Below are 144,179 nucleotides of genomic sequence, written 5' to 3'. Positions count from 1 at the left end.
TGTGATAATAACACATGTGAATTCCCTTGGCACATAGTGGGATCGGCATTTTAGCACCCAAAACTCCAGGTCGGGTGAACCGGAGCTTGCAATGTTTTCAACTTCAGTACAACAGGAATTGTTTATAAGAAACATACACCAATAAACATACCCTCAATAAAACCACATGAAAAACCCAATAAAACTCACAATAAATCAGACATGGTATTTAACTTCACTAGGTTAGGGGGAAATATTTTCACCTCTGGATGAAAAGTGCGCCCAAAGTAAACTACCTGATACTCAGGCCCAGAAGCTAGGATATGCACATAATTAGTAGAGTTGGATAGAAAACACTCCAAAGTTTCTAAAACTGTTACAATGATGTCTATGAGTATAACGGAATTGAAATCGCAGGCGAAAACCTGAAGGAAATCCATCCAGGAAGTGCCATTACCTTGAAAAGGCTGTTTTTCCAATGAAAGCCTATCCACCATTTAAAGGGATAGGACCCATATTCCGTTCCCTATGGCTTCCACTAGTTGTGAACAGTCTTTAGACATTGGTTACTGCGCACGACCGAGAGCACGCCTTTCTTGTTTTCTTTTTATATTGACAAAGCTTTTGTCCGGTTGAAATATTATCGATTATTTAGGCTAAAAACAACCTGAGGATTGATTAGGAACATCGTTTGACATGTTTCTACGAACTTTACGGATACTATTTTGAATTTTCGTCTGCCTCTTGTGATCGCATTTGAGCCATTGGATTACTGAACAAAACATGCCAACAAAATTGAGGTTTTTGGATATAAAGAGGGACTTTATCGAACAAAACAAACATTTATTGTGTAACATGGAGTCTTGTGAGTGCAGCCATATGAAGATCATCAAAGTTAAGTGATTACTTTTATTGCTATTTCTGACTTTCGTGACTAATCTACTTGGCTGGTAACTGTACGTAATATTTTGTGTGCTGAGTGCTGTCCTCAGATAATCACATGGTTTGTTTTCGCCGTAAAGCCTTTTTGAAATCTGACACGGTTAAGCTTTAGTTAAGCTTTATTTTGATATATAACACATATATTTTCAAGACTGTTAACTATTTGAATTGTGTATTTTTGAATTTCGCACTCTGCAATTTCACAGGATGTTGGCCAGGTGGGATGGTATCGTCCCACACCCCCTAGAGAGGTTAAACACTAACAGATATTCATAATGTAACTAAATTTGTCAAAATCAGGTACCTTTATACTTTCTAAAACTGCAGAATTTCACTAATTGTTCTTCCAAGACAACAGTCTTGGAAACATCTCAAATGGAGAGAAATAAACATTTAGTTTAGTTTATAGTTTGCTACATCTTAATCAGTCCATGCAATTCAAATTCAAAATTCTTAATTTCCAACTAATTTACTTTCCTTTGTTACCTTCACTAGTCTACATCTCTATTTCTTTCAACTCGGAAAGCCCTCTACAATCTCTACCATACTCTACCTATGCCTTTTTACTCACGTTACTTTATCAGGTGAACAATGATTTTTTTGTTATTATAGTCAAAACAAACACAATAACTTCTGTTCACACTTATGCCACTTTACTATGTTATTTCTTGTTTTTCTGCTTGTACTTTCCCATATGATGCCTTGTGACCCTGCTCTACCAAATAGTTTACTAATGTGGTGATGTTTGGCATATGATTTTTTTCGTCTTTTTACGGCAGTAACAAATTCGCTACATTTTGTATCAACACAGAACTCTCAAATTTACACCCTTTAGTGATTGTTTAAATGCGTGATATAAAGTTTGACTATATGTAAACATAATTCGTGCTCTCGCCCATATATACTGCCAATTTTAATGTTACCTAATATCCACTGTCCTTGATTCTTAGAAGGATTATTCAACCCCAAAATCGTCCAAGAAGCAGGGTTGATCCAAGCTCTCTGATCTCACAAAGGCAGTAAAGCACCCAAGCTAACTGGCTAAAGTTAGCCAGCTTGCTAGCTACTTTCAGACATAAATAAGAGAACACATCCTCACTCTGACCCTTCTACTCACCCTAGCAGAGCTGGTTAGAATTTTGTCATGTTATTCAAAGTGTTTCTGACTAACTGTGCTGCTGGCAATAATTGAATTGCGTTCTTTTCCCTGACATTTACTGGCACCGGCCATATTCAATGGGTGTTGAGTGTTCATAAATTCATCAGTTATTCTGCGCTCTGGTACATTCAGACGAGTGCCCTGAAATCCAAACAAATAACCAGAGCAAATTTACAAAGCATCCATTGAGAATGTACAACGACTATATAATTTAGCTAAGCTGAGAGTGATGTTAATAATCAAGTCAACAAATGTTGGGTAGTTGGATAGCATATAGTTAATATACTAGCAAGTTTGATGCAATGATGTGCTATTCATAAGGATAGCGTCAGCCAACATAACATACAACACAACTTTATTTGAAAAGTCATTACTTTATAACATTGCTCAACATTTTCTTAACATTTGTCATAATTAGTTAAAGCAATGAATTTGTATCTTAACTTCCTGACGCTACCCATCCCTGTCGCGGGATCATTTTCTTCAGCAACCGCTGAATAGCATAGGATAGCGTCAGCTCCTAAAAAATATTCACATTCATGAAATCACAAGTGCAATATTGCAAAACACAGCTTAGCCTTTTGTTAATCCACCTGTCATCTCAGATTTTGAAATTATGCTTTACAGCGAAAGCAATCCAAGCGTTTATGTAAGTTTATCGATAGCCTAGCATAGCATTATGTACACTTAGCATCAGGAAGCTTGGTCACAAAAATCAGAAAAGCAAATCAAATTAACCGTTTACCTTTGATGATCTTCGGATGTTTTCACCCACGAGACTCCCAGTTACACAACAAATGTTCCTTTTGTTCCATAAAGATGATTTTTATACCCAAAATACCGACGTTGGTTTGTTGCGTTATGTGTTCAGAAATCCACAGGAAAGAGCGGTCATGACAACGCAGAAGGAAATTCCAAATAGTCTTCATAATGTCCACAGAAACATGTCAAACGTTTTTTATAATCATTCCTCGGGTAGTTTTTAAAATATATATTCAATAATATATCAACCGAGTGTGTAGGTTTTTCAATAACAGCGGGAGGAACAATGGCGGCTTTACTCTGTAGCGCAAAAACTCACTCTGAGAGCCCCCACCTATCCACTTATGCAATGTGAGCCTTAATTTGTCAAAATAAGAGCCTGAAACTATGTCTAAAGACTGTTGACACCTTAGGGAAGCCAGAGAAGAAGGAATCTGGTTGATATCCCTTTAAATGGAGGATAGGCATGCATAGGAACAGAAGGGTTTCAAAATAAGAGGCACTTCCTGATTGGATTTTACTCAGGGTTTCGCCTGCAATATCAGTTCTGTTACATGCACAGACAATATTTTGACAGTTTTGGAAACTTTAGAGTGTTTTCTATCCTAATCTGTCAATTATATGCATATTCTAGCATCTGGTCCTGAGAAATAGGCAGTTTACTTTGGGAACGTTATTTTTCCAAACATAAAAATAGTGCCCCCTAGCTTTAAGAGGTTACAATTACAAGTGCACCTTACTATCTTATACTGTATCATTGTAATGCATTATCTAATATTTCTATAGTGCGTTTCTCAGTCCACACAGGGCTGTAGCCCACACAGAACTTTTTGCTTTAAAGTCTTAACTACACAGATTCTAGTTTCCAAAGCTTCGAAGTCTTAACTAGTTCACACAGATTCTAGTTTCATCCAGTTCACACAGATTCTAGTTTTCATCCAGTTCACACAGATTCTGGATTCATCCAGTTCACACAGATTCTGGATGTTAATGTCAGATGGCAGCTCCCTCAGAACTAAATTTTCTCAACAAAAATGTATAATTGATTTCAAGAAATGCCAGTGTCACTCTATTTATCTGTCTCTGTTTGGAACACCGTAACCACCCGTCTGACACCCTCCTTCAGATCTTAGACAGGGCCCTGGCTTCTCCTTCAGTGGTTTCCTTGAGGCAATTGGTGTGGCCCTGTGCACGGTTAAACCCAGGTCCTCAGGAGCAGTCAGCAGATGCGGTTTGGAGTCCCATCTGGGTCGCCAAATATTGTTGTGGAATATTCTTATCAAGTAAGAGAGACACTTTGTCATTTCTTCAAACAATCATCTTTGTTTAATATGGATTTAATTACTGCAATAGTGAGGCTGGTCGTTGGACGGAGAGTCTAACCTTTATAGAAAATTGTGGTTCTTATATACTGTAGCGGACACTAAAAATAATGACTGGTTCCACCCCTTCTATGCAGATGGGGGGGCATCACAAGCCATTTTGTGTTCATATTGTGGTTATCTGCACCTGGTGTTTTAACCCCCACCCGGCTTAATCTCCCAGATGCTAGGATGATTTTGAGACAATGAGACAAAGGGATGGTTCTACCTGTTACTGTAATTTAAATATACCAATGTGTTTTCATTAATTGAATTCCCTTAATCTATTTTATGAGAATTTGTAAGATTCTTGTTTGCATAAAATAGACAGAGACCAGTCTTATCAATAATAGGTAACAGAATGTATTCTCGGAGCGCGCTGCCACGTTACCACAAGCAACAGTTTATATACAATAACATGACGTCATTTGTAAAAATGTATCTCCTCCTCTGTACCGAGACAAAGGGAACTTTAAAAGTTCATTCTGAGTTCATTCTGACCCCCTAGCACATACACAGGACACACAACACAACTGAATTAACTTTTGACTCCTCACCATTATAGATCACCACTTAGCTGACAGTTCTAATTAACAGAAAACCTGGGAATGCACTCACTGCCTTATCTAAAACACCCCAGAGCTCAGTTTCGTCGGTTCAACCATAGGTTAACTACCTTATCTGTTTACTTAATCTACAAACCATTCCTTTCTTCCTAGTTGGAATGGTGTTCATTAACTTTAATTACTCCTTGTCTGTGTCACACAATCCCTTCTTATGAACTCATATTGTTAATCAGATATAATAAAACAGAGTATAAGTTTACTTAGTTACAGTTTCATTTAAAATAAGACTATTGTTCAGTCATTGAATCATAATTTTCCTAACACTACCCCTAAACTATCTCTAGTTAAACCCATTCTTGAACATACACCCAGATTAGCTGCAGGGAGCTAGAGTGGATACCATAAAAACACAGCATTAGTAGAACAGAAATGTCTTACTATTTGTTAAGTATTAATTGTTAAATATCAAACAAATCAGGTAAATACGTAATTTTTCTCTCAAAGTCCCAACTCTGGATCCACGAGAGCAGAGAAACAGTCATGTGATCTTTTGCCACCTGGGACAGGTGTAAGTATCTCATCTTCATCAGTTTCTGCTAGACCCTTTTTAGTGTCGATCACACTAGCTGGCTGTCCCTCGTGCTGTTTCTACAGCACTAGTGGATTTCAGTGCCGCAAGGAACTTCATTGACCAGATCCTTACATCCTCTCTGAACATCGCCTCATACCCGCTCTTCTCTCTGTTTGCGGTGCAAGCCCTTGACAATCGGCCAATAGGATCCGGAACATCATGGTTTTACCACCATTTTGGTGGTTGTGGATAGATTTTCTAAATCAGGTTGTTTTAGTCCTCTCTCTGGTCTCCCGACTGCTCTCCAGGTCGCATTATGGACGGAAGACCTGCTGGAATAGCGTCTCTGATCGTGGGCCCCAATTCACATCACAGGTATGGAGAGCCTTTATGGAGAAGCACGAGGTCACGGTCAGCCTCACATCTGGGTATAGGCCTCTGTCCAACAGGCAGGTGTAGAGGATGAACAAGGAGCTGGGAAGGTTCCTGAGGTGTCACTGCCAGGACCGGCAATTCCTTTCATAGACAGAGTACGCACAGAATTCGTTACATCACTCCTCCACTGGACTGACTCCCTTCCAGTTCTGGGTTGTCCAGTGTATTCCCGGGATTCTGCAGTTGATGAGTGGTTCAGCCGTCCACCGTCAGAAGGAGCAGGCATACCGCCACGGCAGTGAGACTCCAGTGTTCCATCCTGGGGATCGTGTCTGGTTCTCTACCAGGAAACTCCCACTCTGCCTGCCCTCCAAAACATGCATCTTGTTTGCAATAAAGCACAAAAGTAAAACTTCATATTTTCAAGCATGGTGCTGGTTGCATTATGTTATGGGTATGCTTGTAATTGGCAATGACTAGGGAGTTTTTTAGGATAAAAATAAATGGAATAGAGCTAAGCACATGCAAAATCCTAGAGGAAAACCTGGTTGTCTGCATTCCAACAGACACTGAGAGACAAATTCACCTTTCAGCTGGACAATAACCTAAAACAAAAGGCCAAATATACACTGAGTTGCTTACCAAGATAACATTAAATGCTCCTGAGTGGCCTAGTTACAGTGTTTACTTGAATCGGCTTGAAAAACTATGACAAGACTTACAAATAGATGTCTAGCAATGACCAACAGCCAACTGGAAGAATTGAAGAATTTTCAAAATAATATGCAAATATTGTACAATCCATGTGTGCAAAGCTCCTAGATTTAGACTCATAGCTGTAAGGTGATTCTAACATGTATTGACTCAGGTGTGTGAATACTTATGTATATTAGATATTTTTGTATTTCATTTAAAATTTGCAAAGATTTCTGAAAACATATTTTCACTTTGTCATTATGAGAGGAAGAGGAGAGGCGAGAAGGATCAGAGGACCAAAATGCGGCGTGGTATGTGTTCATAGTGAATTTTAATAAAGAAAACACTGAACACTGCAACACTATACAAAAACAATAAACCAATGACGACCGTGAAGCTACAAATGAGACCTGTGCTGACACAAGCCACTAACATAGACAATCACCCACAAACAAACAGTGCAACCAGGCTACCTAAGTATGATTCTCAATCAGAGACAACTAATGACACCTGCCTCTGATTGAGAACCATACTAGGCCGAAACATAGAAATCCCCAAATCATAGAAAATCAAACATAGACTGCCCACCCAACTCACGCCCTGACCATACTAAATAAATACAAAACAAAGGAAATAAAGGTCAGAACGTGACAGGTATTGTGCGTAGATGGGTGAGAAATTATTTTAATACATTTTGATTGCAGGCTATAACACAAGAAACGTGGAATAAGTCAAGGGCATAAATGTCACGACTTCCACGGAAGTCCTCTCCTTGTTCGGGCGGCGTTCGGCGGTCGACGTCACCGGCTTTCTAGCCATCGCCGCTCCATTTTTCGTTTATCCATTTGTATTGTCTTGTTTTGCACACCTGGTTTTCATTCCCCAATTACGCTGCATGTATATATTCCTCTGTTCCCCCTCATGTCTTTGTGTGATATTGTTTGTGTGTTACGTGTTTTTTGTAACGCTGGCGTTCGTTATTTCCATGTTATTTCACAAAGCTTGTTTGAATTGTTTAACATTCATGTTTTGTGACTGTTTTTGCTTTACACTTTGCCTTGTTTGGCTGGAGGTTTTTGACGCAGCTGCATCTGTCTGTAATCTTTCTCCTGCCAAAATAAAGTGTGCGTCTGTTCACAATTCTCTGCTCTCCTGCACCTGAATTCACCACAAGTAAGCATACACCTGACAATAAATACTTTTTAAGGGCACTATGTAAAAAAAGGCTTCATAATTCATAAAGCTCATGTTAACTGACTGACATTCTGACAGAACAAAACGGATACAGTCTCCTAAGACTGTGTTAACCTCTGACCTTATTTTTGTTTTTTATCCCAAAACTATTTTCTTTCCACATTAATTTTCCCATTGGAAAGGCTGAACGAACCGGTTTTTAGAACTACAAGCTGGCAGCTCTATGGCTAGAACTTTCTTATTTGGGATAAAAACAGATTACCTTAATTTTTTCGATTCATTATTCCATGTAACAAATCAAATATTAAACCACGTATTCATCTCATATTTCAGTTCATGAAACATGGGACCAATACTTTACATGTTGCGTTTATATTTTTGTTCAGTATATTTAGGAATAGCTTATTATTATTACCCATTCTAAAACTGATTGCAGCTTTTTGTTAAGGGTTGCAGTGATTTAACTTGCTGTGGTAGTATAATGTTGAGTCATCAGCGTACATAGACACACAAACTTTATTCAAGGCTAGTGGTAGACATTAGTAAAAATAGAGAACAGTAGAGTGCCAAGACTGCTGCCTTGAAGTATACCACACTTTACCTGGTTTATGTTAGCATCTTCTACCAAGGATTACCGTTTTGGTCCTATACCTACTGAGAATTCAGATATCCACAAAGGACGGCGTCAAGATGTACACTACTTGTCAAAAGTTTTAGAACACCAACTCATTCAAGGGTTTTTTGATATTTGTACTATTTTCTACATTGTATAATAATAGTGAAGACATCAAAACTATGAAATAACACATATGGAATATGTAGTAACCAAAAAAAGTGTTAAACAAATCTAAATATATTTGAGATTTGAGATTTTTCAAATAGCCACCCTTTGCCTTGATGACAGCTTTGCACACTTTGCATTCTCTCAACGAGCTTCACCTGGAATGCTTTTTCAACAGTCTTGAAGGAGTTCCCACATATGCTGAGCACTTGGGCGTTGGTTGCTTTTCCTTCACTCTGCAGTCCGACTCATCCCAAACCATCTCAATTTGGTTGAGGTCAGGGGATTGTGGAGGTCAGGTCATCTGATGCAGCACTACATCACTCTCCTTCTTGGTCAAATAACCCTTACACAGCCTGGAGGTGTGTTATGTCATTGTCCTGTTGAAAAACAAATGATAATTTCACTAAGCCCAAACCAGATGGGATGTTGATGCAGAGGTAGCCATTCTGGTTAAGTGTTTACTTTTATTTGACCTTTATTTAACTCTGCAAGTTAGTTAAGAACAAATCCTTATTTCAACGACGGCCTAGGAACAGTGGGTTAACTGCCTGCTCCGGGGGAGAACAACAGGTTTGTACCTTGTCAGCTTGGGGATTTGAACTTGCAACCTTTCGGTTACTAGTCCAATGCTCTAACCACTAGGCTACCCCCATACCATAAACACCTCCTCCTTCATGCTTTACGGTGGGAAATACACTACCGGTCAAAAGTTTTAGAACACCTACTAATTCAAGGGTTTTCTTTATTTTGACTATATTCTACATTGTAGCATAATAATGAAGATCTAAAAACTTTTAAATAACACACATGGAATCATGTAGTAAACAAAAAAGCATTCAATATTTTATATTTGAGATTCTTCAAATAGCCCCCCTTTGCCTTGATGACAGTACACTCTAGGCATTCTCTCAACCAGCTTCATGAGGTACTCACCTGGAATGCATTTCAATTAACAGCTGTGCCTTCTTAAAATATAATTTGTGGAATTTCTTTCCTTCTTAATGCGTTTGAGCCAATCAGTTGTGTTGTGACAAGGTAGGGGGGTATACAGAAGATAGCCCTATTTGGTAAAAGACCAAGTCCATATTATGACAAGAACAGCTCAAATAAACAAAGAGAAACAACAGTCCATCATTACTTTAAGACATGGTCAGTCAATACGGTACATTTCAAGAACTTTGAAGTGCAGTAGCAAAAACCATCAAGCGCTATGATGAAACTGGCTCACATGAGGACCGCCACAGGAATGGAAGACCCAGAGTTACCTCTGCTGCAGAGGATAAGTTCATTAGAGTTACCAGCCTCAGAAATTGCAGCCCAAATAAATGCTTCATGGAGTTCAAGTAACAAACACATCTCAACATCAACTTTTCAGAAGAGACTTTTATAGGCCATCTTACATGCAGTTCTCATACAATCATGACCTGAAAAGCATGACACACACACGCACATGGAGGAGCCTTCCTCCTCCTCCATGTGTGTGTGTGTGTCAGGAGAGAGGAGGAGCTGTTCATAAGTGGTGGGTGAGAACCCCAAGGCCAGTATTCATTCATCTCATCACAAATTTTCTCCTCTCTAATCGTACCCCTCCCATCCCCCCCCCCCCCTCTCTTCCTTGCTCTGACATAACATTTAAATAAGTAGTCAGACACAATACTTTGTTGAAGCACCTTTGGCAGCGATTACAGCCTCTGATCTTCTTGGGTATGACGTTACAAGCTTGACACACCTGTATTTGGGGAGTTACTCCAATTCTTTTTTACAGATAATCTCAAGCCCTGTCAAGTTGGATGGGGAGCGTCGCTGCACAGCTATTTTCAGGTCTCTCCAGAGATGTTCGATTGGCTTCAGGTCCGGGATCTGTCTGGGTCACTCAAGGACATTCAGAGACGGATGCCAAAGCCACTCCTGCGTTGACTTAGCTGTCTGCTTAGGGTCGTTGTCCTGTTGGAAGGTTTTGCCCCAGTTTGCCCCAGTCTGAGGTCCCTCCATCCATCTCTCCCTCTATCCTGACCAGTCTCCCAGTCCCTGCTGCTGAAAAACATCCCACAGCATGATGCTGCCACCACCAGTTTTCACCGTAGGGATGGTGCCAGGTTTCCTCCAGACATGATGCTGCCACCACCAGGTTTCACCGTAGTGATGGTGCCAGGTTTCCTCCACATGTGACGCTTGGCATTCAGGTCAAAGAGTTGAATCTTAGTTTCACCAGACCAGAGAATCTTGTTTCTCATTGTCTGAGAGTCCTTTAGGTACCTTTTGGCAAACTCCAAACGGGCTGTCATGTGCCTTTTACTGAGGAGTGGCTTCTGTCTGGCCACTCTACCACAAAGACCTGATTGGTGGAGTGCTGCAGAGATGGTTGTCCTTCTGGAAGGTTATCCCATCTCCACAGAGGAACTCTACAGCTCTGTCAGAGTGACCATTGGGTTCTTGACCAAGGCCCTTCTCCCTGATTGCTCAGTTTGGCCGGGTGGCGAGCTCTAGGAAGAGTCTTGGTGGTCCAAACTTCTTCAATTTAAGAATAATGGAGAGCACTATGTTCTTGGGAACCTTCAATGCTGCAGAAATGTTTTGGTACCATTCCCCAGATCTGTGCATCGACACAATCCTGTCTCGGAGCTCTACGGAATAATTCCGTTGACCTCATTGCTTGGTTTTTACTCTTACATGCACTGTCAACTGTGGGACCTTATATAGACAGGTGTGTGCCTTTCCAAATCATGTCCAATCAATTGCATTTACCACAGGTGAATTTACCACAAGTTGTAGAAACATCTCAAGGATGATCAATGGAAACAGGATGCACCTGAGCTCAATTTTGAGTCTCATAGCAATGGGTCTGAATACTTACAGTATGTAAATAAGGTATTTCTGTTTTTTTATATTTAATACATTTGTAAACATTTCTCGAAACCTTTTTTTGCTTTGTCATTATGGGTTATTGTGTGTTGATTGGTGAGGAAAAAAAATATTTAATACATTTTAGAATATGGCTGTAATGTAATAACAAAATGTGGAAAAAGAGAAGGGGTCTGAACACTTTCCAAATGCCCTGTATATATACCCTGCATACTAATGCCCTGGCCAGGTTATGGTTTAACCCAGCTTGGTCTACCAATCTAATCTAATTAAAAATAGATCATATCATGGTAATAATTTATATGACTCATTTACACAGTGTACAAAACATTAGGAATTACCTTCCTAATATCGAGCTGCACCCCCTTCATTTGTCGAGGCATTGACTCTACAAGGTGCCGAAGGGATGCTGGCCCATGTTGACTCCAGTGCTTCTCACAGTTGTGTCAAGTTGGCTGGATGTTCTTTGGGTGGTGGACCATTCTTGATACACACAGAAAACTATCAGCATTGTAGTTCTTGACACAAACCGGTACACCTGGCAGCTACTGCCATATCCCATTCAAAAGCACTTAAATATTTTGTCTTGCCCATTCACCCTCTGAATGGCACACACACAATCCATGTCTCAATTGTCTCAAGGTTTAAACATGCTTATTTAACCTGTCTCCTCCCCTTCATCTGCACTGATTGAAGTGGATTTAACAGGTGACATCAATGAGGGATTATAGCTTTCACCTGGTAAATCTGTCATGGAAAGAGCTGTTCCTAATGTTTTGTACACTCAGTGTATGACAGACTGGGAATAGGCTATAATCTAATTCCTCAACTCTGAGAAACAGCAGTCATTCATAACGCATTGTTTAGCATGCTAGCTCTGGTAAATAGTGAATTAGTTTGATAAATTCCAAGTATGTGAGGATTTGTACTGGTATGTGTTTGGACTCAAAGGACATGACCAGTGGATGTTGAACATGTTGGTCAGATATTCTAAATGAATGAGGGACAGATAGACCAGCCCTCAATGGTCGTTTTAATCCCAGATTATCTCCTGAGTCCAATCCTGAAACAGGACAAAATTGGCAAAAGAAAGGGATTATTTGTCCATTGGTGTAGGGAATGTTGGTTGGGGGATGTGGTGGAGAAGGCATGTTCATCATGCTCTCACGCACACGCAAGTGTGGGCACAGCTTTGTTTTCATCAAATCTCAGAACTTTTTGGAGCATATAAATGTTTGCCCATGGCGCAGTGGTCTAAGGCAGTGCTTGAGGTGTCACTACAGACCTGGGTTAGATTCCAGGCTGTGTCACAACCAGCCGTGACTGGAAGATGCATAGGGTGGTGCACAATTGGCCGAGCACTGTCTGGGTTAGGGGAGGCTTTGGCTGGGGGGGGCTTCACTTGTCTCATTGTGCTCTAGCAACTCCTTGTGGCTGGCCGGGCGCCTGCAGGCTGACTGCGCTTGTCAGCTGAATGGTGTTTCCGCCAATAATTTTGACCATTAAAAATCCTATTTTCCCTAATCATAACCTCAATACTCCTATCCCTCTAGTGAGATAACATATAGAACTGTTTTAATATTGGCATACCACGGATCATTTGGCTATTTGATTTAGAATTTTAGGATCCCTTTAAGCATAAAAAATTATATTGAAAAATTATTTGATAACATATTGAATTTGGCCTTAGCTAATATAGCCCATACTATAGCATTGAATAACACATTCATAGATGGCAAAAAAGACAGTCAAAGAAAGGATCATAAGAAATCCTCCAACCAGGATTTCTGTAAAACCAGGGAAATATGAGTCCAAAAAAACAAAAACATTTTGTGAGCTTTCTTATATCTCCTAGATATACAGTGCATTCGGATAGTACTCAGACCCCTTGACTTTTTCCACATTTTGTTAGTTTACTGCCTTATTATAAAATTGGTTAAATTAGTTTTTTTCCTCATCAATCTACATACAACACCCCATAATCACAAAGTGTATACTATATTTGTTTACATCTCCGTTAGTGAGAATTCCTCCTTTGCCAAGGTAATCCATCCTTCTGACAGGTGTGGCATATCAAGAAGCTGATTAAACAGAATGATCATTACACAGGTCCTCATTGTGCTGGGGAATATAAAAGGCCACTCTAAAATATGCAGTTTTGTCACACAACGCAATGCCACAGAGATCTCTAGTTTTGAGGGAGTGTGCAATTGACATGCTGTCTGCAGGAATGTCCACCAGTGCTGTTGTCAGATAATTTAATGTTAATTTATCTACCATAAGCTGTCTCCAACGTTGTTTTAGAGTATTTGGTAGTACGTCCAACCGGACTAAAAACCGCAGACCAAGTGTAACCACACAAAGCCCTTTTGTGGGGAAAAACTCATGCCCAGTCATGTGAAATTCAGAGATTAGGGAATAATGAGTTTATTTCAATTGACTGATTTCCTTATATGAACTGTAACTCAGTACATTCTTGAAATTGTTGCATGTTGCATTTACATTTTTCTTCATTATAGATGGTCTTTCTGCCTCTCTGTCTGACTACCTCTCTCACATATTCCAGGGGCCAATATTCTGTAGGCCTAAACTCAATGGCCAGTACTGCATAACTTCTCCGTATTTAACTTCTCGGTTTTTACCGGAAATGTCCATTTCCTGGCAGTACAAGTGTGGCACCATGTTATGGTATTCCGCTAATGGTATTCCACTAAAAAGCCACCTACATCACCATAAATATATGGTCGCAGAACAATTTACCTTCACAATCACGGCTTCAACAAAACAAACACCACAAAAACAACATTTACTTCTCTCTTTTACCATTTTTATAAACAAACAAACATTATGGGGCCACACTGTTGACCAATTGAAGATAAGGACTGAGTGCCTGTAATTTACCCCCCTCCTCTCTTCCTCCCCTCACTGCGTAGCATTTCAACTAGATGGCCTCTGTGTGTCACATACAGAGATCCCCAACCAACAGAGTAGATACAATAGCAGAGAGTACCACAGATGAGAGATGATTAAACAGAGCTTTGGGAGCTGTGGGACTCAATCAGGATTATGATTTTGGTATGTTATAATATTATCTCTGTTTAGTTTAGTTAGCGTGAGTAGGCCTTGCTGTGAGCAGAGTGCATTACACTCTTAGAAAAAAAGTTTCCATGTAGAACAAAACGTGTTCTGTCACTTGCTTCATATATGGAACCCTTAAAAGTTTGATATGGAACCCTTTTATAGGGTTCTTTGATCAGAACACTAAGGGTTCTTCATCACAGAACCAAAATTGGTTCCATATAGAACCCTGTATGGTGCCATTTATGAAATATGGCTACTACTAATGAATAATTATTTTTAGCAAAGAATATAATATAATAAACAAGTAATGGACAAAAGAATACCTGCATAGTTTTTAAATAGTATTGTCATTATATGCAAACATAGTTTAGAAATATGCACTGGGGGCCAGGGAGGCATCTCTGTTTAAATAATGGACCACGCCAATCTTGGTACGCCAACTCTAACTTCTTTATGGAACAGTCAGCTACAGTACGGGTTGTTGCCTGGCTGGTTCCTGAGGAGATTAAAAAATGAGCACTAACATGAGTTAATCTTCAGAAATAAGCATTTGTAAATCTGCCAAAATGAATACGAAATGCTATGCAAACATATAATTATCATGATGTAGAAGAACAACTTACATGTAGCTGTTATCAGCAGCAGCCAAAAGAGAGATCCTTTGCCTCTGATAGTTGGTTACTTCCAGACTGAGCAAAACATAGATAGTGTTAAAAGTCATGTAATGATTAACTAGGCTACTGAATCTCCCAGACTTATTATACATAATTTATTATAACTAATTTAGATACATACCTGCTCTGTCAGCTCACTGCCCATTACATACATTCAACAGGGGTCAGCAACAGTCTAATGGCTTCAAGAAACCTAATAGTTCCCTCATCTGACTCCACACTGAAACACTGAAATTAAAGTAACAATTAGCTAATTGTCAATGTCAGGCTTGGTCTGTAGCTCCATATGGCATATGCCATAATACAAATTAAGTTAGCTGGCTAGGCATGGAGGAGGAGGTGTGATTATGTGGGGGTGCATTGCTGGTGACACTGTTGTTGATTTATTTAGAATTCAAGGCACACTTAACCTGCATGGCTACCACAGCATTCTGCAGCGATACGCCATCCCATCTGGTTTGCGCTTAGTGGGACTATCATTTGTTTTTCAACAGGAAAATGACCCAATACACCTCCAGGCTGTGTAAGGGCTATTTGACCAAGAAGGAGAGTGATGGAGTGCTGCATCAGATGACCTGGCCTCCACAATCACCTGACCTCAATCCAATTGAGATTGTTTGGGATGAGTTGGACCACAGAGTGAAGGAAAAGCAGCCAACAAGTGCTCAGCATATGTGGGAACTCCTTCAAGACTGTTGGAAAAGCAATCCAGGTGAAGCTGGTTGAGAGAATGCAAAGAGTGTGATTTGTTTTACACTTTTTTGGTTGCTACATGATTCCATATGTGTTTTTTCATAGTTTTTATGTCTTCACTATTATTCTACAATGTAGAAAATAGTAAAAATAAAGAAAAACCCTTGAATGAGTAGGTGTGTCCAAACTTTTGACTGGTACTGTATATACAGTGCATTCAGAAAGTATTGTTTCACATTTTGTTACATTACAGCCTTATTCTAAAATATGTCAATCATCAATCTACACACAATACCCCATAATGACAAAGCAAAAACCATTTTTTTAAACATTTTTTCAAATGTATTAAAAATAAAAAACAGAAATAGATTATTTTTTATATGTATTCTGACCCTTTGCTATTCGACTCAAAATTGATCTAATGTGCGTCCTGTTTCCATTGATCATCCTTGAGATGATGACTGAAGTCCCCCTGTGGTAAATTCAAGTGATTTGATCTGATTTGGAAAGGCACACACCTGTCTCTATAATGTCCCAAAGTTGACAGTTAGCTGGCTAGCTTGTAAAAAGGCAAATTAAAGTAGCCTAGCTTTTTCCTGAGCTAGCTATCTTACAAACGGTACTCAAATTCTAATACAACTTTATTTAGCCTATAGTTTATCATTTGACTTTGGCTTAATTTATTTGAATAAAAAAATCAACTATGCTTACCTTAATACATTGAAAAATAACGACCTTATTGTTAGGCTATCTGCAAGTTCAACGACTGTCCTTGTACAACCATCAACCTCTTCCCTCATCATACTGGAATGGCAGTTGGTTTTTGAATCGGAATGGCAGTAAAAATTTGAATTGACCAAAAGGTTCTATAGAACCCCTTTTATTTCTTTATTTTTTATTAAACACATTATTTTCTCTTGCTTCTAGCTAGCATTTAGTTCGCAACAGCACGGGTTGTATGAACCTTTCTGTTTGCCACTCTGACCTCGGTAACAATGTTGCAAAATAAGAATTAGATCTCCCCCTGCCATAAAGAGGTAACGGTGTCAGACGTCAGCTAAACATTTTTCTGACCAGGCGAAATCATGCAGCAGCATCATTAATATGGACATATATGTTTAGTTATTTTATTTCACCTTTATTTAACCAGGTAGGAAAGTTGAGAACAGTGAGGGAGATAAGTGTTTCCAGTTTCAGAGATCTTTGTAGTTCGTTCCAGTCATTGGCAGCAGAGAACTGGAACTGGAATGTCAATGCAAAACAGCTAAAACTGATGAATTGCTGCATCAGATGACCTGGCATCCACAATCACCCAACCTCAACCCAATTGAGATGGCTTGGGATGAGTTGTTGGAAAAGCTATGGAAAAGCAGCCAACAAATGCTCACCATATGTGGGAACTCCTTCAAGACTGTTGAAAAAGCATTCCAGGTGAAGCTGGTTGAGAGAATGCCAAGAGTGTTCAAGGCTGTCATCAAGGCAAAGGGTGGCTACTATGAGTTATTTCATAGTTTTGATATCTTCACTGTTATTCTATCATGTAGAAAATAGTAACATTAAAGAAAAACCCTTGAAAGAGGAGGTGTGTCCAAACTTTTGACTGGTACTGTATATGTAAAGTGTTCTTCAATCTAGTCCAAATAACCAAAAGGTTATATTTAGAATTCCAAATAACTGTTTTTCTAAGTGTACAGTATGGCCTGCGTGTGTGTGTGCCTGTGCTAGTGTGTGTGTGTCTGCTTGCTTGTTCCGTGCTTTTGTATGCGTTCTGTAGGTGCACACAGGCATTTGTGTGCGTGTGTGTCATCACACGCCCCAATCTGGGAATCCTGAGCACACAGCTGTATGTAGGATTACCATTACTGTAATATAATCCCAAAGCTTGTTAAAATGTTAAAATAATACGAAATGGCATTTTCCCCTCATGGGGCTAAATGCTCCTAGGTTATATTATTTCCTGGGCTGTATTAAAGGGGCAATCTGCTGTTAAAATAACAACAAAGGCCTCACCCCGACTCTGTTTTGGTAAACAGCGGAGTGATGGTGCTGGAGAAATGCTACCACTCTCAAATTCATAGACAGCTATGGATGCAAGTACTGACCATCCATAGTTTGAGGATATACAGTGTTACAGTGATACAGTTGTAAAGCAAGCTTATATTTTGGGTTCTGATGGGATACAACAGTTGAACTAAGTTATATTCCTCAATAATTAATACAGTGCAATCGGAAAGTATTCAGACCACTTGACTTTTCCACGTTTTGTTACGTTACAGCCTTATTCTAAAATGTATTAAATTGTTTTTTTTCTTTCTCATCAATCTACACACAGTACCCCATAATGACAAAGGAAAAACTGTTTACATTTTTACTAATGACACATTTTTTTAAACTGAAATCACAGTACAGTCATGGCCAAAAGTTTGAGAATGACACAAATATACATTTTCACAAAGTCTGCTGCCTCAGTGTCTTTAGATATTTTTGTCAGATGTTACTATGGAATACTGAAGTATAATTACAAGCATTTCACAAGTGTCAAAGGCTTTTATTGACAATTGCATGAAGTTGATGCAAAGAGTCAAAATTTGCAGTGTTGACCCTTCATTTTCAAGACCTCTGCAATTCGCCATGGCATGCTGTCAATTAACTTCTGGGCCACATTCTGACTGATGGCAGCCCATTATTGCATAATCAACTTTATGGCAACGTGCTCCATCATGCTGGAAAAGGAATTGTTCATCACCAAACCGTTCCTGAATGGCTGGGAGAAGTTGCTCTCGGAGGATGTGTTGGTACCATTCTTTATTCATGGCTGTGTTCTGAGGCAAAATTGTGAGTGAGCCCACTACCTTGGCTGAGAAGCAACCCCACACACAAATGGTCTCAGGACGCTTTACTGTTGGCATGACACAGGACTGATGGTAGCGCTCACCTTGTCTTCTCCATACAAGCTTTTTTCCGGATGCCCCAAAAAATCGGAAAGGCGATTCACCAGAGAAAATTACTTTACCCCAGTCCTCAGCAGTCCAATCCCTGTACCTTTTGCAGAATATCAGTCTGTCCCTGATGTTTTTCCTGGAGAGAAGTGGCTTCTTTGCTGCCCTTCTTGACACCAGGCCATCCTCCAAAAGTCTTCGCCTCACTGTGCGTGCAGATGCACTCACACCTGCCTGCTGCCATTCCTGAACAAGCTCTGTACTGGTGGTGCCCCCATCCTGCAGCCGAATCAACTTTAAGAGACGGTCCTGGCGCTTGCTGGACTTTCTTGTGTGCCCTGAAGCCTTCTTCACAACAATTGAACCGCTCTCCTTGAAGTTCTTGATGATCCGATAAATGAATTATTTAGGTGCAATCTTACTGGCTATAACGGTTTTCTTGTGTCGGAGAGGAGGACCAAAATGCAGCGCGGTAGTTGTCCATGGTTTTTTAATTAGAAAACTGAACATGAACACATAACCAAAACAACAAAGTGAAAACCCGAAACAGTCCCGTGAGGTACAAACACTGACACAGGAGACAATCACCCACAAAACCCAACACCAAACAAGCTATCTAAATATGGTTCCCAATCAGAGACAATGACTAACACCTGCCTCTGATTGAGAACCATATTAGGCCAAACACAGAAACAGACAAACTAGACACACAACATAGAATGCCCACTCCGATCACACCCTGACCAAACAAAACATAGAAACATACAAAGCAAACTATGATCAGGGTGTGACAGTACCCCCCCCTCCAAGGTGCGGACTCCAGCCGCAAAACCTTAACCTATTGGTAGGGTCTGGGTGGGCATCTGTCCGCGGTCGCGGCTCTGGTGCTGGACGTGGCCCCCACTTCACCATAGTCTTAGTCCGCCACATTGTCCGCTTCCGTGGCCTCCTAACCACGGCGACCCTTCTAAATGACCCCACTGGACTGAGGGGCAGCTCGGGACAGAGGGGCAGCTCGGGACAGAGGGGCAGCTCGGGACAGAGGGGCAGCTCAGGACAGAGGGGCAGCTCCGTACTGGCTGACGGCTCTGGCAGATTCTGGCTGACTGGCTGCTCTGGCAGATCCTGGCTGAATGGCAGCTCTGGCAGCTCCTTGCAGACTGGCAGCTCTGGCAGCTCCTTGCAGACTGGCAGCTCTGGCAGCTCCTTGCAGACTGGCAGCTCCTTGCAGACTGGCAGCTCCTTGCAGACTGGCAGCTCTGGCAGCGCTGGACAGGCGGGAGACTCCGGCAGCTCTGAACAGGCGGGAGACTCCGGCAGCGCTGTAGAGGAGGAAGGCTCCGGCAGCGCTGAACAGGTGGGAGACTCCGGCAGCGCTGGAGAGGAGGAAGGCTCTGGCAGCGCTGGACAGGCGGAAGGCTCCGGCAGCGCTGGAGAGGAGGAAGGCTCCGGCAGCACTGGACAGGCGGGAGCACCTGTAGGGATGAGACAGAGAGACAGCCTGGTGCGGGGGCTGCCACCGGAGGGCTGGTGCGTGGAGGTGGTACCGGATAGACCGGACCGTGCAGGCGCACTGGAGCTCTTGAGCACCGAGCCTGCCCAACCTTACCTGGTTGAATGCTCCCGGTCGCTCTGCCAGTGCGGCGAGGTGGAATAGCCTGCACTGGGCTATGCAGGCGAACCGGGGACACCATGCGCAAGGCTGGTGCCATGTAAGCCGGCCCAAGGAGATGCACTGGAGACCAGATGCGTAGAGCCGGCTTGGCTCGATGCCCACTCTAGCCCAGCCGATACGCGAAGCTGGTATGTACCGCACCGGGCTATGCACCCGCACTAGGGACACCGTGCGCTTCACAGCATAACACGGTGCCTGCCCGGTCTCTCTAGCCCCCCGGTAAGCACAGGAAGTTGACGCAGGTTTTCCTGTGTGCCTCCCCCCAAGACATTTTTGGGGCTGACTCTCGGGCTTCCATCCACGCCGCCGTGCTGCCTCCTCATACCAGCGCCTCTCCGCCTTCGCCGCAATCACCCACAAAACCCAACACCAAACAGGCTACCTAAATATGGTCCCAATCAGAGACAATGACTAACACCTGCCTCTGATTGAGAACCATATCAGGCCAAACACAGAAACAGACAAACTAGACACACAACATAGAATGCCCACTCCGATCACACCCTGAACAAACAAAACATAGAAACATACAAAGCAAACTATGATCAGGGTGTGACACTGGCAGCAAAATCCTTGCCTGTGAAGCCCTTTTTGTGCAAATCAATGATGACGGCCCGTGTTTCCTTGCAGGTAACCATGGCTGACCGAGGAAGAACAATGATTCTAAGCACCATCCTCCTTTTGAAGCATCTAGTCTGTTATTCGAACTCAATCAGCATGACAGAGTGATTTCCAGCCTTGTCCTCGTCAACACTCACAGCTGTGTTAATGAGAGAATCACTGACATGATGTCAGCTGGTCCTTTTTTGGCTGGGCTGAAATGCAGTGGAAATGTTTTTTGGGGATTCAGTTCATTTTCATGGCAAAGAGGGATTTTGCAATTAATTGCAATTCATCTGATCACTCTTCATAACATTCTGGAGTATATGCAAGTTGCCATCATATAAACTGAGGCAGCAGACTTTGTGAAAATGAATATTTGTGTCATTCTCAAAACTTTTGGCCACGACTGTACATAAATACTCAGACCCTTTACTCAGTACTTTGTTGAAGCACCTTTGGCAGTGATTACAGTCTTCTTGGGTATTACGCTGCAAGCTTGCAACACCTGTATTTGGGGAGTTTCTCCAGATAATCTTATTTATCATGGTCTGAGTCCTTTAGGTGCTTTTTGGCAAACTCCAAACGGGCTGTTATGTGCCTTTTACTGAGGAGTAGCTCTCGTCTGGCCACTCTACCGTAAAGGCCTGATTGGTGGAGTGCTGCAGAGACGCTTGTCCATCTGGAAGGTTCTCCCATCTCCACAGAAGAACTCTGGAGCTCTGGAACACCTACTTGACCAAGATCCTTCTCCCCGATTGCTCCGTTTGCCGGGTGGCCAGCTCTAGGAAGAGTCTTGGTGGTTCCAAACTTCTTCCATTTAAAAATGATGGAGGCCACTGTGTTCTTGGGGACCTTCAATGCTGCAGATCCCCAGATCTGTGCCTCGACACAACCCTGTCTCTGAGCTCCACGGACAAATCCTTCGACCTCATGGCTTGGTTTTTGCTCTTACATGCACTGTCAACTTTGGGACATTATAGAGACAGGTGTGTGCCTTTCTAAATCAGAACCAATCACTTGAATTTACCACAGGTGGACTTCACTCATCATCTCAAGGATGATCAATGGAAACAGGATGCACATTAGATCAATTTTGAGTCGAATAGCAAAGGGTCAGAATACATATAAAAATAATATATTTCTGTTTTTGAAAAAAAAATCCCCAAAATGGTTTTCACTTTCTCATTATGGTGTATTGTGTGTAGATTGATGATTGACATATTTTAGAATAAGGCTGTAACGTAACAAAATGTGAAACAATTAAAGGGGTCTGAATACTTTCTGAATGCACTGTATATACAGTACCAGTTAAAAGTTTGGACACACTTACTCATTCAAGGGTTTTTCTTTCTTTTTACTATTTTCTACATTGTAGAATAATAGTGAAGACATAAAAACTATGAAACAACACATATGGAATCATGTAGCAACCAAAAAAGTGTTAAACAAATCACACTCTTTGCATTCTCTCAACCAGCTTCACCTGGAATGCTTTTCCAACAGTCTTGAAGGAGTTCCCACATATGCTGAGCACTTGTTGGCTGCTTTTCCTTCACTTTGTAGTCCAACTCATCCCAAACCATCTCAATTGGATTGAGGTCAGGTGATTGTGGAGGCCAGGTCATCTGATGCAGCCCTCCATCCCTCTCCTTCTTGGTCAAATAGCCCTTACACAGCCTGGAGGTGTATTGGGTCATTTTCCTGTTGAAAAACAAATGATAGTCCCAATAAGTGCAAATCAGATGGGATGGCGTATCGCTGCAGAATGCTGTGGTAGCCATTCAGGTTAAGTGTGCCTTGAATTCTAAATAAATCACCAAAAGTGTTCCAGCAATGCACCCCCACACCATCACACCTCCTCCTCCATGCTTCACGGTGGGAACCACACATGCGAAGATAATCCGTTCACCTACTCTGCGTATTACAAAGACACGGCAGTTGGAACCAGAAATTTGAAATTTGGGATCATCGGCCCAAAGGACAGATTTCCACCGGTCTAATGTCCATTGCTCGGGTTTCTTGGCCCAATCAAGCGTTTATTTGGTCTATAATCTGAGGTGCAGTTAACTCTAATGAAGTTATCCTCTGCAGCAGAGGAGAGACAGTTTCATCATAGTGCTTGATGGTTTTTGTGACTGCACTTGAAATTTTCCAGACTGACTGATCTTCATGTCTTAAAGTAATGATGGACTGTCATTGTCTTTGTTTATTTGAGCTGTTCTTGCCGTAATATGGACTAGTCTTTTACCAAATAGAGCTATCTTCTGTTAACCACCTCTACCTTGCCACAACTCAACCGATTGGCTAAAATGCATTAAGAAGTAAAGAAATTCCACAAATTAACTTTTAATTAAGAAGGCACACCTGTTAATTGAAATGCGTTCCAGGTGACTACCTCATGAAGTTGGTTGAGAGACTGCCAAGCCTGTGCAAAGCTGTGACTACTTTAAAGAATGTCTATATAAAATATATTTTGATTCGTTTAACACTTTTTTTTGGTTACAACGTGATTCCATATGTGTTATTTCATAGTTTTGTTGTCTTCACTATTATTCTACAATGTAGAAAATAGTAAAAATAAAGAAAACCCCTTTGTTTAAATTATTTAAATGTCCGGAAATGGATGTACCAATTTCAGATTGCCTACTACAGTAGCTTATTTATCAGGTTTATACCTGATATCTATTGTCTATTGTCTATTGTTTAATCTCCCCTCAGGTATCAAATCAAATCAAATTTTATTTGTCACATACACATGGTTAGCAGATGTTAATGCGAGTGTAGCGAAATGCTTGTGCTTCTAGTTCCGACAATGCAGTAATAACCAACAAGTAATCTAGCTAACAATTCCAAAACTACTACCTTATAGACACAAGTGTAAGGGGATAAAGAATATGTACATAAAGATATATGAATGAGTGATGGTACAGAGCGGCATAGGCAAGATACAGTAGATGGTATTGAGTGCAGTATATACATATGAGATGAGTATGTAAACAAAGTGGCATAGTTAAAGTGGCTAGTGATATATGTATTACATAAAGATGCAGCAGATGATATAGAGTACAGTATATACATATACATATGAGATGAATAATGTAGGGTATGTAAACATTATATTAGGTAGCATTGTTTAAAGTGGCTAGTGATATATTTTACATCATTTTACATAATTTCCCATCAATTCCCATTATTAATTCCTATTATTAAAGTGGCGTACTGTAATTATCAAGTGCTATCTTGCTATCTTGCCATGGGTGTAAATTAATCTAAATATGAGCAGGCAGGTAGAGCTGTAATGAAAAAGCCCTCAAGTTTGGTGCAGGCTTTCATAATTAAGAGCGAGAGAGAACCTTTTTCAGTCCCCTCATCCGCCACCTCATGATCATACATTTGACATCTTAACTATGGGCCCTGGTCAAAAGTAGTGCACTACATAGGGAATAGGGTGTCATTTGGGAAGCAGGCCCAGTCTGCTCTGCTGTAGGCTTGGTAACAGCAGCAGGTGTGTGCGCCTGTTAAGTTTACCTAGGATTAGGATTAGAAAGGATCTCAGTATGTCACAGGAATCTCACTTTCTCTGAATTCACACACATTCTGCCTGCAGAGAACTGGAACTGGCGATGGAGGGCCATGTGTGTGTGCTTGTGTGTGTGTGTATGTCTGGGGCTGTCAGCGTTGAGTGGAAAACACCTAATTAGAGTTTTCATCTAATAGATCTAAAGTTGCCAAATTTTAAGACATATCTATCCCTCTCCCTCACAGTCCTTCACAGGTGTGTGTCAGGCAGGCCAACAGCCTAGACAGTCTGGCAGGGTCGCAGGTTGGCAACTGTGGGTCGTTGGGCATATAATTGAATACCTGTATTAGAACTTTAGAATAGACATTGAGATCCTCGCAACATGACAAAAAATCATGCATCTTGGGAAAGGAAAACTTTAATAAAATAACTCAGAAAATATGATACAAACGTCATATGAGTGAGACCAAGGCACAGAGTGGTATGCATACATTCTCTTTTATTGAATGAAACACTTAACAAAAACAACAAACGAACCGTGACGCTATACAACTTAGTGCAGACAGGCAACTAAAGATAGTCAAGATCCCACAACTAACAATGGAGAAATGGCTACCTAAATATGATCCGCAATCAGAGACAATGATAAACAGCCGTCTCTGATTGGGAACCATATCAGGCCAACATAGACATACAAAAACCCTAGATGACAAAAACCCTATCCATACAAAAACTAGAGTAACCACCCTAGTCACACCCTGCCCTAACCAAAATATATAGAAAAACAGAGATATCTAAGGTCAGGGCGGGACAACAATATTGCATAAAACAATGCATTTGTAGATATATCTGCACAATATGTTTGTTAGCTAGCCAGACAGTTTTTGATTCCATAATTTTATTTTTTATTAACTGTCATTATAACAACATTCCATATTAATAATGGCTTTCGGTGGCTGTTGGGTTTGGGTGAATGGCTATGAGTGGCTCTGTGGTCAAATGTAGGGAGGATCTAGGAGGCCTCATTTTACCTGATTACACACATCGTCATGGTAACGAAGCTCAGCACACGAGTGTGTCTGGTTCCCTTGTCCCTGGTGTGAAGCAGTAAGTCTCACCCTCTCCATCACACACACGCAGGTGTTTATTTCCTTATTATTTGCCTTCTGTCCCCTTACAGCCATCCTGTTGTGAGTGTGTGTCAGTGTGTGTGTGTGTGTGGTTTATGTGTGTGTGATTGCTTACATACCTGTGTGCGTAAGCATGTGTTTGCTTGTGTGTCTGTGTGTCTGTGTAAAGTATGTGTAACACCACAGATCAATAACCAAAATATCCTTAATCAATCAAATTGATTCATAAAGCCCTTTTTACATCAGCCGATGTCACAAAGTGCTATACAGAAACACAGCCTAAAACCCCAAGCAGAAAGCAATGCAGATGTAGAAGCACGGTGGCTAGGAAAAACTCCATAGACTCCCTTAATGTGTCTCCACATCCCCCTCCTTTCCCTCCCCACTTCCAAGGCCAGTGGTTTTTCCCTCCTCTTGTTGTCTCCTCCATCTTTTTTGCGGTTGCCTGGCTGGAACAATCCTCTGTCTAATTGTTGGTAGGTCTTTAATCCTGCCAGATCCCAGTAATGCAGCACAGTGCAGTGTAGCGTGGCCCGGCCCGCTCCTAATAGGATCTAGTGTATTAACCCTCAGGACAATATTGCCAGCTGTCGCAGACTAGAGCCCCCTACTGGCCGTAGAGAGAGGGAGGTAAAGAGGGAGAAAGGGAGGGGGTGGAGAGAGAGAGAGAGAGAGAGAGAGAGAGAGAGAGAGAGAGAGACAGAGAGAACGTGTGTATGCCTGGAAAGTGTGATGTTCTTAGTCCTGTGTGGAATGACAGAGAGAGCAGCTCATGGAGTCGCAGAAAACCCCCTAAAGTGCTTTATCCAAAGAGAGGACAACTGCCTTTCTCCCTACTACTTTTTCTGCAAACCTATATCTATTCCACTCACTCCTCTTTCTATCTCTATCTTCCTCTTCTTAGTTATTTTTCTCTCTTGAATCACTTTTCAGTCCCTCCCTTCTCTCCCCGTCTCTTTGTCTCCTGCCGTCCAGTCTGTTACCTCTCTACTGGCTCTATATGGTTGACTGAGTGACCGACCAGGGACTCAGGGACCAGTGGAGTGAGTGTCCGTGTCCGGGACTGTGGAGGACTTTCCGGGAGAGTCAGGATGGCGGTGAACTTTGCGGAGGTGCGGGGTCGGGTGAAGAATGTGTGTGCGCAGAACGGGCTCCTCATCCTGTCTGTGTTGGCTGTGGTCATTGGCTGTATGATGGGGTTCCACCTGCGGGGCAAGCAGCTCTCCGACCAGGTCAGTGTCAAAACTAACACCTGCAGGGTGTCCTGTTCCTTCAACCAACCAACACCCTCCCTTGTTGACCTGAAACACCCTGGGTCTCCTGTTCCCTTAGCCCCCAACCCCCCACCCACGGCAGGTAGCTTAGTGGTTAGAGCATTGGGACAGTAACCGCAAGGTTGCTAGATCAATTCCCCGAGCTGACTAGGTAGAAATCTGTCGTTCACCTCCTGAACAAGGCGGTTAACCCACTGTTCCTAGGCTGTTGTTGTAAATAAGAACGAGTTCTTAACTGACTTGCCCAGTTAAATAAAACAATTAAAATCCCTGCTCCTTACAAATGTGGTGCCTCTAAAGTCCTTGACCCACTACTCTGCTGCACCCTGTTCTCCCTGTCCACTGGTCCCCCTGTCCTCCTATCCTTGAAAAACACCTTACATAAGAACGGTGTCCTCCCAAACATTCCCCTCTTTCTTAACACCAACCTTTCGTCAAACACAGCTGTTGTCCTACCATGTGAAAAAAAAACCCCATCTTGTCCTACCAAGTGACAATACCAACCTTAATAACACTGTGATTGAATTGTGAATTACCACACACACTTATGTTGTAGGTGTGTGGGTGCAGAGAGCTGATGGGATTGAGAAAGAGGGAGATCGCTCTATAAGCTGTTGCTGAATACAGACGATCCAACAAAGCCTCTCTGCTCTTTAATGTCGTAGTGGCTAGACCTGAGGCTAGATCACTGTTCTGTCTCTAGGATGACACTGATCAGACTGACATATGGAAAGAGGTACATTTTCTGTTTACAAAATAGCTGGTATACTCAGTTTAAAAATGATTTTGAAGTTCAAACACTTCCAAACACAACTCATCCAGTGATTCATGCTGTTGGGTAATGCTATCCGATCCTGTCCTTATTGATTTGTCCTGTCTGTGTTTGTTTCCAAAACAAACATCTTCTCATCAGTCGCGCTCCATATTCATGAGATGAAGGATTGTTAGTGGCTGTTGCTGTGGCTGTGGAGGCTTAGCTGTGAATCACATCGATGCGCGATAGAGCAGCACACTGCTGTCATTCCCTGTTTGTTTTTCTTTCAATACTTGTTGAAAAGGTATATTCACTTTATTTGGACAGAGATATACACTGCTCAAAAAAATAAAGGGAACACTTAAACAATACAATGTAACTCCAAGTCAATCACACTTCTGTGAAATCAAACTGTCCACTTAGGAAGCAACACTGATTGACAATACATTTCACTTGCTGTTGTGCGAATGGAATAGACAACAGGTGGAAATTATAGGCAATTAGCAAGACACCCCCAATAAAGGAGTGGTTCTGCAGGTGGTGACCACAGACCACTTCTCAGTTCCTATGCTTCCTAGCTGATGTTTTGGTCACTTTTGAATGCTGGCGGTGCTTTCACTCTAGTGGTAGCATGAGACGGAGTCTACAACCCACCCAAGTGGCTCAGGTAGTGCAGCTCATCCAGGATGGAAGTGTATTTGAACAAGACAGGGGATACAGAGAGGGGGGAGATGCAGAGTTACCCGCTAGACCAGCTTCAAGAATGGCATTCGCTGTTTATTAGATAAATAACAGAATACATTGAAATTGGACTCAGTTCATTTCAGGGCATTCTGTTCAAATTAAATATACAAAGGTAATTACGCCACACAATGTACACAATCGGCTGTGCTAATTTTACACATGGGGGGAGTGACAATCCACCAGCCCTGTGGGTTATGAAAATGAACATTGACTGTTTGTTCTTAGCTACTGTCTTATTACATTGTGTACCGGTGTACTGGCATCATGTAATTTCAATGATTGACGTAATAAAACCGGACTGTATGAATAATTGGTTATGTGACATTATACATTATTTAGAATGTACACCGAGTGCACAAAATATGACAGACTGACAAGGTGAATCCAGGTGAAAGCTATGATCCCTTATTGATGTCACTTGTTAAATATACTTCAGTCAGTGTAGATGAAGGAGAGGAGACAGGTTAAGAAGGATTTCTAAGCCTTGAGGCAATTGATGTATGTGACAAAAGATTTAAGTGCCTTTGAACAGGAGCCAGGTGCACCGGTTTGTTTCAAGAACTGCAACGCTGCTGGGTTTTTAATGGTCAACAGCTTCCTGTGTGTATCAAGAATGTTCCACCACCCAAAGGACATCCAGCCAATTTGACACAACTGTGAGATGCATTGGAGTCAGCATGGGTCAGCATCCCTGTGGAACACTTTCGACACCTTGTAGACTCCATGCACCGGCGAATTGAGGCTGTTCTGGGGGCAAAAGTTGGGGTCAACTCAATATTAGGAAGGTGTTCCTAATGTTTGATATACTCAGTGTATAATTCACGAAGAAAAAACAAATGTATACATCTATGGAGATGACAAACTTTGCAGAAAATAATATCTCAAATTGGAAAAGAAGGGTTTCCTGGGGACAAAATAACATGAAGTTACAAAACATGGATATCTCTTCCAGCAGTTACCGTCTGTAGGTAGCCCACGAGACCCAGTGGATTTTGTCAAAGTAGTATATTTGATAAGAGTCTGAAGCTCTGATAATTCCACAAAATTGCAACCGTTTAAAGGTCCATTAGACTGGTGGATAAGAGAACAAGGAGAAGGAAATGGCTTCGGTTTACAGTAGTGGTGATGGTGATAAGAGCTACTCATTATTGACATAAAACATCCTAGTTGGTTTTCTTTGAACATTCCATATGTTCTAAACATTAGTCCCAAAAAGATCCCCCCCCCCAAGAAAAAGTCATCTCTGGTGCTGTCATATAAGTGGGAAAGGAAATGTAGGAGAATATAATGGAAAAATCAACAAAGGGGAATTCAAGAGGCATCTAATGGTGCCTTGGGAGGGTTTTGGTTTTCTGTTGAAGTAGTTCCTCAATAGCTACTCTTCTGTCTCAATATTTACCAAAAACGTGCCTGTTCAAAGGTGCTGTATTTCTACTCGTGTTGGAGCTCTATCTGCATTACCACATGTTTTCTCGAGATGGCCTTCCAAAATATCCAGCACTTCCTTCATTTACATGACTGACCAAGTGGGATGTTGTTGGTTGTTTTTACTGCGCTTTGTGCTCCCTTCCTACCTTCTGGCTAGTTGCTACTCACTGTGTTCTCTTGAACACAATTGCTACTCACAGAGTTTACACATGCAGCAAAATTCTGATCGTTTGCCAAATGATTGGTAAAAGATCTGATCTGATTGGTCAAAAAGATAATTTAGTGCCAAAGATCCGAATTAGGCTGCCCGTATAAACGCAGCCTAGGAGAACACAGTGGGAAGCAACTTCCCACTTGGTCAGTCATATAAACAAAATAAATGCTGGATACTTTGAAGACACTTGTAGTAATGCAGATAGAGCTCCACCAGGTCGAGCAGAAATACAGCACCCTTGAACAGGCACGTCTTGGCCAAAATTCTTAGACAGAAGAGTAGCTATTCAGGAACAACTTCAACAGAAAAACCAAAACCCTTCCAAGGCCTCTTCAAACACAGACACAAGGCTGCGTTTAGACAGGCAGCCCAATTCTGATCTTTCTTTTACCAATTGGTCTTTTGACTAATCACATCAGATATTTTTCAGAGCTTATCTGATTGGTGAAAAAAACAATTTGTGTTTTTTTTATTTTTAGAATTGGGCTACTTGTCTAAACACAGCTATAGAGTCACAGTGAATCCAGTAGCTATTTTACATGGATTAGACTAATGTTGTACTATGGAGGGGAAGCAAAGGAAATGTTTGAGGGGTAAACAAAATTATACTATTATTTGTTATGAGTTAGTTCCTATCCCCTCTTTCTGCTGTGAGGTAGAGTGGGTAGGAGAAAATAGAGTACTGGAGGTGGAGGAGGTCCTGGGGGTGTATCCATGTCGTCATAGGGAATGGGACCCTACTCTCCCCCTCCACTATCTTGAAGGTTATTTCTCAAACCGACAATGGTTTGTTCTGCACTAACGCAAAAAAAACAAACCATACAAAGTATACACATAGTTGAGGTAGAGGGAGGAACAATTTAATGTTTGTTTGCGTTGTATTTCTCCTGTTTGCTTCTCACACTGAGAGATGGGAATGGTTTATATACCTTTTTTTCCCACCACCTAAAACTAGCCTAAAGCAAAAAGGATTGTCTAATATAATTAACCAGATTAATAATTTGCTTCATTTGAGAGACTGTGACGTCACTGCTTTTAAGCTTTTAAGCCTTGTTCACTCTGGTAGTTTGAAGTCACTAAAATCACATTTTTATGCATATTTGAGTCGGTTCTTTTTCCTGTAGTCTGAACAGCCCAAAATCACATTGAATCTGATATTTCAAACCATCTTCATATGTTGTTTGAAAGCAGATACTAATCTGATTCCTGGCCATACAACTTCCCATTTATGTCATTTAGCAGACACTCATATCCAGAGCGATTTACAGGAGCAGTTAGGATTAACCTCTCTTGGGTAGGGGGCAGTATTTTGATGTCCGGATGAAAAGCGTGCCCAAAGTAAACTGCCTGTTACTCAGGCTCAGAAGATAGAATATGCATATATTAGTATATTTGGATAGAAAACACATGGAAGTTTCTAAAACCGTAAAAATTATGTATGTGAGTATAACAGAACTGATATGGCAGGCGAAACACTGAGGACAAACCATCCCCCCCAAAATTAAAATCGGCCTACCCCTATTTTCAATCACTTTTATTATAAGGCCAAGTTCTCCCAGATTGCAGTTCCTAGGGCTTCCACTAGATGTCAACAGTCTTTAGAAAGAGTTTCAGGCTGGTTTTTGGAAAAATTTGCCAGAAATGATAGTTTTTCTAGATGGCTCCCATTTTGGCTGTAGTGTTTCCAAGCGTGTGGAAGAGAGCGCATTCTTTGGTATTTTTCTCCGGTAAAGACAATAGCGATTCTCTGTCTTAAATTGTATCGTTTATTTACGTATTAGGGTACCTAAGGTTTGATTATAAATGTTGTTTGACTTGTTTGGAAAAGTTTATTAGTATCGTTTGGGATTCATTTTGTATGCATTTTGATGGAGGGAAACTGGGTGGATTATTGACTGAAGCTCGCCAGCTAAACTGAGTTTTTATGGATCTAAAGAAGGACATTATCGAACAAAAGGACCAGTTGTAATGTAACTGGGACCTTGGAGTGCCAACAGAAGAAGATCATGAAAGGTAAGGCACTTTTTATATCGCTATTTCTGACTTTCGTGTTGCACCTGCCTGGTTGAAATATGTTTTTCATATGTTTGTATGCGGGGCGCTGTCCGCAGATAATCGCATGGTTTGCTTTCTGCCGTAAAGCCTTTTTGAAATCTGACACGGTGGCTGGATTAACAAGAAGTTAAGCTTTATTTTGATGTATTACACTTGTGATTTTATGAAAGTGAAATATTTATATACTGTCGTTTGAATTCCACGCTCTGCAATTTCTCCGGATGTTGGCCAGGTGGGACGCTACCGTCTGGCCCATAAGAGTTTTAAGTGACTTTCTCAAGGGCACATTGACAGATTTTCACTTAGTCGGCTCGGGGATTCAAACTAGCAACCTTTCAGTTACAGGCCCTACACTCTTAACGACTAGGATACCTGCCACCCTCGTGCCTGAATGGTCAAATCTGATTTATTTGCCCTCAAATGGGAGACTGTTATTTGGCATATCTTCTTGCTTGCTAGCTACTCTGTTGACAGTTTGACAAGAACATGTGGTAGCTAACTAGCTTGCTAATTGTTTACAAACAAATTTGTGAATGTGCTTGAATGCTAAACAGATAGCTAGTTGACTGCTGTGGCCAGCCAAAAAAGGACTTGTTTTGAACACACCCGTCATTACTATGACAACTAGCGTAGCCGTGTCAGCAAATGACTGCTGTCTGAGCACACATAAATCTGGATTGGTCACTTGTAACTTGTTGTTTGGACAGTCAGTTTCCAAAAGGCATTTGAAAAACAAAACTGATTTGAGCATTAACGCCTGCAGTGTAAACAAGGCTTCAGAGCAACTGACTCAAACTAATCTTCCCAAATCTAGATCTCCACACAATTATTTTAAAACCCTCTGAACCCTAACCCCGGTCCCTTTTCCCTCCCATTTTGCTGTCCTGCTATCATGCAACAGATGTATTGCATGATATTAAATACAAGATGAACCATCAGGTGTTGTATATCGATACTTTATTGGTTATGATATGATCAACCTCCCAAAATGTCACTGGGTGTTTCATTTATTGGGATTAGGTGGTTATAATTGGGGCAGTGTGTGCATGTGCCACATGTCAGCCTTGTGTTCGGCAGATGCCAGGGCCTGATACCAGCTGTGTGTGTGTCTCTCTCACCCATGACACACATACACTCACTACTAACCAGCCCGCCATTTGACTGCAGTGATCCTGATCTAATCTCCCTCTCCTCCTGTCTTTCCGCCCCCTCTTCCTTTCTAATATTAAACAACAGCTAAAGCTCTTTAGCTGTTATCATCTCTCAGATGTATTGTGTTTGAATTCATCTCTCTCTCTCCCTCTCTCTCTCTCTCTCTCTCTCTCTCTCTCTCTCTCAAAACCTTCTCTCTATCTTTCCACACCTCTCTGTTCCCAATATCTTTGTTTCTCCCACTACTCTCCATCCCCCCAACCATCCCTCTCTCTATCCTCCTCACATCCACATCCTAAGGAAGTGTAAACACCTCCCATCTTGGTAAATACAGTAGAACAGATGATAGAACATCAACCTCTCAGGTATTTACTAACAGATGCCTATTTCATTATTTATCTGGATTGAATATTCCCATTCATATCACATGCTGTTTGTAACTTGCCACTGAAGTTTAAAGGGGATAATTTTATGTTGGTGAGTAAATTTAGAACCACAATGTGCTCATTTGAAACACCACTCTAAAATGCTTCAATAAGCCCTACACTTTTCCTGTTGAAAAACAATATCTGAAATATAAATACAGTAATGTACACACACTTAAGGGTAAAAACATATGTTTTGAGCAGCGTAGTGTTTTTTTTTTTTTTTACACAAATGCAAACTTTAAGGAGTAGGCCATTCAAGGAATTGGTCTGATGGTGGTCCCATTAAGTGTGTTTTTACCTTTTGTGTACATTACTGCATTTATTCTTGGCATTAAGCTTTTAAGTTGGTCTGAAACGCTTTGTTTACAGGCCACATCAAGCCTGCAAGTTACGTTATGCTGGTTTGCAAAGTGATGTGTAATTTATAATGGAATCCAACAATTGAAGCTTTTAATTACCCCATACCTGCATTCAGAATGACTGCCAGGGTTGGGAAAACGCATTATTGAGACTACCTAAATCATATAAACTGGAACAGCCATCTCAGTAACAGGTGCAATAAGTCCAACTACAAACTGATTTGATTAGTTTAAAAAAGCGTGCATTATTTATGTTTGTGTAGCATAATATTAACCAACCAAACAAAGTACATGCAAAACACAGGTATTGAAATAAACAATTCAGAAAAATCTAACTGTAAGAGAGCATGCTGGGAAATATGATAATGATGAGCATGGTTTTGAGTTGTTTTGATCAAACAAGCTTGTTCAAATTCAGTTGAATTTGAGCAGAGTTTGTTGAGTAAACACACTAACACATTAGCTCAAATTCTTGTCCTTTTGAAGTCTGCTCAACTCGTGTAATAACGCTGATTAAACGATTGGTTGAGTTGGCTTTTTGACAGTGTTGCCTTCCAAAGGCAACATGAATTTGAAATTTTACTCAACAAGCCTTTTTAAATTCAGCTTACATCGAGAAGAGTTTGTTGAGTAAACAAACTTGAACACATTACTTCAAATTATAACGTTGATTAGGAATTGGTTAAGTTGGATTTTTACAGTGTGGTAAATTCAAAATGCCTATCTACAGTAAGCCTACCCAATATTTACAGTAGGTCTATCTACCTATCGACCCTAACTAACAACCTGCTCTGCTCTGTTTGTCCTCTCTGTGTTTATGTAGGAGGTGAAGTACTTCCAGTTTCCTGGAGAGCTCCTGATGAGGATGTTGAAGATGCTCATTCTGCCCCTCGTCGTCTCCAGGTAGGAACACAACAGAGGGCATGCTGGGTAGTTCACACAACCCCCACCCTCCTCCCAACACACACATACACAGTACTTGGAAAATATTTGTGCTTGTATTGATATTCGCTGACAAAAAACAACAACATCTACTTCCATGCCCTGTCCTTCTGACTTGGAAACTAGCTGCAGTATGTCTTACAATTTGCTGTTGTTTATTTACAAGATTACATTTTCAGGTTATGCAGATCTGCTGTTGTTTGCAGAACTGTGAGTGTTATTTTCATCTCCGGATGAAAAGTGTGCCCAAAGTAAACTACCTGTTACTCAGGCCCAGAAGCTAGGATATCCATATAATTGGTAGATTTGGATAGAAAACACTCTGAAGAAAACTGTTAAAATAATGTCTGTGAGTATAACAGAACTGATATGGCAGGCGAAAACCTGAGAAAAATCCATCCAGGAAGTGGGATTTTTTAAATGTTTGAAGTTTTCCATTTACTTTTCCATTGACTACAGATTCCATTGTCTTAGGAAGTGCAATTTGAGTCCTATGGCTTGCACTAGATGTCATCAGTCTTTAGAAATTGTTTCAGGCTTGTATAAGTCCACTCTAAATGAGTGGACACTGCAGTGTCCCAGAGGTTTTTCATGTGCACGACCGAGAGTGTGCCTTCCTTGTTTTCCTTTTATATTGACAAAGCTTTTGTCCTGTTGAAATATTATTGATTATTATGACTAAAAACAACCTGAAGATTGATTAGAAACATTGTTTGTGTCACGTTCTGACCATAGTTCTTTTGTGTTTTCCTTGTTTTAGTGTTGGTCAGGACGTGAGCTGGGTGGCATTCTATGTTTTGTGTGTCTAGGTTGTTTTTCTGTGTTCGGCCTAGTATGGTTCTCAAACAGAGGCAGGTGTCGTTAGTTGTCTCTGATTGAGAATCATACTTAGGTAGCCTGGGTTTCACTGTGTTTTTGTGGGTGATTGTTTCCGTGTCTGTGTTTTACACCACACGGTACTGTTTTCGGTTTCGGTTATTCACGTTACGTTTATTGTTTTTGTATGGAGTGTTCAGTTTATGTGTTTAAATAAATACCATGGACACTTACCACGCCGCATATTGGTCCTCTGATCCTTCTGATCCTTCTCTTCAGACGAAGAGGAGGAAAACCATTACAGTTTGACATGTTTCTACGAACTTTACTGATACTTTTCGGATTTTTCGTCTGCCTGTTTTGACTGCCTTGGAGCCTGTGGATTACTGAACAAAACGCGTAAACAAAACTGAGGTTTTTGGACATAAAGAGGGACTTTATCGAACAAAACAAACATTTATTGAGTAAATGGGAGTCTTGTGAGTGCAACCATATGAAGATCATCAAAGGTAAGTGATACATTTTATCGTATTTTTGACTTGTGTTACTCCTCTACTTGGCTGGTAACTGTTTGTAATGATTTGTCTGCTGGGCGCTGTTCTCAGATAACCGCATGGTATGCTTTTGCCGTAAAGCCTTTTTGAAATCTGACACCGTGGTTGGATTAACAAGAAGTTCATCTTTAAACCGATGTATAACACTTGTATGCTTCATTAATTTTTATAATGAGTATTTCTGTTTTTGAATTTGGCGCTTTGGATGTTGGCTAGGTGGGACGCTACCGTCCCACACCCCCTAGAGAGGTTAATTAAGATTCTGGTAATGCACTCGTAACATAAAAAAACATTCCCATAAAAATGATTCAGCTTATGCTAGAGATATTAGTTTTTTTGCATGGGCTACATCCCACATCCGCCTAAGTCTTCCGCATCCGTGGTGGAAGGGGGCCGAGTTACAGTGGTCTTTATCAGACCATGAGACATCCCGAAAATCGATCTTCACCGTCCAACCGTCCAACCGGTTTAGCATACAAACTAATATGACCCCACTGTGGAAAGGGGAGACTCATGAATACGATAGTGTCACGGGACTCGTCTCAAGGTAACCCACACAAAAGTAAAGAGGCAGTTTTACCTCAATGAAAATAAGGGGTTAAATATGTGTAAAAAAACACACAGTGAATTTGGAAAGAATTCAGACCCCTCTACATTTGGTTATGTTTACAGCCTTCTTCGAAAATGGATTAAATAAAAAAAATCCTCATGAAAAAAATATCTTATTTACAGAAGTATTCAGACCCTTTGCTCTGAGACTTGAAATTGAACTCCGGTGCATCCTGTTTCCGTTGATCATCCTGTAGCAAATTCAATTGATTGGACATGATTTGGAAAGGCACACACCTGTATATATAAGGTCCCACAGTTGACAGTGCATGTCAGAGCAAAAAGCAAGCCATGAGGTCGAAGGAATTGTCCGTATCGCTCCGAGACAGGATTGTGTCAAGGCACAGATCTGGAGAAGCGTTGCAAAACATTTCTGCAGCATTAAAGGTCCCCAAGAACACAGTGGCCTCCATCGTTCTTACATGGAAGAAGTTTGGAACCACCAAGACTCTTCCTAGAGCTGGCCGCCCGGCCAAATTGAGCAATCGGGGAGAAGGGCCTTGGTCAGGGAGGTGACCAAGAACCCGATGGTCACACTGACAGAGCTCCAGAGTTCCTCTGTGGAGATGGGAGAACCTTCTAAAAGGTTATGAACCGAACATCTCTGGAGAGACCTGAAAATAGCTGTACAGTGACGCTCCCCATCCAACCTGACAGAGCTTGAAAGGATCTGCATAGAAGAATGGGAGAAACTCCCCAAATACAGGTGTGCCAAGCTTGTAGCGTCATACCCAAGAAGATTCAAGGCTGTAATCGCTGCCAAAGGTGCTTCAACAAAGTAGTTGTAAAGGGTGTGAATACTTATGTAAATGTCACAATTCCATTTTATTTTAAATGTCAAAGAATGTTTTTAAAAAATGATTTTGCTTCGTCATTATGGGGTAATGTGTGTAGATTGATGAGGGCAAAAGCTCAATCAATTTTTGCATAAGGCTGTAACATAACAAAATGTGGAAAAAGTCAAGAGGTATGAATACTTTCCGAATACACTGTATATATTTCCGGAGCTTTCTTTTATCTCCTAGATATAAGACAGACAATTCAAAACCTTGTTCCTTATGATTTATTTTTGACTGTCTTTTTTTGCCATTAATTTTTATGGGCTATATGTATACATTTTTTTTATACAAAATAATTTGATAAAATATTGAATTTGGCCTTTACCACTAAAGGCCAAATTCAATATTTTATCAAATGATTTTGTATAAAAAAAATGTATACATAAAGGTGACCTAAAATTCAAAATCAAATAGCTAAATGATCCATAGTATAACAATTCCATATGCAATCTTAGTAGAACCCGATAGATAAGGTGAAACGTTTGAATGAAATATAGGCCTACTGCTTCTATATTCTTATATTCAAATTCTTTTTTTTTTATTAATCAGCTTCATGGTTTAATATACAGTTGGCTGTTTTTTCCGTGCATCAGCAAGACAGAACAGCTGGAGTAAGACAAGGGTTGGTGGTCTGTGTCTATTTGACAATAACAGTTGGTGCGAAAAATCTAATATTAAGGAAGTCAGTGGTGTAAAGTACTGAAGTAAAAATACTTTAAAGTACTACAGTACTTAAGTAGTTTTTTGGGGTACCTGTACTTTACTTTACTATTTATATTTTTGACAACTTTTACTTTTACTCCACTACATTCCTAAAGAAAATAATATACTTTTTACTCCATATATTTTTCCTAACAACCAAAAGTAGTCATTATATTTTGAATGGCTAGCAGGACAGGAAAATAGTCAAATTCATGCACTTACTGTATCAAGAGAACATCCCTGGTCATCCTATTGCCTTTGATCTGGCAGACTCACTCAACACAAATGCTTCATTTATGTCTGACTGTTGGAGTGTGCCTCTGGCTATCTGTTAAAAAAAACAAGAAAATGGTGCAGTCTGGTTTGCTCAATATAAATAATTTGAATTTCAATACTTTCAATACTTAAGGATATTAAGTATATAATACTTAAGTATATTTTAGCAATTACATTTACTTTCGATACTTAAGTATATTTAAAACCAAATACTTTTACATACCTCAAACAGAAGCCATGGATAACAGGTAACATCCGCACTGAGCTAAAGGCTAGAGATGCCGCTTTCAAGGAGCGGGACTCTAATCCGTACGCTAATAAGAAATCCTGCAATTCCCTCAGACGAACCATCAAACAGGCAAAGTGTAAATACAGGACTAAAATTGAAGGCTTGCAAACTATTACGGACTACAAAGGTGCAAGTTTGCACAGTGACACAAGCCTACCAGACAAGCTAAATGAGTTCTATGCGCGCTTCAAGGCAGCAAAACTAAAGCATGCATGAGAGCACCAGCTGTTCCGGACAACTGTGTGACCACGCTTGTTGTAGCCAATGTTATTTAACCTTTATTTAAATAGGCAAGTCAGTTAAGAACAAATTAATTACAATGACAGCCTACCACAGCCAAACGCTAACCCAAACAACGCTGGGCCAATTTTGCGCCGCCCTAATTGTGCGCCGCCCACAGCCAGTTGTGATACAGCCTGGAATCAAACCAGGGTCTGTAGTGACACCTCGAGCACTGAGATGCAGTGCCTTAGATCGCCGCGCCCCTCGGGACTCCTTTAAAAAGGTCAACATCCACAAGGCCTGGCGGATTACCAGGACGTGTACCCTGACCAACTTGCAAGTGTCGTCACTGACATTTTCAACCTGTCACTGGCCGAGTCTGTAATAACTACATGTTTCAAGCAGACCACCATAGTCCCTGTGCCCAAGAACACTATTCATTTTTTACTATAGTTTATTTAGTAAATATTTTTATCAACTCTTATTTTTCTTATTTTAAAACTGCATTGTTGTTTAATGGTTTGTGAGGAAACATTTCACGGGAAGGTTGTATTCATCGCATGCGACAAATAACATTCGATTTTTTGATTTTAAGACATTCAGCGGTAACCTGCAGGAGCACATTTACCTTCTACCTGTGTGTTGCAATCGACGTTTCACAATGTTGTAGCCCTCAACTATCTCTCCTGATTCACCCATTCAATGGATTAATGATTAGTTGACAAGTTGAATCAGGTATGTTAGTTTAGGAATAGGTCAAATACACGGAACCGCTGGGGGTCCCAGAGGAGAGGTTTGAAAACCCCTGGCCTAACTAAGTCCTGTGAGTTGCCTTTCCTCCTTGTTGCAATGTTGGTGATTATGCAAGGCTTTCATGCAACAGAATGTCAGTGCAGTTCTATAAGTGATTATTATATCATTTCTACGTCAAAAGCGTTTTCACCTGATTTCTCCTCACAGAGAAAAAGCAGGGAATAATATTTATGTTTTTTAAAATGTTTTTAAAACGATGCCGTTTTATGGGGTTTGATAAGTTCTTGCTAATGGTGAGCAGGACATATTCTCTCCGACTCTATTTTGGAACCAGATCTTCTGTTCCCTGGCTACATGAGGCTGCAGCGATGTTGACCGGCAAAAAATGAAATAACAAATTATGAAAACGGACTGATTACATGCAGGACGCTTTGCGGAGGAATAAGCTACTTACAATCCTTGCTATGGCAAAGACTGGATGAGAAGTTGATCCCCCTCCCTCCCTGCCTCCCTCCCTCCCTCCCTCCTCACCTCTAAGCAGAAGGGCCAGGCCAGTCAGTGTTCTAGTCCCCCAGTCACACGCACAGCAGGAGATAACTTTAGTTCACACTAGGTTTCCTGCCAGAGGCACATGATGGTTAATTAAGTTAATTACAACTTATCTGATACTCTATATTATTGTATAAAGACTGTAGTATTACTATATTTACATACTATACTCTTCATTGTAGTGTTTTTGCAGACTTTACAGTAGTATTCACATACCTTAAGGGAACATTTCGGCATTTCGTGTATGATCAGTGAGAAAGTCCATATTGCAAATGTACGGTCCCTTACTAGACGTCCGAAAACATTTGTAAAATTCGCGGTCGGCGTCGGGCCGTGCGGTAGGGCCAGACCTACCGGGAAGTCATCAAATGAACTTTGTCGGACATTCGGTTTCCGTTTTATAAAATAAACAAGTTTTGGACCATTTTTCCGCTATCCCGGAAATTCCCACAAGAGGGCATACGGAATCATATGGCAATTTGGCAAAACATCACGAATCACGACGGGGCCTTATCTCGAAAACGGAAAATATTTCGAAGCCGAAACTTGGTGAGCGTAGGTTTGGCATAATGGGCAGTTGGCCCCGAACAAGATGGCGTCTAGGCCTCAACGGTTTTTGAGTTATGGCCATTTTTCTGGGATTAAAGGTCCAAAATGGAAATAGAGAAATTATTTTTCCACTTCAGGTCAAAGTCAAGGAGCCTCCGGTGTCAATAAAAAAAGAACCAGCCATTTATCTATCGTCATTTAAGAGAAACGGAACAATGACAACTTGGCGATGGTCACAAATAGGCGTTTTTTTTTTTCAACGGTTACAGATCCAGTTGCAGGGTGTTCATACGAATCTTTTTAAAGTGTGCTGCGGAGCTCTGCGAGATTTCTGTGATTTCCTATGATTTTCTGAAATAACACACACATACTAAACCCTCCGTAAATAACTCAGTTCTTAACGTAAAGACTTAAAACTCAGGATTATGTAAAAGCATACCCCAATGAGGATATGTGGTGAATTATAGCTTCCTGTGCTAACCGGAAGTGCCTTAAATGGTGTCTCAGGGGCTGTTTCGAAGGATTAAAAAAGTCAGATCTGTCCAAAACTTCATATATGTGATTAGGCAACCCCCATGAACTGTAAATCAGTCATTTTTCCCCAAAAAATTCAAAGGAAAAAAAAATCACACTAAAACACAACTTGAATGGAGGGACGTATTGGGGTGCGTAGAGACAGACAGTGGCTGCAATAGGCAATGGCATCACCATAGTCTCCAGACTGTGCTGAGTTCAACGAGCTATCCCGCTTGACCGTAGCTCGCTCGGTCTAAGCGCAACGACCATTAGAAAAGTAGGCCCAAAATGAAGCCTGCCCCACAATGTCATTTGCTTTTGAGTGACAGTGAGAGAACCGTTAGGGTGAGAAGAAAAATTCCACCACATGAATGTTCCTAAGGTCCTCCCGATCTGTACAAGCCTAACCTTGACCGTGTGGCATTAACCCTTAACAGTAAAACAGTGTTTTTTGATCTCACAGATTACAGTGTCATCTCTCCCCATAGGAATACATTGCCTGCACCCCTAATTTCAACCTGAAGTCTATATGGGTTATGAATGCCGTATGAACCTGTCTTCGGTACCAGTCCATCAGGCCACTATGAGGTCTACCTGTGTTGATTCTGAGCTTCCTGGACCAACCGGAAGTGGTTAAAATGCCCCTAAAAGTGTTTACCCATACCCTGCCTGCAGTTTGACAGACATAGTGCATTCAACCCTGTGTAAATCAGTCAGTTCTTAACGTAAGGACTTAAAACTCAGGATTCTGTAACAGCATACCCCAATGAGGATATGTGTTGATTTATAGCTTCCTGTGCCAACCGGAAGTGCCATAACTGGTGTCTCAAGGGCTGTTTCGAGGGGTTAAAAAAGTCTGATCTTTCCAAAACTTCATATGTGTGATTAGGCAACCCCCATGAACTGTAAATCAGTCATTTTTCCCAAAAAAAATCAAAGGAAAAAAAAATCACACTAAAACACACCTTGGATGGAGGGACGTATTGGGGTGCGTAGAGACAGACAGTGGCTGCAATAGTTAGCTTTGTTGGAGCTAAAAAAGAACCGCCAGACCTAGAGTTCCGAAACTTTAGAAACCTGTTCTAGACCTCCGGTCGATGGTGCGTGGTGAGTTACGTGGCTCTAGACGGTTCTCGGACCGAGAAACAGCCTCGTACATTTGCAATACCTTCAATTCATTTTGACCATTACGAAAATGACGACGTTTAGAAAAGTCTCAGAGACGCAAGGCTAGGTGCATTGAAACCGGCTCGGCCCATAGAGACAGACCCCAACGTTTCTGTCCGATAGCTCGTTCAAGGACCCCGTAGCAAGGCATGGAAAAAAGTGGATTTTCAGCACCAATTAGGGTTTTTCTCGGACACCAAATGACCTATCGAGCCGAAACTCGGGATTCGGGGTCGCCTCACATAGGACTTCACATAATGTCCGAACTGGACCCGCAGCTAGAACGTAACTATGTGTTTTACCTTTTTATTATGTTTTAAACTAAAGGCGCTGTGAATTATGGGACTGCTCTGACATATGTGATAGTTGGCTTCTAAATGAGTAGTAAAAAGTGGGTTTGGTGTCATAATGACATCTAATTGACTGATGGACACTGACTTGCTAGTTGACTTTTGTGCATTTGCAATATGTTTAAACGGAGAGGGACCATCACCAAAATGGCATTCTGAAATCAACACAAAAAATGGCATCACCATAGTCTCCAGACTGTGCTGAGTTCAACGAGCTATCCCGCTTGACCGTAGCTCGCTCGGTCTAAGCGCAACGACCATTAGAAAAGTAGGCCCAAAATGAAGCCTGCCCCACAATGTCATTTGCTTTTGAGTGACAGTGAGAGAACCGTTAGGGTGAGAAGAAAAATTCCACCACATGAATGTTCCTAAGGTCCTCCCGATCTGTACAAGCCTAACCTTGACCGTGTGGCATTAACCCTTAACAGTAAAACAGTGTTTTTTGATCTCACAGATTACAGTGTCATCTCTCCCCATAGGAATACATTGCCTGCACCCCTAATTTCAACCTGAAGTCTATATGGGTTATGAATGCCGTATGAACCTGTCTTCGGTACCAGTCCATCAGGCCACTATGAGGTCTACCTGTGTTGATTCTGAGCTTCCTGGACCAACCGGAAGTGGTTAAAATGCCCCTAAAAGTGTTTACCCATACCCTGCCTGCAGTTTGACAGACATAGTGCATTCAACCCTGTGTAAATCAGTCAGTTCTTAACGTAAGGACTTAAAACTCAGGATTCTGTAACAGCATACCCCAATGAGGATATGTGTTGATTTATAGCTTCCTGTGCCAACCGGAAGTGCCATAACTGGTGTCTCAAGGGCTGTTTCGAGGGGTTAAAAAAGTCTGATCTTTCCAAAACTTCATATGTGTGATTAGGCAACCCCCATGAACTGTAAATCAGTCATTTTTCCCAAAAAAAATCAAAGGAAAAAAAAATCACACTAAAACACACCTTGGATGGAGGGACGTATTGGGGTGCGTAGAGACAGACAGTGGCTGCAATAGTTAGCTTTGTTGGAGCTAAAAAAGAACCGCCAGACCTAGAGTTCCGAAACTTTAGAAACCTGTTCTAGACCTCCGGTCGATGGTGCGTGGTGAGTTACGTGGCTCTAGACGGTTCTCGGACCGAGAAACAGCCTCGTACATTTGCAATACCTTCAATTCATTTTGACCATTACGAAAATGACGACGTTTAGAAAAGTCTCAGAGACGCAAGGCTAGGTGCATTGAAACCGGCTCGGCCCATAGAGACAGACCCCAACGTTTCTGTCCGATAGCTCGTTCAAGGACCCCGTAGCAAGGCATGGAAAAAAGTGGATTTTCAGCACCAATTAGGGTTTTTCTCGGACACCAAATGACCTATCGAGCCGAAACTCGGGATTCGGGGTCGCCTCACATAGGACTTCACATAATGTCCGAACTGGACCCGCAGCTAGAACGTAACTATGTGTTTTACCTTTTTATTATGTTTTAAACTAAAGGCGCTGTGAATTATGGGACTGCTCTGACATATGTGATAGTTGGCTTCTAAATGAGTAGTAAAAAGTGGGTTTGGTGTCATAATGACATCTAATTGACTGATGGACACTGACTTGCTAGTTGACTTTTGTGCATTTGCAATATGTTTAAACGGAGAGGGACCATCACCAAAATGGCATTCTGAAATCAACACAAAAAATGGCATCACCATAGTCTCCAGACTGTGCTGAGTTCAACGAGCTATCCCGCTTGACCGTAGCTCGCTCGGTCTAAGCGCAACGACCATTAGAAAAGTAGGCCCAAAATGAAGCCTGCCCCACAATGTCATTTGCTTTTGAGTGACAGTGAGAGAACCGTTAGGGTGAGAAGAAAAATTCCACCACATGAATGTTCCTAAGGTCCTCCCGATCTGTACAAGCCTAACCTTGACCGTGTGGCATTAACCCTTAACAGTAAAACAGTGTTTTTTGATCTCACAGATTACAGTGTCATCTCTCCCCATAGGAATACATTGCCTGCACCCCTAATTTCAACCTGAAGTCTATATGGGTTATGAATGCCGTATGAACCTGTCTTCGGTACCAGTCCATCAGGCCACTATGAGGTCTACCTGTGTTGATTCTGAGCTTCCTGGACCAACCGGAAGTGGTTAAAATGCCCCTAAAAGTGTTTACCCATACCCTGCCTGCAGTTTGACAGACATAGTGCATTCAACCCTGTGTAAATCAGTCAATTCTTAACGTAAGGACTTAAAACTCAGGATTCTGTAACAGCATACCCCAATGAGGATATGTGTTGATTTGTAGCTTCCTGTGCCAACCGGAAGTGCCATAATTGGTGTCTCAGGGGCTGTTTTAAAGGGTTAAAAAAGTCAGATCTGTCCAAAACTTCATATGTGTGATTAGGCAACCCCCATGAACTGTAAATCAGTCATTTTTCCCCAAAAAATTCAAAGGAAAAAAAAATTACACTAAAACACAACTTGGAAGGAGGGACGTATTGGGGTGCGTAGAGACAGACAGTGGCTGCAATAGTTAGCTTTGTTCGAGCTAAAAAAGAACCGTCAGACCTAGAGTTCCGAAACTTTAGAAACCTGTTCTAGACCTCCGGTCGATGGTGCGTGGTGAGTTACGTGGCTCTAGACGGTTCTCGGACTGAGAAACAGCCTCGTACATTTGCAATACCTTCAATTCATTTTGACCATCACGAAAATGACGACGTTTAGAAAAGTCTCAGAGACGCAAGGCTAGGTGCATTGAAACCGGCTCGGCCCATAGAGACGGACCCCGACGTTTCTGTCCGATAGCTCGTTCAAGGACCCCGTAGCAAGTCATGGAAAATAGTGGATTTTCAGCACCAATTAGGGTTTTTCTCGGACACCAAATGACCTATCGAGCCGAAACTTGGGATTCGGGGTCGCCTCAGCTAGGCCAACACATAACTTAAGAAATGGACCCGCAGCTAGAACGTAACTACGTGTTTTATGGTTTTTTTTATGGTTTGAACCCAAGGCGTTGTGAATTTTGGGCCAGCTCTGAAGTATGTAATAGTTGGCTACTAAACGAGTTGGAAAAAGTGGGTTTGGTGTCAGTTTGTATCAGTTTGGTGTCAGAATGATATCTAATTGACTGATGGACTCTTGTCCACTTGACTCTTTTACATTTGCAATATGTTTAAACAGTGAGGTACCATCACCAAAAGCGACATTCTGAAATCAACCCTAACGAGCGATTGAGATGAACCAGAATCACTGCAAAGCCATCCCGAGTTCATCGGGCCAGTCAATTTCACATTCCTGCAGGATTTTTATAGCATGACCAATTCGTGATGGTACCTGCCCATTGAAACATATTGCAAATGCACAGTGACTTTGAAAAAGTAAGGAAACATAAACAAAAAAAATCCAATTTTTTTTTTTTTGGGTGACCAGTTGCACGTGCATTTGCAATATGATTCTATAGTGAAAAAACATCACCAAAAGCGACATTCTGAAATCAACCCAAACGAGCCATTGAGATGACCCAGAATCACTGCAAAGCCATCCCGAGTTCATCGGGCTAGTCAATTTCACATTCCTGCAGGATTTTTATAGCATGACCAATTCGTGATGGTACCTGCCCATTAAAACATATTGCAAATGTACAGTGACTTTGAAAAAGTAAGGAAACATAAACAACATTTTTAAATTTTTGGGTGACCAGTTGCACGTGCATTTGCAATATGATTCTATAGTGAAAAAACATATTGCAAATGCACAGTGACTTTGAAAAAGTAAGGAAACATAAACAATTTTTTTTTATTTTTAGGTGACCAGTTGCACGTGCATTTGCAATATGATTCTATAGTGAAAAAACATCACCAAAAGCGACATTCTGAAATCAACCCAAACGAGCCATTGAGATGACCCAGAATCACTGCAAAGCCATCCCGAGTTCATCGGGGTAGTCAATTTCACATTCCTGCAGGATTTTTATAGCATGACCAATTCGTGATGGTACCTGCCCATTGAAACATATTGCAAATGCACAGTGACTTTGAAAAAGTAAGGAAACATAAACAAAAAAAATCCAACATTTTTTTTTTGGGGTGACCAGTTGCACGTGCATTTGCAATATGATTCTATAGTGAAAAAACATCACCAAAAGCGACATTCTGAAATCAACCCAAACGAGCGATTGAGATGACCCAGAATCACTGCAAAGCCATCCCGAGTTCATCGGGCCAGTCAATTTCACATTCCTGCAGGATTTTTATAGCATGACAAATTCGTGATGTTACCTGCCCATTAAAACATATTGCAAATGCACAGTGACTTTGAAAAAGTAAGGAAACATAGAATCGAATTATTTTTTTTGGGGTTACCAGTTGCACGTTTCAGATCACCAGTTGCACATTTCAGATCACCAGTTGCACATTTCAGATCACCAGTTGCACGGAGGAAAATCGTTACTTTAGACTTTGACTTTTGACTTCCTATGACATCATATTGCAAATGGACAAAACATATGCCTTATGCACAAGTAAAACAAAAAAAAATTATGATAATACAAGTTGACAAAGGTATAGTTTGAGCAAAGTATAGTTTGAATTTTGAGCATGACAAATTCGTGATGGTAAAACATATTGCAAATGCACAGTGACTTTGAAAAAGTAAGGAAACATAAACAAATGGACATAATGAAATCATCATTTTTTTTTTCCCGGTTACCAGTTGCACGCGCATTTGCAATATGATTCTATAGTGAAAGAACATATTGCAAATGGACATGATGAAATCAACACAACGAGTGATGGAAATGAACAACTATCACTGCCCGGCCGTCCCGAGTTCATCAGTTCAGTCAATTTTGGCCCCCAAAAAAATTGACTTTTGACTTTGACTTTTGACTTCCTATGAAATCATATTGCAAATGGACAAATCATATTCCTTATGCACAAGTAAAAAAAATAAAATTATGATAATAACATTTTACAAAAGTATATTCATACACTTCTTACACATGATTAATTGTCTTAAAATCGAAACAATTTCGAAAAACGGTCCAGAAAGCACTTTTTTTAGTTTTTAAAGTTAAAAAAAAAAATCTAATTTTCGACTTTTGACATCCTATTAAATCATATTGCAAATGGACAAAACATATGCCTTATGCACAAGTAAAAAAAAAAAAAAAAATTATGATAATAAAATACGAATAAAGTATGTTGATACAGTTCTTATACGTGTGTAATTGACACAAAATTCGAAAGAATTTTGAAAAACGGTCCAGAAAGCACTTTTTTAAGGGTGTGTGAAGTTTTTTATAAAATTTTGACATTTTTGACTTTTGACTTTTGACTTCCTATGAAATCATATTCCAAATGGAGAAAACATATGCCTTATGCACAAGTAAAAAAAAAAAAAAAAATGATAATAAAGTATGACTAAAGTATGTTGATAAAGTTCTTATACATGTGTAATTGACATAAAAATTGAAAGAATTTTGAAAAACGGTCCAGAAAGCACTTTTTTAAAGGATGTGTGAAGTTTTTTACCAAATTTTGACATTTTTGACTTTTGACTTTTGACTTCCTATGAAATCATATTGCAAATGGACAAAACATATGCCTTATGCGCGCGCATGTAATTAAAAAAATAATAATTTGATATCAAAATTGGACAAAAGTATATTCATACAGTTCTTACACATGTGTAATTGACAAAAAAAGCGAAAGAATTTCGAAAAAAGGCCCAGAAAGCACTTTTTTAAGGGGTGAAAAGTTTTTGAAAAAAATATCCTATTTTCAAAATTTTTCTTTTGGATGTTGACTTGGGTTGCATTTCCAATATGAAAAACCCCGGTGGAGCGCACTCGCCCCCTGTTGGATTTTTGAGGTGTTACAATTGGCAATTGCCATATGGCATTTGCCATATACTTTGCACGAATCAACGCCGCTTTGGGTGGTATTGGACATCGTGTACATGGTTTGTCCAATGCCAATATCTTGCCATTCATTTTTGTACAATTCAGGGGGGTATTCCCTTACTGTAGTGTTTTTGCGGACATGACTGTAGAAAAGTTGTAATTAACGTAATGTGCCTGAATATGGGCTCTGTTCCTTGGTGTCCACATCACTAAGGACTTAACATGGTCCTCTTACACCAGCACAGTTGTGAAGAAGGCGTCACAGCTCCTCTTCTCTCTCAAGAGACTGAACATATTTGTCATGGCCCCTCAAGAACCTTTACAGATGCACCATCGACAGCATCTTGACTGGTTGCATCACCAGCTGGTATTGCACCTGCAACGCCCTCAACCACAGGGCAAGCTCCCAGATATTCAAGACACTCATACCAGGCGGTGTCTGAGGAAAGCCCCAAAAAATCGCAAACAACACCAGTCACCCCAGCCATGGACTGTTCTCTCTGCTTCCGTCCAGTTGGCGGTACCGGAGAATCGGGTCTCGAAACAACAGGCTCCGAGACAGCTTCTTTCCCCAAGCAATAACCCAGCAAACCAAAATTGGTTCTGTGAAAGTTCCCAGAACATTTGTTAGGTTGCGGCAAATGTTCTCATAACAAAAAAACAGTCCAGTTGTCCTGGTGATTTGTATAGAACATTTGCCTGATTCCCAGAACACATTTTGTCTGTTTGTGTTATTACATTGAGAACGTTTGGGGAATGTTTTGTGGTGGTTGTTACAGATGCTGAGCACAACATTTTAGTGAATGTTATGAGAACATTACAAAGATCTTTAAAAAAAAACATCTTGTAATGTTAGATAACGAGAACTAAATGGGAAGCTTAGCTAATGTTTACATTTTAGCAGACACCCTTATCCAGAGAGACTTACATTGAGTAGTGAGAACATACATTTTTGTACTGTTCTCCAATGGGAATTGAACCCACAACCCTGGTGTTGTAAGCACCATGCTCTACTAACTGAGCCACTCAGGACCAAATTTCCCTAGTTTGCTGGGAAGAGTGGTGAACAGTTCAACAACGGCTGCCTACCCTACTCTCATGGACTATCTGAAGTGACTGTCTGTACAGACTCTATGCTCACTCACTGGTCTCTACCCACACATTCACACACCTAGACTGACACCCTGCACACACACGCATACACATATACGCATACACACGCATACACATGCACACACACACACTCACTTACTGACGTCACACACTTACACCCACACACATTTACCACCATGCACCCACCCACTCACCTCGCTGCTATATTGATTATTATTGACTATTATTATTATCATTATTTATCCTGTTTACATGTCCTGTACATATCTACCTCAACTACTCCAGTACCCTTGCACACTGTAATTATGGCACTGAGCCTGTATATAACTTGCATTCTTGTGACTTTTTTCCTATCTGTATTTCTTGTGTTCTTGTGTGTATTTCATACTTTTTATTATTACTTTACATAATTTCCCTTATATTATTTCCTTGAATAGTGAATTTTTAGGAAAGAGCTCACAAATAAGCATTTCATTGTACTTTTCAAACCTGTTGTATCCTGTGCAAATACAAGTTGAAAGTTGAAACTATACTTTAGTATTTACTCTAGTGTTTTTGCATACATGACTAGTACAGACCTTTTTAGATAGGCCCATGTTTCTGCTTATAAATTCAGACATTTTGGTAGGCTATTTGTTAGTCAACTTGTCTATAATTGTCTTTTGTCGTTACTTGTTGCCCTAGAATACTGGATAAACCTTTGCTCACCAGAATAATGTGATAAATCAATAAATGGAATGGTTCAGCAGCAGTTATTTTAGTAGCGGTGAGGAATAAACAGGTGGCTAATACTTACAATATTTACAAAAATAACAAACCGGTCAAAGAGCAACAAAGAACATAAACTGAATCAAATATGAGCTCATTCTAAAGAAAACCCATTCTTCAATCATGCCTGAAAAACCTGGCAGCATGCCAACCTGTTCCCTGTCTGTCTCCCTATAAAAAACAAAGAATTACAGGGTTTAAATAGGACTCCCCATCATGCAACAGCCAATGAGAATCAGTTTCACATCAGGATATTCAATTAACATTACAATGCACAAATTACAATCATGACATATTAAGATCACAGTCATACATAGAGATTTATACCAGCACACATCTCAATAAATGTGCTAACCCCACATAATATAAAATCAATTCATGTGCGTTTTGTAAACAGTGTCTGGTTATTATAATCCTGAAATACTTTAGATTGTATGATTGAGGACATACAGTATAGTACAATCGTCACAGTTCTACACATGATTGAGGGATACTACAGTGTGGAGTGTAGTATTCTATAGTATACTATATAATTCTATAGTAAGTACTATAGTTATAGTAAACTCTAGTATTTTTTCTTGTGGGTAGGGTTGAAGTTAGATGTCTGGGGAACTATGTACAATTCCCACCCACCAACCTACTCATCCGCCCATCCTCCCACCCACCTGAAGCCCATCATCCGCCCAAATACATCCACCCACCAGCCTCTACCAGAGATCCCCATAAACATATGGAACAGGCTTCAAACAACAAAATACGTTCTGAATTGATCAGTGGTTCCCTTTATAGTTATTTTGTTACAGGTATCCATCCGCATGGGTAAACAAGCCAACTCCAGGCTACAATATAGCTGTTGTTTGTTGCTATATATTTCTGTACTAATCAGTATGGATTGCATATTCTCTACAGCTCTATGGTTCTGATTATGTTGATTGGCCAATTTAATAATCCTGACACATAATTTTAACACCTAATGTTCATAACTTTCAACATAGTTGGAAATGGCATTGTCTGGTGCTGTCTGGTATCTTCATATCTTAATGTAAAATGTAATGCAAATGTCTGTGGTAACGTCATGTCTGTCAGTTTTGGGAGCTGAATGCCCAGTGATTCGACAGTGATTAATTCCCAGAGCATTTATTTTCCAACTGATTCAATCCCTGTCGTCCTCTGTCTGCCCGTCCACCCGCCCCCCGTCCGCCCGTCTGTCTGACTCTACTAGTAATAAAAGGCCTCAGCCCTCTGATAAACCCCTTATGGAAGAAAATCCCAACTGATTATTAGTTCAGCAGAGCAGGTTAAACATTGTATTCAAGTCAGATGAAATACGAGCTTTCGAGTGAATTGTTTTTCTGGCTTCTTAATCGTGACTGACAGGACTGAGCTTTGGAAACTACGTGTATGGTGTTCCTGTAGGAAGATACACTAGCTGCGCAGCAAAGGGCAAGGAGGATTTGGGAATACTGTAGACTAGTGTCTGTTTGTTTTTTGTTTGTCCATAATAGTAGTATTACCTCATGTATTGTCTCATTTGTTATGTCACTGTAAGCTTTAATAGCACTAATGGGGTATTGGTAATAGTCTGGATGGCCAGCTGTCATCTTCTGTATGTACAGTAATATAGTGGTCTTGTACTGCAACATGTCTGAAAATAGTATTCATGTATAATTATTTATTATGCTATAATTGAATCTTACTGTTTTTATGTTTGTTTGCTGACCATATTGGATGAAGGATGTGAGGGCTAGAATGTCATTGTTTTTACATAAAAGAGATAAATCCTTATTATTGATGATGCCTCTGTGTGTTAATTATCTGATCCTTTGATTGTGCCTCCACTGTGCCTCCACATTTTCATGCAAGTCACATGAGTGCAGGCAGGCAGGTCATTTCTTTGAGGCTGTACCCTGCTGCACACATAAGATCAGGAACTGTTGGCCAAGCTATGTTACTTCCTGAGACTATTTCAGCCTTGCGCGTGCGTGTGCGTGTGTGTTTAGATATGGATACAGTAAAGGAAAGGAGCACTCAGTCTGCTCCACTGTTTCTACTCGAGGAGGAGGAGGGGTGGATTAGTATAAGTCTCTTGTCCAAAGAAGGGAAGGTAGAGTACAGTGCAGTAAGCCTCACATGGCAGATAGTCATATGTGAAATTATTGGCACCATTGATAAAGATGAGCAGAAAATACTGTCAATCAATACTGAGCTATAGTGTTTTTATTGATGATCTTCTTTGGTACTAATACAATTGTTCAGAGGAAGAATATTTAGTTTAACAAGTAATACAAAAAAACCTCTGAAATATAGGTGTCATTATTATTGGCACCACCGTTTGCAATACTTTCGGCACCCTTCCCTTGCGAGGTTAACAGCACTTATTAGCCTTTTTCTGTAATGTTTTATGAGACTGAAGATACAAAGTGGGACGGATCTTAGACCATTCCGCCATTCAGAATGTTTTAAGATCCTTGCTGTCCTTCGGTCTGTGCGGAGTCCGGAGTCATTGCAAAATGTTGATTGTGTGGTCAATTAACCATTTCTTTGTGAATTTTGATGTGTGCTTGGGTCATTGTCTTGCTGGAAGATCAACTCGCGGCCAAGTTTCAGCTTCCTGGCAGAGGCAATCAGGTTGGCTAAAATGTCCTGGTACTTGGTAGAGCTCATAATGTGGTTGACCTTAACAAGGGCCACAGGACCAGCGGAAGCAAAACAGCCTCATAACATAAAAAAATCCAGCACCATATTTTACAAAATGTGGGAAAAAGTGAAGGGGTCTGAGTACTTTCCGAATGCATTCTATACATACCGGTTTCTCCCTATCGGTATGTATATTTTAGAATGTTTGTCAGAATGGTTGATGCAACATAGCTGGAATAAGGATTTATTCTAAATGTGTAAGAATGTCCCCTCTGGAGAACATCATTAACATACATATGCATAATCTAGTCTACAAGGTAGGGGTCAAGGACTTAACAAGGGCATGTAGGTCTACTACTGGGCTGCATACCAAATGGCGCCCTATTCCCTATAGCCCAATTCGGCTCTGGTCAAAAGTTGTGTACTATACAGTATATGGAATAGGGTGCCATTTGGGACACACATATAGTGTACGGAGTTGATACCATACCACATTGAGCCCAGAGGTTGACGGGTCCACTCAGGGATGTACGCAGAGGTCAGAGATTACAGTCTTAATTGGTAATGCAGTAATAACACACACACACACACACACACACACACACACACGCACACGCACACGCACACGCACACGCACACGCACACACACACACACACACACACACACTCACAGACACATATGCAGACACAAACACACACACACAGATGCAGACACTCAAACACATACAAAATGCAGACAACAGATGCAGACAGACACACAGAGAGAGAGATGTCCAGTGACACAAAAACCAGACCAGATCATGGGTCTGCAGTACAGTAGACAGAGTCCCAGAGTGTGTACGTGTGTGTGCATGCTTACGTGCGTATTTGTGTGTGCGTTTGTCACTATGCATGTGTGCATGCGTGTTTGTGTGTGTGTATGTGTGCGTGCGTGCATGTTTGCTCACACGTGTACATGCATCTGATATAATCACCCTCCACACTCCTAGTCTGACTGATTAATCTTTTAGCCTAAAAAAAATGAAGGAAAAACGGAACAGAACAGTGAAAAGCATTAAAGTGGCGTTATGTAGCAGATTAGATCATGATGATGTTGGAATTGTTGTAAATGCTGGAGAATTGTTTCGGAGATTATATACTGTAGTCTTTCATGTATTATCTTTCCTGTATGTTGTGTCTCTATGAGTGGATGGGTGAGACAGACAGAACTGGCTGGATATATACACTCTTTGACTTCTACTTACATGAGGCTAAAGCTACATAGGGGGTTATAAGGGTTTTATAAAGCTTTTATGAAGGGTTTTTACTTCAAAGAGAGCTGTACTATTAAGTGTACTACTATCTTAATAGCATTGTTTTTCAGTTGTGAGAATTGATCATTCATTATTATTATTACCGACAAACTCTGAACAACCATCCTGATACGCACGCCAGTGTCTTTGTATATTTCACTGTGTGTGTGTGTGTCATCCATCACCATGGGGAAAGGTAAAGAACTCACAAAAGAGACTAAGGTTGTTGACTTTCATAATTAGGCCATGGGTACAAAAAAAGTACTGAAAAAAAACAAATAAATCACTTACCACTAGTAGGGCAACAATTAATAAATTTAAAACCACTGGAACAGTGGTAAACTTGCCTGGTGAGGGATCCAAGTGTATCTGGTCCTCATGCAGATTGAGGAAGATGATTCGGAAGGCAAATGAAAGTCCAAGGCCACTGATAGGATTTTTTTCTGGCAACCCTTCCAAAAAGCCTATTGGCAAGGAGGTGATGTCTAATTATAGATTTGGAGACTTGGTGACCCCAAGAAGTGACCCAGTTCTGTAGCTCTCCCACTGTGGCCCTTGGACTTTCATTTGCCTTCCGAACCATCTTGCTCACTCTGCGTGGGTACAATATACACTTGGGTCCTCTAGCAGGCAAGTTTCCCACTTTTTTAGAATAAAAAAACAACCAAATGTAAACACCTGGAGTTTGCTAAACGGCATTGGTGCTTGAAATGGAACCCGTGTTATGGTCAGATGACACGAAAATAGAGCTCTTTGGCCACTCACACCAGTGGTGAGTTTGGCACCAAAAGAAGGAATGCATATGCAGAAAAGACACCTACTATTACATTAGAGCCTTCTTCGAAACTATTTTTTTTCTCATCAATCTACACACAATACCCCAACATGACAAAGCGAAAACAGGTTTTTAGATTTTTTTTGCAAATGTACGGAGTCCACCTGTGGTAAATTCAATTGATTGGACATAATTTGGAAAGGCACACACCTGTCTATGTAAGGTCCCACAGTTGACAGTACATGTCGGAGCAACAACCAAGCCAGGAGGTCGAAGGAATTGTCCGTAGAGCTCCGAGACAGGATTGATACGAGGCACAGATCTGGGGATGGGTACCAAAAAAATTCTGCAGCATTGAAGGTCCCCAAGAACACAGTGGTCTCCATCATTCTTACATGGAAGAAGTTTGGAACCACCAATACTCTTCCTAGAGCTGGCCACCTGGTCAAAATTAGTGATCGGGGGAGAAGGGCCTTGGTCAGGGAGGTGACCAAGAACCCGATGGTCACTCTGACAAGAGCTCCAGAATTCCTCTGTAATGGGTGCGTGCTGGTGGCAGGGAAGTCAGGCGCAGGAGAGTGAACTTGGTATAAACGGAGCAGTTTAATAATAATTCAAAAACTCCGGAAACCAACATGAACAAAATAAAATAAAATAAGAGGGTGCAAAACCTGTTGCACACCAGAACATAACTAGCACCAATACATACAACAAACAATCACCGACAAGGACATGAGGGGAAACAGAGGGTAAATACACAACAGGTAATTGATGGGATTGGAACCAGGTGTGATGGAAGACAAGACAAAACTAATGGAAAATGAAAAATGGATCACTGATGGCTAGAAGGTCGGTGACGTCGACCGCTGAACACTGCCCGAACAAGGAGAGGGACCGACTTCGGCGGAAGTCGCAAACAGTACGCTCCAGCCGCGCGTCGACACCGACCTCGGGGACGACCCGGAGGCGAGGCGCAGGGCGATCCGGATGGAGATGGTGAAACTCTCGCAGCATTGAAGGATCCAACACGTCCTCCATCGGAACCCAGCATCTCTCCTCCGGACCATACCCCTCCCAGTCCCCGAGGTACTGAAATCCCCTCGCCCGACGTCTTGAATCCAGTATGGAACGAACGGAGTACGCCGGGGCCCCCTCGATGACATCGAGGGGGTGGAGGAACCTCCTGGAGCGGGCCAGCCATAACCGGCCTGAGTAGAGACCCATGGAACGAGGGGTTAATGCGGTAATCGGGGGGAAGCTGTAACCTGTAACATACCTCGTTCACTCTCCTCAGGACTTTAAATGGCCCCACAAACCACGGACCCAGCTTCCGACAGGGCAGGCGGAGGGGCAGGTTTCGGGTTGAGAGCCAGAGTCGGTGAGAACACCGGGGCCTCACTGGCGCAGCACGGCGCGCTGAAGGTGGACATGGGCGGCATCCCATTTTTCCTCCGCGCGCCGGAACCAGTCGTCCACCGCAGGAGCCTCGGTCTGACTCTGATGCCAAGCAGCCAGAACCGGCTGATACCCCAATACACACTGGAAGTGAGAGTGGTTCATGGAGGAGTGGCGGAGCATGTTCTGGGCGATCTCTGCCCAGGGCATGAACGCTGCCGACCCCCCGGGCGGTCCTGGCAATAAGACCTCAGAAACCTACCCACATCCTGGTTAACTCTCTCCACCTGCCCGTTACTCCCGGGGTGAAAACCTGAGGTAAGGCTCAGCAGTCGCGGACTGCTGGCGGAACGTACAGACACCCAGTGGGATACTGAAGGGGAGCGGGCTCTGTACGCAAAACCTGATCAATGTCCGCGTCCAGCTCCCACACTACCGGTGCCACCAGGCAAAAGGCCGGGAGTATGGGAGTGGGCCGCTCCTCTGTGTCATGCATCCGGGACAGTGCGTCTGCCTTCGCGTTCTAGTAACCTGGTCTGTGGGATAGGGTAAAAGCAAAACGTGTAAAAAACATGGCCCACCTTGCCTGGCGATGATTCGGTCTCCTCGCCGCCCAGATGTACTCCAGATTGCGGTGGTCAGTCCAGATGACTATGGCTATGAGAGGTAGCAGGTAACTGTACACAGTGATTTAGTTGATACCTCGATAGTCAATACATGGGCGCAGACCTCCATTCTTCTTCTTCACAAAAAATCTACTTGAGGAGGCAGGTGAAGTGGAGGGCCGAATGTACCCCTGCCCCAGAGATTCGGAGACATATGTTTCCATAGCCTCCGTCTCCGTCTGTGAGAGGGGATACACATGACTCCTGGGAAGTGCAGCGTCTACCAGGAGATCTATTGCAAAATCGCCCTGTCAATGAGGTGGTAATTGATTTGCCTTCTTTTTGGAGAAGGCGAGAGCTAAATCGGCATATTCTGTGGGAATACCCACGGTGGAGACCTGGTCTGGACTCTCCACCGTAGTAGCACCGACGGAAACCCCTAAACACCTACCTGAGCACTCTCGCGACCACCCCGTGAGAGCCCTCTGTGGCCAAGAAACAGTGGGGTAATGACAAGCTAACCAGGGTAGGCCCAGCACCACAGGAAACGCAGGAGAGTCAATAAGGAAGAGACTAATTCTCTCTGTATGACCCCCCTGCGTCACCATGCCCAAAGGCGCGGTGACCTCCCTAATTAACCCTGACCCTAATGGTTGACTATCTAAGGCATGAACGGGGAATGGCACATCCACGAGAACGATGGGGATCCCTATACTATGGGCTAAAGCCCTATCAATAACATGCTGGGAATGCGGGGAAAACTCAGAGAACGTGACAAACACAAACATTTGTGCAACAGAGGGCTCTGGGTGAGATTAGTACCGGCTCACCTGGGGTGACGCCAGAGTGCCCTGCCTGCTGCCTCGATTCCCAGAGGAACCAACCCAGCACCGACCGGCAGTGTGACCTCTGCTGCCACAGATGGTGCACGAGCAGGAACTCCCTCCGGTCTCCCTGCACACCACCCCTCCCAGCTCCATAGGTATCGGAGAGGGGGTGCGGGAGGATGGAAACACCAGACCCCGAACTGAACGTCCGCGAGTAGCCAGCAGGTTGTCCAGCCGGATGGATTGGTCCACCAGCTGGTCAAACGTGAGGGTGGTGTCTCTGCAGGTCAGCTCCCGATGGACGTCCTCGCTCAGACTGCAGCGGTAATGGTCGATCAGGGCCCTGTTGTTCCATCCTGCGCCGGCAGCCAGGGTCCTAAACTCCAGGGTGAACTCCTGGGCGCTCCTCGTCTCCTGCCTCAGATGGTAGAGGCACTCACCAGCCGCTCTACCCTCGGGAGGGTGGTCAAAGACTGCCCGGAAACGGCGGGTGAACTCCTCAAACTGGTCCAATGCCGCATCTCCCTCTCTCCACACGGAGTTGGCCCACTCCAGAGCTTTCCCGGTGAGGCACAAGACGAGGGCGGACACCCTCTCATGGCCCGATGGAGCCGGGTGGACGGCTTTCCAGATAGAGGTCTAATTGTAATAAGAACCCCTGGCAGTTCGCAGCCCTCCCGTCGTACTCCTGGGGCAAGGAGAGACGGATCCCACTGGGTTCAGGCGGGAAAGGGGCGCTCAGGAGAGACCCCGGTTGTGCTGGTGGAGGCATTGGAAGAACTCCCTGTCTCTCCCAGCGGTCCATTGTCTGGACAACGCGATCCATGGCGGTGCCAAGATGGGGAAGCATAACCTTATGCTCCTGGAAGCGCTCCTCCATCTCAATGGCTGGAGCACCTTCTCCTGCTGACTCCATAGTTGAGGTCGGTGATTCTGTAATGGGTGCGTGCTGGTGGCAGGGAAGTCAGGGTGAGAGTGAACTTGGTATAAACTGAGTAGTTAAATAAAAATTCAAAAACTCCGGAAACCAACATATACACAATGAAATAAGAGGGTGCAAAACCCGTCGCACACCAGAACATAACTAGCACCAATACATACAACAAACAATCACCGACAAGGACATGAGGGGAAACAGAGGGTAAATACACAACATATACACAATGAAATAAGAGGGTGCAAAACCCGTCGCACACCAGAACATAACTAGCACCAATACATACAACAAACAATCACCGACAAGGACATGAGGGGAAACAGAGGGTAAATACACAACATGTAATTGATGGGATTGGAACCCGTGTGATGGAAGACAAGACAAAACCAATGGAAATGAAAAATGGATCAGTGATGGCTAGAAGGTCGGTGACGTCGACTGCCGAACACCGCCCGAATGAGAGGGGCCAACTTTGGCGGAAGTCGTGACATCCTCTGTGGAGATGGGAGGACCTTCCAGAAGGACAACCATCTCTGCTGCACTCCACCAATCAGACATTTATGGTAGAGTGGCAAGACGGAAGCCATTCCTCAGTAAAATATATGACAGCCCGCTTGGAGTTTGCCAAAAAGCACCTAAAGGATTCTTAGACAATGAGAAACAAGATTTTCTGGTTTGATGAAACCAAGATTGAACTATTTGGCCTGAATGCAAAGCCTCACATCTGGAGGAAACCTGGCACCATCCCTAAGGTGAAACATGGTGGTGGCATTATGCTGTGAGGATGTTTTTCAGCGGCAGGGACTGGGAGACTAGTCAGGATGGAGGAAAAGATGAACGGAGCAAAGTATTGAGAGATCCTTGATAAACACCTGCTCCAGAGTGCTCAGAACCTCCGACTGGGGTGAAGGTTCACCCTCCAACAGGACAATGACTCTAAGCACACAGCCAAGACAATGCAGGAGTGGCTGATGCAGGAGTGGCTGACGTGATGTATATATTTTTTTTATTTATACATTTGCAAACATTTCTAAAAGCCTGTTTTTGCTTTGTCATTATGGGGTATTTTGTGTAGATTGATGCAAAAGATAAAACTATGTAATCCATTGTAGAATAAGGCTGTAACGTAACAAAATGCAGAAACAGTCAAGGTTCTGAATACTTTCAGGATGCAATGTATTTTTCATTTCTAAGAAAAATACATGCTCTCATTTCTAAGCAGACTGACATTCTGACAGATCTAAAGCAAATTGATTAAATGGAGCAGAGCAAAAACCATCTCCGCTCCGCTTTGCTCTCATTTCTAAGAAAATTGTTGTCAGTCAGTCGTCATGGCGATGGGATCAATCCCTTTAGGCTTTCCAGGCTTGACCTTTTGAGAGGGAGTTTCCTCTTCGACCCCTCACAACAGCAGTGGAGGCGGATGGGAGGAGCTATAGGAGGACAGGCTCATTGTAATGGCTGGTATGGAATAAATGGAATGGTATCAAACATCACACATACAGTGCCTTGCGAAAGTATTCGGCCCCCTTGAACTTTGCGACCTTTTGCCACATTTCAGGCTTCAAACATAAAGATATAAAACTGTATTTTTTTGTGAAGAATCAACAACAAGTGGGACACAATCATGAAGTGGAACGACATTTATTGGATATTTCAAACTTTTTTAACAAATCAAAAACTGAAAAATTGGGCGTGCAAAATTATTCAGCCCCTTTACTTTCAGTGCAGCAAACTCTCTCCAGAAGTTCAGTGAGGATCTCTGAATGATCCAATGTTGACCTAAATGACTAATGATGATAAATACAATCCACCTGTGTGTAATCAAGTCTCCGTATAAATGCACCTGCACTGTGATAGTCTCAGAGGTCCGTTAAAAGCGCAGAGAGCATCATGAAGAACAAGGAACACACCAGGCAGGTCCGAGATACTGTTGTGAAGAAGTTTAAAGCCGGATTTGGATACAAAAAGATTTCCCAAGCTTTAAACATCCCAAGGAGCACTGTGCAAGCGATAATATTGAAATGGAAGGAGTATCAGACCACTGCAAATCTACCAAGACCTGGCCGTCCCTCTAAACTTTCAGCTCATACAAGGAGAAGACTGATCAGAGATGCAGCCAAGAGGCCCATGCTCACTCTGGATGAACTGCAGAGATCTACAGCTGAGGTGGGAGACTCTGTCCATAGGACAACAATCAGTCGTATATTGCACAAATCTGGCCTTTATGGAAGAGTGGCAAGAAGAAAGCCATTTCTTAAAGATATCCATAAAAAGTGTCGTTTAAAGTTTGCCACAATCCACCTGGGAGACACACCAAACATGTGGAAGAAGGTGCCTTGTTCAGATGAAACCAAAATTGAACTTTTTGGCAACAATGCAAAACGTTATGTTTGGGGTAAAAGCAACACAGCTGAACACACCATCCCCACTGTCAAACATGGTGGTGGCAGCATCATGGTTTGGGCCTGCTTTTCTTCAGCAGGGACAGGGAAGATGGTTAAAATTGATGGGAAGATGGATGGAGCCAAATACAGGACCATTCTGGAAGAAAACCTGATGGAGTCTGCAAAAGACCTGAGACTGGGATGGAGATTTGTCTTCCAACAAGACAATGATCCAAAACATAAAGAAAAATCTACAATGGAATGGTTCAAAAATAAACATATCCAGGTGTTAGAATGGCCAAGTCAAAGTCCAGACCTGAATCCAATCGAGAATCTGTGGAAAGAACTGAAAACTGCTGTTCACAAATGCTCTCCATCCAACCTCACTGAGCTCGAGCTGTTTTGCAAGGAGGAATGGGAAAAAATTTCAGTCTCTCGATGTGCAAAACTGATAGAGACATACCCCAAGCGACTTACAGCTGTAATCGCAGCAAAAGGTGGCGCTACAAAGTATTAACTTAAGGGGGCTGAATAATTTTGCACGCCCAATTTTTCAGTTTTTGATTTGTTAAAAAAGTTTGAAATATCCAATAAATGTTGTTCCACTTCATGATTGTGTCCTACTTGTTGTTGATTCTTCACAAAAAAATACAGTTTTATATCTTCATGTTTGAAGCCTGAAATGTGGCAAAATGTCGCAAAGTTCAAGGGGGCCGAATACTTTCGCAAGGCACTGTATGGAAACCGCATGTTTGACTCTGTTCCATTTTTTTTACTGAGTGACTGCGGAACATCAAATCAAATCAAATTTTATTTGTCACATTAACATGTTAATGCGACGGTAGCGAAATGCTTGTGCTTCTAGTTCCGACATTGCAACGAGTAATCTAATCTAACCTAACAATTCCAAAATACTACCTTATACACACAAGTGTAAAGGGATAAAGAATATGTACATAAACATATATGAATGAGTGATGGTACAGAACGGCATTGGCAAGATGCAGATGGTATCGAGTACAGTATATACATATGAGATGAGTAATGTAGGGTATGGGAGGGAACAGGGAGTACAGGAGAGGGCTCAGAACGCACCCTTGTGGGGCCCCAGTGTTGAGGATCAGCGGGGTGGAGATGTTGTTACCTACCCTCACCACCTGGGGGTGGCCCGTCAGGAAGTCCAGTACCCAGTTGCACGGGGCAGGGTCGAGACCCAGGGTCTCGAGCTTGATGACGAGTTTGGAGGGTACTATGGTGTTCAATGCTGAGCTGTAGTCGATGAACAGCATTCTCACATAGGTATTCCTCTTGTCCAGATGGGTTAGGGCAGTGTGCAGTGTGGTTGCGATTGCGTCGTCTGTGGACCTATTTTGGCGGTAAGCAAATTGGAGTGGGTCTAGAGTGGAGGTGATATGGTCCTTGACAGCCAAGTTGTCTTTAGACAGATACATTCTATTGTTCTCATAGAGCAAGATTGTTTTCACACTCTCTGTTACATACAACATGAAAATCAACACACAATCCGATACATCACAGAAACACAATACAATATACAACAGTATTGTTGTACTTTGTGTCAGCAAAGGGAGGAAGTGAGTGAGGTAGCGATTGTAAACTACCTATCTACTACATCGGCAATGGAAATATATTCAGTCAGTCACAATTATCACAAGATTCCAGTGATATGCAATTGCAAGTAAACAACCGCAAAGTGTGATTAACATAAAAAACAATGACAGCGAATTCTAAATCTCTTTTAAACGTGATGAAGAATTTGGTTCGAGGAAAAAAACAATTGATTTATCAGTCACATGCATACCTCCAAGCCCTTCTGGCACCAACTGATGCATGTCTGATGCCTCGAGTTCTGATTATCATTTTGGATTTTCAAATTTTGCAGCATCCAAACATCTTTAATAAACCATAGTTGAATAATGAATTAACATCTAATGAATTGATTTGTTTTCATTGAATTTGTGACCACAGAATGATGTTTGAGTTCTGTAGCAGACTTTACTGTTAATTGGGAGATGGCTGATACTTCATGATTCTTCTCTTTTGATCTGGCTGTGTATTTTTCTATCCTTGCTGCATCCCAACACCTCTGATAAACCATATTTGAAGAAATCATTGATTTCTATTTAATGTATTTGCTTTTATTTGTGATGACAAGGACGGATTGTCCCTGTGTGAAAATTAGCAAGAGTGTTCATCAGTTTCTTGATGACTACACAATCTCTTGTGTAGACTGAATGAATCTGTGTGCGTCCCAAATGGCACCCTATTCCCTTTGTAGTGCACTACTTTTGACTAGGGCACACACACACACACACACACACACACACACACACACACACACACACACACACACACACACACACACACACACACACACTAATCTCGGCACCCAGACCCAAATGAGTGTCACGGCCTTGTCATGAGAGACTTAGTCTCGTACATTAGAAGCCTTCTGAGGCTATGAGCGGCTATATCTTAGTGATATATGAAACAGTTATATACATACTGTACATACTGTACACAAATACCCTCCCCCTTCACTCACTGCCTCCTGTGCCCATCTCCTGCTGGTAAGAGACTGTGTGACGATCAAGGACATCCAGAAAGCTATCTCAGCCTCAGCACGGTCTCAAGGTCAGGATGGTTCACTGCATCTACGTCCCAAATGGCACCCTATTTCCCATTCCCCAATTGGTCCTGTTCAAACGTAGTGCAAGGAATGGGGTGCCATTTGGGATGTAGATCGTATCTCAGAGGGGTATCTGCGGAGGACAGACTCACAGCACAAAATGGCAGAGGAAACATTCATTGACCACTCTAACCCGCCGGCCAAACAATACAGGATTAGATTTTAGGCAGCTCGGTCAACATCTTGCCTGCATCCCAAATGGTACCCTATTCCCTATATAGTGCACAACTTTTGAACAGGGCCCATAAGGCTTTGGTCAAAAGAAATTAACTATGTAAGGAATATGGTGCCATTTGGGAAGCATCCCTTGTCTGTCCAGCTCTGGGGATCAGAGAGTCCCAGAGATCGATGTCCCCTCCATTTCTGTGTCAATATAAATGCTCTCTGGTACTAAATGGTAGTAAATCTGCAACAAGTGGTCCCACTGATACAGTGTGATTTCTTTGCCTTTTCATTACTGAGAGTGATGTCACATAGCCTTCGTTTTGTACTACCAGTACAACAATTAGTTGTACATTACATTCATGGCAAGGGCTACATTAATCAAATTTGAATATGAATATGAATGAGAATCTAACTGAGAGAAAATATTTCTATTAAAGGGCTAAATATAATCCCTTTCACAGAAGTTAAGCGCTATAGCACGATTGAAATGTAGAGGTAATGTTCCCATGTTCGCTGAGACTGATTCTAGGTAAATGCTGCATATGTCGGCTCAATCGGAATTGACCTTTAAATCTTGGCGCACCCATCCCGTTAGCGGGATCATTTTCGTCAACATTACTAAAGATATTTAATTTTCATGAAATCACAAGTGCAATATAGCAAAACACAGCTTAGCTTGTTGTTAATCCACCTGGCATGTCAGATTTCAAAAAAGCTTTACAGCTTTAACAAAACATTTCCCAGGACATAGACATGTCTGATATGGGCAGAAAGCTTAAATTCTTGTTAATTTAACTGCACTGTTTACATTAGGTATTACAGTGAAATAATACCATGCTATTGTTTGAGGAGAGTGCACAGTTATGAACTTGAACATGTATCAATAAACCAATTAGGCACATTTGGGCAGACTTGATGCAACAGTTTAAACAGAAAGGCAATTGGATCAGCCTAACACTTTGCACATACACTGCTGCCATACACTGCTGCAATCTAGTGGCCAAAATCTAAATTGCTCCTAAATTTGAATAATACATTGTGGCCTTTATCTTGTATTTCAAAGATGAAAAAAAAAAAAAAACGCACGTTTTTTCTTTGTATTATCTTTTACCAGATCTAATGTGTCATATTCTCCTACATGAATTTCACATTCAAAGTGTTTCCTTTCAAATGGTATCAAGAATATGCATATCCTTGCTTCAGGTCCTAAGCTACAGGCAGTTAGATTTGGGTTTGTCATTTTGGTCGGAAAATGAAAAAAAGGGTCTGATCCTTACTGGAGCTAAAGATCGAGAGAAAAGCATTGAAACTCCCCGAAGGCATAGTACAGCCACGCCCATTTTCTGAAGAATTGCATTATGGGCCCTAAAAGCTGCTTGTATACTTCGTATTTTGGCAAATTTAGTACGACATCCGGTTACTTTTGGCATACTAACTACATCCATGCTACGATCAATAAGCATACTACATACTCAATTTACATCACAAATAATACAGTTAATGCGGTTAGTATTCGAACACAGATCTAGTGTGCATGTGAATTTGGGCCGTGTAAAGCAGATGCAACCCGGGTACGGTCCATGAATTGGACTATGCGAATGTAAATACTAGATTATGTTGAAAACAATGGTCCGCCATCTTGGTCACAGTCTCTAGTTATTTTATACTTCAGTGCTTATTATTCAACTGAGATCATTAGTGGGATGTAATGTTGGAAGTTATGTCCTAAAGGGTTTTAACCTGTGCTTTGAGTGTTGGATTTCTTATGTTCATGTCATAGATCTGATTCTATTGATTTCTGTGTATATTTGATGTGCCTGATGACTAAATATTTAGGGAACGCTAGTAAGAAGAAATGTACAGTGGCTTGCGAAATTATTCACCCCCTTGGCATTTTTCCTATTTTGTTGCCTTGTATCATTTGATTTACACAGCATGCTTACCACTTTGAAGATGAAAAACAAAACAGAAAACTTGAGCGTGCATAACTATTCACCCCCCCAAAGTCAATAATTAGTAGAGACCCCTTTTGCAACAATTACAGCTGCAAGTCTCTTGGGGTATGTCTCTATTAGCTTGGCATATCTAGCCACTGGGATTTTTGCCCATTCTTCAAGGCAAAACTGCTCCAGCTTCTTCAAGTTGGATGGGTTCCGATGGGGTACAGAAATCTTTAAGTCATAATGCAGATTCTCAATTGGATTAAGGTCTGGGCTTTGACTAGGCCATTCCAAGACATTTAAATGTTTCCCCTTAAACCACTCGAGTGTTGCTTTAGCAGTATGCTTAGGGTCATTGTCCTGCTGGAAGGTGAACCTCCATTCCAATCTCATATCTGTGGAAGACTGAAACAGGTTTCCCTCAAGAATTTCCCTGTATTTAGCGTCATCCATCATTCCTTCAATTCTGACCAGTTTCAAAGTCCCTGCCGATGAAAAACATCCCCACAGCATGATGCTTCCACCACCATGCTTCACTGTGGGGATGGTATTCTCAGGGTGATGGGAGGTGTTGGGTTTGCGCCAGACATTTTCTTTGATGGCCAAAAAGCTAAATCTGACCATATGTTTGGGGAATCTCCCACATGCCTTTTGGCGAACACCAAACGTGTTTACTTATTTTTTTCTTTAAGCAATGGCTTTTCTTCTGGCCACTCTTCCGTAAAGCCCAGCTCTGTGGAGTGTACGGCTAAAAGTGGTCCTACGGACAGATATTCCAATCTCCGCAGTAGAGCTTTGCAGCTCCTTCAGAGTTATCTTTGGTCTCTTTGTTGCCTCTCTGAATATTGCCCTCCTTTTTTAATTATTTTTATTTTACCCCTTTTTCTCCCCAATTTTGTGGTATCCAATTGTTTAGTAGCTACTATCTTGTCTCATCGCTACAATTCCCTTACGGGCTCGGGAGAGACGAAGGTTGAAAGTAATGCGTCCTCCGATACACAACCCAATCAAGCCGCACTGCTTCTTAACACAGCGCGCATCCAACCCGGAAGCCAGCCGCACCAATGTGTCGGAGGAAACACCGTGCACGTGAACAATATAATAATAAGGCCCTCCTTGCTTGGTCTGTGAGTTTTGGTGGGCGGCCCTCTCTTGGCAGGTTTGTTGTGGTGCCATAATCTTTCCATTTTTTAATAATGAATTTAATGGTGCTCTGTGGGATGTTCAAAGTTTCCCTGATCTGTACTTCTCCACAACTTTGTACCTGAGCTGTTTGGAGAGCTCCTTGGTCTTCATGGTGCTGCTTGCTTGGTGTAGTCACTTGCTTGGTGGTGTCCCTTGCTTAGTGGTGTTGCAGACTCTGGGGCCTTTCAGAAAAGGTGTATATATACTGAGATCATGTGACACTTAAATAAAGTCCACCTGTGTACAATGTAACTAATTGTGTGACTTCTGAAGATAATTGGTTGCACCAGATCTTATTTAGGGGCTTTTATAGCAAACATCTGCATGAACCACTTTTCCGTTTTTAATTTTGGGGAATTTTTGGAAACAAGTAATTTTTTTCATTTCACTTCACCAATTTGGACTATTTTGTGTATGTCCATTACATGAAATACAAATAAAAAACCATTTAAACTACAGGTTGTGTTGCAACTTAATAGGAAAATATGCCAAGGGGGATGGATACTTTTGCAAGGCAATGTAAGCACTGTATGCTATTAGCTGAAATCTTTCTTTAAATCCTTGTTTTCCTGTTTTTTTACGTACACTGAGTATACCAAACATTAGGAACACCTTTTCCCTCAGAACAGCCCCAATTTGTCGAGGCATGGACTCTACAAGGTGTCGAAAGCATTCTACAGTGATGCTGGACCATGTTGACTCCAATGCATCCCACAGTTGTGTCAAGTTGGCTGAATGTCATTTGGGTGGTGGACCATTCTTGATACACACGGGAAACTGTTGAGCATGAAAAACCCAGCAGTATTGCAGTTTTGACACAAACCTACTACCATACCCCGTTCAAAGGCACTTACATTTTTTCTCTTGCCAATCACCCTCTGAATGACACACATATACAATCCATTGTCTCACAGCTTAAAAATCATTTTTTAACCTGTCTCCTCCCCTTCATCTATACTGATTGAAGTGGATTTAACATGTGACATCAATAAGGGATCATAGCTTTCACCTGGATTCACCTGGTCAGTCTATGTCATGGAAAGTGTTCTTAATGTTTTCTTAATGTTTTGCAGTACACTGTATATTGGAATTATTCCGTGAAATTGTGAAAATTACAAAAATGCCCCTTTAGTGTAGGAGCTGTTTTAAAAGGCCGACTGAAATTTCAGCCTGTTTTGGTGGGATGGAGTTTCGTCCCATCACCAGGCGGCAAATTAGTTAAATTAGTTAATTAGTTCATATTTGATGTTGAGATAAAAACGACTGCGTTCAACCTTTAAAAAGTGTATTTCACATGAATGTCCCAATACACTATACAGACGAGAACAAGAGGTAGCTAACCATTTAATCAACCGTTAGCTCTCTCTCTCTTTCTCTCGTTCGCTCACTCTACTCACTGTCTACAGTTTGATTTTCCAGTCTCTCTCTTTCTCGCGCTCTCTCTCTCTCAATTCTATTCAATTTGCTTTATTGGCATGACGTAACAATATACATGTTGCCAAAGCGTATTTAGGAGACTGAGTGATTCATTTACAACATTAACATATTTAAAATAATAATAATCAATATTGTCAAATGGACAATCAGTAGCAACAATAATCAAGGGTAAAAAATAATCATACAATGGAGAATAACAATGGCATAGAGGACATGTGCAGGTTGGATTGTCAGACACGGTCCCTCATATTTTTGCAGACAGCAATGTAGTGCGCTGCCAACCTACAGCTCTCTGCGTCTTCCCCCAACAGGACGGTAGCCTATTATCATCAGAGAGGTCTCTGAAACCTTGAATAAGGGTTTCAAATTTGGGGAAATTACACTTTTAGTTTTATATTTTTTAAACATTTTGTCAGGAAATGCAGCTGTGTCTCAGGTCCTGCTGTTGTGCAGTGGTTGCACAGCCTTTCCTCTACAGGGAGCCATGTTTCCTGTGTCTACCATTCTCAATGGCAAGGCTGTGCTCACTGAGCCTGTACTTTGTACAGGTTTTGATCAGTAACCATGGTCAAATAGTTTGCCATGGTTTACTGTTGATGTAGTGCCAGATAGCAATGCATTTTGCCTTGTGCTTGTGTTTCCCAATAGGTAATGTAGTTTTGTTTTGACTGTGTTGTAATTTGGTTTATTCTGATTGATTGGATGTTCTGGTCCTGAGGCTTCAGTGTGTTAGTAGAACAGGTCTGTGAACTCAACCCCAGGATCAGCTGGATTAGGGGACTTTTTTCTTTGCTCAGTGTTTGGCATTGCAGAGCTTGGTATTGATATGAGAGGGTATCACTGGACTAGTGTCAGTTGCTTGCTGTTGTGCTGTGCTTTTTTTGGTTCTGATTGTACGTTTATAGAGTTTTAAAGTCTCATAGTAATGAAGGCGTAATTCACCATTATTTGGCACTTTGTGCTTTTGGTTTGATAGTGTTCCAATTTTCAAATTATTTTCCTGATAATTTTAAAATCTGTATCAAACGAGTGGTCATCGGTATTTTAATGTATTTATTTTTAAAATCTATTTCAGTTGTGCTTCTTTTGCCGTTTGCCTGAAAATATTGTTTATATGTTTTACTGCTAGATTGATGCCTTCTTTACTATGAGTGTATGTGGTATCTAGAAAGTTATTGTGTTTGGATTTTTTGGTTACTGGTTGCCTTCTGTGCTGTTTTGGGCCCATCTGTATGAATTTCTGAAGTTGCACAGCTTTCTGGGGTGTGAATGTGTGGTTGTTTCCAAGTCTGTACTTTTGAGGAACAAGGTAATTTGGCTGTGATCAGACAGAGGTGTTAGTGGCTTGATGGTGAATTAGCTGAGAGAGAAAGGGTCAATGTCTGTAATCATATAGTCTACTGTGCTGTGGCCAAGAGGTCAGTAATAGGTGAATCTCCCCAAAGAGTCCCCCCCCATAACCTACCATTAACAAAGTACAGACTCAGGCTTTGACAGAGCTACAACAAATCCGTTCCGTTTTTGTTGATGGTACTGTCACTGTTGTTTCTATGGGGCAGATTAAGACAGAAACAGTATGGACTGTAATAAGCTGTCCCCTCGTGTGGTCGTTAGGTCAGATAGTGTGCCTGTGAGCGCATGTGTGTCTCCACAGATCAGCACATTTCCCTGGGCCTGTGAGTGACAGTGAGTGACAATGTCTGCCTTACACCATGTCTCCTGCAGAATGATGACATCAACATCTTTTCAGTGGTAAACTCTTCAGTCCAAAGATTGACAAGTTTAGGCCCTGAATGTTTCACATGCTAACTGATAGTGATTTCACGTTGCAATTAAGAAAGAATAGCACAGTAAAAAATACAGTAATTACTAAGTTGTTAGGAGTGAGATTAACAATGGATAACAGCAAACGTGTTCTCTTTTTATTTTTTCCTTCTTTCTATTGAACAAGTAAACTCTTAGTACAGCAGTGTATGCGTGTGCGTTGAGTGGAGTTTAGTGCAGATATACTGGAGGAGCTGTTTAATCTCACTCAATCCTCCAGAGTTCTCCTTTCCGCTGAGGGCCTCAGCGTAGCTGCGCTGGTCCTGCTGTTGGGCCCCGTGGAGGGTGGCCAGATCTGAGCCGGGGGGGCTGCCTCTCTGGTCTGGTAGAGGTGGTCTGGTGTGGGGTAGTTGGCTGGGCCTGGTCCAGTCTGGTTGTGCCGATGGAAGTGGTGATGCTCTGGTGGTGGGTAGGGCCTGTGAGGTGTGCTGGGTCTGGTGTGGAATTGAGGGGGCTTGGGGCTCCTTGGTAGTCTGGTAGGGGTCTCTGGGTGGTCCTCTGTCCAGTAAGACGTGGGGTGTTTGTCTACCAAGTGCCCCCTAACCATTCTGTTTCTCTCTGTCTTCTCTCCCTGTGATGATCTGCCTGGCTCTTTCACTTCCTAACCATTATTTTTCTCTTCTCTCTCTCTCTCCAGTTTAATGTCGGGGCTAGCAGCCTTGGATGCCAAGTGTTCCAGCCGCCTGGGCATCATGACCGTCTCCTACTACCTGTGGACCACCTTTGTGGCGGTGGTGGTGGGCATCCTCATGGTTACCATCATCCACCCAGGGGGCGCCGCCCAGAAGGAGGACAACGAGGACAGCGGCAAGCCAATCATGAGCTCCGCTGACGCCCTGCTTGATCTGATTCGGTAAGAGACAGGAAGAAGATCATTACATTGACCTTTGACCTATGTTGTTGCGTGTCCTACTGAATTGAATCATTCTAAAATCAGCCTACAGTGAAGGTTCAATTATTCAAGGGTTGCAATGTTGAGGGGTTTTATTTGTCACGTTTACAATAAACATTTGTTCCCCAGTGCAAAATATATTCTAGACAGGAATATTGCTATTACTTTGTCAGTTCCTCTTCAAGCCTCTGTACTCTGTGACTATTGACATGCTAAAGGCTTTGTTGTTCAATAAATCAAATGTATTCACATAGTGACTTTTATAAAAGCAACATTTCTTACAAGGGTTTTTTCACTGTAACATGGCAACTGCAGATTCCCAAGACTCTCTAGACCTCACTCAGTAAGAGACCTCCCCTTCATCAGAATTTGTTTGAGGCAGGCTTTAGAAAAATGATTTGATATGATAAATGATAAATTATAAAACCAGTAAGACATGCGTGTGTCCGTGAGTGTGTGCGTGCATGTGTGCATGTGCGTTCCGTGTGGAGATTGTAGCAGGCAGCTAAGGGGCTTCCAGCTCTTAGCTTCACCTCCTCAGTTAACAACAACAATCCTCAGCAGAGCCTTGGAATATAATTACCATTGGTTGCGTCCCAAATGGTAACCTATGAGTAGGGTGCCATTTGGGATGTAGGCCAGCAAATAACCATGGCCCTCAAAATGCCTTATGCACTCCAAGATCTTAAGCACAAGACATTTGTAAGATATAGTGTTAATTGGATTTGTAACATATCGTCCAATTTTTTTTAATAAAAAATTGAAGGACGTAACAAGTAATTCGAAATGGATGACGCCGTACACAATTTGATGACGTAGTACACAATTTGATGACGTAGTACACAATTTGATGACGTAGTACACAATTTGATGACGTAGTACACAATTTGACGACGTAGTACACAATTTGACGACGTAGTTCACAATTTGATGACGTAGTACACAAAAAACGGGGACCACTTTTGGCTCGTGAACACCACTTTCAAAACTACTGACTGAAATTATGCAAAAGTTCGAGAGTGCATCTTTGATGCTTTATTAAAAATCATTAAAAAGCAGCATTTTTGTTCTCTTTGTTCTCTTTTCCATCCAATGCCACCGTGTCAACGCTCCAGCTAATGGATCATTATTGTGTCCTATATACAGTTGAAGTCAGAAGTTTACATACACTTAGGTTAGAGTCATTAAAACTCGTTTTTCAACCACTCCGCAAATTTCTTGTTGACAAACTATAGTTTTGGCAAGTTGGTTAGGACATCTACTTTGTGCATGACACAAGTCATTTTTCCAATAATTGTTTACAGACCGATTATTTCACTTATAATTCACTGTATCACAATTCCAGTGGGTCATCTGTACAAACAATAGTACGCAAGTATAAACACCATGGGACCACACAGCCGTCATACCGCTCAGGAAGGATACGCGTTCTGTCTCCTAGAGATGAACGCACTTTGGTGAGAAAGTGCAAATCAATCCCAGAACAACAGCAAAGGACCTTGTGAAGATGTTGGAGGAAACAGGTACAAACGTATCTATATTCACAATAAAACAAATCCTATATCGCCATAACTGCAAAAAACACTAAAGCTGGAGACTCTTACCTCCCTCACTAGCTTTAAGCACCAGCTGTCAGAGCAGCTCACTGATCACTGCACCTGTACATAGCCCTTCTGTAAATAGCCCATCCAATCTACCTCATCTCCATACTGTATTTATTTATTTATCTTGCTCCTTTGCACCCCAGTATCTATACTTGCACATTCATCTTCTGCACATTCTACCACTCCAGTGTTTAATTGCTATATTGTAATTACTTCGACACCATGGCCTATTTATTGCCTTATCCCTCTCTCTTATCCTACCTCATTTGCACATGATGTATATAGACTTTTCTACTGTATTATTGATTGTATGTTTGTTTATTCCATGTGTAACCCTGTGTTGTTGTATGTGTCGAACTGCTTTGCTTTATCTTGGCCAGGTCGCAGTTGTAAATGAGAACTTGTTCCCAACTGGCCTACCTGGTTAAATAAAGGTGAAATATATATATATTTTTTAATAACCTGAAAGGCCGCTCAGCAAGGAAGAAGCCAGTGCTCCAAAACCGCCATAAAAAAGCCAGACTACGGTTTGCAACTACACATGGGGACAAAGATTGTACTTTTTGGAGAAATGTCCTCTGGTCTGATGAAACAAAAATAGAACTGTTTGGCAATAATGACCATCATTATGTTTCAAGGAAAAAGGGGGAGGCTTGCAAGCCGAAGAACACCAACACTTCCCAACCGTGAAGCACGGGGGTGGCAGCATCATGTTGTGGGGGTGCTTTGCTGCAGGAGGGACTGGTGCACTTCATAAAATAGATGGCATCTTGAAGAAGAAAATTATGTGGATATATTGAAGCAACATCTCAAGACATCAGTCAGGAAGTTAAAGCTTGGTCGCAAATGGGTCTTTCAAATGGACAATGACCCCAAGCATATTTCCATAGTTGTGGCAAAATGGCTTAAGGACAACAAAGTCAAAGTATTGGAGTGGCCATCACAAAGCCCTGACCTCAAGCCTATAGAAAATGTGTGGGCAGAATGTGTGGGCGTGTGCGAGCAAGGAGGCCTACACACCAGCTCTATCAGGAGGAATGCGCCAGAATTCACCCAACTTATTGTGGGAAGCTTGTGGAAGGCTACCCGAAACGTTTGACCCAAGTTAAAGAATTTAAAAGCAATGCTACCAAATGCTAATTGAGTGTATGTAAACTTCTGACCCACTGAGAATGTGAAAAGCTGAAATAAAAGCTGAAATAAATAATTCTCTCTACTATAATTCTGACATTTCACATTCTTAAAATAAAGTGGTGATCCTAACTGACCTAAGACAGGGAATTTTTACTGAGAATAAATGTCAGGAATTGTGAAAAACTGAGTTTAAATGTATTTGGCTAAGGTGTATGTAAACTTCAGACTTTATGTCTGTCGCCTCAGTTCAACCCAATGTATATATCATGTATATAGAAAACATACGTCTCTGGTTCAACCTCTGTTCACCATCACCCCAGAGAGGATGAATTATTTGGTACTGTAGCTCCCCAAGACAACATTTAACCCAGACCATTCCTTTTCACATTTCTCCAGTGAGAGTTTTGAACTGTTTAATTCAACTGTGCCAGAGATATTTTGGTCATATTTGAAAAAATATTTGGAAATATAAGGCCAGGGTCTATATTTGGAAAATATTAAGCTATGAACTGCTTAATTGACAATATAACTGCTCTTTTAAAGCTAAAGTTTGCGATAGGCAAAACTGCAACACTGGCTGCCCCCAGGTGCGTTTGTTACTGTTTTTGTTCTGAGGAAATTAGCATCCAGCATCGTGGTATAAAAAAAGAACATTGTACATACTTTGATGTTCTACCGTGCATTACATCTCCAGCGTCTGGTTGTCTCTCACCCAGCCACCCTGGTGGTTAACCATGTGTGCTGTGTCATGTGCCGTCTCTGTCTCACGGAGTGTGTGTGTGTGCGTGCATTTGTGTTTCAGTGACACGAACGCACACAGGATGTAAAGCCTAATGCCTCCTCTGTCAGTGGGTCACAGCTAAGCTAATTAAGCAGGTGAGGGATGGAGTGTGGGTTTAGGGTTAGACACAGGGACACGCTAGACTGACTCAGAGCATCACAGTGTGTATGACCATAACAGTCGGTCAGTGGGCCACTGTCACAAGCACTTAGTCACCCAGTCACAGGCCTATGGCCCTACACAGCTCCCAGTCACAGGCCTATGGCCCTACACAGCTCCCAGTCACAAGCCTATGGCCCTACACAGCTCCCAGTCACAGGCCTATGGCCCTACACAGCTCCCAGTCACAGGCCTATGGCCCTACACAGCTCCCAGTCACAGGCCTATGGCCCTACACAGCTCCCAGTCACAGGCCTATGGCCCTTACCTACACACAGGGACCGCTCGTAGGGAGGCTTTACTACACAGACAAATGCAGTTTATAATGACTTTATTATCGTTTAGTATTAATGATTAACAAACATTTACCATATGTTATAGTAAACGTAATAAATAAAAAGGCAGTAAGTTGGCACACGTGTTTGTTCACAAACGTGTATATTTTTTTGTTAGAGCTGAACACCTACCTTGTCATGTGGTGTCCTGCATCAGAAAATGGTAACAGGTAATCAGATTTATGATGTGAAAAAGTGTATGTTAAGCCAGACTCTGTGGCCCTTACCTACAACACAGAGTCCTCATGTGAGAGACTGTACACAGACAATGGCACTTTATTACTACATTATTACTATTAAATATAACTGATTAAGGAACACTGAATATCTTTTATTGTCATTGTGTAAGTATAGGTGGTACTCATTCAGGTGTCTTTTGATTAGAGCTGAGCATGTGCATTAGCCTGTTGCATGCTGTTAAACATAGGGAACTGATGCAGAGGGTAACTGAGCAATTATTTATGTGTTTTTTTTAATCTTGAGAAATTATAAAATGAAAAGTGAGTGCTAAGCCCTGTGACATTTTGAAAATGTGTGGGACAATGACCTGTGCATCTATACCAGGGTTGAAGTCAATTCCATTTCAATTCTAGTTAATTCTGGAAGTACACTGAAATTCCAGTTCCAATTGACTTTAAAGCTTTTCAATAAGGAACATGTGGAATTGGAATTGACCCCAACCCTGGTATCTACCTAGGCAGCAGCTATGGCACATGTACGTGAGGCCAGGAGGAGGGATCCTGCCTGTCCTTGTTGTTGCTGTGTGGGTTTTTTTTTATCCCAGAGGACAGCTGTGCTCAGGATTTACCCTAAAGCTTTAGAGCCTCCCTCCCTGCCTTCATCTATCATGCCAGTGTATATATGTGCTTATGTCGGTGCGCCTCTTTTTGTGCATGTTTGTGCGAGGTGTATGTGTGCGTCTGCATGTCCAAGTATGTGTGTGCTTATGGCCGTGAGCTTGCGTGTGTGTTTAATGTGATGTGTGTATGAACGTGTGTAATGGTGTAGGTTTAATTAGTGGCATTGAGGTCAGTGTTTCCTTCTGATCCACACTGTGTTTGATTACCAGAGTGGTTTATTGGCATGCTTGACTCTCATAGAGGACCAGATGACTTAGTAATGGAATCTACTATAAATCAAGTCAAATTCAAATCCAATTTATTTGTCACCTACACAGTTTACAGGTATGACCTAGTGATTAAATATACTGCACTTCAATACTTTATATCAGTATTTTTATTTCTTATTATTTATTTCTTAAAACCATCAATCAACAAATTAATCACATTATATTTATACAGTGAATTTTACAAATGTTTATCGAGCAGGTTGTTTATTATTGCACTATATACATATATATTTTTAAATGTTTATTGAACCATTTTTTAACTAGGCAAGTCAGTTAAGAACAAATTCTTATTTACAATGACGGCCTACCACGGCCAAACCCTAACCTGGACGACGCTGGGTCAATTGTGCGATGCCCTATGGGACTCCCAATCACGGTCGGTTGTGATACAGCCTGGAATTGAACCAGGGTCTGTAGTGATGCCTCTAGCACTGGCCATATGTTTGCATTTCAAATAGCGACGCTCATCCTGAGCTCGCACCTCCAGCCCTGGGAGGGACATTCCCACAAAGTGCAGGAGATTCCATTTGTCTCCTGGTGCCTTCCAAGGCTGAAAGTGATTAAAACTGAACCTGAGGTTGTGAATGTAATTATGTGAATTAAATTGTTGTTCTTGGATTGTTTCAAGAGCTGTATATTAGGTATGTTCAGAGAGACCGGGTCAAAATTGTATGTTGGGTTGACCGGTTATCAGGCACATTCCTGTTGTCTGGTCATAACATTCAAAAGATCAGTCTCCTTTGGTTTAACTGAGAACTTGTTTTGAAAGCTACATTAAGACACGCGTATTTCTTATTAGTTGAGAGTCATTTACTCTGTCTTATACTGTAATGTATAATGTATTTTATGTACACAGTAATTGTTTGAGTGTCAATTAATTTGTGACTAATAAATCTTATTAGTTGATTTGAGTAAATGCATCCCTCATTTATAGAGTAACTCTTTGACTATACATTCATAATTTAGTAGGTCTATTGGTAAATGTTATTTAGAATATACACATAGCATTATGCATAGGTTCTAACATGACATCTCTGGCTAAGATAGACCTAAATTAAAGCTTGGACTATGGTTGCTATAAACAACTCATAAGTCCTATAAGCCACTTAATAATCACATAAAGCTATCTTAGAACACATGTAATTACAGTACCAAGTGGTGACGTGCAGACTCTCAAGCTGGCTAGACCCTTCGGTATACAGTACCAGTCAAAAGTTTAGACACACCCACTCATTCAAGGGTTTCTCTTCATTTGTACTATTTTACACTTTGTAGAATAACAGTGAAGACATCAGAACTATGAAATAATACATATGGAATCATGTAGTAACCAAAAAAGTGTTAAACAAATCAAAATACATTTTAGATTTTAGACTCTTCAAAGTAGCCACCCTTTTCCTTGATGAAAGCTTTAGACACCCTTGGCATTGCTACTTCTATGTGTTCTACTGAAAATGCTACTACTGTACACATTGTGTACAACGCTTCTGGTTATCCACAAGATGATGTGAAAGAGAGAAGTGGTGCACCAAAAAAGGTTGTAAATAAAGTGTAAAGCTTTTGGATGCGGTCAGGTTCTCTGACTCCTCATTTGGAACATTCTGTGCTTCCATGTCTGTTATTGGAAAGTCTAGTCACATAACAGATTTGAACTTCACATGAAAAAGTTTGATTGAAAAATTGTGAATCTTATTTCAACACTTTAATTTCTGAAACCTGTCAGCCGGCTACAGAGTTGAACCCTTTCCTCTATTCTTCCCTTCCAGAAACATGTTCCCAGCCAACTTGGTCCAAGCAACTTTCCAACAGGTGAGCAGTATGACATTATCATACTGTATATAATAGAAATGTAGCCGTTTCCATTTTAGTTTCCTAAAGAGTTTTAGGAGGAGTGCCAAAGCATGAAATGCCGATAATAGGAGATGAATGAGATTAATTTAAATAGAAGTCTGTATATTTGAAATACAAATTCACCAAATTATGGGTGACCGTTGACCGAAATGCATTCAGTACAGTATATTTAACTAATTCTGACTCTTTTTCATACACGTACCATCATCATGCTTAGCTTGTATATCTATCTACACATAATATGTTAGATACTTCAGTATGACATTAATGTATATACTGTATATATACTGTATATATACTGAGTGTACAAAACATTATGAACTCTCTTTCCATGACATAGACTGACCAGGTGAATTTAGGTGAAAGCTATGATCCCTTAATGATGACACTTGTTAAATCCACTTCAATGAGTGTAGATGAAAGGGAGGAGACAGGTTAAAGAAGGATTTTTAAGCCTTGAGACAATTGAGGCGTTGATTGTGTATGTGTACCATTCAGAGGGTGAATGGGCAAGACAAAAGTTTTAAGTAAGTGCCTTTGAAAAGGGTATGGTAGTAGGTGCCAGGTGCACTAGTTTGTGTCAAGAACTGCAACGCTGCTGGGTTTTTCACGCTCAGCAGTTTCCCGTGTGTTTCAAAAATGGTCCATCACCCAAGGACATCCAGCCAACTTGACAGAACTGTGAGAAGCTTTGAAGTCAACATGGGCCAGCATCCCTGTGGAACGCTTTCAACACCTTGTAGAGTCCATGCCCCAATGAATTGAGGCTGTTCTGATATTTGGAAGGTGTTTTGTACACTAAGTACATATCTGGTCTTGTTACTTTAGTAATGTTCCAGGAGTATTCCCATAAAGAAGCCCCCCCTGCCCAAAGTGGCCCTGACAGAGAGCTTTATACAGTATATGTTGAATACTTTAATATAATTTTAATGTATACATCTGGTCTTATTAGTACCGTACCAGGAGTATCCCCATCATGAAGGCCCCCCCACCCACGGTGGCAGCCTCCCTGATGGAGAGCACCACCCGGAGGGTCTATATCTACGGTGTCCAGGACGACAACGGCACCGACATCCAGAACTTCTCCCTGGACTTGACACCTCCGCCTGACATCCAGATGCGCACACTGCCCGGGACCAGCGATGGCATGAACGTCCTGGGGATCGTCATCTTTTCCGCCACCATGGGTGAGTGACGTCATCACTGACCTCTAACCCTGTGATGACATTATGGGTGAGGGACAGTTCCACTAACAAATGCACACGCCGACATGCACGCATGCATGCACACACACACACACACACACAAACACACAGACACACACACAAACCCCCTAAGGCATACTGCCTTGTTGTGCCATTATGTTTGAGTGACATCAGATACTATCACTGTCATCCCTGCCCTTCATCTAGTTAAACTTTACACTTTAGTTCTTTCCTCAATGTTTATCAATTCCCTATAGTAAAAGCACAAACTATTATCAAATCAATCTGGCCCACGGTATGGTGTCCATGTTGTCTCAGTCTAACACCATGTGTTGTTGTTGGTGGTGGTCTCTCCAGGTATCATGCTGGGAAGAATGGGGCCTAATGGCAGCGCCTTGGTCAACTTCTGTCAGAGTCTGAACGAGGCTGTCCTGAAGATTGTCGCCATAGTGATCTGGTAAGAGCTAGAGGCCCCTCACAAGGAACTCAGTTGGGGTCTCAACTTACTGTTGAGAGTTAGAATAGTAGAATGCACAAGGTGCAGGATCAACATTTGGTTGTGGATCAGCAATTTTTCTCTTGTTATTTCAGTCACTGACAGTCACTCAGTTAGCCATGTCAACTTTAAAAATATATATATAAAAATATAAATATATATATATAAAACAAATAGATATAAAAAATAAATATATATATATATATATATATATTGGTAAGTTAAGTCTGGCCATCTAAACTTGTAGTAATCATGGCTGACCACCGACCAGGCACAGAGGGCAAGTGCCCAGGGGCCATGACCTCCAGGGGGACCCCATTTATTTGGTTTATCACTTAGACATCATTAACATGGCATAAGTAATGGCAAAGGTGTAAAAAAAAAATATTTTTTTATTTTTTATTTCACCTTTATTTAACCAGGTAGGCAAGTTGAGAACAAGTTCTCATTTACAATTGCGACCTGGCCAAGATAAAGCAAAGCAGTTTGACACATACAACAACACAGAGTTACACATGGGGTAAAACAAACATACAGTCAATAATACAGTAGAAACAAGTCTATATGCGATGTGAGCAAATGAGGTGAGTAAAGGGCGGTAAAGGCGAAAAAAAGGCCATGGTGGCGAAGTAAATACAATATAACAAGTAAAACACTGGAATGGTAGATTTGCAGTGGAAGAATGTGCAAAGTAGAAATAAAAATAATGGGGTGCAAAGGAGCAAAATAAATAAATGAAATATCATATATCTTCAACGCATGGCAAAATGGGTCGAATTGCAGGAAAAAAAATATCGCTGCCCCATGGCGAAATGAATAGAATTGCCTGACATGTTTTATAAAATTACCAGGAGTATTCTCACAAAATGTCTCTCTGCCTCATAGCCAAAATGTGTAGAACTGCAGAAATCTTGCTTTAAAACTGCTACATTTTTTGTACACCCCAAATGTATAGAATTGCAGGAAAGTAACTTAAAAACCAAAATGTTTCTCTCCACCGTCAAGAGCAAGGCCAACCAAATCTCGCTTAGGGCTCCCAAAAGGCCAGCTCTGTTAAAAAACTAGCCTATTTGGGTAAAAAAAAGGACCTACAATGAGAATCTACAATGTAAACAACTCTTAATTTCCTGTTCCACCGCAGGTACTTCCCTTTCGGCATTGTGTTCCTGGTTGCCGGTAAGATCCTGGAGATGGACGACCCGTCGGCCATGGGGAAGAAGTTGGGGTTCTACGCTATCACCGTGGTGATGGGACTGGTGCTGCACGGTCTCTTCATCCTACCAGCCATGTACTTCTTCATCACCAAGAAGAGTCCCATCGTCTACATCAGGGGCATCCTGCAGGCCCTGCTCATCTCCCTGGCAACCTCGTCCAGGTAAACATCAACAACCATAAAACTGACCCTAACCCTAACCCTAGCTTCATATCCACACACTGGCTCAATCCTAACCCTAGCTCCAGCCTCCATCCTAGCCGTAACCCTAACCCTAGACATAATACTAACCCTAGCCATAACACTAACCCTAGTCAAAACCCTATAACCATAACCCTAGCTCCAGTCACATTCCCTACTAACCTAATAAATGTGGTCACATCTTTTGGCACTGATCTCACTCATCATATGGCACTGATCTCACTCAGATCTCATCACATTTGTTGGTATGGAACCCTTGAGTCCCCTGTATGGCCCCAACCCGATCTAGTCATGGAGACATCCACTAGGGTGACCGTTGAAAAAGGCATTAATAGACGGTGCAATGGGTGTGTAGACTTTCACTATGCACTATTTTCAGATTTTGCTGCCTTAAAATGTAATCTAAAAAGGGATGCAATTTGATATTTTCCCTACGGATCTACACAACCTACTACACATTTTCGAAGTGAAAGATAATTATAGAAAATGACACCTCTTGGAAAGCAATTCTGGTGTGTCTTTGGCATTAAAATGTGTGTCATTGTCCCACAAAAAAGCTAGGTTTCATATTTATTTTGATCCTGACAAGCTCCCCAGTCTCTGCTGGCGACAACCATAACCATAACATGATGCTGCCGCCACAATACTTGAAAACAGGGGGTTTCACTCTATATATAGTTTTTAATTTAGGACAAAAAGTTAATTCCTTTGCCGTGTTGTCTTGCAGTATTACTTAACGGCCTTATTACGAACAGAATGGATGATTTGGAGTGGATTTAAAAAAAATACAGGCTTCCTTCTTTTCACTGTGTTATACAGACCAGTAATGTGGAGTGAAAGCAATGTTGTTGATCCTCTGTATTTTCAGGAAAAATCATGTTATGGGTATTCTTGTCACCGGGAGGGACTGGGGAGTTTGTCAATTAAACATTGACAGCAGTAAAGGGTGTTAATATAATGAGCAGGATCTTTCAGTGAATCTCTCTGCTCTTGAATGAATCATAGCCATTGAAATAAGCATCTCTGTCTCGTGTTGAGTTTGGTTGAAATGAAATGACAAAATACTAGCTTGAATCAGCCTTACCACTGTCTGTGTCTTTCTTGTCATTTACACTGAGCAAAAATATAGGCGCTACATGTAAAGTGATGGCGCCGGAGGGTAGGGCTGCCTTCTTAACCAACTTGTTTTAGTACATAGTAACTTGTTTTGTACATAATGTTGCTGCTACCGTCTCTTATGACCGAAAAGAGCTTCTGGACATCAGAACTGGGATTACTCACTTCAAGTTGGACGAGGAGTTCTTCTTCAATGAGTCGGACGCAAGGGATATACTATGGATGCCCAACCAGAACCAGATCCCTGTGATTAGCTGGAAAAGGAAAAAATAGGTTTTGCGGAAAGAGATCAGGATGCCTTGTGAGGATTAGGCGATGAGTGACTAATCTGCCCTTGCCTTCCGTTCTGCTAGCTAACGTTCAATCGCTGGAAAATAAATGGGTCGAGCTGAAAGCACGTGTATCCTACCAACGGGACATTAAAAACTGTTATATTTTATGTTTCACCGAGTCGTGGCTGAACGACACAACATTAAGAACATACAGCTGGTGGGTTATACACTCTATTGGCAGGACAGAACAGCAGCCTCTGGTAAGACACGGGACGAGGGCCTATGAATTTATGTAAACAACAGCTGGTACACGATATCTAAGGAAGTCTTAAGGTTTTGCTCACCTGAGGTAGAGTATCTCTTGATACGTTGTAGACCACACTATCTACCAAGAGAGTTTTCATCTGTATTTTTCGTAGCTGTCTACATACCACCACAGACCGATGCTGGCACTAAAACCACACTCAATGAGCTGTATTCCGCCATAAGCAAACAGGAAAACGCTCATCCAGCGGCGGCGCTCCTAGTGGCCGGGGACATTAATGCAGGGAAACTTAAATCAGTTTTACCTCATTTCTAATCAGCATGTTAAATATGCAATCAGAGGGGGAAAAAATTCTAGACCACCTTTACTCCACACACAGAGAGGCGTACAAAGCTCTCCCTCTCTTTCCATTTGGCAAATCTGTCCATAACTATCCTCCTGATTTCTGATTACAAGCAAAAATGAAAGCAGGATGCACCAGAGACTCAGTCTATAAAACTGTGTGATCATGCTCTCCGCAGCCAATGTGAGTAAGACCTTTAACCTTTAAGGATCCGCCCCTTTTGTTTTCATTTTCGTTAGTGCCTTATTGCAAACAGGATGCATGTTTTGGATAATTTTTATTCTACACAGGATTCCTTCTTTTCACTCTGTCATTTAGGTTAGTATTGCGGATTAACTACAATGTTGTTGATCCATCCTCAGTTTTTCCTATCACAGCCATTAAACTCTGTAAATGTTATGAATTCACCATTGGACTGATGAAATCCCTGAGCTGTTTCGTTCCTCTCCAGCTACTGAGTTAGACGGATTCTTGTATCTTTGTAGTGACTGGGTGTATTGATACACTATTCAATTTCTGCTTTTATTTTTAACCATCTACCAATAGGTGCCCTTCATTGCAAGGCATTAAATATGAATTCGTAAGGCAGAAATTATTCAATTTTAAAGCATTAGTCACCTCACCAAATGCTTCAGTCATAAAAAAGTTATACTTAAATCCGAACTGGTTCTCTATCAAATTAGTAAGAATGTCTCACCCTATATTCAAGAAAGGCACTTTGCCCTTTATTCAGGGAGAAAAAGTAAGGAACTTGTCTGTCGACCTTGCATTAAAGACCATACAGTAATTGGTTAAAGAAAATTGTGATAAATAAAAAAGTATACCAGTTTAATTTAAGGACCCAAAAATTGACAGCTAGTTAACCAGTCAATGTTCAGGTCACCCAGATAATATACCTCTGTTAACATCGCACACATTGTCAAGCATTGCACACATACAGTATTATTCAAATACTGACTGTTAGCACATGGTGGCCTGTAGTAGCATCTTAAAAGAAGAGACTTTAGATGAGGCATGTGAACTTGTAACCACAACACTTCAACACCATTTGACATGATATCCTCTGGGGCCAAGATGCCAACAATCTGTTTTCCCAGTCATTGTTAATAATGATTTACAGAGAGTGCTAATGTCTCTCAAGAGTGCTTACAGTTTGTTGGCATCTTGACGCAAGTATTTTAGGACATCCACCTTTCCCTGGGAGATCTGTAAACTGTTTTTAAGGTCCTGGACCTCTCTGGTCAGATTGTCAATTCTTTTGTTAGTTGAGTCCATCAGTATTTGGACAACGCTCTTTAAGCCATTTTCCTGTTGTTGCGAAAACTGCTTGTAGAAACCTTTTTGTTTGTTTAAAAGATTCTTCACCTGTGATGGAGAAACACTGTCCTCGCCATGATTCCCATCTTTGGCTTTAGATGCCACGGTAGCAACGTAGGCTAATACTGGCACTCCACACATTTCCAGAGGGCAGGTTGCAGGTCAGATTTAAACAACAACAAACAAAAAAGATTTAGACAGCCACAAGTCCGGGACAATAAATGGTCCAGTGACAAGGGCTAACCGTGTCGCAGGCTATGTTCAAGCTGTCAAGGAAACGTTGCTAGTTTGATAGCTTGTTAGCAGCTAGGTTAGCTGCTATGCCAAGCAACTATATTACTCATTAAGGAAAGCACTAATATCTTCAAATACCATTCCTCAGTGAAATACTGTTACCTGAGTTTGTCAGTTAACGCAGACTGCCTGCAGCTAAAATAGAGTTGAGCACAGCCAATTTCACCTTAATCTAATCATAGAAATAGAATCCCTAGAATGGACAAAACCCCTCAGACCATGCTGATTTGACTCATACACACAGGTACAATCAATATGGCTGGCTGTCCACCCATCACTAAAGTTGAATGGTAATGCCTGTTCAGTTTACAAGACAATAGAGTTGAGCGAGTTTAATCCAATATTAATACTTATCTAAAACGCAATCTGCTTCTTTGTCTCCTCAGCTCTGCCACACTGCCTATAACCTTCAAGTGCCTCCTGGAGAACAACCACATCGACCGACGCATCATCCGCTTCGTACTCCCCGTGGGCGCCACCATCAACATGGACGGGACGGCACTCTATGAGGCAGTGGCGGCCATCTTCATCGCCCAGGTTAACAACTACGAGTTGGACTTTGGCCAGATCATCACTATCAGGTATGTATCCTATAGTTTTAGGGGGAGGGGAGAGTCAACAAATTCTTGTGAGAGAGTTTGTAGTATTTTAGGCCGGGATTCAATCAGAAATCACACTATAGCACACTTACTTTTAAGGGGGCACTGCAGTTGTATACCCATTCTTGGTCTCATTATTTAAATATATGTATGTACTCATTGATTCTTGAAAAATATAACTTAAAAATGCCTCATGAGCTTACCCAATCAGAACCCAAAAATATAAGCTTGTTTTACTCCAATGTTAGTAATTAAAGTAAATGCAAACAAACTCTATATAGCCACAAAACATGGTTAAGGGGCCGATTCAATCAGATCCGCTTTAGCCGACATCCACATAGCTGATGTTTTGACGGTGCCGGATTGGAACTGGTTTAGAGCAGTCAAATCCACAGCGGCTTCTGGCATTATACCTAAAGCGGACATTGCCATTGGCTACACGGAGTCTCATTAAGAGAAATCCCACGCAGCCTTGTTTGTAAGTTAGAACACTGGAATGTGAAAAGTCATCTCCACCTCGATTAGGCTGATATACAGTATACCTCATCATTACACCTCATTATTTCTATATAGCCTACACTTTCTCGTTGTACACTTTAAGATGAGTGGGACATGTGTGGCTTCGTGACAATGATCACAAGAGCAGCTGTTCACTGATTTGACAGCTCTAACACAGTTTCACCTCTGACACCACCAAATCATCAGCTATGCAGGTGTCTCCGGTTAACACTTGATCTGATTGAATCTAGGCCTAGAACTATCATTTTGGATATATACATCCATATCATGAATGGTCAGTCCTTGCATCTATGTCTCTGTCTATGAATTTTGAAAGTGGTCACATTTCTTCAGCCCCATCACAATAGCAGTTTACAGAAACGGGCAGGGAGTGAGCTTTGTTATTGTTTCAACTGCAGATTGCCGCTTTAAAAGTCATTTGTAATTGAGCCGACATCTGTAGCGTTTGCCTTGAATGCGATCTCCACGAACGCATAAGACATGTTGTCTACGAGCGAAATTGGGAACACCGGCCTTAGTATGAAAATGGATGCATGGCGTATCTGAATTACAATTGCAGACTGACTTCTTAAATACGTAGAAAGTATTTATGATTATAACATGTGATGTAAACAAATAGGTAAAAAACCTGGAGAAATGTTGGAAGATCCGATTATTGCAATGGAATTTCCTGGAATGGAATGGGGTGGAAAAGACATGGTTATCATATAGATTGCTTAATCATCCAGTTATGTGTATTGCCTGTGCGGCTACATTTTATAGGCACCAATGATAAGCATGTGTGGAATTATTTGGTCCAAAATAGCACCAAGTGTACAACAAATCTCTAGCTTTGCGTTTTGTGCCACACAGACATGTATCTGGTGTTACAGTTTTTAGGATGAATGAATGAATATTATGAGATTATACTGAATCAAACACGTAGATAAATGCAGGCAGGCAGGCAGGCAGGCAGGCAGGCAGGCAGGCAGGCAGGCAGGCAGACTAGCCCAGACCCATCCTCCTCCACCACACCTGCAGATCTGCGGTGTAAAATGGCCTTGCTCTCCCCTAATTTAATGACATGTTAAACTGTAATATTATTTAGCAGACCTATCCTATCCTCCTCTACTCATCACAAACTGCTGCTTTCCAAAAGGAACCATATTCCCTATATAGTGCACTACCTTTGACCAGGGCCCATAAGGCTTTGGTCAAAAGTAGTGCACTAGATTGGGAATAGGGTGCCTATTTGGACACAGACCGACTGTGGCCAGGCAGGCAGTAATCTCCTGGCAGTAAGACCCATATGACCTGTATTACTCAGCTCTCTTGTCACGGCAGAGTTATCATTGGTTTTTTTTAAATGATTTTGTAGCGTCCTGTCTTTTCCTGTGACGTTTGGCTGTTCTTAGCGGAGTACTGGTCAATCTGTAGGCTGTAGTGTCCAGGGCTCCAGAGATAGACTGTGTGTCAGAGTGTATGTCCTAAATGGCACCATGATCCCATTATAGTGCACAACTTTTGACCAGGTTCCATAGGGCTCTTGTTAAAAGTAGTGCACTATTTGCAACGCAGGATGTGTGTCAGTGTGTTCTCAGAGGCTTCCTAAACAGCGAGGCTAAACGGGACAGAAACTCAGCCATCGTGTCAAATGTCAATTACTGTATCTGTATTTTTGTGTCTGTGTGGGTGCACATAATATACAGTACATTATTTTATTTTATTTTATTAGGATCTCTTTTAGTCCCCATTTGGACTAATCTTCCAAGAGTCCTTAACATTAAAATACAATTTATAATACAAACACACTTTCACATATAACACACTATAACAAACATACATAATACACTAGCATAATGACTCAATAAATACTCAATCTAAAAAAATATTGATTCTTCATCTACTATAGTCCCACACCATTTCAATATACTATATTTAAATTGTTTTTAAATAATGTTTAAACGTATATATTGAAAGGTTTCTAGTTTGCTCAGTTAATTTATTCCATTTCTTTATTGCTCTAAATCGAAATGTTTTTTTGCCCATTTATTTTTTCTGTCTGGATAACGCATAGATGGTGGACAATCTATTCCTAGTATTTACGGAATGTCTGTCTCTTACCAACTGAATACCATTGTGAATAGAACTTGGCCGTTTTAAATGATGTATATTATAAAATAAGATAAGCATGTTTTTTTCAATTATCTTGTTGATTGATGACCAACCAAGAACACTGCGCATGACTGCAACAGAAGAGCCATATCTCCGCCTTAAAAGAATCCTTGCTGCTTTATTCTGTGCATTCTGCAGCCTCCTAACTTCACTAGATGATGCATTTCCCCAGACCACCGAACAATAGTTCACTTGACTCTCAACCAATGCCTGTGTTATTTGCTGAAGGATTTTCCCTGGTAAATATTTAGCTATCCTTCTGATTATGCATGCTGTTTTAATATTTTTTTTACATGAGTTATTTGAGACGACCATGATAAGCAGTTGATGTGCATGACAGGATGACAGGTCAAGGATTAGTACTAGGCCTGATTACCAACAATGACAAGACCGCCTACAGGGAGGAGGTGAGGTCCCTGGTGGAGTGGTACCAGGAAAATAACCTCTCCCTCAACGTCAACAAAATGAAGTAGCTGATCGTGGACTTCAGGAAAAAGCAGAGGGAGCACCCCCCTATCCACATCGACCTTTGGCTTGGCCCCCAAGACCCTCACAAACTTTTACAGATGCACAATTGAGAGCATCCTGTCGGGATGTATCACCGCCTGTTATGGCAACTGCACCACCCACAACCGCAGGGCTCTCCAGAGGGTGGTATGGTCTGTCCAGCACATCACCGGGGGCAAACTGCCTGCCCTCCAGGACACCTACATCACCTGATGTCATATGAAGGCCAAAAAGATCATCAAGGACATCAACCACCGGAGCCACGGACTGTTCACCCGCTATCATCAAGAAGGCAAGGTCAGCACAGACAAAGCGGGGACCGAGAGACTGATAAACAGCTCGCATCTCAAGGCCATCAGACTGTTAAATAGCCATCACTAGTCGGTTACCACCCGGCTACTCAACTCTGCACCTTAGCGGCTGCTGCCCTATACACTGTACATAGATATGGAATGACTGGCCACTTTAGAAATGGAACACTAGTCACTTTAACAATGTTTACATACTGTTTTACGCATCTCATATGTGTATACTGTATTCTATTCTACTGGATTTAGTCAATGCCACTCCAACAACTCGTCCTATTTCTTAATACCATTATTTTACTTTTAGATTTGTGTATTGTTGTTAATTGTTAGATATTACTGCACTTTTGGGGCTAGGAACACAAGCATTTGTATGTGACCAATACATTTGATTTTGAATTGATTTATTGCTAAACTTCTATCAACAGGTCACGTACCAAGAATCAACGGTTTCATTAGTCAGTTTGTCTTTCTTCTACTCTCTTTCTCTTGCTCTCCTGTTTTATTTATAACTATGTTTCAGGCCCCCCGACCATCCACTTAACAAAAATCGGCTCACGGCTGAATGTAATTGGGGACCCTTGCCCTATGTACTACATGTCTGCATCCCAAATGGCACCCTATTCCTTATTCAGTGCAGTACTTTTGACCAGAGCCCAGTAGTGCACTGCATAGGGAATAGGGTGCTATTTGGGATGCAACCATGCAGTACATAGGGCAAGGGTCCCCAATTACATTCAGCCGTGATCCAATTTTTGTTAAGTGGATGGTCGGGGGGCCAGAACATAGTTCTAAATAATTTGTAGACTGCAAATTGACCGCAAGAATCCCAAACACTTAACAAAATCAGAATAATTTCAAACCTTGATTACATTAGGATACAATCACATATGCTTCTCTATTAAATGCATAGAATCACTTGGGAACAGATTTACTAAATTAAAATCACTTTGAGCTGATTTCCTGGTGATTTTTCAGTGCTTCATGTCCAACATGAAAATTATTTTGGGGGCCAAATAAAATCACCCACGGGCCGAATATGACTTGAGTGCCGCCTTTTGGGGAACCCTGGCATAGGGAATAGGGTGCCATTTGGAATGCATCTATGGTTATATGACATAATTCATGCTCCCGAGTGGCGCAGCAGTCTAAGGCACTGCATCTCAGTGCAAGAGGCGTCACTACTGTCCCTGGTAGAATGGCGCTGGGAAGGATGGCTGATGTTTTAAGTGCTCCTAAACAACTGTGCTATTTTGTTTTGTTTTTTGCATTGTTTGGAACTAGTTTTTAAAAACGTATTTTGTACATAATGTTGCTGCTACCGTCTCTTATGACCAAAAATAACTTCTGGACATCAGAAGAGTGATTACTCGCTTCGAACTGGAAGAAGCCTTTTCCGACGCAAATTATATACTGCTTTTTCGAGAACAACCCCAAATACCCATAATTTGCGTGAAGAAAAGACAGAGAAAAAGGGGGCAGAGGTCGGACTGCCTTCTGCAATCATTGCAAAATAAAGATTATCCTACCAACGGAACATTAAAAACTGTAATATCTTATGTTTCACTGAGTCGTGGCTGAACACCCTCCCTGTTCACCAACAACTGTGACTCCAACACCATCATTAAGTTTGCTGACGACACAACACCGACAACGATGAGACAGTCTATAGGGAGGTCAGTGTGGTGGAAAGACAACAACCTCTGCCTCAATGTGAGCATGACAAAGGAGCATTAAAGATACACTGGTTCTTAATGCAACCGCTGTGTCTGATTTTTTAAAAACGGTACAAAAAAAGCCTACGATGCAATAATCTGAGACAGCGCTCAGACGTAAATATATTTCTGCGCCATGTTGGAGTCAACAGAAATACGAAATTACATCATAAATATTCCCTTACCTTTGATGATCTTTCATCAGAATGCAGTGCAAGGAGTCCTAGTTCCACAATAAGTAGTTGTTTTGTTCCATAACGTCCAATACTAGTGTCCAATTAGCTGCATTTGCTAGCACTTTCAGCTCACGTGCCCAAAAGCTGACGCTGGTCCTGGAGAACTCGGATGAAAACTTCAAAAATATATCTTCCAGGTCGAATAAACTGGTCAAACTAAGTAGAGAATCAATCTTCAGGATGTTATTTTCATATTTATCCAATAACGTTCCAACCGGATCATACGTTTTCATCTGCAGCCAAATGGAACGACGGTGACACCCACAGAGAAATGCGCCACAGGGAAATTGCATTCTGCCAAGACCGTGACTATTTCCCCTCCCATTTGGTCAAAGTTCACACCAGAGGCTCCATTCCATGTTCTACTGAATGAGGACATCTAGTGGAAGGCGTAGGAAGTGCTAACATATCCATATCTTATTTGGAAGGGAAGGGGCGATGACGTCAAATTTGACCCACATTCAGAATTTCACTTCCTGTTTGGAAGATTGCCTGCCCTATTGAGTTCTGTTATACTCACAGACATAATTCAAACAGTTTTAGAAACTTCAGAGTGTTTTCTATCCAATAGTAATAATAATATGCATATATTAGCAATCTAGGACAGAGTAGGATGCAGTTCACTGTGGGCACGCAATTCATCCAAAGTGAAAATACTGCCCCCTATCCCCAACAAGTTTTAACAGCTTCTACCCCGAAGCCATAAGACAGCGGAACAATTGATCAAATGGCCACCGGACTATTTACATTGACCCTCCCACATTTGTTTTGTACACTGTTGCTACTCGCTGTTTATTATCTAAGCATAGTCACTTCACCCTTACCTCCATGTACAAATGACCTTGACTAACCTGTAGCCCCGCACATTGACTCGGTACTGGTACCTCCTGTATACAGCCTCATTATTGTTATTTTAGTGTTATCATTTATAATTTTTTACTTTAGTTTATTTGGTAAACAATTTCTTAACTCTTTCTTGAACTGCACTGTTGGTTAAGGGCTTCTAAGTAAGCATTTCACGGTAAGGTCTACACTGTTGTATTCAGCGCTTGTGAAAAATAAAGTTTGATTTGATTTGGTTCGAATCCAGGCTGTGTCACATCTGGCCGTGATTGGGAGTCCCATAGGGCGGCGTACAATTGGCCCAGCATCGTCTGGGTTTGGCCAGGCTAGGCCGTTATTGTAAATAAGATTTTGTTTTTAACTGACTTGCCTAGTTAAATAAAGGTTAAATAAAAAAAAACAATACAAAAATTGGGAGGTGTTGGACACTGTGCATATTTGTGCTAACACAGTTAAGGTCACTGTTTAATTTCCTCTCTCTCCTGATCCCAGTATCACAGCCACAGCTGCCAGTATTGGTGCAGCTGGAATTCCGCAGGCAGGACTGGTCACCATGGTGATCGTGCTAACCTCAGTGGGCCTGCCCACTGATGACATCACACTCATCATTGCTGTGGATTGGGCGTTGTAAGTATACAACGCTTCTGTTTGATCTTCACCCCCAGTTTCTCTTTATGTTTAGACATAATAAAAGTTGATAAAGGGTGAGGTGTTGATAAAGTTAAGCCTAAGCAAAGTTTGCCGTATTTTACATATTCAATTAAAAAGTAGTCTTATTAAAAAATATCATTGTACTGAGATATTACAAAAAGTTGATTTTAAAATATATAACAAAGTGATCTCAATATGTCACAAAAACTGTGACTAATGTGTTACTAGTGCTCCCACAACACTACTAGACTGTAGCTTCAGTGTGTGTGCAGTGCACCAACAGAGCCTCCCACCACCGCTAAGGCAGCTGAACCTCCGTTTTGTGTTCCAGAGACCGTTTCAGGACAATGGTCAACGTGATGGGAGACGCTTTGGCCACGGGGATCATGGCTCACATCTGTAGAAAAGATTTTGTCAAGGAGGGAGAGCAGGTGAGAGAAACTCTGTTTCTCAATATGCATTCCACCGTGCTCCGAGTGCGTTCTCCGAGGAAGTTCTCTTGAGTACGTTCTTGTGAGGACGAGAATGTGGAGAACGCATAAAACATTACATTTTAGAAGCACTTGCACTCCCCCTACTGTATTACCTCAAGCTGCACCTCCCCATTCACTGGACCAAAGAAGATATACACAACGCAAACGTTTTACTTCATAACTATCAGCTAGCTATCTACAGAGCACTGGAAAGGTATTCAGACCCTTTGACTTTTTCCACATTTTGTTACATTACAGCTTTATTTTAAAATCCTCATCAATCTTCACACAATACCCCAAAATGACAAAGTAAAAACTGGTTTTTAGAAATTCTTGCAGATTTATTACAAATAAAAAACAGGAATACCTATTTACCTAAGTATTCAGACCCTTTGCTGTGATACTCGAAATTGAGCTCATGTGGAGCCTGTTTCCATTGAGCATCCTTGAGATGTTTCTACAACTTGAATGGAGTACACCTGTGGTAAATTAAATTGATTGGACCTGGCACCATCCCTATGGTGAAACATGGTGGTGGCAGCATTGTGCTGTGGGGATGTTTTCAGTGGCAGGGACTGGGAGACTAGTCAGGAATGAGGGAAAGATGAACAAAGCAAAGTACAGAGAGATCCTTGATGAAAACCTGCTCCAAGACTGGGGCAAAGGTTCACTTTCCAACAGGACAACGACCCTAAGCACACAGCCAAGACAACGCAGGAGTGGCTTGGGGACAAGTCTCTGAATGTCCTTGAGTGGCATAGCCAGAGCCTGGACTTGAATCCGATCAAACATCTCTGGGGAGACCTGAAAACAGCGGCACTCCCCATCAAACCTAACAGAACTTGAGAGGATCTGCATTGAAGAATGGGAGAAACTCCCCAAATACAGGTGTGCCAAGCTTGTAGCGTCCTACCTGAGAAGAGTCGAGGCTGTAATCGACACAAAAGGCGCTTCAAAGTACTGAGTAAAGAGTCTGAATACTTGTTTAAATTAAATAATAAAAATAAAAAACATTTGTAAAAAAATATTTAAACCTGTTTTTTTCATTCTGGGTATTTTTGGTGGATGGATGAGGGAAAAAAACTATATATTCAATTTTAGAATAAGGCTGTAAAGTAACAAAATGTGGAAAATTCAAGGGGTCCGAATACTTTCCGAAGGCACTATATATGAGAATCGTAATAAAATTAACCAGATAGTTTAACAGCCAAAAATTACCTAAAACTAAGGTTATGCAAGGTAGATCTCAATTCTTTGTGGGTAGCTAGCTAACAATTATTTGTGGCTATCTGGCTAGCTAACAGTAGTAGCTAGCCAGTTATCCCAATTTACTTATTATTGGCTTGCGGTCTACGGTACATAGGCAGGTTGTAACGGGATTTTTCCGTCGAAGGAGAGGCGGACCAATACGCAGCGTGGTTGAAGTTCATGGTTTTTAAATAAGAAAAACTATACATGAACAAACTACAAAACAATAAATGTTAAAACCCGAAACCAGTCCCGTGTGGTACAAACACTGACACAGGAGACAATCACCCACAAAACCCAACACCAAACAGGCTACCTAAATATGGTTCCCAATCAGAGACAATGACTAACACCTGCCTCTGATTGAGAACCACATCAGGCCAAACACAGAAACAGACAAACTAGATACACAGCATAGAATGCCCACTCAGATCACACCCTGACCAAACAAAACATAGAAACATACAAAGCAAACTATGGTCAGGGTGTGACACAGGTAAACATGCCAAAATTAACACGGCATGTATTTCTTAACGTATCTAGATAAAATATTGTAGTCAGGCAACATGTGAGATGTGAATAGAAAACACTTCATTCTGAAGTCGGAGTGTATATTCTCTCATTTCAGCTCAAATAATGTCCGCCATTGATTTCAAGTGTTTTTCATATTTTTTTTATGTGTAGGACGTCAAATTTCTGTGCATACTTTCTGTTGAAGCTTGCATTGATGCAAGCTTCAAGATATGTACAAACGGACTGCACTTTCGAGAAGTGCCCTCCATGCTCCGTTTCACATACTTTGATTTGGACTACGACCCTCCCGTGCTCCAATTTGCATGCTCTGAGCACAGTAATATGCAAATGAGAAACACATGCTAACACAATTCCGGACACACAAGGATCAAGGTTATGAACTTTCCATTCGAGAAAGTTTCATTTCCATTTTCCAATAAAAAAGGGCTCTATTCAATCAGATCCACTTTAGCCGACATCCGCATAGCGGTGTCGGAGGTGGAACGATAATGACTGGGTATTGTAACTCCAGTTATGAGTAGAGCTCAGCCCCATAGGGGGGCTTCATTCCTACTGGTTTACACTGCTGCAAAGCAGTATCGCCTGAGAAATTAATTATGCACACACCATCCGCCAATGGTGTCCCTATATATTGAGGCTCCCCCAAAATGATTTGCAGCGAGACTTCTGAAGTTGGACAGGGCTAGAAAGCCTATAGGGCTCCGCTCTACTCATATACAGTAGCTGTGCATGGGTAAAATCACAGGCGAAGACAAACCAGAAGAAAAAAAAACATATTACAATCTATTTTGTGATGCTTGTGTTGTTTGCTCTATAACCCATTTGTCTATACGCCACTGTGATATACAATAAGGCCTTGACAACAGAAAGAGAGTCACCCAGTAGCGGAATAAATTCAACCACACATACAGTACGTTTGTTTCATCACAAAACCAAAGAGCAACATCTGTCGGGTGAAGTAAATATTGCATGTAACAAACAGTTACAAGACTTACAACATGGTCAAGCAAGTTAATGCTTCCTAGCCTGCATGCTAGCCTAACTTTCTCGCATGGGCAACAAGTTAGCTAGCTAGTTAGTTAACGTGAGCCTACTAGACTACATTTAGGCTACATATTCAACTTCAATCATCTCAGGCCAGTGGCACAATACAATGTATGAATTTATGGTTAGATCAGAATCGTCGTTATAATCATTGGCCTGTACAGAGAATAAAGTCAAAACCACAAGTCCAAATCCCCATCTCCATCCATGGCTTAGAAAATGGATGATTTTCTAAGCTACGGAGACCAGAAACAGACAAGTTTTTCTGACAATGAGGTTTTCCTTTTGATGTGTGGTGGGGGGTTGGTGCGCCAGGACTACCCACAGTTGAGCTCAGCTCGACGCGGATTGTCTAATTCTTTCATAAAATAAATATTAAGGGAGGCCAAATGCTTTCTGGGATAAATCAACAAATATTAAGACGTCAACATGTCATACTCTTTTTGTCCATACAGCATCAGATACAGAGAATGGATAACAAACACATACTGAGACAGAGGGGCTCTGTTTCCCTCGCTCGGATGATTTTGCTGGTGAGATAGATTCAGCGAATTGAAGGAAAATGATAAAAACACAGAGAGATGAAAAATAAATGTTTTTATAATAAAATGTGTTTTATTGGTCAAATATAAAATACAGTCGGCACTTTAACCTCACAGTCATTGTATTATTTCAAATCCGAAGTGCTGGAGTACAGAGCCAAAACAACAACACATTTGTCATGGTCCCAATACTTTTGGAGTTCACTGTACATCGTAAAGCTCCGCCCCATAGGGGGCTTCGCTCTTATTGGTTTAGGGCGGAGCCCTAGTCCCTACGATGCCCGAAATGTACTCCCTACCGAACTCAACACTTCCCATATAATGAAATGAGCCTACCAGGTGAGTTAAATATACTCAGCATAAAAAGAAACGTCCTCTCACTGTCAACTGCGTTTATTTTCAGCAAGCTTAACATGTGTAAATATTTGTATGAACATAACAAGATTCAACAACTGAGACAAACTGAACAAATTCCACAGACATGTGACTAACAGAAATGGAATAATGTGTCCCTGAACAAAGGGGGGGGGGGGTCAAAATCAAAAGTAACAGTCAGTATCTGGTGTGGCCACCAGCTGCATTAAGTACTGCAGTACATCTCCTCCTCATGGACTGCACCATATTTGCCAGTTCTTGTTGTGAGATGTTATCCCACTCTTCCACCAAGGCAACTGCAAGTTCCCGGACATTTCTGGGGGGAAATGGCCCTAGCCCTCAAACCTCCGATTTAACAGGTCCCAGACGTGCTCAATGGAATTGAGATCCGGGCTCTTCGCTGGCCATGACAGAACACTGACATTCCTGTCTTGCAGGAAATAACGCACAGAGCGAGCATTATGGCTGGTGGCATTTTCATGCTGGAGGGTCATGTCAGGATGAGCCTGCAGGAAGGGTACCACATGAGGGAGGAGGATGTCTTTCCTGTAACGCACAGCGTTGAGATTGCCTGTAATGACAACAAGCTCAGTCCGATGATGCTGTGACACACTGCCCCAGACCATGACGGACCCTCCACCTCCAAATCGATCCCGCTCCAGAGTACAGGCCTCTGTGTAACGCTCATTCCTTCGACGACAAACGCAACTCCGACCATCACCCCCGGTGAGACAAACCCGTGACTCGTCAGTGAAGAGCACTTTTTGCCAGTCCTATCTGGTCCAGCGACGGTGGGTTTGTGCCCATAGGCGACGTTGTTGCTGGTGATGTCTGGTGAAGACCTGCCTTACAACAGGCCTACAAGCCCTCAGTCCAGCCTCTCTCAGCCTATTGTGGACAGTCTGAGCACTGATGGAGGGATTGTGCGTTCCTGGTGTAACCCGGGCAGCTGTTGTTGCCATCCTGTACCTGTCCAGCAGGTGTGATGTTTGGATGTACCGATCCTGTGCAGATGTTACACGTGGTCTGCCACTGCGAGGACGATCAGCTGTCCATCCTGTCTCCCTGTAGTGCTGTCTTAGGCATCTTACAGTACGGACATTGCAATTTATTGCCCTGGCCACATCTGCAGTCCTCGTGCCTCCTTGCAGCATGCCTAAGGCACATTCACACAGATGAGCAGGGACCCTAGACATCTTTCTTTTGGTGTTTTTCAGAGTCTGTAGAAAGGCATCTTTAGTGTCCTAAGTTTTCATAACTGTGACCTTAATTGACTACTGTTAGTGTCTTAATGACCATTCCACAGGTGCATGTTCATTAATTGTTTATGCTTCATTGAACAAGCATGGGAAACAGTGTTTTTTTTTAATATATTGTTTTCACTCTGTTGATTAAGTTTTACACACACACACACAGACAAGACAACACAAAGCAATATAAATAATATACTCAACTAGAAAAAAATACAAATTAAAATACAAATTAAAAAATAGCTTTAAAGATACCATACTTTAGACAAGTTAAACACACCAGGGAGAAGGCTACAAAGGTTAAAGGGCAATCTATAGTACAGGGACAGAGCAAACACCTCATCATTGTTCCTGTAAACAGTCAAGGGATAAGGGTGGAGAAATGCAACCACTCACAGAGAGTCATGGCCACAGACCGACCATCCACTGGACCAAAAATAAAGTTTACAATGCTTTAAAATAAAATTAAAAAAAATGATTATTCATGTAGGCGTGAACAAAATGTAAAAATAACTGGGAAAAACAAGCTCACACTTCAGTCTCTGCCCGGGCAAGATGAACAAGGCATCCACGGGTCACAATCAATAAGCACATGGACCTTAATGCCCCCCCAGCAAAAACACAGAGAGAAGCTCCTCCAACCCTTAAGTCACAGGGGGGTCAAATACAGATGTATTTTAGTTTTAATTGGAATGCCATCAGAGGATGGACTGTTTAAAGTAAGACCGGAATGGAGCCCAAGCCTCATTAAACAGTTTGGGGTTCCCACGTGAATTGAATTGAATTTTTTCTAGTTTCAGAGAGCACAACACATCTCTCACCCAATATTTATAAGATGGGGGAGCTGCCATCTTCCAGTTCTGTAGTATTAGCCGTCTAGCTAAAATAGTTGTATAAGCAACAGTGTCCGACTGGATTCTTGATAGCGGGGTACCCATGGGCAGTACTCCAAAAAGGGCTGTAAGGGGAGACGGATCTATAACAGTGTCATATACAGTGCCTTGCGAAAGTATTCGGCCCCCTTGAACTTTGCGACCTTTTGCCACATTTCAGGCTTCAAACATAAAGATATAAAACTGTATTTTTTTGTGAAGAATCAACAACAAGTGGGACACAATCATGAAGTGGAACGACATTTATTGGATATTTCAAACTTTTTTAACATATCAAAAACTGAAAAATTGGGCATGCAAAATTATTCAGCCCCTTTACTTTCAGTGCAGCAAACTCTCTCCAGAAGTTCAGTGAGGATCTCTGAATGATCCAATGTTGACCTAAATGACTAATGATGATAAATACAATCCACCTGTGTGTAATCAAGTCTCCGTATAAATGCACCTGCACTGTGATAGTCTCAGAGGTCCGTCAAAAGCGCAGAGAGCATCATGAAGAACAAGGAACACACCAGGCAGGTCCGAGATACTGTTGTGAAGAAGTTTAAAGCCGGATTTGGATACAAAAAGATTTCCCAAGCTTTAAACATCCCAAGGAGCACTGTGCAAGCGATAATATTTAAATGGAAGGAGTATCAGACCACTGCAAATCTACCAAGACCTGGCCGTCCCTCTAAACTTTCAGCTCATACAAGGAGAAGACTGATCAGAGATGCAGCCAAGAGGCCATGATCACTCTGGATGAACTGCAGAGATCTACAGCTGAGGTGGGAGACTCTGTCCATAGGACAACAATCAGTCGTATATTGCACAAATCTGGCCTTTATGGAAGAGTGGCAAGAAGAAAGCCATTTCTTAAAGATATCCATAAAAAGTGTAGTTTAAAGTTTGCCACAAGCCACCTGGGAGACACACCAAACATGTGGAAGAAGGTGCTCTGGTCAGATGAAACCAAAATTGAACTTTTTGGCAACAATGCAAAACGTTATGTTTGGCGTAAAAGCAACACAGCTGAACACACCATCCCCACTGTCAAACATGGTGGTGGCAGCATCATGGTTTGGGCCTGCTTTTCTTCAGCAGGGACAGGGAAGATGGTTAAAATTGATGGGAAGATGGATGGAGCCAAATACAGGACCATTCTGGAAGAAAACCTGATGGAGTCTGCAAAAGACCTGAGACTGGGACGGAGATTTGTCTTCCAACAAGACAATGATCCAAAACATAAAGCAAAATCTACAATGGAATGGTTCAAAAATAAACATATCCAGGTGTTAGAATGGCCAAGTCAAAGTCCAGACCTGAATCCAATTGAGAATCTGTGGAAAGAACTGAAAACTGCTGTTCACAAATGCTCTCCATCCAACCTCACTGAGCTCGAGCTGTTTTGCAAGGAGGAATGGGAAAAAATGTCAGTCTCTCGATGTGCAAAACTGATAGAGACATACCCCAAGCGACTAACAGCTGTAATCGCAGCAAAAGGTGGCGCTACAAGGTATTAACTTAAGGGGGCTGAATAATTTTGCACGCCCAATTTTTCAGTTTTTGATTTGTTAAAAAAGTTTGAAGTATCCAATAAATGTCGTTCCACTTCATGATTGTGTCCCACTTGTTGTTGATTCTTCACAAAAAAAATACAGTTTTATATCTTTATGTTTGAAGCCTGAAATGTGGCAAAAGGTCGCAAAGTTCAAGGGGGCCGAATACTTTCGCAAGGCACTGTATATCAGAGAAACATTTAAATATTAATTCCCAGAAACCTGACAGTTTATGACAGCCCCAAAACATATGCAACAGTGTGGCTGGTTCCACTTTACATCTGACACAGGTAGGATCAAAATCAGAGAATATTCTTCCAAGTTTGCCCCCGACCAGTGGATACGGTGAACCACCTTGAAATTAATGAGGCTGTGTCTAGTGCTAAAAGAGGACGAGTGCACCCTGTGCAAGCACAGATTCCCAGGCGTCTTCCCCAAGTTCCTCCCCCAAATCCTTTTCTCATCGAGTCTTTAAAGGCACCAAAAAAGGGTTCTGTAAGTCATGAATGATTGCATATACATCTGAAATTGCGCCTCTAGGAAGCTTGTTCAACTCCAAGATGCTCTCTATAGCTGTATTCGCAGGCCTATTGGGAAATCCAGGTGTGTTAGCTCTGACAAAGTTTCTAGTCTGGAGATAGCGGAAAAAGTGGGATTGGGGGAGATTGAACTTTTCCTGCAGCTGAGAAAAAGAGGCAAATGTATCATCAAAGAATAATTGGGCTAGCGAGGAGAGGCCTAGTGAATGCCAAATGCCAAAAGCCCCATCATTCAAAGATGGAGGAAATAAAATGTTCTGATTGATTGGGCCTGATAGAGAAAAGCCTCGGAGGCTAGAAGCTAAACGGAACTGATTCCAAATTTTAAGACTGCTTTACAATTGGGTTGACACACCTTTTGGGAGAGATGAGCACAACACAGAGGAAAGTGCTGCAGGTTTACACAATTCAGACTCCATCTGGACCCAGAGTGATCTAGGGCCAGTAGGATCAGTCTGCAGTCAGTACAGAAGGGCTCTGAAATTTGCAGCCCAGTAGTATGTCTGAAAATTTGGTAGAGCTAAACCCCCCAATGACCTAGGCTTCTGTAAATGTTTTCTACCAATCCGTGGTACCCTGCCATCCCAAATAAAATGCATTAATGTTTGATCCAGTGAAATAAAAGAAAAAATTGGAATAAAAATGGGTAAACATTGAAATAAATATAAACATTTGGGCAACACATTCATTTTAATGACATTAATCCTTCCGATAAGAGAAAGGGGTAGCGATTTCCAAAAAGTAAAAGATTGTTTCAAACTGTCTGCTAGAGCAACAAAGTTTTCCTGAAACAAATTTGAATATTTCCTTGTCACTTTTACTCCCATGTAGGTGAATTGATCCCGGGCAATCCTAAACCGAGAACTTGTAAAAGAGCACTTTAAAGCAGCCTTGTTTACTGGAAAAAGCTCACTCTGGCCTAGATTCAGCTTGTACCCTGAGATTGATCCAAACTTTTTAAGAACAGATAGGGCACGTGGCAATGCGGTATCAGGGTTGGAGATAAACAAAAGGAGGTTGTCAGCATATAGCGAGACTTTCTGCTCCCAGCCCGCCCTGATTATACCTTGAATGGCATCATTAGAGTGTAATGCAATGGCGAGAGGCTCGATTGCCAAAGCAAACAACAAGGGGGAGAGTGGACAACCCTGTCTGGATCCAAGGTGCAAGGGGAGTCAGAGGACAAGTTATTAGTCCGTACCGAAGCCATGGGGGAAAAATTAAGAATCTTTATCCACGCAATGAATTTGGGGCCAAAGCCAAATTTATAAAGGGCAGCTGTTAGGTAATCCCACTCGGTTTGACCACGCGGTCAAACGCTTTTTCGGCATCATGTGAGACCACCACCTCCGGGTCCTCCGACGCTGGGGAGTACAGTATATTCATAAGGTGCCTAATATTGAAAAATAAATGCCTATTTCTCACAAAGCCAGTCTGGTCAGAGTGTATTACTTGGTGCAGCAAGCCTTCCATACGGATGGCTAAAAGCTTAGCTAGGATTTTGTAATCACAGTTTAAAAGCGAGATTGGGCGATAGGATCCACATTCCAGGGGGTCTTTGTTTTTCTTTAATAGTAATGAAATTGAAGCCTGATAACGACTAGGCGGTAGCTTTGAAGTATTAAGGCACTCTGCAAGTAGTCGAGACAAGAATGGGCAAAGCAGACCAACGTCCTGTAAAATTCGGTTGGAAAACTGTCCGGACCCGGTGATTTACCACTTTTCATTGCGGACACTGCTGTTGCAATCTCCTCAAGAGTAAATTCTTCTTCTAGACAGTCATGGGAATCTGTATCAATTGAAGGCATATTCAAGTCATTAAAGAAGGAGTCAATCAGCAAAGGGTCTTGAGGGGATTCAGAGATGTATAGCGCAGAGTAAATTTTTTTAAATTGATCATTGATCTCTTTATGTATAACTGTGGTGGCACCAGACGGGCTCCTTATTTGTGGGATTAAACGTGAGGCCTCAGATTTACGGATCTGATGCGCAAGGAGTTTACTGGCCTTGTCGCCTTGTTCATAGACTTTGTATCGAGCTCGCAAGAGTAACTGTTCAGCTTGCCTGGTAGAAAGCTCATCAAATTCAGATTGGAGTAGTTGGCGCTCTTTATGCAGATCAGAGGAAGGATCCGTAGCATACTATTCATCCAATGTGGTTATGGACTCGCTCAGGTCCCGAAGTCACTGAGAGCGAACTCTGTTTTGGTTGGCTTTATAATAAATAATTTGGCCACGTAGGTATGCTTTGAGAGACTCCCATATGGTAGAGCAGGACATACCTGGTGTTGAATTAGTTTCTAGGAATAAGGTGATTTCAGAAGAAATTAAATTGACAAACTCCTTATCTGAGAGTAAAATGGGGTTGAGACGCCATTGATAACACATAGGAGGTCGCTGGGGAAATTCTAGTTCAAGCACTAATGGTGAATGGTCAGAGATAACAATACTCTCGTAAGTACACTGCCGAAGGTTAGGCAGAAGTTTTTTGTCCAAAAATAAGTAATCAATCCGGGAGTATGTTTGATGAACATGAGAATAAAAGGAATACTGTCTATCTGTAGGATGTAGGAAACGCCAGGCCTCAAACATAGCATATTTCTGAAGAAAGGATTGAGGGCACATTTAGATGGGCCTGTATTTGTTTGTGAGGACTTGTCAAGAACTGGGGACATTTTACAGTTGAAAACCCCCCCTAAAATCAACAAATGAGAATCTAAATTGTGAATAGCAGACAGACAGAAAGGAAGAAATTAAACTTGTGTCATCCCAATTGGGAGCATAAACACTAGCCAAAACAAGAGGGGTAGAAAACAGTTCACCGGTTACTATGACGTATCGTCCCTTAGGATCAGCAATAACCTCACAAGCTACAAAGGGAGTAGCTTTATCAACCAGAATAGCAGCACCCCTTGATTTACTATGAAAGTTCGAGTGGAACACTTGACCAACCAAGTCCTTGCACATCCTAAAATGCTCACCAGTCCTCAAGTGAGTCTATTGTAGAAATGCAATATTTGCATTCAAATCCTTTAAGTGTGTCAACACTCTCTTACTCTTCACCGGGTTCAAACCCCTTTGGTGTTCCATGAAATGTACTTGATCGCATTATTTCGGCCCTTCTGGGCATTCCCGTTATTCAACCCTGTCATTAGAGCATAGAATGGAAAAGCAATGAGCGCCCAAAACCCCCAGAATAACTTGTCTCAGAGTAATAATGTACGGTGGTAGATGTTTGGAAAAAGTACAAAAAAACAGCTAAAAAGACAGAATGACAACATTAGAACTGAACAATTCAACCTGCCCCCCCACCCATTCCAGACAATACCTCCCCAAACGAGGTACAAGCCTAAATAGAACATGTTCTCTTCGCACAGTATGTCTGTGAGAGTACGGTCATAAACCTAAACCCACAGTCCCGCTCTTTAAAGTCGCGTTTTGTTAGTGGATCAAGCAGCAAAAGTAAGATTTTTATGTTGTTTTTTTTCAAATAAAAAAAAGGCGAATCCCTTGTGCAACCGGAATGACAAAAGCACCACTTGTAGATGTATATAATTATATTCCCAGTCTTATAACAGGCATTGAGAGAGAAAATAAATAAAATGTATAAAGGCTCTCAGCCAAAAATCTAATTTGAAGTAAGGAAATCGTAGTAAGACAATCAAAAATAATAGTAATTATAATAGTAGTCTAGTTGACGCTGAGACAGCTTACAACCAATACCAAAAAACTATGTGTGCGTTTGCTGGGCATAAATGACGCTCAAAACTTTTAAAATTGAAGTGAGACCCCAAAAACCGTGTAGCCTCAAAAACCGTTGAGTCACTGAGACACTGTGTAAACAAACTGAATAGGTGAGCGAGACAGCCTAGAAACACAGGAGTTAAGTAAAACCTTAATACAATTAAATTAAAATGACTGAATCCTTGTAAGGCACGCACACTAGATGATCAAAACATTAGATCACATCAAATAAGCCTGAATGGTTTCGCCAACTATACAAGACTAGCCTGTTATATCTAAACATAATTGTACCACAGGTGGGTTACTTACTATCCACAGTTCGCAAGCAACAGTTGCTGAACTGTGAGCATGTTCAAGACTTCTTGATGTGACGTTGAATGTGAGCCATAGCCTCATCCGGAGATTCAAATGTGTAGTCTTTACCCTCATGAGATATCCATAAACGGGCCGGGAATCGCAGTCCATACTTCACACTTGGATGGTCCCGAAGTACTCATTTGGCCTGTCCGAAAGCTGCGCGCTGCCTGGAAACAGTGGGGGAGTAGTCCTGGTAGATGGAGAAGCTCTGTCCTTGAAAGCTCAGAGTGGTATTGCGGGCTCGTCGGAGGATCTCCATCTTCTAATGAAAAAAGTGCACTCGAAGAATTATGTCACGGGGCCTCTCCCCATCCCGGGGCTTTGGGCGCAGCGACCGGTGGGCTCGATCAATCAGGGGCTTTTCATCTAAGGCAAGAACATCCTTCAGCAGCCCTGAAATGAAATCCGTGGCGCGATGGGACCGATACAAGTCTCAGATTATTGCAGTGAGAGAATCCCTCTAAAGTCACACAGCTCTCCTTCACCTTTTTCAAATCCGCAGCTAGGCGTTTAACTTCAGCCTCCAGGGATGTAGTTAAATCGGAGACATTAGTAGCGGAGGTCTCCAGTGCTGCAATCGTTGTAGTGTGTGACGCTGTTGTTGTTTTGAGTAATGTGATTTCTGGCACAGTCTCGTTCCGCAGGATGGTTAAATCTGCTTTTAAAGTATCAGAAACCTCCTGTATTCTGGCCTCAATCGTAGCAACCACCTGTGTTTTCATTTCAACTACCTCAGAGCGTAGTAGTTTGATGGCCTTGAGAATGTTCATTTCAGCGCCGCCAGGCCAAGCCACACCCCCGGGTAAAGTGTGCGTCCCCGGGCCCTCAGACTCAGGAGAGGGCAGTGATGAGAGCGGGTCTTGTAGGCCGGGTTTTCTCAAAGTCATGCTTTTGGCCTTATGCTTGGTCGACATGCTGACATTCGGAAGCAAAGTAGTCTTGGTTTTTACAGAAAGGGATCAACAAATTAATATTTGAAAATAAATACGGTTCTGCTGCAAAATTCACATAAACTTTAAGAATACCACGGGAGCAAACGGAAAACACGTCAGTCGCACATGGCGTCCCTCCTATCCCCCTGGGAAACAGTGTTTAAACCCTTTACAATGAAGATCTGTGAAGTTATTTGGATTTTTACGAATTATCTTTGAAAGACAGGGCCCTGAAAAAGGTATGTTTCTTTTTTTGCTGAGTTTAGCTTCTATGCACACTTCAAGGCAAGCAACACTAACATCCATAGTCTTGAAATGCTTTAAAAGGCTTTTTATGGCTCACATCAACACCCAAAAGATCCACAGATGTCTACTGCACTCCACACTGTCCTCACTCACATGGGCAAAAGGAATCATGTTTAGTGCTTTGACCTCTCCTGTGATTTCATTGATTTACCAAAACCCTCATGAAATCACTGAGGCGTACATCTTCATAGTGGACGGGGAGCGTTGCTTATTATTTAACAGGGACTGTAAGAACAAGATAATAGTTTTCACCTGGCAACAAGCTGGGTCGACATTCTCCTCCTCACACCATTGTGTAAAAACATTCCATTTGCTGGCATAAGTCCTAGATGTGGAACCGGCCCGCGCACCCTGTATTGTGTGAAGCATCTGTATAGACTGGAATGTGAGAGGAGACTCTTCCCATCAGGACACCACGTGTCAGTATGCTCGGAGAATGGTCTCTACAATGGTCCAGATCCGCTCAGAGGTTGCTGGGAATGACCAACAGCCGGTGATGATGATGCACAGGGATAGACGCAGCTATGCGAACCACCTAGCCTGCACATGTGTAGCAGCCCTAATGGGACTACTGCGTGGGCTGACGACATGATTCCCAACAAGGACATCACAGAGAACACCGTTATCATGGGCATCAGATGGAACCGCATGAGAGCTGAGTGGAGAGCCTCTCTTCTGGGGTCTAAGATTCGTGCCAACATGGTTGCAGTGTCTAACTGGATCCCCAAGTAGACAATCGGCTGAGTTGGGGCCAAATTCAATGCGAAACCAAGATGCATGAGCTGCATCCCCAGTCTCTTTGTGTGTGTAATTGCCAGGTCCACTGATGGGCGACAACCAACAGGTTATCCAAGTAAGCCAACACCACACTTCTGGAGTGGCCAGGGAGTACCTCAATTGTACTGTAGTGTAGTGGATCATACACTATTCCCTTGAAGGCGAAGCAGAGAAACTTCCTATGGCACAGTTTCACTAGCAGTTTCGCGAGCTGCCCAGTGACACGAGCCTACCAGATGAGCGAAATGCCTTTTATACTCTCTTCAAGGCAAGCAACACTGAACCATGCATAAGAGCACCAGCTGTTAATCACAACTGTGTGATTATGTTCTCCGTAGCCGATGTGAGTAAGCCCTTGAAACAGGTCAACATTCACAAGGCCGCAAGGCCAGACGGATTACCAGGACGTGTACACAGAGCATGCGCTGACCAACTGGCAAGTGTCTTCACTGACATTTTCAGCCTCTTCCTGACCGAGTCTGTAATACTGTACCCACGTGTTTCCCAGAAACACTAGACCCACTCTAATGTGCATACCGCCCTAACAGATCCACAGATGATGCAATCTCTATTACACTCCACACTCAGCTCAGTGTTCAACACCATAGTGTCCTCAAAGCTCATCACTAAGCTAAGAACCCTGGGACTAAACATTGTTATTGACAGGGCTGTAGTGTAGTGGATCGAGAGCTTCAATTTCCTTGGTGTCCATGTCACTAACAAACTATTATGGTCCAAACACACCAAGATAGTCATGAAGAGGGCACGACAATGCCTATTCCCCCTCAGGACACTGAAAAGATTTGGCATGGGTCCTTAGATCCTCAAAAAGTTATACAGCTTCATCGTTGAGAGCATCGTGACTGGTTGTATCACCACTTGATATGGCAACTGCTCGGCATCCAACCGCAAAACCCTACAGAGGGTAGTGCGTATGGCCCAGTACATCATTGGGGCCAAGCTTTTTACCACCCAGGACCTCTATACCAGGTGGTGTCAGAGGAAGGCCCTAAAACCTCAACTAAGTAATAGACTGTTTTCTCTACTACCGCACAGCAAGCGGTACTGGAGAGCCAAGTCTAGGTCCAAACGGCTCCTAAACAGCTTCTACCCCCAAGCCATACGACTGCTAATCAGTTAATCAAATTGCTACCCAGACTATTTGCATTGACCCCCTTTTTCATGCTGCTACTACTCGCTGTTTATTATCTATGCATAGTTACATTACCTCTACCTACAGTACCAGTCAAAAGTTTAGACACACCTACTCTTTCAAGGGGTTTTCTTTATTTTTACTATTTTCTACATTGTAGAATAATAGTGAAGACATCAAAACTATGAAATAACGTAGTAACCAAAAAAGTGTTAAACAAATCAAAACATATTTTATATTCTTCAAAGTAGCCACCCTTTGCCTTGATGACAGCTTTGCACACTCTTGGAATTATCTCAACCAGCTTCATGAGGTATTCACCTGGAATGCATTTCAATTAACAGGTGTGCCTCATTAAATGTTAATTTGTGGAATTTCTTTCCTTATTAATGCATTTGAGCCAATCAGTTGTGTTGAGACAAGGTAGGGGTGGTAAACAGAAGGTCGCTGTCATCAAGACAAAGGGTGGCTACTTTGAAGAATCTTAAATATAAAATATGTTTTGATTTGTTTAACAATTTCTGTTTTTGCAATCAGACTGGATTTATTAGGGAATTACCCTCTTACTCAAATATTTATAATCTTCTCAATTATATTTTCACTCCATCTCCCTCAACTAAAGCTGATTAGTTTCCTAATTTCTCTGGACACATACAAATATTAGATCAGGTACAGTAGTCACTGCCACAGCTATTTGTTTTGCATAGGGAATTATCATTTTGGCTAATCAGACATGTTGTTATGACATAAAAGAACATTAAAACAAAGTTTCAAGTGCAGCTTGTGTTGGCCGCTTACATTTTTTGTTTTCTTTCTACTTCCCATTGCGTCCTGACATTTGAACCAGCAGTGGACCTGTCAATTTTTTTTGCATAGGGAGTTCATGGATTGATTCCTTCTCCTACCCCCTTCAGGTACCTTTGATCTGCGAGACCAAGCCCATGGTCAGCATCCAGCAGATGACGTACCAGAAGAACGGTGGGTACCAGCCCTCTCCCTGCGGACCGGGGGGCCCGGACGTGGCTCGTCTAATGCAGCTGGAGGAGGGGGTACGGCCTGAGCAGAGGAAGAGGAACCCCCACGCTCCCCAACACAAGAGGGAGCACAAGGACAAGGACCACTGCTCCATCGACATGAATGGCCTGGAGACCAACGTATAGACATAGTTATCATTGAGCTGCATCCTGATTCGTCACACTTCTCCCAAAGAGTGCATTTGCACACTCCCCGTCATGAATCTAAGAATGGTGGCTCTAACAACTCCCTCCAGCCAATTCTTAGCCTACACCAATCCTACGCTTTTAAGTCCATGATGAGAAGTGGGAAAATGCACACTTTGGAAAAAGTGTGGAGTAACTGAATGCAGCCAGTATCATAGCTACAGGGGAGAGAGGGAGAGAGGAAGGACTGACTAACTGCACCAGAGCTCGGGATGACCAACCCGACCCTTGCTGGCACATTATGGCCCACTGTGGATGCAATTCAGAGGATGTGTAAAGAAAATGCGATTTTCTACATTACGTATATTTTCGACCCACTATGATTGTGTATACTTTTGTGTATATATTTACAAGACTTATTATACTATGCACCAGCAGCAGAGTGATATGGTGGGAGACATTCTGTACATTGAGACATTCTATATGATGAGACTGTAACGGTTTTCTATATGAGAAGGAGAGTCGGACCAAAATGCAGCGTGTCGATTGCGATCCATGTTTTAATAAACAAACGTAAAACACGAATCAATACAAACACTACAAAATAAAGAACGTAATGAACGTAACGAAAACCTAAACAGCCTATCTGGTGAAAACACATAGACAGGAACAATCACCCACAAACACACAGTGAAACCCAGGCTACCTAAATATGGTTCCCAATCAGAGACAATGACGAACACCTGCCTCTGATTGAGAACCATATCAGGCCGAACATAGAACTAGACAAACTAGACATGTAACATAGAATGCCCACTCAGATCACACCCTGACCAACCAAAACATAGAAACATACAAAGTAAACTATGGTCAGGGTGTGACAGTACCCCCCCCCCAAGGTGCGGACTCCGGCCGCAAAACCTGAACCTATAGGGGAGGGTCTGGGTGGGCATCTGTCCGCGATGGCGGCTCTGGCGCTGGACGTGGACCCCACTCCATAATAGTCTTAGTCCACCTCCTTAGCGTCCCTAGATAGGTTACCCTCCTAAATGACAGCTCGGGACAGAGGTAGCTCGGGACTGATGGGTAGCTCAGCACTGAGAGGAAGCTCAGCACTGAGAGGAAGCTCAGCACTGAGAGGAAGCTCAGGCAGGTAGTTGGATCCGGCAGATCCTGGCTGGCTGGCGGTTCTGGCAGATCCTGGCTGACTGGCAGATCTGGCAGATCCTGGCTGACTGGCAGATCTGGCAGATCCTGGCTGACTGGCAGATCTGGCAGATCCTGGCTGACTGGCAGATCTGGCAGATCCTGGCTGACTGGCAGATCTGGCAGATCCTGGCTGACTGGCAGATCTGGCAGATCCTGGCTGACTGGCAGATCTGGCAGATCCTGGCTGACTGGCAGATCTGGCAGAGTCTGGTCGACTGGCAGATCTGGAAGAGTCTGGTCGACTGGCAGATCTGGAAGAGTCTGGTCGACTGGCAGATCTGGAAGAGTCTGGTCGACTGGCAGATCTGGAAGAGTCTGGTCGACTGGCCGATCTGCAAGAGTCTGGTCGACTGGCAGCTCTGGCTGCTCCATGCTGACTGGCTGCTCCATGCTGACTGGCAGCTCTGGCTGCTCCATGCTGACTGGCTGCTCCATGCTGACTGGCAGCTCTGGCTGCTCCATGCTGACTGGCTGCTCTGGCTGCTCCATGCTGACTGGCTGCTCCATGCTGACTGACTGCTCTGGCTGCTCCATGCTGCCTGGCTGCTCCATGCTGACTGGCGGCCCTGGCTGCTCCATGCTGACTGACGGCCCTGGCTGCTCCATGCTGACTGGCGGCCCTGGCTGCTCCATGCTGACTGGCGGCCCTGGCTGCTCCATGCTAACTGGCATCTCTGGCGGCTCCTTGCAGACTGGCAGCTCCTTGCAGACTGGCAGCTTTGGCGGCATCCTGCAGACTGGCAGCTCTGGCGGCTCCTTGCAGACTGGCAGCTCCTTGCAGACTGGCAGGTTTATGCAGACTGGCAGCTCCTTGCAGACTGGCAGCTCCTTGCAGACTGGCAGCTCCTTGCAGACTGGCAGCTCCTTGCAGACTGGCAGCTCTATGCTGACTGGCAGCTCCATGCAGACTGGCAGTTCTGAACAGGCGGGAGACTCCGGCAGCGCTGTAGAGGCGGAAAGCTCTGACAGCGCTAAACAGGCGGGAGACTCCGACAGCGCTGGAGAGGAGGAGGGCTCCGACAGCGCTGGACAGGCGAGGCGCACTGTAGGCCTGATGCGTGGTGCTGGCACTGGTGGTACTGGGCCGAGGACACGCACAGGAAGCCTGGTGCGGGGAGCTGCTACCGGAGGGCTGGGGTGTGGAGGTGGTACTGGAAAAACCGGACCGTGCAGGCGCACTGGAGCTCTTGAGCACCGAGCCTGCCCAACCTTACCTGGTTGAATGCTCACGGTCGCCCTGCCAGTGCGGCGAGGTGGAATAGCCCGCACTGGGCTATGCAGGCGAACCGGAGACACGGAGCGCAAGGCTGGTGCCATGTAAGCCGGCCCAAGGAGACGCACTGGGGACCAGCTGCGTAGAGCCGGCTTCATGGCATTAGGCTCGACGCTCAATCTAGCCCGGCCGACACGCGGAGCTGGAATATACCGCACCGGGCTATGCACCCGCACTGGAGACACCGTGCGCACCACTGCATAACACGGTGCCTGTCCGGTCTCTCTAGCCCCCCGGTAAGCACAGGGAGTTTGCGCAGGTCTCCTACCTGGCGTAGCCATACTCCCTGTTAGCCCCCCCCCAAGAAATTTTTGGGGCTGCCTCTCGGGCTTCCTTCCGCGCCGCCGTGCCTGCTTCGCCAACTCCATTCTCTGATAACCTTCCGCGCACTGCTCCATTGAATCCCAGGCGGGCTCCGGCACTCTCCCTGGGTCGACCGCCCACCTGTCTATTTCCTCCCAAGTCGTATACTCCATACTGTACTCCTCTTTGGGCTGCTCCTGTTGTTTCTTCTCCTGCTGCACCTTGATGCGGCTACACTCCCCTGGTTTAGCCCAGGGTCCTCTCCCGTCGAGGATTTCCTCCCATGTCCAGAAATCCTTACTATGTATCTCCACTTTTCGCTGCTGTTGCTGCCTGTTGACACGCTGCTTGGTCCGTTGGTGGTGGGTGATTCTGTAACGGTTTTCTTCTATCTCCTCCTCTGATGAAGAGGTAGAACAAGGATCGGACCATAATGCAGCGTGTCGATTGCGATCCATGTTTTAATAAACAAACGTAAAACACGAATCAATACAAACACTACAAAATAAAGAACGTAATGAACGTAACGAAAACCTAAACAGCCTATCTGGTGAAAACACATAGACAGGAACAATCACCCACAAACACACAGTGAAACCCAGGCTACCTAAATATGGTTCCCAATCAGAGACAATGACGAACACCTGCCTCTGATTGAGAACCATATCAGGCCGAACATAGAACTAGACAAACTAGACATGTAACATAGAATGCCCACTCAGATCACACCCTGACCAACCAAAACATAGAAACATACAAAGTAAACTATGGTCAGGGTGTGACAGAGACATTCTATATGAAGTGCTAACATTCTATTTATTGAGGAGACATTCTCTATGATGAGGAGACATTTCATACAATGAGAAGACATTTTGCACAGTTTATTAGGTACACCACCACGTTCAATGGTTTGCTCCTACAGCTAGTAAATCATGTGGCCGTGGCTTGCTATATAAAGCAGGCAGACAGGCATTGAGGCAATCAGTTACTGTGACCTAAGCGACTGAGCGTAATATGATTGTCGTTGCCAGGCGCACCGGCTCCAGTATCTCAGAAATGGATGAACTCCTAGGCTTTTCACACACAACAGTGTCTAGGGTTTACCCAGAATGGTGCAACAAAAAAAAAAAAACATCCAGTCGATGGCAGGCAGTCCAATGGACGAAAACATCTTGTTGATGAGAGGTCGAAGGAGAATGGCAAGAATCGTGCAAGCTAACAGACGGGCCACCAACAGGCAACTAACGGTGTAGCGCAACAGTAGTGTGCAGAACAGCATCTCGGAATGCACAACTCGTCAGTCCTTGCCACAGATGGGCTGTTGCAGCAGACGAACACACCGGGTTCCACTCATATCAGCTAAAAACAAGAAGGGTCTCCAGTGGGCATACCATCACCAACACTGGACAATTGAGGAGTGGAAAAACAGTGCCTGGTCCGATGAATCCCGGTTCCTGTTGAGTCATGCTGATGGCAAAGTCAGGATTTGAGCAGCATGAGTCCAAATCAAATCAAATCACATTTTATTGGTCACATACACGTGTTTAGCAGATGTTATTGCGGTTGTAGTGAAATGCTTGTGCTTCTAGCTCCAACAGTGCAGAAACATCTAACAAGTAATATCTAAGAATTACACAACACATACCCAATGCACACAAATCTAGTAAAGGAATTAAGAATATAAAAATATATGGACAAGCAATGTCCATGGCCTCATCCTGCCTGGTGTCAGTTGTGCAAGCTGGTGGCAGTGGTATAATAGTGTGGAATGTTTTCCTGGCACACGTTATGTCCCTTCATACCAATTGACCAACATTTCCATGAACTCAGGCTGTTCTGGAGTCAAAGGGGGGTCCGACCCGGTCCTAGATGGGTGTACCTAATAAACTGACAGGTGTACCTAGTATATGACAAGTATCAGGAGACAGAATGAAGAATTGTGGGAAACTTCAGAGAGGGCTTGGGGATCTGTGGACCTGTGGATGATGACAGGACATCTAAGCTTGAGCTTTGGCCTTCCATCTTCACCTTAGTTAATCAACTCCCCCCTCACAGTGGATGTGTGAGTCTGTCCGTCTGTCTGTCTGTCGAGCTGAGAGGTGAATGTGACGAACACTCTCCTTACATAGACAATGCTTGTGGACTATGGACAAACAGGAAGTGCGCATTTCTTTAAAAAAAATATATTATAAACTAAATGTTCCCTCTAATCCCCCACATGGGGTTACGGATATTTCAGGCTAATTGGTTAGGCTTATATACTAAGCAGGTTACTCTCACAATCATCATTGGAGGTTATTTGTAAAACTTTACAGCTAAGGTAAAATCTAGAATCCGTTTTTTTAATCTCCACATGTGAAACAAAGGTATACACAGGCTATCTAACGTTTTACAGTATATCATTGAGAAACTGGTCGGTACATTTACACTGGCTGTTAAGTTTTCTGAAGACCTCTGTTATCGATATCTAGAATGGCTTTTCAAGACATTCGTGTTCACATTCAACAGAGAAGGGATCTACAGAACTCAAATACACTCTACTCTGCTCTTCTTCCTCAGCAAATGGACCCATATTGCTTCTCTCACTGATTTCAACCTTTTGATACCTTTTCTCCTTAAAATGTTCTTCCCATGATCTTCTTTGCCTTTTTATCCCCTTAAACAAGGTAGTACACACCTGTCTCATATATGGTGACTGGCATGATGGAAACAATTTCTGTGTACCAAACAGCATCCTATTCTCTATACAGCGCACTATATACAGTAGGGAATAGGATTTGGGGGAAACACAATGACAGAGACAGGTATGTGTAAGAGCTATACTGCTCCGGGAGGTGTTAACCGTTGTTGAAACATTTCTGGAGTGTCAAGTTCTTGCACCAACCCTAGTCCCTCTTTGCCTTAAAGTACAAAGGAGAAGCATGTGGGGAGATAATAGAGTATGGGTACACCACAAAACATATGGGGGTACACCTAATACATTCAAGGCAAAAGCAGCAAGCTGCAATAAAACAACCACAGGCCATACTCTGAACTTTGCTTCGTATGTATATATATTTATTTTAAAAGTGAAAAATAATTTGCAGTTTGTATAAACATAGAGTATGACTCAACAGGCACCATTCTATCTTTGTTATGAAATGAACAATTATTCATTGTTTCATCTATTCCAATTGCACTAGATGTTTTTCTGTTTTTCTGTATAAAAAAAAGGCAAAAAATTAAAATATATTGGAAGGAAACACAAATACACATTTTCTTGAACTGTGGTGTGTAGTATGTTTTGATTGTCTGATGAGTTGGTTTTCTTATTTGAAACCTGTATTTTTGGATAGCTAGTTGGATTTTTGGAGTTGAATTTTCTTGGCATCACAAAAAAACATATTTGGCACCTTATGGTGAACAAAAAGACAGGAAATGTAAATGGTTCAAAGTAGACCCCGAACACAAAAGCGACACAGGAAACTTGCAAACATTTTTAAATGGTCCTCTAATGGATACATTCTCAGATCTCTCAAAGACTTAGGGCTAGAGTCTATCAGATCTGTGCTAGCCCGCCACCCGCATAGTGGTTGTTTTGGCGGTGTCTCTGTAATTCCTAAAACATACCTAAGTATCAAAAGTAAATGTAATTCCTAAAAAATACCTAAGTATCAAAAGTAAATGTAATTCCTAAAAAATACCTAAGTGTCAAAAGTAAATGTAATTCCTAAAACATACCTAAGTATCAAAAGTAAATGTATAAATCAATTCAAATTCCTTATAATTTATGAATAGCCAGGAGCACGCTCCAATACTGACATAATTTACAATCAAAACGTGTTCAGTGAGTCCACCAGATAAAAAGCAGTAGGGATAACCAGTGATGTTCCATTGATACAGTGCCTTCGGAAAGTATTCAGACCCCTTGACTTTTTCCACCTTGTTATGTTACAGCCGTATTCTAAAATGTATGAAGTACTTTTTTTCCCTCAATCTACACACAATACCCCATAATAACAAAGCAAAAACAGGTTTTTAGACATTTTTGCTAATTTGTAAAAAATATCAAACTGAAATATGACATAAAAGTATTCAGACAATTAACTGAGTACTTTGTTTAAGCACCTTTGGCAGCGATGGCAGCATTGATTCTTCTTGGCTATGACACTTCAAGCTTGGCACACCTCTATTTGGGGAGTTCCTCCCATTTTTCTCTGCAGATCCTCTCAAGCTCTGTCAAGTTGGATGGGAGTGTTGCTGCACAGCTATTTTCAAGTCTATCCAGAGATGTTCAATTGGGTTCAAGTCTGGGCTCTGGCTTGGCCACTCAAGGACATTCAGAGACTTGTCCCGAAGCCACTCCTGCTATGTCTTGGCTATGTGCTTAGGGTCATTGTCCTGTTGGAAGGTGAACCTTCGCTATAGTCTGAGGACCAGAGCGCTCTAGAGCTGGTTTTCATCAAGGATCTCTCTGTATTTTGCTCTGTTCATCTTTGCCTCGATCCTGACTAGCCTCCCAGTCCCTGCTGCTGAAAAACATCCCCACAGCATGATGCTGCCACCACCATGCTCACTGTAGGGATGGTGCCCGGGTCTCCTCCAGACGTGACGCTTGGCATTCATGCCATATAGTTCAATCTTGGTTTCATCAGGCCAGAGAATCTTGTTTCTCATGGTCTGAGAGTCTTTAGGTGCCTTTTGGCAAACTCCAAGCAGGCTATCATGTGCCTTTTACTTCCGTCTGGTCACTCTACCATAAAGGCCTGATAGTTAGAATGCTTCAGAGATGGTTGTCCTTCTGCAAGGTTCTCCCATCTCCACAGAGGAACTCTAGAGCTCTGTCAGATTGACCAAGGGGTTCTTGGTCACCTACTTGACCAAGGCCCTTCTCCTCTGATTGCTCTGTTCTGGTACCCTTCTCCAGATCTGTACCTCGACACAGTCCTGTCTTGGAGCTCTATGGACAATTCCTTCAACCTCATGGTTTGGTTTTTGCTCTGACATGCACTGTCAGCTGTGGGACCTTATATAGACAGGTGTGTGCCTTTCCAAATCATGTCCAATCAATTGAATTTACCACAGGTGGACTCAAATCTCAAGGATTATCAATGGAAACATGATGGACCTGAACTCAATTTTGAATCTCATAACAAAGGGTCTGAATACTTAAGTAGAAAAGGTATTTCTGTTTTAATTTTTAGATTTAAAGATTTTAAAAAAACTGTTTTTGGGGTATTGTGTGTAGATTGCTGAGCTTTAATTTGTATTGTTTTATTTAATCCATTTTAGAAGAAGTCTGTAATGTAACAAAATATGTAAAATGTCAAGGGGTCTGAATAATTTCGAAAGGCACTGTAAGCGTGTGAATTAGACCATTTTATTTCCTGCTAAGCATTCAATGTAACGAGTACTTTTGGGTGTCAGGGAAAACATATGGAGTAAAAAGTGAATTAAAAGTTGTCAAAAATATAAAGAGGTAAGTACAGATACCCCAAAAAACGACTTAAGTAGTACTTTCAAGTATTTTTACTGAAGTACTTTACATCACTGGTGCACTATAGAGAATAGGGTGCCATTTGAGATACAGCCCAAACCCACACGAGAGTCCTCAGGAGTTTTTAAGGGATTCCCTTAGTCTTAACATCAGCCTGCCCTGCTCCAAGATCAGATCCCACTAGTTGCCCTTATCTGTTATACGTTAATGTTCAGGAGCCATAAGTCTGGTGGCCCGGGACTGGGAGGATGGACTAAACAGTGACTAAGCCCGGCCGAACGGCCACAGCAGCTGCTAAATGCCACCAGTTGGCACCATTGGATGTAGAGAGGGATGGAGGGAGAGATGGAAGGAGGGGTGTAGGAAAAGATTAAGAGCTCAGGCTGGATCTGGCCCAGTGGGGGTGGTGCAGCCCAGTGGGGCTGGGAGCCAACAGGGACAGGTCTGGATCAGCTAAAAATGTCAAATGTAAAAATCCACAAGAAAAAATAAATAAAAGTAGGTCATGTTGAGATGAATGTACAAAAAGACAATTACAAAAGCTTCTGAAGGCATGTAGAATTTGTTATAATTTGGATCATCTGGAAACATTGTTTTTTGTTTTGTTCTGTTTGTTTTGTTTTCCCAAAAAGCCTCAAAGGCTTAGGCTGGGATTCAATCAATTACAGATAGTGGGTTTCCAGAAACACAGGAGAAACATTTTATTTTTCAGAGAAAAAAAAAATCCTCCAAAATGGTGTAAGTACAAATGTAAACTGGGTGGATCGAGCCCTGAATGATGATTGGCTGACAGCAGTGGTATATCAGATCGTATACCACGGGTATGACAAATCATTTATTTTTACTTCTCTAATTAGGTTGGTAACCAGTTTATAATAGCAATAAGGCACCTCTGGCGTTTGTGATATATAGCCAATATACCACAGCTAGGGGCCGTGTCAAGGCACTCCGCGTTGCGTCGTGCTTAAGAACAGACCTTAGCCGTGGTATATTGGCTACATACCACACCTCCTCCGGGATCAATGCTAAAGTATACAACATATGCACAAAGTAACCTTGATATAAATCCTCTTAAGGATCAGAGCCTTTTTTTCAATTTTCGCCTAAAATGACATACCCAAATCTAACTGCTAGTAGCTCAGGGCTTGAAGCAAGGATATGCATATTATTGGTACCATTTGAAAGGAAACACTTTTTTGTTTGTGGAAATGTGAAATTAATGTCAGAGAATATAACACAACAGATCTGGTAAAAGATAATACAAACAAAAAAAACATGTATTTTCCAAAAATGTTTTTGTACATCATCTTTGAAATGCTAGAGAAAGGGCCATAATAAAATATTGCAGTTTAGACGCAATAAAGATTTTGGCCACTAGGTGACAGCAGTGTGTGTACAGCGTTTCGGATTGATCCAGTGAAGCATTGCAATACTACACAGTATTTTGTATGTCTGCACAAATGTGACGAATTGGTCAATTGATACATTTAAGTAATTAACTATAGAGAACATACAAAAATGATATGGTAATACAACATTTTAGTTTACACACTCCCAGGAATGTTAGCCCTACACGTTCAAAAGATAATATTCAGAGGCCAGTAATTTGCAACCTCCCCACCACTAATCTAATATGTATGTTCAGGGCCTGAGCCCGAAGCACACACCTTCTCTCTTTGCACACGTCAAAATTATTGCACAGTTTAGGGAATAGGGTGTCATTTGGGACTCAGAGAGCTCGTTGTAAAAAAACAATAATTTCCTGAAAATGAGATCAACATTACCCTTAGATATAAAAAAGAAACTAGACGTCGAGGTCTCTTGTCAAAGGAAGTGCACTGAATAGGGAATAGGTTGCCATTTGGGAGTAGGATGCAGACTCAGACAAATATACTCAGACAAACCATAATTGTTTTCTTCTCATTCATGTCTTGGAAGTAACTAATCAAATGTACTCAGTCTTCTTGTCAATATAGTGTTTATATATTTAGTCAAAATCAATTGTGTTCGTTCAGTAATTTTTAGATAAACTTTCTATACAAAATGATTATAATCGAAAATCAGGTCACATCGGACGGTCATTTTGAAATCAGAGATGCCATTTCGTAGAGAAAGACACCAGGGCACATAAAGTGGTATTCAAACATCATTATTATCAAATAGTCCATGATGTAACATTATTATTGAACATCACTTACTACACAAACAGGAAATACTGTATAAATGTACAGCAATGACAGTGTGTGTGTGTCCCAAATGGCACTCTATCCCCTTTATAGCCCTATGGGTCCTGGTCTAAAGTAGTGCACTACAAAGGGAGTAGGGTGCCACTTGGGACAAAGGCAGTGTTAATATTGATGTGGGCACACAGGCATGAAAGCAGGCAAGTCATACACTGCCATGCTCTAGCAGCAAACACCTGGTCTATGTCCCAAATGACACTCTATTCCCTATTGTCACGCCCTGACCATAGAGAGCTTAGTGCTTATTGTGCTTTGTGGGATCTTGTCTATGGATAGTTGCATTATTAGAACTATTATTAGCTTCACGTTTCATTTGTGCTTTATTGTTTTGTTTGGTGAGTTTCGATGTATTAAAATATGTGGAACTACGCCATCGTGTCCAAGATGGCATAGCAGTGAAGACGTGTTTTGTTCGTGTACTTTTGTATTTTTCGTATTTTTTGTATATATATTTAAATTTTATTTTCAATCTCTTTTCGATTTTTAATTTTATTATACCTTCCGGTAACCTGCCTCACCCAATGTGATACGGTATCGCTATTATTTTTTATTTTAGAACACATTCAAGAACCTCCAGAAGCTAACCAGCTAATTAGCTATTCAGTCACTGCTAGCAGCTTTTACCTTCTGCACAGATACCAGCCCTGTTCTTAGCCTGGATAATACTCACCAGTCTACTAGTATCGGACTGTCTCTCCACAACAACGTAATCCCTGGACCACTACTTCTGATCTTCACGGCTAGCTTGCAGCTAGCTCACCGTGGCACCCAGTACTGAAGCTATCCCTGAGGCCCACCTCCCGGCCTACTCAGCTGTTCACCCGAACCCCACTCATACACGGCTAGAGCCCGATACTCCACCGGATGCTTGCTGTAAACTCTGGACCTTGGCACCGGATCACCGCTGCTACCGATTGGCTATGGTGACTAACGCCTCTGCCACGAAGCTAGCACCAGTTAGCCGTGAGCCAGGCGAATCTCCCGGCCAGCACACTAAATTCTACAATACCTCTTTCGCCATCTGGCTTGGATTCTCTGTCGACACGGCGCCCCGCCGCACCACCACGACTGGTCTGCCGACGAATACTCCATCCTCTGTGCCTTCAACCGGCCTCCGTCGGAGCAGACGCTCCTACTAGCCCCTTGCTACTAACTTTAAACGCCGTGTCGCTAGAGTAGTGGCGGCTTCCCTGTTCCATCTACTGCTGCCCCCTGGACACTATGATCACTTAGCTACATAGCTGATGCCTGCTGGACTGTCCATTAATCACGGTACTCCATTCTGTTTTAAAAAAAAATGTTATCTGTCGGCCCCAGCCGTGAACTCAGGCTATGTGTGTAGTTAATCCGACCCTCTCTGCCTAGTCATCACCATTGTACCTGCTGTTGTTGTGTTAGCTGTTAGCTGTTGTTGTCTCACCTGTTGTTTTAGCTAGCTCTCCCAATCAACACCTGCGATTACTTTATGCCTCGCTGTATGTCTCTCTCAAATGTCAATATGCCTTGTATACTGTTGTTCAGGTTAGTTATCATTGTTTTAGTTTACAATGGAGCCCCTAGTTCCACTCTTCATACCTCTGATACCTCCTTTGTCCCACCTCCCACACATGCGGTGACCTCACCCATTACAACCAGCATGTCCAGAGATACAACCTCTCTTATCATCACCCAGTGCTTGGGCTTACCTCCGCTGTACCCGCACCCCACCATACCCGTCTGCGCATTATGCCCAGAATATATTCTACCATGCCCAGAAATCTGCTCCTTTTATTCTTTGTCCCCAACGCTCTAGGCGACCAGTTTTGATCCAGGCCATGTATGTCCCCAGGCACCCTCATTTGTTGACTTCTGTGATCGATAAAGCCTTGGTTTCATGCATGTCAACATCAGAAGCCTCCTCCCTAAGTTTGTTTTACTCACTGCTTTAGCACACTCTGCCAACCCTGATGTCCTTGCCGTGTCTGAATCCTGGCTTAGGAAGGCCACCAAAAATTCTGAGATTTCCATACCCAACTATAACATTTTCCGTCAAAATAGAACTGCCAAAGGGGGAGGAGTTGCTGTCTACTGCAGAGATAGCCTGCAAAGTAAAGTCATACTTTCCAGGTCCATACCCAAACATTTCGAACTACTAATTTTAAAAATGACTCTCTCCAGAAATAAGTATCTCACTGTTGCCGCCTGCTACCGACCCCCCTCAGCTCCCAGCTGTGCCCTGGACACCATTTGTGAATTGATCGCCCCCCATCTAGCTTCAGAGTTTGTTCTGTTAGGTGACCTAGCTGGGATATGCTTAACACCCCGGCAGTCCTACAATTTAAGCTAGATGCCCTCAATCTCACACAAATCATTAAGGAACCCACCAGGTACAACCCTAAATCTGTAAACAAGGGCACCCTCATAGACGTTATCCTGACCATCTGGCCCTCCAAATACACCTCCGCTGTCTTCAACCAGGATCTCAGCAATCACTGCCTCATTGCCTGTATCCGCTACTGGTCCGCAGTCAAACGACCACCCCTCATCACTGTCAAACGCTCCCACTTCTGCGAGCAGGCCTTTCTAATCAACCTGGCCCGGGTATCCTGGAAGGATATTGACCTCATCCCGTCAGTTGATGATGCCTGGTCATTCTTTAAAAGTAAATTCCTCACCATCTTAGATAAGCATGCTCCGTTCAAAAAATGCAGAACTAAGAACAGATATAGCCCTTGGTTCACTCCAGACCTGACTGCCCTCGACCAGCACAAAAACATCCTGTGGCGGACTGCAATAGCATCGAATGGTCCCCGCGATATGCAACTGTTCAGGGAAGTCAGGAACCAATACACGCAGTCAGTCAGGAAAGCAAAGGCCAGCTTTTTCAAGCAGAAATTTGCATCCTGTAGCTCTAACTCCAAAAAGTTCTGGGACACTGTAAAGTCCATGGAGAACAAGAGCACCTCCTCCCAGCTGCCCACTGCACTGAGGCTAGGTAACACGGTCACCACCGATAAATCCATGATTATCGAAAACTTCAACAAGCATTTCTCAACGGCTGGCCATGCCTTCCTCCTGGCTCCTCCAACCTCGGTCAACAGCCCCGCCCCCCCCCCCCCGCAGCTACTCGACCAAGCCTCCCCAGCTTCTCCTTTACCCAAATCCAGATAGCAGATGTTCTGAAAGAGCTGCAAAACCTAGACCCGTACAAATCAGCTGGGCTTGACAATCTGGACCCTCTATTTCTGAAACTATCCGCCGCCATTGTTGCAACCCCTATTACCAGCCTGTTCAACCTCTCTTTCATATCGTCTGAGATCCCCAAGGATTGGAAAGCTGCTGCAGTCATCCCACTCTTCAAAGGGGGAAACACCCTGGACCCAAACTGTTACAGACCTATATCCATCCTGCCCTGCCTATCTAAGGTCTTCGAAAGCCAAGTCAAAAAACAGATCACTGACCATCTCGAATCCCACCGTACCTTCTCCGCTGTGCAATCTGGTTTCCGAGCCGGTCACGGGTGCACCTCAGCCACGCTCATGGTACTAAATGATATCATAACCGCCATCGATAAAAGACAGTACTGTGCAGCCGTCTTCATCGACCTGGCCAAGGCTTTCGACTCTGTCAATCACCATATTCTTATCGGCAGACTCAGTAGCCTCGGTTTTTCTAATGACCGCCTTGCCTGGTTCACCAACTACTTTGCAGACAGAGTTCAGTGTGTCAAATCGGAGGGCATGTTGTCCGGTCCTCTGGCAGTCTCTATGGGGGTGCCACAGGGTTCAATTCTCGGGCCGACTCTTTTCTCTGTCTATATCAATGACGTTGCTCTTGCTGCGGGCGATTCCCTGATCCACCTCTACGCAGACGACACCATTCTGTATAATTCTGGCCCTTCCTTGGACACTGTGCTATCTAACCTCCAAACGAGCTTCAATGCCATACAACACTCCAACTTCTCTTAAACGCTAGTAAAACCAAATGCATGCTTTTCAACCGTTCGCTGCCTGCACCCGCACGCCCGACTAGCATCACCACCCTGGATGGTTCCGACCTAGAATATGTGGACATCTATAAGTACCTAGGTGTCTGGCTAGACTGTAAACTCTCCTTACAGACTCATATCAAACATCTCCAATCTAAAATCAAATCTAGAGTCGGCTTTCTATTCCGCAACAAAGCCTCCTTCACTCACGCCGCCAAACTTACCCTAGTAAAACTGACTATCCTACCAATCCTCGACTTTGGCGATGTCATCTACAAAATAGCTTCCAATACTCTACTCAGCAAACTGGATGCAGTTTATCACAGTGCCATCCGTTTTGTTACTAAAGCACCTTATACCACCCACCACTGCGACCTGTATGCTCTAGTCGGCTGGCCCTCGCTACATATTCGTCGCCAGACCCACTGGCTCCAGGTCATCTACAAGTCCATGCTAGGTAAAGCTCCGCCTTATCTCAGTTCACTGGTCACGATGGCAACACCCACCCATAGCACGTGCTCCAGCAGGTGTATCTCACTGATCATCCCTAAAGCCAACACCTAATTTGGTCGCCTTTCCTTCCAGTTCTCTGCTGCCTGTGACTGGAACGAATTGCAAAAATCGCTGAAGTTGGAGACTTTTATCTCCCTCACCAACTTTAAACATCTGCTATCTGAGCAGCTAACCGATCGCTGCAGCTGTACATAGTCCATCGGTAAATAGCCCACCCAGTTTACCTACCTCATCCCCATACTGTTTTTATGTATTTACTTTTCTGCTCTTTTGCACACCAGTATCTCTACCTGCACATGACCATCTGATCATTTATCACTCCAGTGTTAATCTGCAAAATTGTAATTATTCGCCTACCTCCTCATCTCTTTTGCACACAATGTATATAGACTCTTTTTTTTATTTTTTATACTGTGTTATTGACTTGTTTATTGCTTACTCCATCTGTAACTCTGTGTTATTGTCTATTCACACTGCTATGCTTTATCTTGGCCAGATCGCAGTTGTAAATGAGAACTTGTTCTCAACTAGCCTACCTGGTTAAATAAAGGTGAAATAAAAAAATAAAAATGCACAACTATTGACCAGTGCCCACAGGTTCTGGTTAAAAATAGTGCTATATGTAGGGAATAGGGTGCCATTTGGGACGGACACTCCTGGTCATTGTGGTATTAAATGACTCAACAGAAGTGCTGGAGATCGAACCAGATTAGTTGGTGCTTAACGATATTTTACTTTTCTTGACACACAAACAGTTTCATAAGTTGTTTATAAACTGGGCATCCAAGAGTCCAAAGAGACCTCAATTGCTTCACACAACTGTCACAATATCTCTTCTCCAGTTTATCCCAGCTGGTAGCAGAACCATAGAATTAGAATGAATATTATAAAATAGAATATCTCATTCTATGGTCAGAACATTGTAACTTGACAGTAAAAGGAATTCTCCGTTACTTTTGTATAGTTTTTAGCCAGTAGTTCTGAAAGCACTAGCCAAAAGTGGTCCCCGAAAATTGCATACCACGTCACAGAAATGTGCTTCACGTCATTGCTCTCTCTCTCGCTCTGCTATGTGTGATTCTTGCTAGCTGTCACTCAAATGGCGAGGGGCTGAATCCCTTTGGCTGGAACTCGAATTGCTAGGAGGCTGGGGGGGAATGTAAGGAAAACAGTGGCTTTCAAACTAGAGATTTTGTGACTAATTGATGTAAGACCATAATTCTCCTCCTAGATTATGCATGTGTGACATACACATTGACACATCCCAAAGGGAGGTTTACAAAATACAAATAATAATAATGAGGAAAACATTAAATAAATATAAAACATCTCACTATCCATTAATTTACAGGACACTTAAGGCAGTTTGAATCTTGAGACAGGTTGATTTCTCAACGAGGCTCAGAGGTTTAAAGGGTTCAGGTTACCCAGTTGCAGGATTAATACGGTGCGGGGGAAATCGAGGGGACAACAGAACTCACGAAAAACAAAGTCAAGTGTTGCTGAGAGGACAAGTTAAACCAAATAACTAAATTCCACAATGCCCCCAGGCATGGGTGGGTGGGGTAGTATTGCCTAGTTCTGGCCTGGGTACAAAGGTTAGACTGAAAATCGCCCACTTTATCTGACCAGAAACATCCGCCATCACTAATCACATTCTTCCCCTGTTGAATTTCTACCCTCTTCATATTGTTGTTTTTGTATCAATGGTGAAAAGTTGGATTGGTAAACACCCACCTGTTATAAACTTCTGTGTTATAGATGTTATTTCCTCACTGTTTCATTTCCCTTCCTCTCTCGACTCCACAATGTCAGACAATAAAACCTGGGAATTAGTTTTCTCCACCAGCCAGCCTGATGATGAGGTTAGTTCAATGGGAGCAGGAGACGGGTCATGGGCTGCATAGACATCACCTCTCTGAAGAGTGTGTCAAGAACTGAATCGCTGCTAGGTTTTTCCTGCTCAAAAATGTCCTGTTTGTATCAAGAATGGTCCACCACCCAAAGGACATCCAGCCAACTTGACACAACTGTGGGAAGCATTGGAGTCAACATGGGCCAGCATCCCCGTGGAACACTTTCGACACCTTGTAGAGTCCATGCCCCGACGAATTGAGGCTGTTCTGAGGGCAAAACGGGGTGCAACTAAATATTAGGATTGTGTTCCTAATGTTTTGTACATTCAGCATATATTTGCACTTGTGTTTTAGTTAATTGTCCAGTGTCTGTTGGAAGCAGACTGAACCAAGTTCTTCTCTAGGACTGTTTTCCGTTTTCTTTTGTCCTAAAAAACAACTTAGTCCTTGCCGATGAAAAGCATACCCATAACATGATGCAGCCACCAACATGCTCAAAAATATGAAGAGTGGTAGTCAGTGATGTGTTGTGTTGGATTTGCCCCAAGCATTATGCTTTGTATTCAGGACAAAAAGTTAATTTCTTTGCCACATTTTTGCAGGTTTAATTTAGTGCCTTATTGAAAACAGAATGCATGTTTTGCTTGCTTCCTTTTCACTCTTTCATTTTTGTTAGTATTGTGGAGTAACTACAATGTTGCTGATCCATCCTCATTAATATCTCCTCTCACAGCCATTAAACTCTGCAACTGTTTCCTTCCTCTCCGGCAACTGAGTTAGGAAGGGCGCCTGTATCTTTGTAGTGACTGGGTGTATTGATAGACCATCCAAAGTGTAACTCATAACTGCACCATGCTGAAAGGGATATTGAATGTCTGCTTTTTTAAAACATGTTATTTGTATCTACCCTTAGGTTCCCTTTTTGCAAAGCATTGGAAAACCTTCCTGGTCTTTGTGGTTGAACCTGTGCTTGAAATTCACTGCTTGATCGAGGGACCTTACAGATAATTGTATGTGTGAGGTACAGAGATGGGGTAGTCATTTAAAAATCATGATAAAGACTATTATTGCCCACAGAGTCCATGCAACTTATGAAGCACATTTTTACTCCTGAACTCTTTTAGGTTTGCCATAACAAAAGGGTTGAATACTTATTGACTCAAGACATTTCAACTTTATTTTTTAAAATTCATTTGTAAACATTTGTAAACACCAGGAAGCATTTGCATCCCATTACATGACAACAATAAACAAATGTACTGACTGCAAAGGAGTACAGTAGGAAAGTTGGAACTTAAGTTTTTATTTTATTTTATTTATTTTACCTTTATTTAACCAGGCAAGTCAGTTAAGAACAAATTCTTATTTTCAATGACGGCCTAGGAACAGTGGGTTAACTGCCTGTTCAGGGGCAGAAGTATTTGCAAGTCATTCAGTCATTCTTCAAAATCCAAATAGTTGTCAGTACTTGAAATTAATGGAAATCTCCAGCTAGTGTTACACTAGCTATGCTATGGGCATTCCCCATGTTAAAGAATCCTGTGGCGGGCTACCATAGAGTAAAAAAGGCTAAGTCATTAGGGGAACCCCTACAAATATATATAGATTTTTAAAAAGTATTTGTTTTGGCTGTGACAACATCTACATTTAATCCATTTTAAATTCAGGCTATAACAAAACAATGTGGAAAAAGTAGAGTAATGTGAATAATATCTGAAGGCACTGTATATGCGTACGCATATGATGTTTACGAAAGTTTGTGAACAAACTTTCATTACCTTTGTGTGTACGCAAGCCTGTGTGGTGTGTATGCGCAGACATGCGTGAGGTTTACCGAAGTTTGTGAACAAACTCATTCCATTTCTTTTTCTCTCTGTCTGTTACATGTTAAGTGATTCGTCCTTGCTCTTTGGGCGTTATAAAAATGTCAGACTGTGTCCATTATGGCCTGGGTCAATGTCCTTGAACAACCAAAGCGCTGGAGAATGCACTTAGTACATCTGGAGGCCTTGACTAGACATTCATTTACGAGAGAGAAAGAAGGGGAAGGGGGGGTAGAGAGTAAAAAAGAGAGAGAGAGAGAGAAGGAGAGAGAGAGAGAGAGACAGACAGAGACAGACAGAGACAGAGAGACAGAGACAGAGACAGAGAGAGAGAGAGTACAGAGAGTACAGAGAGAAGAGAGAGAGACCCACCCCATGACATATCAGAATGCAGTCTGGATGAGGACTAATCCCACTACACTGGCCAATTTTCAGCAGACAATCAAATCAGATTTAGCTTCCTACTAACGTTTAGGCTTCGCTAACTCATTTTGACCAAAAATCGAAATAATAGAAAAATCGAAATGAATAAAAAATTACTTTCAAGATTCATAAAAGCTCATCTATGTAACCATCTGTCTCTCCAGTGGAACATTATTTGGGCTAAACGTGAGTGAAGGTTCTCAACATGAAAGATTGTGAAATGACTGTGACCTCCATCATTGGACAGTCACGCAGCTACAGAGCCATAGGGATCCACTATACTGTATTTAAAGTTTGTCTTAAAGTGGTCACATATAGGATGCTGACATGTACAGTAGGCTCCCTTTTGAAAGCATGATTTGAATTAAGTCCAGGAATCCATTGAAGAACCTTTCATTCTCAAGTGTAACATAACATGTTTGTATGTGCATATGTGCTATAAAAAGGTCAAGTAATACCTGTATACCTCTTGAGGACTGAACAAGAGGACAATAGTATTGGGCTTTATATCAAAGGGTACCCCCCTGGTCAAAAGTAGTGCATTATAGAGAGATTAGGGTGTCATTTGGGACGCACACTGAGTCATTGTTGTTTTAAAGAGACTCACCATCTGTGGATTCATCTTGCCTTTCATCAGGTTCAGTAAGTCTTCGTCTACTATGGTGATAGTACAGTCCGCCTTTTTACCTGAATAAAAAATAATTTCAATTATTTTGCCTTGCAAAACCTTCCTTCTGGCATGAAATGACTACTGTACAAGTGATATGGGCTGCGTTCCCTTTAAAGTGTACAACTTTTGACAGGGCCCCATAGGGTGCCATTTGGGATGCAGCTATACAGTACAGTTGAAGTCGGAAGTTTACATACACCTTAGCACACTACATTTCAACTCAGTTTTTCACAATTCCTGATATTTAATCCTAGTAAAAATTCCCTGTCTTAGGTCAGTTAGGATCACCACTTTATTTTAAGAATGTGAAATGTCAGAATAATAGTAGAGAGAATGATTTATTTCAGCTTTCATTTATTTCATCACATTCCCAATGGGTCAGAAGTTTACATGCACTCAATTAGTATTTGGTAGCATTGCCTTTAAATTCTTTAACTTGGGTCAAACTCTTCGGGTAGCCTTCCACAAGCTTCCCACAATAAGTTGGGTGAATTTTGGCCCATTCCTCCAGACAGAACTGGCGTAACTGAGTCTGGTTTCTAGGCCTCCTTGCTCGCACACGCTTTTTCAGTTCTGCCCACAAATTTTCTATAGGATTGAGGTCAAGGCTTTGTGATGGCCACTCCAATACCTTGACTTTGTTGTCATTAAGCCATTTTGCCACAACTTTGGAAGTATGCTTGGGGTCATTGTCCATTTGGAAGACCCATTTGCGACCAAGCATTAACTTTCTGACTGATGTCTTGAGATGTAGCTTCAATATATCCACATTATTTTCCTCCTTCATGATGCCATCTATTTTGTGAAGTGCACCAGTCCCTCCTGCAGCAAAGCCCCCCCACAACATGATGCTGCCACCGCCGTGCTTTACGGTTGAGATGGTGTTTTTTGACTTGCTAGCCTCCCTCTTTTTCCTCCAAACACAACATTGGTCATTATTGCCAAACAGTTCTATATTTGTTCAGAGCAGAGGACATTTCTCCAAAAAGTACGATCTTTGTCCCCATGTGCAGTTGCAAATCCGTAGTCTGGCTTTTATATGGGGGTTTTGGAGCAGTGGCTTCTTCCTTGCTGAGTGGCCTTTCAGGTCATGTCGATATAGGACTCGTTTTACTGTGGATATAGATACTTTTGTACCTGTTTCCTCCAGCATCTTCACAAGGTCCTTTGCTGTTGTTCTGGGAGCACTTTTTGCACCAAAGTATGTTCATCTCTTGGAGACAGAACGAGTCTCCTTCCTGAGCGGTATGATGGCTGCGTGGTCCCATGGTGTTTATACTTGCGTACTGTTGTTTGTATAGATGAACGTCGTACCTTCAGGCGTTTGAAAATTGCTCCCAAGAATGAACCAGACTTGTGGAGGTCTACAATTTTTTTTCTGAGGTCTTGGCTGATTTCCTTTGATTTTCCCATGATGTTAAACTAAGAGGCACTGAGTTTGAAGGTAGGCCTTGAAATACATCCACAGGTACACCTACAATTGACTCAAATGATGTCAATTGGCCTATCAGAAGCTTCTAAAGGCATGAAATCATTTTCTGTAATTTTCCAAGCTGTTTAAAGGCACTGTCAACTTAGTGTATGTAAACTTCTGACCCACTGGAATTGTGATACAGTGAATTATAAGTGAAACAATCTGTCTGTAAACGATTGTTGGAAAAATTACTTGTGTCATTCACAAAGTAGATGTCCTAACGGACATGCCAAAACTATAGTTTGTTAACAAGGAATTTGTGGAGTGGTTGAAAAACTAGTTTTAATGACTCCAACCTAAGTTTATGTAAACTTCCGACTTCAACTGTAACATTCGACATAGAGTTAGGATCTGGCTAAAAAATAATTTAAATCAGTTTTAAAACCCATTGCCCTTTTTTTTTGTGAGGACTGGGGTCTGCTCACCAACCAAGAATTCCTCAAAATGGGACAAACGCCCAATTGCGATTCTGCATGCAGAATTCTGGCAAAATATCCTCAGTGTACAATGTAAAACACCAAATAATGCATGCAGAGCAGAATTAGGCCGATACCCGCTAATTATCAAAATCCAGAAAAGAGACTTTAAATTCCACAACCACCTAAAAGGAAGCGATTCCAAAACCTTCCATAACAAAGCTATCACCTACAGAGAAATTAACCTGGAGAAGAGCACCCTAAGCAAGCTGGTTCTGGGGCTCTGTTCACAAACAGAGCCCCAGGACAGCAACATCTACAGTAACCATAGATAAAAAGATAATTACTTGACATATTGGAAAGAAATGACAACATACTGAGCAAACTAGAATGATATTTGGCCCTAAAGAGAGAGTACACAGTGGCAGAATACATGACCGCTGTGACTGACCCAAATTTAAGGACATCTTTGACTATGTACAGACTCAGTGAGCATAGCCTTGCTATTGAGAAAGGCTGCCGAAAACATCCACTCTTCTCGAGAGCCAGGTCTATGTGCACACGGCCCACAAATGAGGAGGAAACTGGACTTCCTAACCTCCTGCCAAATGTATGACCATATTAGAGACAAATATTTCCCTCAGATTACACAGACCCACAAAGAATTTGAGCTGCATTGTTGGATTTTTTTCTCTCGCTTTTTCAGCATATATTCCTCTCTTACATATAACATATTTACAGATATGGGGTATAGCAAATAAGAATAGGCAAATTACTCAATGTCACTCGTATGCTCTTAACTGCGCGACGCCAGTCAAGTTCAAATAGGCTAAACCATCGTCACATCATGGTGTCGTCACCATAGATGATAATAGGGCTGTGAATTGTCAGGGACCACACGATACGACATTATCACGATACTTAGGTGCTGATACGATATGCATTGTGATTCTCAGGTTTCTATAAGTATTTCGATTCGATACTGTGCTTTTATTGCGATTCGATGTTCCAAAACATATTGCTCACCATATGTCTTCTGCAGAGGGACAAGAGAGAGTCATGAGAAAACGAGTTTTGATCAGTCATGCAAATTAAAGCGATAAAAATTTGAGCCCTATTTAAAAAAAACATGGAGAACGAGCTATGAAGGAAAAATACGGGAGTTTTGGTGCAGATACAGCCAAGTAGCGAAAAATGATATTGCGATATTGATCGAAGCGATACGAGATATAGTCAAAAATAATAATGTAATTGTAGACATTTTTTTTTATAAAGAGCCACATGATGGTAGCGAATGCCCACTACTGCTTATAATTTATTAACCATCATTGTTTCACATTACTTACACTGTACTTTTAGAAAATATTTCAGTTGTGTATATTACTTAGTTTTATTTGATGACTTTATTTTTAATTCCTTAAAGTCATCATCTCATCTCTGCAAAGGCATTAGCAGCCAGTCAGCCAATCACCTAATGTTATCTCTGTGCTCCCCATTGTACGAGTCATCCTATTTAGCTAGAATAGTAGTAGCTAGCTGACATGTTTTTATTTATCTCTAGAGAAATGGCGCGCTGAGCCACAGCTGCGGGAAGATGTTTCGGGGTGTTTTAGAGGATGGGGCTGCTGCAGCACCCCCAACACTAGGGTTGAATGGCGGGATTTAATCCCCCAAAAACCACTCCCTTTCCCGGGATAAATTACTGCAAGAAACCAGTAAATTATAATAAATAATTTATATGAACAGCATGGCGTGAAATGGAACTGTTAAATTATATGCAACCTATTATCTCAATGAAATGTATTTATGAAGCCCTTTTTACATACAGAAACTCAGTTTAAAACGCCAAACAGCAAGCAATGCAGATGTAGAAAAACTGCCTAGAAAGGCAGGAACCTAGGAGAAAAGCTAGAGAGGAACCAGGCTCTGAGGGGTGGCCAGTCCTCTTCTGGCTGTGCCAGGTAGAGATTATAAGAGTACATGGCCATTTAAGGCCAGATTGTTCTTCAAGATGTTCAAACGTTCATAGAGGACCATCAGGGTCAAATAATAATCACAGTGGTTGTAGAGGGTGCAACAGGAGTAAATGAGTAAATGACAGTTGGCTTTTCATAGCCGAGCATTCAGAGGTCGAGACAGCAGGTGCAGTAGAGATAGAGTCGAAAACAGCAGGTCCTGGACAAGGTAGCACGTCTGGTGAACAGGTCAGGATTCCCTAGCTGCAGGCAGTACAGTTGAAACTGGAGCAGCAGCACAACCAGGTGGACTGGGGACAGCCAGGAGTCATCAGGCATGATCCTAGGTCTCAGGTCCTCCGGGAGGTGAGGGAGGGAGTGAGAATTAGAGGGAGCATACTTAAATTCACACAGATAAGACAGGAGAATTACACCAGATATAACAGACTGACCCTAGCCCCCCGGCACATATACTACTGCAGCATAGATACTCGAGACTGGAGGCTGATACAAGGGTGGGTCGGGGGACACTGAGGCCCGTCTGACAATAACCCCAGACAGGGCCAACCAGGCAGTATATAACCCCACCCACTTTGCCAAAGCACAGTCTCCACACCACTAGAGGGATATCAACAGACCAACAACTTACTACCCTGAGACAAGGCTGAGTTGAGCCCCATCGCATGAGCCTGAGAGGGCGCAAAACCGGACAGGAAGATCACATCTGTGACTCAATCCACTCAAGTGACGCATCACTCCTAGGGACAGCATGGAAGAGCACTAGTAAGCCAGTGACTCAGCCCCCGTAATATGGTCAGAGGCAGAGAATCTTAGTGGAGAGAGACAGCAAGGGCAGTTCGGCACTCCAGTGCCTTGCATTTCACCTTCGCACCCGTGGGCCAGGACACTCAATCATAGGACCTACTGAAGAGATGAGTCTTCAGTAAAGACTTAAAGGTCGAGACCGAGTCTGCGTCTCACATAAATAGGCAGATCATTCCATAAAAAATGTAGCTCTATAGGAGAAAGCCCTGCCTCCAGCTGTTTGCTTAGACATTCTAGGGACAATAATGAGGCCTGCGTCTTGTGACTGTAGCGTACGTGTTGGTATGTACGGCAGGACCAAATTGGAGCGATAGGCAAGACCATGTAATGCTTTGTAGGTTAGCAGTAAAACCTTGAAAATCAGCCCTAGCCTTAACAGGAAGCCGGTGTAGCGGTTAGCACTGGAGTAATATGATCACAATTATTGGTTATAGTCAGGATTTCTTCAGCCGTGTTTAGCACTAACTGAACTAACTGATGACGGGTTGGGTTCCCTTTTGGGAACGACCCCTCCCACGTTCAGCTGGAACGTGGCGCATGGAACGCAAAAATATTCTTAGAAATATTTAACCTCCACACATTAACAAGTCCAATACCTCAAATGAAAGATAAACACCTTGTTTATCTACCCAGCATGTCAGATTTGTTAAATGTTTTACGGCGAAAACACACCACATATTTATATTAGACCACCACCGAAACGAAGACAAGAGGCAGCCATTTTGTCCCAGAAAATATAAAATTATAAAAGCAGGATTAAAAAATAAATAATTCACTAACCTTTTGAAAATCTTCATCAGATGACAGTAATAGGACATTTTTTTCAATAATATACCATTTATATCCATAAATGTCCATTTACATTGAATTCATGTTCAGAAAATACTAAAAAATGTAAGCAGAAAATATAGGTAGCGCCGCAAGATAACGTAAATAGACATCATAAACTTTGACTAAATATACATGTTCTACATATAGTTAGAAAGATACACTGCTTCTTAATGCAATCGCTTTGTTACATTTCTTTTTAACGTTACAGAAATCGCTCACTATTCAATATTCTGAGACGGCGCTCAGATATAAGCAATATTTCTCCGCTATGTTGGAGTCAACAGAAACACATAATTTCAGCATAAATATTCCCTTACCTTTGATGGTCTTCGTTCAGAATGTGCTGGAAGGGTTCATACTTACCCAAAACATTGTTTGGTTTCAAGTCTTGTGTCTTTGTATTAGCATCTGCTAACAATATCAGCTGAAATGCACCAGAAATGTCCTCTGGTCCGGAAAAGTTGCGCATCAAAACTTCAAAAATACATATTATATGTCGACTAAACAGGTCAAACTAAGTGCAGAATCAAGCTTTAGGATGTTGTAAACATACAAAACAATTTTCAATTCAACCGGTCATTGTTAGTTCTCCTCCGGAGTGCTGGAACAAAGGAATGGCTGGGACCAATTCGCGCCCTAACGCACAGGTATTTTCTCGCGGCACTCACTCAATTCACTCCCATAGGGCCAATTCTCGCGGGATTTGAACGATTAAACGCTCTACTGAATGAGGACATCTAGTGGAAGACATAGAAAGTGTCAGATCCATAGTTGGTTGGGAAGGGTGGGGGCGATCACGTCAAAGTTGCCCCAACTTTCATGACCACAAAACTAGTTTGGAAGAATGCCTGCCCTGTGAGTTCTGCTATACTTACAGACATAATTCCAACGGTTTTAGAAGCTTTAGAGTGTTTTCTATCCAATAATAATTATTATATGCATATATTAGCAATTTTTGACAGTTTTTTTTTCAGTTTACTATGGGCACGCAATTCCTTCAAAGGGGGCAGTATTCTGATTTTTGCAATGTTACGAAGATGGGGAAAAAGCTATCCCTAAAATATTCTTGATACACTATAGGTAAAACGTTTTAGAACACCTACCCATTCAAGTGTTTTTTAAATTATTTTTACTATTTTCTACATTGTAGAATAATAGTGAAGACATCAAAACTATGAAATAACACATATGGAATCACATCAAAATATATTTTATTTTTGAGATTCTTCAAACGTGCCTTTTTGACAGATTTGCACACTTGGCATTCTCTTAACCAGCTTCATGAGGTTGCAATGCATTTGTCACAAATAATCCTGATAGGTATCAGTCTGGTGTTTTCTGTAATGACCTTAGTGATCACTGTTTTACAGCCTGTGTTCGTAATGGCTGCTCAGTGAAACGACCTGTCCTGATGTGTCATAGACGCTTTCTAAATAACTTTAATGAGCAAGCTTTCCTTCATAAACTGGTCTCTGTAAAATGGTATAGAATCATCTTGATCTCTGTCAGAGACGCTTGCACCTTCTTTTTTGATATTTTCAGTGGTATTGTTAACAAACACACCCCCATAAAGAAAATGAGAATTAAAAACGGATACAGCCCCTGGTTCGACTGTGATCTTGCAGAGTTACTCCACCTCAAGAATTGCATTTGGCGAACGGCTCGGCACACGCATACTCAGACTGACTGGTTATCGTTCAGGCAAATGAGAAATACGTGCACTAAGCCTATCCGGAAGGCCAAAGTTAGTTACTTTAAGGACCAGTTCTCTCTCTGTGGGTCTAACCCCAAGAAGTTCTGGAAAACAGTTAAAGACCTGGATAATAAACCCTCCTCCTCACAGCTGCCCATGTCCCTTAATGTTGATGATGTGGTTGTTACTGACAAGAAGCACATGGCTGAGCTCTTTAATCACCACTTCATTAAGTCAGGATTCTTATTTGACTCAGCCATGCCTCCTTGCCAGTCCAACATTTCCTCATCTCCCACCCTTTCTAATGCGATTATCCCCGATGATTCTCCCTCTTTTTCCCCTGCCCCTCTACAAAGTTTCTTCCTGCAGGCGGTCACTGAGTCCAAGGTGCTACAGGAGCTCCTGAAACTTGACACCAAAAAACCATCTGGTTCAGATGGTTTAGACCCTTTCTTCTTTAAGGTTGCTGCCCCTATCATCGCCAAAACTGTCTCCAACCTTTTTAACCTGTTTCTCCTTTCTGGGGAGGTTCCCATTGCTTGGAAGGCAGCCAAGGTTCGTCCTTTATTTAAAGGGGGAGATCAAGCTGATCCTAACTGCTATAGGCCTATTTCTATTTTGCCCTGTTTATCAAAAGTGTTGGAGAAACTTGTCAATAATCAACTGACGGGCTTTCTTGATGTCTATAGTATTCTCTCGGGTATGCATTCTGGTTTCCGCTCAGGTTATGGATGTGTCACTGCAACCGTATAGGTCCTCAATGATGTCACCATTGCCCTTGATTCTAAGCAATATTGTGCTGCTATTTTTATTGACTTGGCTAAAGCTTTTGATATGTTAGACCATTTCATTATTGTGTGTCGGCTAAGGAGTATTGGTGTCTCTGAGGGTCTTTGGGCTGGTGTACTAACTACCTCTCTCAAAGAGTGCAGTGTATAAAGTCAGAAAATTTGCTGCCTCAGCCACTGCCTGTCACCAAGGGTGTACCCCAAGGCTCGAACCTAGGCCCCACGCGTTTCTCAATTTACATCAACAACATAGCTCAGGCAGTAGGAAGCTCTCTCATCCAATAATACGCAGATGATACAGTCTTATACTCAGCTGGCCTCTCCCTGAATTTTGTGTTAAAAGCTCTACAACAAAGCTTTCTTTACCCTTAACCTTGTTCTGAACACCTCCAACACAAAGGTCATGTGGTTTGGTAAGAAGAATGCCCCTCTCCGAACTGGTGTGATTACTACCTCTGAGGGTTTAAAGCTTGAGGTAGTCACCTCATACAAGAACTTGGGAGTATGGCTAGCCGGTGCACTGTCCTTCTCTCAGCACATATCAAAGCTGCAGGCTAAAGTTGAATCTAGACTATCGTAATCGCTCCTCTTTCATCCCATCTGGCAAACTAACCCTGATTCAGATGACCATCCTACCCATGATAGATTACGGAGACATAATTTATACATTGGCAGGTAAGGGTGCTCTCGTGCGGCTAGATGTTCTTTACCATTCGGCCATCAGATTTGCCACCAATACTCCTTATAGGACACATCACTGCACTCTATATTCCTCTGGAAACTGGTCGTCTCTGTATACCCGTCGCAAGACCCACTGGTTGAAGCTTATTTATTAAACCCTCTTAGGCCTCACTCCCCCCTATCTGAGATACCCACTACAGCCCTCATCCTCCACATACAACACCCATTCTGCCAGTCACATTCTGTTAAAGGTCCCCAAAGCACACACACATTCCTGGGTCACTCCTCTTTTCAGTTCGCTGCAGCTAGCGACTGGAACAAGCTGCAATAAACACTCAAACTGGACAGTTTTATCTCAATCTCTTCATTCAAAGACTCAATCATGGACACTCTATCACTAGCCCCTTTAAACAACAATGCCACTTTTATATGTTTTCATACCCTACATTACTCATCTCATATGTATATACTGCACCCGATACCATCTACTGCATCTTGCCTATGCCGTTCTGTACCATCACTCATTCATATATTTGTATGTACATATTCTTCATTCCTTTACACTTGTGTGTATAAGGTAGTTGTTGTGAAATTGTTAGGTTAGATTACTCGTTGGTTATTACTGCATTGTCGGAACTAGAAGCACAAGCATTTCGCTACACTCGCATTAACATCTGCTAACCATGTGTATGTGACAAATAACATTGGATTTGATTCTTACTGACCGTTGTGGCTGCTTTGTGTGATGTATTGTTGTCTCTACCTTCTTGCCCTTTGTGCTGTTGTCTGTGCCCAATGTTTGTACCATGTTGTGTTGCTAAAATGCTGTGTTGTCATGTGTTGCTGCCTTGCTATGTTGTTGTCTTAGGTCTCTCTTTATGTAGGGTTGTGTTGTCTCTCTCATTGTGATGTGTGTTTTGTCCTATATTTATTTTGTATTTATTTTGTACTAGTTCCCTCTGGTGGCCATGACTGATACACAGTCACATCAAATGTCAACATTTCCAACTGCAAATATCTATAAATGCCAATTATGATGTATCTGTAATAGTCAAATAAAAATATTCCATGAGAAAAAAAAGTGTACACCTGAATGTTGCTTTTTCACCATAATTTGTTGCCTAAAAAATTTAGGTCAAGGGTGAAAAGTCTCAGGGTTAGGTCACTGGGCCAACTGATGGTGGTTGTGTTTACCTGTTGCTCCCATGGGGGTCAGAGGTTAAAGGTCATGGGGGTTACAGGGTCCACAGCAAGTGGTTGTGTCAGAGACAGAAGAGGAAGTGAGGTATCCCACTCCTTTTTTTCTGGTTCAATGGAAGTCAATGAACTAAGCAGACCACACACAGCTGCTGTTGCATTGATGTGTGTCAATGTGTAGTTCTTACTATCTATGAGCAAAATTACTGTTTTAAAGTGTTGCATAGTATACCAACACTTTTTCGATACTAGAACATGAAAAATGGTTCAGTACTAGAATTTATGTTGCTTTTGGTACTTCTATCAAATGTGTCTCTGATTGGGCCTCCCGGGTGGCGCAGTGGACTAAGGCACTGCAACGCACTGCTAGCTGCGCCACCTGGGTTCAACGCACAATTGGCCTAGCGTCATCCGGGTTAGGCCGGTAGGGATATCCTTGTCTCATCAAGCACTAGCGACTGCTGTGGCGGACCGGGCGCAGTGCACGCTGACCAGGTCGCTAAGTGCATGGTGTTTCCTCCTACACATTGGTGTGGCTGGCTTCTGGCTTCACACAGCCGTCGTACCGCTCAGGAAGGAGACATGTTCAGTCTCATAGAGACTAACGTACTTTGGTGCGAAAAGTGCAAATCAATCCCAGAACAGCAGCAAAGGAACTTGTGAAGATGCTGGAGGCAACAGGTACGAAAGTATCTACAGTGGGGCAAAAAAGTATTTAGTCAGCCACCAATTGTGCAAGTTCTCCCACTTAAAAAGATGAGGCCTGTAATTTTCATCATAGGTACACTTCAAGTGTGACAGACAAAATGAGAGAAAAAAAATCCAGAAAAATCACATTGTAGGATTTTTAATGAATTTATTTGCAAATTATGGAGGAAAATAAGTATTTGGTCACCTACAAACAAGCAAGATTTCTGGCTCTCACAGACCTGTAACTTCTTCTTTAAGAGGCTCCTCTGTCCTCCACTCGTTACCTCTATTAATGGCACCTGTTTGAACTTGTTATCAGTATAAAAGACACCTGTCCACAACCTCAAACAGTCACACTCCAAACTCCACTATGGCCAAGACCAAAGAGCAGAAACAAAATTGTAGACCTGCACCAAGCCGGGAAGACTGAATCTGCAATAGGTAAGCAGCTTGGTTTGAAGAAATCAACTGTGGGAGCAATTATTAGGAAATGGAAGACATACAAGACCACTGATAATCTCCCTCAATCTGGGGCTCCACGCAAGATCTCACCCCATGGGGTCAAAATGATCACAAGAACAGTGAGCAAAAATCCCAGAACCACACGTGGGGACCTAGTGACTGACCTGCAGAGAGCTGGGACCAAAGTAACAAAGTCTACCATCAGCAAGGGCATTGAAGATGAAACGCGGCTGGGTCTTTCAGCATGACAATGATCCCAAACACACCGCCCGGGGAACGGAGGAGTGGCTTTGTAAGAAGCATTTCAAGGTCCTGGAGTGGCCTAGCCAGTCTCCAGATCTCAACCCCATAGAACATCTTTGGAGGGAGTTGAAAGTCCGTGTTGCCCAGCAACAGCCCAAAACATCACTGCTCTAGAGGATATCTGCATGGAGGAATGGGCCAAAATACCAGCAACAGTGTGTGAAAACCTTGTGAAGTCTTAAAGAAAACGTTTGACCTCTGTCATTGCCAACAAAGGGTATATAACAAAGTATTGAGATAAACTTTTGTTATTGACCAAATACTTATTTTCCACCATAATTTGCAAATAAATTCATTAAAAATCCTACAATGTGTTTTTCTGGATTTTTATCTCATTTTGTCTGTCATAGTTGAAGTGTACCTACAGTATGATGAAAATTACAGGCCTCTCTCATCTTTTTAAGTGGGAGAACTTGCACAATTGGTGGCTGACTAAATACTTTTTGCCCCACTGTATATCCACAGTAAAATGAGTCCTGTATCGACATAACCTGAAGGGCCGCTCAGCAAGGAAGAAGCCAGACTATGGTTTGCAACTGCACATGGGGACAAAGATCGTACTTTTTGGAGAAATGTCCTCTGGTCTGATGAAACAAAAATAGATCTGTTTGGCCATAATGACCATCATTATGTTTGGAGAAAAAAGGGGGAGGCTTGCAAGCCGAAGAACACCATCCCAACCGTGAAGCACGGGGGTGGCAGCATCAAAATAGATGGCATTATGAGGTAGGAAAATTATGTGGATATATTGAAGCAACATCTCAAGACATCAGTCAGGAAGTTAAAGCTTGGTCGCAAATGGGTCTTCCAAATTGACAATGACCCCAAGCATATTTCCAAAGTTGTGGCAAAATGGCTTAACGACAACGAAGTCAAGGTATTGGAGTGGTCATCACAAAGCCTTGACCTCAATCCTATAGAACATTTGTGGGCAGAACTGAAAAAGCGTGTTTGAGCAAGGAGGTCTCGAAACCTGACTCATTTACACCAGCTCTGTCTGGAGGAATGGGCCTAAATTCACCCAACATATTGTGGGAAGCTTGTGGAAGGCTACCCGAAACATTTGACCCAAGTTAAACAATTTTAAGGCAATGTTACCAAATACTAATTCATTATGTAAACTTCTGACCCACTGGGAATGTGATGAAATAAATAAAAGCTGAAATAAATCACTCTCTCTACTATTATTCTGACATTTCACATTCTTAAAATAAAGTGGTGATCCTAACTGACTTAAGACAGGGACGTTTTACTAGGATTAAATGTCAGGAATTGTGAAAAACTGAGTTTAAATGTATTTGGCTAAGGCGTATGTAAACTTCAACTGTATATCTTCGTAGAACCCCCCCCAAGCAATGTTTCTGCTCCTTGTCATTAGTGGCCTGCATACTCAGACATGTCGCCCATTAAGCATGTTTGGGATGCTCTGGATTGACGTGTACGACAGCGTATTCCAGTTCCTGCCAATATCCAGCAACTTCACACAGCCATTGAAGAGTGGGACAACATTCCACAATCAACAGCCTGATCAACTCTATGCAAAGATGTGCTGCGTGCATGAGGCAAATAGTGGTCACACCAGATACCGACTGGTTTTCTGATCCAAGCCAAAACATTTTTTTTTGTTTTGACGTATCTGTGACCAACCGATGCATCTGTATTCCCATTCATGTAAAATCCATAGACTAGGGCCTCATTTATTTATTTAAATTGACTGATTTCCTTAAATGAACTGTAACTCAGTAAAATCTTTGAAATTGTTGCATGTTGCATTTTTGTTCAGTATATATCGCTATATCTCATATGTTAACTGCAGTGTTTTCCTTTAACACACATGAACACAAATACTTTGGTATTATTTAGAATAGCCTTATCTACAAAGAGCAATAGGCCTAGCTACCTGTGCGCTTTGGCGCTCTTAACGTTGTGCACACAAGATTTGGTAAGGTACTCCCCAGTTTGTCATGGAATCCTCGCAATCTTCAGCTCATTTTCCATCAGTAGCAATTTTCTCCTCAGCATTTCATTTTGGTTCCGAGATATTTCAAAATGTAATACAGTTTTCATCGATAAGTTTGACAATTTCTTCCACCACTGCTTTGGCTAAAACCTCCACGAGCGAGGTTAGTTGTGTATGAAGGGTGATACAGGTAGACAATTTGAGAGTTGTTAAGAAACAAACAAAAAAAAACGAGTCAAAGTTAAGTCTATGAGTGTGAATTTTAATTCTAAAAGCTAGCTACATCAACCATGGACCCATCAACCAAAATTTAAATCTGTCTGCAAAATAAACTACTTCCGCATCAAGTTTTAGTAAATGAAAATACTAGAAAAGTGAACACAAGTTGGAATGGCAAAAAATAGGAAACCTCTTATAAAACATTTTATTTTTACTGACAAGTAAAACAGTGAACCCACAAGATTGAGACATTCACCATTTTACATTTACTTGAAAAAATATATACAAGCAGAAAAATAACCACATTTTACTCAAACTAGGCTGATTTTCCTGTTTTTGGTAGCTTGAGTAAAGAAAACTAAATTTGAACAACTCATTCATTGAGTAGTAGACAAACTTACCATCAAGGTCTTCTCAGAAAAAATGTTACGTAACCCTATTCATTGGATAAATTATCCATATGTTTGATGTAGAAAGAGGAAAAAAAATCATTATTCAAAGTTTTTCTTTAACCTTTTTTACACATTATTGGAGATACCTGATGACAACAAACTAAGCACTACTCAAATATTCCATTTAATCAAGTGTAGTGGAAACAACCATATAAAACAAACATAAGTCTTATCAACACAATATAGTTGGACTTCCAAATTGTTGTAACACCGAGTTATTACCAATAGCAGCCATATGTCCAATTCTCATTTTACAACACTAGTATTGATTGAATTTTGATTAAGCCCATCTGGCCTTTGGTTAACTACCCTGTATGAAGTCTCTGATGAGCTTTCAGGCTGCTCTTCTGAGTGAAACTCTTACCACATATCTCACAGCAGTAGGGTTTCTCACCAGTATGAGTGCGCTGGTGTCTTTCAAAATGACTATGGCGATCAAAACTCTTTCCACAAATGGAGCATATGAAACATCTATTTCTTGTGTTGTCTG

The 144,179-nt window shown here is 42.0% G+C and overlaps 2 protein-coding genes across 2 annotated transcripts in view; one reads left to right on the top strand and one right to left on the bottom strand.

Moving 5' to 3' along the window:
* The first annotated feature begins 26,336 nt into the window (after window positions 1-26,336).
* LOC139377432 (excitatory amino acid transporter 5-like) lies at window positions 26,337-110,440 on the top strand. Its single transcript, XM_071120461.1, has 11 exons — window positions 26,337-26,798; window positions 34,798-34,877; window positions 71,625-71,840; window positions 78,788-78,830; window positions 79,825-80,059; window positions 80,435-80,534; window positions 81,715-81,948; window positions 85,981-86,175; window positions 92,965-93,099; window positions 93,455-93,554; window positions 109,742-110,440. The coding sequence occupies exons 1-11, from the start codon at window positions 26,658-26,660 to the stop codon at window positions 109,985-109,987; spliced, it is 1,725 nt and encodes a 574-aa protein (XP_070976562.1). The 5' UTR covers window positions 26,337-26,657; the 3' UTR covers window positions 109,988-110,440.
* Window positions 110,441-143,421: 32,981 nt separating this feature from the next.
* Window positions 143,422-144,179, bottom strand: part of LOC139377431 (zinc finger protein 420-like) — a 6,016-nt gene continuing 5,258 nt past the window's right edge. The window contains exon 4 of the mRNA XM_071120460.1: window positions 143,422-144,179. This exon is cut by the window's right edge and continues 756 nt beyond it. Coding sequence (XP_070976561.1) covers window positions 143,995-144,179 — 185 coding nt within the window. The 3' untranslated portion in view covers window positions 143,422-143,994.

This window comes from Oncorhynchus clarkii, chromosome 20 (genome assembly GCF_045791955.1).
Source record: "Oncorhynchus clarkii lewisi isolate Uvic-CL-2024 chromosome 20, UVic_Ocla_1.0, whole genome shotgun sequence".
Lineage (NCBI taxonomy): Eukaryota > Metazoa > Chordata > Actinopteri > Salmoniformes > Salmonidae > Oncorhynchus > Oncorhynchus clarkii.
The sequence above is the reverse complement of the archived record's forward strand: the minus strand, read 5'-3'. Positions and strand labels throughout refer to the sequence as shown.

Excerpts from the sequence above, each read along its gene's own strand:
- LOC139377432 (XM_071120461.1), top strand. The coding sequence starts at position 26,658 with ATGGCGGTGAACTTTGCGGAGGTGCGGGGTCGGGTGAAGAATGTGTGT. Across the intron at positions 34,878-71,624 it reads CTGCCCCTCGTCGTCTCCAG|TTTAATGTCGGGGCTAGCAG; the intron begins GTAGGAACACAA and ends CTCTCTCTCCAG. Across the intron at positions 71,841-78,787 it reads GCCCTGCTTGATCTGATTCG|AAACATGTTCCCAGCCAACT; the intron begins GTAAGAGACAGG and ends CTTCCCTTCCAG.